This window comes from Bombina bombina, chromosome 4, assembly GCF_027579735.1.
Source record: "Bombina bombina isolate aBomBom1 chromosome 4, aBomBom1.pri, whole genome shotgun sequence".
NCBI classification, from domain to species: domain Eukaryota; kingdom Metazoa; phylum Chordata; class Amphibia; order Anura; family Bombinatoridae; genus Bombina; species Bombina bombina.
Genome location: NC_069502.1, coordinates 496,580,113 through 496,724,291, shown reverse-complemented (window position 1 = coordinate 496,724,291; position 144,179 = coordinate 496,580,113). Strand labels below are relative to the sequence as shown.

Below are 144,179 nucleotides of genomic sequence, written 5' to 3'. Positions count from 1 at the left end.
ACTCCACCCCCCAGTCATTCTCTTTGCCTATACTAGTAATAGGAAGGGTAAAGTGAAGAGGTTGAAAAATGATAGTTTTTATTTCTTCAAGCAAGACTTTTTTTATTTTAAATGGTACCGGTGAGTGCTATTTTTTCCCCAGGCAGCAGATGGATGAGATTTCTGCCTGGAGACTGATGAATCTTAGCAGTTGTTACTAAGATTCCAGAGTAGTTCCCACAGAATGGCTGAGGAGTACTTAAGAAACTTTAGTGTGAGGAAACATTTTTCATGCTACAAGCATCTGAGGTATGTTCAGTCATTTTTTTCTGGAAGTACTGTGTATATTTCGAATTGGTGACAGTATTCCCATAAGGGAAGGGGTAAGTAGTAATCCTAATGTGAAAGAGAAGAATATTACTGGGACCTGTATGTTGGGCTGAGAAATTGGTTGACACTGATGACATAATGTTTGTGGGCAAACGATTTTATGTTTGGAGGGCAATTAACGTTTTTTGTGTGACAAACGTTTTTATTTACTAATGGCAATGGAGGGTGAACATGGCTTCTGTTAGACCTGGGTATATGAACCCACATGGCTAGGTTTTTAGACCGCTTTGTAGTGTTTTTTTTATTTTTGCAAGGCTGTGAGACATCGATGTAGATGGTCGGGGCCTATTTTCGCGCCTCAGTTGCGCAGTTGAATTCCCCATACAAGCAGCAAGCTCCAGCTCCAGTGGGCCTCAAAGGAAAGATTGGGAATAATCAAAGTGTTAAACTGATTTTGCAGACCCCTGAGGGCAGGTAGGCGCCGCAGCAGGGCTGTGGCGAGGTGTAGGTTTTTTTTTTTGGTTAATACATCTTTTTTCTGTATAACGTTTTTGTCCCATAAGGGTTAAGTATTCCTTTTCTTGTGGTGCAATCTTAGCTGGCAAGATAGGATACATATATACTAAAATTGGGATAATTTTATCTTTTTAAAGCAGTTGTGGAAAAAATGGTATGCTTTTTTTCTCTTAAAGGCGCAGTACGTTTTTCAGATTGTTACTTTTTTTCACTTAATAAAGTGTTTTTCAAGCCCCTGTTTTGTGGTCATTACTAGCCTGTTATAACATGGTCTGACATTGAGGAAAGCAATGTTCCATGTGTTTAGAAGCCATTGTGGAAACCCCCACTTAAAAATGTGTCCCTCATGTACTGAAAAGGGCCTTACATTGCAAAGAACATATTTTAGCTGATAAAAGTATGTCTCAGGATGATTCTCAGTCAGAGGAGAATCAGGTTATGCCATGTGCTTCTTCCCAAGTGTCACAACTTTAACGCACCCGCCCAGCGACGCCAAGTACTTCTAGTGCGTATAATTCTTTCACCCTGCAAGATATGGCTTTGCAGTTATGTCTACTACCCTTACAGAGGTATTATCTAAACTGCCAGGTTTAACAGGGTAAGCGCAGCGATGGTCAGGTATTAGAGAAAATGCAGAGCCCTCTGATGCTTTATTGGCCATCTCCGATGTACCCTCACAGTGTTCTGATTTGGGGGTAGGGAATTGCTGTCTGAGGGAGAGCTTTCTGATTCAGGAAAGATGTTCCCTCAAACAGACTCAAATGTGACGGCCTTTAAGTTTAGCTTGAAACACCTCCGTTGTTACTCAGGGAGGTTTTAGCGACCTCTGGATGATTGTGACCCTATTGTCATCCCACCAGAGAAAACTGTGTAAAATGGATAAATATCTAGAGGTCCTTCCCTTATCACTAATGCTTTTCCAGTCCCTAGAAAAATATTGGACATAGTTACTAAGGAATGGGATAGACCAGGCATTCCGTTCTCTCCCCGTTACAAACTATACCTATGAGGACAGTTGTGCTTTCAAAGATCTATGGATAAAAAATTGGAGGGGGCTTCTAAAGAAGTTGTTTATCATCAGGGTTTTCTTCCTACAACCTATAGCGTGCATTGTGCAGTAACTACTGCAGCAGCTCTTTTGGCTTGAGGCTCTAGAGGAGTCTACTTAAGGTTGAGACCCCATTAGATTATATTGATAGAATTAAGGCTCTCAAGCTAGCTAAATCTTTTATTACTGATGCCGCTTTCCCAAATGGCTAAATAGCGGCAAAGAATGCAGGCTTTGCCATTTTAGCGGCGTTAGAGCGTTATGGCTTAAGTCTTGGTCTGCTGATGTGTCATCTAAATCCAAGCTTTTAGCTATTCCCTTTAAGGGTAAGAGCCTATTCGGGCTGAACTAAAGAAGATCATTTCTGACATTACTGGAGGTAAAGGTCATGCCCTGCCTCAGGGACCAAGACGGTTAAAATGAGACCAAACAGGACTAATTTTCGTTCCTTTCGAAACTTTAAAGGCGGTCCCTCTACTTCCCTCATCCGCCTCCAAGCAGGAGGGGATTTCTGCACAATCCAAGTCAGTCTGGAGACCTAACCAGACCTGGAATAAGGTAAACAGGCCAAGAAGCCCGCTGCTGCCTACCAAGACAGCATGATGGAGGCAGCCCCCGATCCGGGACCCGGGTCGAAGTAGGGGACAGACTTTCTTCTCTTCGCTCAGGCTTGGCAATAGATGTTAAGGATTCCTGTGCATTGGAAATTGTGACCCAGGGGTATCGTTTAGAATTCAAGGATTCTCTCCCAAGAGGGAGATTTCATCTTTCACGTTTGTCTGTAAACCAGACAAAAAGAGAGGCGTTCTTAAGCTGTGTAGAAGAACAAGGGCAGGGGTTTTACTCCAATCTGTTCGTGGTTCCCAAAAAAGAGGGAACCTTCAGACCGATTTTAGATCTCAAAAGTCTAAACAAATTTCTCAGAGTCCCATCGTTCAAGATGGAGACCATACGAACAATTTTACCAATGATCCAGGAGGGTCAATATATGACCACCGTGGATTTGAAGGATGCGTATCTTCACATTCCTATCCACAAAGATCATCACCAGTTCCTTAGGTTTGCCTTCCTGGACAAACATTACCAGTTTGTGGCCCTTACTTTCGGGTTGGCCACAGCTCCCAGAATCTTCACAAAGGTGCTAGGGTCCCTTCTGGCGGTTCTAAGGCCGCGGGGCATAGCAGTGACGACTATCTGGGACAATATTTTGATTCAGGCTTTAAATTTTACCATCTAGCCAAATCTCACACGGACAATCATGTTGGCTTTTATAAGATCTCCAACGGTGGGTGGAAGGTGAAACATAAAAAAGAGTTCACTAGTTCCTCTGACAGAGTTCATTCCTCACGGCCATCAGTGGCGCAGTGTATGGAGGTCTTTGGGTTAATGGTATGCCAGCAATGGGATATAGTTCCGTCTTGCTCGCTTACATCTCTGACCACTGCAGCTGCTCATGCTCAAACAGTGGAATGGGGATTATGCGGATTTATCTCCGCAGATAAATTCTGGACCTAGAGACCAGAGACTCCCTCTCATTGGTGGTTGTCACAGGATAATCTGTCCAGGGAATGTGTTTCCGCAGGCCAGCATGGGTCATAGTGACGACGGACGCCGCCTCTTGGGCTGGGGTTGCAGTCTGGAATTCCCTGAAGGCTCAGGGTGTGTGGACTCAGGAGGAGTCCCTACTACCAATGATATATTCTGGAACTGAGAGCGATATTCAACGCGCTTCAAGCGTGGCCTCAGGCTGGCTTCGGCCAAATTCAGAAGATTCCAGTTGGACAATATCACGACCCGTATGTTATATCAATCATCAAGGGGGAACAAAGAGTTCTCTAGCGATGATAGAGGTTTCCAAAATAATTCGATGGGCAGAGACTCACTCTTGCCATCTGATCAGCAATATATATACCAGGAGTGGAGAACTGGGAAGCAGATTTTCTAAGTTGTCAGACTATCTCTCCGGGTGGAGTGGGAGCTCCATCCGGAAGTGTTTGCGACATTGATCGTCAATGGGGCACACGGGAATTGGATCTGATGTCAATCTGGGTCAGAATGCCAAAACTTCATTGTTACGGGTCCAGATCCAGGGACCCTCAAGCAGATACTGATAGATGCTCTAGCAGTACCTTGGTCGTTCAACCTGGCATATGGTTTCCTCCTTTTCCTCTCCTACCTCGTCTGATTGCAAGAATCAAACAGGAAGAGGGCTTCGGTAATCTGATAGCGCCTGCGTGGCCACGCAGGACTTGGTATGCTGAATCTGGTGGAAATGTCATCTCTGCCACCGTGGAAACTGCTACTGAGACAGGACCTTCTCATTCAAGGTCCGTTCCAACATCCAAATCTAATTTCTCTGCAACTGACTGCTTGGAGATAAAATATCTTTATTGGTGCAAATCCAAAGGCTACTCGTAGAGTAAGATCAGGATTCCTAGGTATTTTAGTCCTTTCTCCAATAAGGATTGGAGAAGGGGTTAATCAACTAGTTCCTTAAAGGGACGGATTTCTGCTTTGTCAATCTTACTACACAAGCGTCTGGCAGATGTCCCAGACGTTAGTTGTTTTGTCAGGCTTTGGTTAGAATCAAGCCCTGTGTTTAAACCTGTTGCTCCGCCATGGAGTTCTGAATTTAGTTCTTAATGTTCTTCAAGGGTTTCCGTTTGAACCCCATGCATTCCATAGATATTTAAACTTCTATCTTGGAAAGTTCTGTTTTAGTTGCTATCTCTCTTGCTCCGAAGAGTTTCTGAGCTATCTGCGTTACAATGCGACTCGCCTTATCTTATATTCCATGTCTGATAAGGTGGTTTTGCGCACTAAACCTGGATTCCCTTCCTAAGGTTGTTTCAAATAAAAATATTAATCAGGAAATTGTTGTTCCTTCTCTATGTCCTAGCCTTCTTCTAAGAAGGAGCGTCTGTTACATAACTTGGACGTGGTTCGTTTGCCTTGAAGTTTTACTTGCAAGCGACCAAGGATTTCAGTCAAACATCTTCCCTATTTGTTGTCTATTCTGGAAAGCGTAGGGGTCAAAAAGCTACGCTACCTCTCTTTCTTTTTGGTTGAAAAAGCATCATCCGTTAGGCATACGAGACTGCTGGACAGCAGCCTCCTGAAAAATTACAGCTCATTCTACTAGAGCGGTGGCTTCCACATGGGCTTTTATAAACGATGCTTCTGTTGAAACAGATTTGTAAGGCTGCAACTTGGTCTTCCCTTACATACCTTTTCCAATTTTTACAAATTTGATACCTTTGCTTCTTCTAAAGCTATTTTTGGCAGAGGAAAAGTTCTTCAAGCAGTGGTGCCTTTAAATTTTTTGTTTAAAACTTCACTCACCTCTGCACCTTTTAGTTTCTCTTTTTCTTCCTATACCTTCAGTCGAATGACTGGGGGGGGGAGTCAAGGGAAGGAGCTATATAGACAGCTCTGCTGGGGTGCTCTTTGCCACTTCCTGTTAGCAGGAGGATAATATCCCACAAGGTAAAGGTATGAATACGTGACTCGTTGTACTTTGAAGTAATCAATTTATCAGGTAAGCATAAATTTCTTTTTCCTCAGGGGGATATGGAAGAAGATTTCTGCCCTGAGGTTGATGATCTTAGCAGCTGTAACTAAGATCCATGTTAGTTCCACAAGACTTCTGAAAGTAACTTTAGAGACCTCTTCAGTGTGGAGAACGGTTTTCATGCTACAAGCAGCATTGAGGTATGTGCAGCCCTTTATTTCTGAGGAGACTTGATATATCAGAACTGGCTGGCATTTATTTCCCTGTAAGGGAATGGGGTAAGCAGTAGACCTGTTAAACAGAGGGGTGTTACTGGAGACCTATTTTTTATTTTTTGCTGTTGACATATTTACAATCATTATAATGGGCATTATATGAGACACTTGGAGAGGCAGAAACTGTTGATAGTTTTTTTTGTTGCATTAAATAACTGGTATGGCTATGCTGGTATGTGTTTGGGGTTTTATATGCTCCACTTAGTTTTTTGCAAAACGCTTCACCATGCGGTTATTTTAGGCCTACTCTGGCATCGGCCATGAGGGGCGGGGCTTGTTTTTGTGCGCTCAGATGCGCACTTCCTTCTGGTGAGAAGCAGCAAGCATTAACTCCAGTTGATCCTAGACAGTGATTCTCTTATGCGGATCGTTGGCGAATGATTTTAAAGCACCCTGGGGGCAGGTAGGTGCCCACGCAGAGCTGTGGCGAGGTGCAGGGGGTATTTTGTAAAAATTGTCATTTTTGTGATTTGTTACTTTTAGAGGTTAATTCTCCCCTTACTCTTGGGGTGCAATAATTTTTGGAGCCATTAATGAGCTACAGTTAATTTTCAGAGCAAATTAACATTTTTGAAGCAGTTTTGGAAAAATTGTGCGCTTTTTTTTTCTTAAGGCGCAGTACGTTTCTCAAAATTTGTTTAAACAATAAATAAAGTGTTTTAACGACCTTCTGTGGTTATTACTAGTCTGTTCAACATGTCTGACATTGATAAGTCTGTTAAGATGAGGGGTAAACAAAATAATTTTCGTTCTTTTTGGAATTTTAAAAGGAGGACCCTCTGCTTCCTCTTCTCCACAAAGGCAGGAAGGGAATTTTGCCCAATCTAAGTCAGTCTGGAGACCCAACCAGACTTGGAATAAAGGTAAACAATCCAAGAAGCCAGCTGCTGCTACAAAGACAGCATGAAGGGGCGGCCCCCCGATCTGGGACCGGATCTAGTAGGGGGCAGACTTTCTTTCTTTGCTCAGGCTGTGGGCAAGAGATGTTCAGGACCCCTGGGCGCTGGAAATCGTGACCCACGGGTATCAACTGGAATTCAAGGATTTTCTCCCCAAGAGGGAGACTTCATCTTTCACGATTATCTGTAGACCAGATAAAAAGAGAGGCATTCTTACGCTGTGTAAAAGACTCTATACCATGGGAGTAATTTGTCCCGTTCCTAAACCAGAACAGGGACAGGGGTTTTACTCAAATCTTTTCGTGGTTCCCAAAAAGAGGGAACTTTCAGACCCATTTTAGATCTCAAGTCTCTAAACAAGTTTCTCAGAGTCCCGTCATTCAAGATGGAGACTATACGAACAATCTTACCAATGATCCAGGAGGGTCAATATATGACTACCGTAGACTTGAAGGATGCGTACCTTCATATTCCTATTCACAAGGATCATCATCAGTACCTAAGGTTTGCCTTCCTTGGACAAACATTTTCAATTTGTGGCTCTGCCCCCTTCGGGTTGGCTGACGCACCCAAAATCTTCATAAAGGTTTATAGGGTCTCTTCTGGCGGTTCTCGGACCACGAGGCATATGCCAGTGCGCGCCTTATCTGGATGACATTTTGATCAGGCGTCAAATTATCATCTGACAAAATCTCACACGGACACAGTCTGTCTTTCCTGAGAACTCACGGTTGGAAGGTGAACATAGAGAAGAGTTCACGTAGTTCCAACAGACAAGGGTCCCCTTTTTGGGAACTCTGATAGACTCGGTAGACATGAAAATATTTCTGATGGAGGTCAGAAAATCAAAGATTCTAAATACTTGCCACAGCCTTCAGTCCATTCTTCGGCCATCAGTGGCTCAGTGTATGGAGGTAATTGGATTAATGGTAGCGGCAATGGACATCATTCCGTTTGCTCGATTTCATCTCAGACCACTGCAGCTGTGCATGCTCGGACAGTTGAATGGGGATTATGCGGATTTATCTCCTCAGATAAATCTGGATCAAGAGACCAGAGACTCTCTTCTTTGGTGGTTGTCGCCAGATCATCTATCCCAGGGGACTCGTTTCCGCAGACCCTCGTGGGTGATAGTGACAACGGACGCCAGCCTTCTGGGCTGGGGTGCAGTCTGGAATTCCCTGAAGGCTCAGGGTGTTTGGACTCAGGTGGAGTCTCTACTTCCAATCAATATTCTGGAACTGAGAGCAATATTCAATGCGCTTCAGGCGTGGCCTCAGTTGGCTTCAACCAAATTCATCAGATTCCAGTCGGACAACATCACGACTGTGGCATATATCAATCATCAGGGGGGAACAAGGAGTTCTTTAGCGATGATAGAATTATCCAAGATAATCCGATGGGCGGAGACCCACTCTTGTTATCTTTCGGCAATCTACATCCCAGGAGTAGAAAATTGGGAAGCGGATTTTCATCCGGGGAAGTGGGAACTCCATCCGGAGGTGCGGACGTGTTGCTTCATTGATTCACAAATGGGGCAGACCGGAACTGGATCTGATGGCATCTCGTCAGAATGCCAAGATTCCACGTTATGGATCCAGGTCAAGGGATCCCCAGGCCGAACTGATAGATGCCTTGGCAGTGCCTTGGTTGTTCAGCCTAGCTTATGTGTTTCCACCATTTCCTCTCCTTCCACGCGTGATTGCTCGAATCAAACAGGAGAGAGCTTCCGTAATCCTGATAGCGCCTGCGTGGCCGCACAGGACTTGGTATGCGGATCTAGTGGACATGTCCTCTCTGCCACCGGGGAAACTTCCTTTGAGACAGGACCTTCTCATTCAAGGTCCTTTCCAACATCCAAATCTAATTTCTCTGCAGCTGACTGCGTGGAGATTGAACGCTTGATTTTATCGAAGCGAGGATTCTCTGATTCAGTCATCAATACTTTGATACAGGCTAGAAAGACTGTCACTAGAAAAATCTATCAAAAGATATGACGTAAATAAATTTATTGGTGTGAATCCAAGGGTTACTCATGGAGTAAAGTTAGGATTCCCTGGATTCTGTCTTTTCTCCAAGAAGGATTGGAGAAAGGGTTATCAGCAAGTTCCTTAAAGGGACAAATTTCTGCTTTGTTAATTTTGTTTCACAAATGTTTGGCAGATGTGCTAGATGTTCAGTTTTTTTTGTCAGGCTCTAACTAGAATTAAGCCTGTATTTAGACCAATTACTCCTCCCTGGAGTTTGAATTTAGTTCTTCAAGTTCTTCAAGGGGTTCCGTTTGAACCTATGCATTACATAGATATTAAATTGTTATCTTGGAAAGTTCTGTTTTTGGTTGCTATTTCTTCTGCTCGAAGAGTTTCTGAGCTTTCAGCGTTAGTGTGATTCACCTTATCTCATATTTCATTCTGATAAGGTGGTTTTACGTACCAAACCTGGTTTTCTTCCTAAGGTTGTTTCGAATAAGAATATTAATCAGGAAATTGTTGTTCCTTCCTTGTGTCCTAATCCTTCTAAGAAGGAGTGTCTGTTACATAACCTGGACGTGGTTGTGCCTTAAAGTTTTACTTACAGGCAACTAAGGATTTCCATCAATCATTATTCATTGTTTATTCTGGAAAGCGTAGGGGTCAGTAAGCTACGTCTACCTCTCTTTCTTTTTGGCTGAGGAGTATCATCCGCCTGGCATATGAGACTGCTGGACAGCAGCCTCCTGAAAGAATTACGGCTCATTTTACTAGGGCTGTGGCTTCCACATGGGCCTTTAAAATCGATGCATCTGTTGAACAGATCTGTAAGGCTGCGACTTTGTCGTCCTTTCATACTTTTTCCAAATTTGATACTTTTGCTTCTTCTGAGGCTGTTTTTATGAGGAAAGTTGTTCAAGCAGTGGTGCCTTCCGTTTAGATCTCTGTCTTGTCCCTCCCTTTCATCCGTGTCCTGTAGCTTTGGTATTGTATCCCACAAGTAAGGATTAAATCCGTGGACTCGTTGTATCTTGTAGAAGAAAAGGAAATGTATGCTTACCTGATAAATTGACTTCTTCTACGATCTGACGCGTCCACGGCCCTCCCTGTCAATTTAAGACAGATTATATTTTTTTTATTATTTACAACTTCAGTCACCTCTGCACCTTTTAGCTTTTACTTTCTCTTCCTAAAACCTTTGGTCAAATGACTGGGGGTGGAGGGGAAGGGAGGAGCTATATATACAGCTCTGCTGTGGTGCTCTTTGCCACTTCCTGTTAGCAGGAGGATAATATCCCACAAGTAAGGATGTAATCCGTGGACTCGTCGTATCATAGAAGAAATCAATTGATCAGGTAAGCATAAATTTCCTTTTTCTTGATGGTTGAACATAAGCATAAACACACCATGGAGCTCCACAGTCCCATGCCAGCTGCTACAATTTTCTCCAGGGGTCTGTTTTTAATGCCCAGTCAAGTGTTTGGATACATTGCATGACGTCAGTGGTTTGGAGCTCTCACTGGGATTCGCAAATTTAGCCAAGTCTCTTTCTCTTGCTTATTTCCAAAGGGGTGTTTTTATTGAGGTTATATACATCGTACAGCTTATGCGGTGCAAGATAGATACATAATATTAGAACATAGAGTTGCATTCAAAAATACAGAAACTTTGTGGGAGAGCCCTAGGGGCATCTCCTCTCTTAAAACCTTGTTTTTTACAGAGGTCATCCTTTGTTAACATATTTTCTTTCTATATGTCTTCTGACTAGTCTATAATAAACAATAAAGGCATGGTATTATGGACTCTTGTGAGGGGGGACATTTGTCAAGTCTCCCTCTGCTTAAATATGTCAATATCATAGAGTAGTCCATTTCCTCCGCACCTGGCTTATGTAGGGGGGGAGGGGGGTTTAAGGGTCACATATATGGAGTGATTTAAAGTCTGGTGTAGCAGGAGGGTTAGAGAACTCGGGGGGTCTCAGCTCTTGGCTACTATTCTGAGCAGACTAATCAATTTGTCTAAGTAATTTTACTGGTCCATAGTGATTCCCATGGTTCCCATATAAGGCAGTAGTCATTTAATTGTCTGCGTTCTCTTAAGACATAGTTTTCCATATTTTTAATATGGTTTACTCAGTCTCCTACTCCTTGCCATCTGGGGGGGTTGGCTCTTTTTCCAATTTCTAGTGATAAGTAATTTAGTGGAGATGAGGATACATAAGAGTAGGCTTTGTTTGATTTTAGGGAGTCTATCTATTCCTAAATGTAAAATTGCAAGGGCGGGAGTTAGGGCTTCTAATAGGTCTAGGTCGTTACAGGTCTTTTCTACTTTGCGCCAATAGCTTTCTAGTTTTGGGCACGCCCACCAGACATATAGGCGGGTTCCCAGTTCCCCGTACTCTCTCCAGCACAATGGTGAGTGGTTAGGGAAGATTTTCTGCAATTTTGTTGGCACCAAGTGCCACCTTGTGATTATTTTGAAGTACAATTCATAGAGAGTAACGCAATGGGTAACCTTTTCATTAGGCCCTGTTCCATGTTTCAGGTGTGTATGTCAGTTGTAAGTCCCTCTCCCAAGCCTCCATGTGTATCGTTTTGGGGGGTCAATTCCTCAATTAAGCATTTATAGTGTGTAGAAAAGGGTTTGTATAGTTGAAGGTTCATCTCCCATTGTGTTTCCCATGGGGTAGGGTCTTGTAGTGCGTCTTCTAATAAGCCCCAGGACTTCCTCAAGGTCCGTAGTCTCAGTAAATAAAATTGGAACTTGGGGGTCAGCATGGGCAGCGTCAGCATATTTGCGTGAGGCCGTAACTGCTTGTTACAGTAAAAGTCTTTCAGGGAAGTTAAGTCTGTACTGGTCCATGTATTGAGATGTGTGTCAGGAAGGCCTAGTAGTAGTCCCTGTATGAGTGTAAAGGATAGGGGTGTGGGGCAATAAGCTTGTTGTGTCGCAATTTAACCCACGTCTCTTGACATCCCTTGATTATACTATTCCCAATGTAAATTTTGGATTGCCAATGCGGGGGGGGAGCCAGATCAGATCTTCTAGTGTGACATATGCTGGTAGCGAGGCCTGTTCCATGTCTCTCCATCTAGTTGGGGGGAGATCACCTCCCCATGCAGTAACATGGGTTATCATCGCTGCCTCATGGTAAATCTTTATATTGGAGGCCTATACCTCCTCTCTCAGTTGGGGCTTGGCGTATGTGAGCTGCCAACAGGGGCCTTTTGTTGTGCCAGGTATAGGAGTTAAAGAAGGCTTGGAATTTCTGAATTAAAGTTGCTGAATTGGGATAGGGATACAACGGAACAAATAAGTGAGCTTAGGAAGGACTATCATTTTGAGGGCTACTACTCTGCCCATCCAAGATATCTCTCCATATCTCCTGGAATTAAGTTCAGAGGTAATTTGCGCCAATAGGGTCTCATAATTTTCTTTGATAGTTATAGATTTTAAGTGAGAGACGAAGACACCCAAATGGCGGATCCCCCTAGTAGACCACTTAAAGGAATAGAGGAGTTGAATGGCCTCTCGTTCCCTCGACGTGATATTGATGGAGTATGCCTCTGTTTTGTCCACATTAACTTTATAGTAAGAAACTTCCCCGAATTGCTTCAGCAGGAGCATCAATGAGGGGAGGGAGTCCAGGGGCTCTGTAAGAAAGACTGTGAGGTCATCAGCAAACAGTGACAATTTCTGTATAGTGTCGTCTATCTGAAGTCCCTATATATTTGTGCATTTTCTGATGGCTGTCTAGGACAAACAGTAGTGGGGAGAGGGGGCAGCCCTGTCTAGTTCCATTTTTAATCTCTATTTTAGGTGAACAGAACCCCAGCCCTCTCACAACTGCTGTGGGAGTTGAATAAAGTGCTCTCACCGCCGTACCAAAGGAGTTTGGTATACCAAAAGCTGTGAGGGTCCGAAACAGGTATTCCCATCTCACCCTTTCGAATGCCTTCTTGGCGTCAAGTGACAGGGTGAGTATGGGGAGCCCCATGTCAGCAGCCTCGGTAAATATGTAGAGTAGGCGTCGAGTGTTATCCGAGCCCTGCCTGTCAAGGATAAATCTTACCTGGTCCAGATGTATAAGTGTCTGTAGGTGTCTGCCTAATCTATTCGCCTGAACTTTGGCATATATTTTGCCCTCTACATTGTTGAGTGAGATGGGCATATAGCTGGAGCAGAGTGCTGGGTCTTTGCCTTCCTTGTGTATTGTGGTGATGCTTGCTTCCAGAAATTCTGGAATAAAGCTACCCCTAACAGCCACTCTCGTAAAGAGTTGAAGCAGAATCGGTGATAAAACGGAACTAAGAGTTTGATAGAAAGTTACTGTGAACCCATCTGGGCCTGGGGCTTTGTGAGGCATGAGACTGGCTATAGCTACTTTTACTTCTGTCAAAGTAAATTGTCCCTCTAACTCTCTCCTAGCTTCGTCAGATAGGGTGGGCAGGGCTAGTTTCTCTAGGAAGTTGTCTATGTCTTCAGGACTGGCTCTATCTATTTTCTCTGAGGCTTCAAATTTATATAGAGAGGAGTAGTAATTGGCGAATGCCAATTTTCTATATCCTGTGGCAGGACCGACTCTGGGATCCCTTTGATGCGGATATTATTGTGGCGTGATCGATCCTCTAGATCCGCTAGTTTCAGTTCCATGTCTGAAATTTGGTAAGCTAGATTCTGTGAGTAGCTGAGGAGGTTAGAGTGGTCTATTGTCAGATATTCTTGTTTGCGCTCTAACGCTTCAGTCCATTCTCCAATTATACCAATGTCTCTTTTCAGGTCAGCGTTGGATCTATCAAACTTTTTTGATAAGGAGTCATGATGGGAGGCCAACAGTGATTTAATAGAGTCCATTAAATTGTTGGAAAGATTATCAGCTGCTGGTAGACGAGATATCTGTTGTGATATAGTTGTACCTGCATGGCTGTCTGGTAGGCTTACCGTGTCTGAGCATTCATCTTCTGATCCCATGTGGGCCATTCTAGTAGGGCGCTGAAAGTGGCCAGCAATAGTCCTTTTGGGTGTGGTATGGGGTTTCTGCTTTCGCTTATGTGCCTGTGACGTATTATAGGTAAAGTCAGTATGTCTTGTAATGGATCTGCTTATTACCAGAGAGAACCTGTTTGCTTCAAATATGCTGCTGATAGTACATGGACTGGCGGGGATACAGACTTTTAGGTATTATTTAAATGCTGTGGTGGTCTGGCCTCTCTGGGAAGAAAAAGGCGACTTAGGTTTTGTTAGACCCCGATTCTCTAAGCCAGGATGCGTCTTCTCTGGGCTCTATAGGGGTAGCTTAATGATGTTTTTTTCCTGAGCTTCCCGGGTAGCCAACACACACCCCACAGTATGGATGTATCCTTTATATGAAGATCTAGGCCTGATCTGAAGTGTGGATCATAAGCTAAGTGGGGTGCTCACTGTGTGAGAGGGATCTCCTATATTTTTATTTATTCAGGACTCAGAATATAGAGGATAGGGTGATCTTGTTTGAAGACAAGAGCTTGACTATAGATCACACAGGGGATGTAGCAGTTGTCTCTCTTCTAGGGGAGTGCTCCTTCTGAGCAATGTAAGGGAAAAGGAATGGGGGTATGACCTGTGGGCAAAGTGGGCCAAAAGGAAAGGGAGAAGAGAGACTATGAATCACCACCTCATGAGACAGTAAATGAGGGAGTATGGGTTGAGTGCAGGGGGGCAGTTGTTCAAAGTTTCAGAACCCTTTTGTTTCCCCTGCTATCTTCGTATCTTTGCCACGTGGCTGTTCCCTGTGGTCTGGTATCACCACTTGTTTAGCTGCAACTATATTATATGTCTATGTGGTGCTCAGGTTGACCCTGTGTAAGATTTTCTGTATTGTGCCTTTGCACTATAGGGTTAACTCTGGTACGGCACAGTAGGGGCCCCAGAAAGTCTGCCAGGGGAAAGATCCTTACAGCGGGTTGAGAAGGCAGCAGGAGGAAAAATGTGATGGAGGTTGTACAGGCCGCACTGGCCACGTGGGTCACGTGTAGCTTCACCTAGAGAATAACAGTGTCGTAGGCCAGACCTGAGCGGTATATAAGGGGTAGGTAAAAGTCTCTTACCAGTTGCCAGCAGGATTCCTGTGTAAGTTAGCTCTGGGGTCTGATGAGCTTGGGTCAATTACAGTGCCGGGAGGTCTGATTTCAAGATGGCGTGTCTTCGCGCCAGGATTGGGATGGCGCCTTCCGTCCCCGAAGACTTTTCTGCTGCTCGCAGAGGCCTCCAGGCCACTATAGAACAAAAGTCAGGACTGGTTGTTACCAGCTAGTCTCCAGGTCAGCTGTGTGCTTGTGTTGGAAGGTCAGCTCCGTATATATGCTCAGAGTTTCCCCAGTCCGGAGCACCTCCGATATCTTCTGGTGACTACTGTCTATAACACTGATGCTCCGGAGCCCCGACCCTCCGGAGCGCAGCGATGGAGCAGTCACCAGTTTTATGGCCCGAGTGTAGGAGGAGAAGACCGTTGATTAATGGATCAGCCAGCAGCGGTCCCTCTGTAGAGAAAGTCAGTCTGTGAAGTGCGCTTTTCGTTTTTTAGCTTTAAAAACCTTTCTATCGGGAACAGACCTATGCTACTAGTAAAGTGCTGCAGATTTGAAGCCTATCCGACTCCAAATATAAGTCAATTTAGGGTTTTTTAAGGAGTTAGAGAGCTCCCTCAGCACACGTCTTCCCTGCTTGGCGGTTAGCTCCACCCCCTATGTAGGGCTTTTTTAAGATGAGTGATAGCAGTTAGGAATCCTCCTTATAAAACTTTTATCTTCCTATTGGTCAAAGTATTCCTTGCCAATTGTGATAATTATCAGCTGTATCAGGTGTCATGTTGGATATATAAGGTGGTACTCCTCTATTCCATAAATGTTATCATACTTTTATGATAATATAATGAGCAAAAGCAAATATGAAATTACATATAAAAATCCATATAAAAACATAAATTATGCTTACCTGATACCACAATTTCCTGATTAATGTTGCGATCAGACATAACCTTAGGAAGAAAACCCAATTCAGTGCAAAGAAAGCCTTATCTGCATGGAAAACCAGATAAGGAGGCTCACATTGCAAGGCCGCTAATTCAGAGACACTGCATGCCGATGCAATGGCCAGAAGAAAAAAAACCTTGATGTCAATGAGTGCATTGGTTCGAACAGTGGCCCCTGCAAAACCTTCAGAACCAGATTCAAACTCCGAGGAGCAGAATGTCTGAAAACAGGCCTGATCCTGAACAAAAGACTGAATAACAGGGAGCTCAGCGAGCTTCTTGTGTAACAGCACAGAGAGAGACGAAATCTGTCCCATTAAGGAACTGGTGGCAAGTCCCTTCTCCAGACCGTCCTGGAGGAAGGAAAGAATTCTGGATACCCTGACCTTATGCCAGGAATATCCACGAGATTCACACCAGAGTAAGTAGGTCCTCCACACCTTAGGATAAATGCAATGGGTAGCCGGCTTTCTGGCTTGAATGAGAGTATCAATCACCATCTCAGAAAAACCTCTTCTGGCTAAGACTAAGCATTCAATCGCCACGCAGTAAGCCTCAGAGAATCTAGATTCTGATGCACAAAGGGGCCTTGTACCAGCAGATCTCTGCGACAGGGCAACCTCCATGGAGGGGAGGATGACATCCCCACTAGGTCTGCAAACCACGTCCTCAGTGGCCACGATGGAGCAATCAGAATAGTGGAAGCTTGCCCCTGTTTGATGCGTGCCACAACATGAGGTAGAAGTAGTAACTGTGGAAAAATGTACACTATGTTGAATCCCCAAGGCACTGCTAAGGCATCTATCAGTTCCGCCTGGGGATCCCTGGACCGCAACCTGTATCTAGGTAGCTTGTAGTTGAGTCTAGACGCCATGAGAACTATCTCCGGATCCCCTGTTGCAAATCTCTGCAAACACTTCAGGGTGAAGAGACCATTCCCCCGGATGAGACCATTCCCCCAGATGAAACAACTGTCTGCTGAGAAAATCCCATTTGTCCACACCCAGGATGTGGATTGCTGATAGCAAGCAGTCGTGGGTCTCCGCCCACTCCAGAATTTGAGATACTTCCCGCATGGCTAGGGAGCTTCTCGCACCCCCCTGATGGTTGATGTAAGCCACAGAGGTAATATTGTCCGTCTGGAATCTGATGAACTTGCACGAACTCAGGAGGGGCCAAGCCCCCAACGCGTTGAAGATCCAGGATGTTGATCGGGAGTAGAGACTCCTTCCGATTCCACCTGCCCTGTGCCTTCCTGGCACCCCAAACCGCTCCCCAACCTTCGAGACTCGCGTCCCCTGGGACAGCTGATCTGGACGGAGCCACCAAGAGAGAGATCCCCTCGACCCATAGTCCAGAGAGATCAGTTGGGATAGGTCCGTATGATCACCGTTCCACTGCCTCAGCATGCATAGCTGAAGAGGCCGGAGATGGAACCTTGTGAATGGAATGACATCTTTAGCGGATACCATGAGCCCAATCACCTCCATGCACCGGGCCACTGATGGTCTTGAGGAGGATTGAAGGGCAAGACAGCTGGAGACAATCTTGCAAAGTCTCTTATCTGTTAAGAATATCTTCATGGCAACAGAATCTATTATCGTGCCCAGGAATTCCACTCTGATATTGGGAACCAGAGAACTCTTCCCTGAGTTCACCTGAACCAGAATGTCGTCCAGATAAGGAGCCACTGCAATCCCCCTGGATCTCGCTACCGCGAGCAGAGCTCCCAGAACCTTCCCGAAGGGAAGAGCTACAAAGTGCTGATCCAGAAAGGCAAACCTTAATAACCTGAAGTGATCCTTGTGGATTAGAACAGGAAGGTAAGCGTCCTTCAAGTCTATCGTGGTCATAAACTGGCCCTCTTAAACTAGGGACCATATTGACCTTATAGTTTCCATTTTGAACGATGGAATCGATAGAAACTTGTTCAAGCACTTTAACTCTAGAATTGTGCGAAACGTGCTTTCTTTCTTTGGTACCATGAAAAAGTTTGAATAGTATCCTAGACCCCTTTCTGCTAAAGGTACCAGTACAATTACTCCTAGAGAGGAGAGATCCCTCACGCACTCTAGAAAATCCTTCCTTTTCTCTGGATTTGATGATAGATTTGACAAGAGGAATCTGCCCCTGGGAGGATGGGTCTTGAAACCTATCCTGTAACCCTGGGCAACAACCTCCAGAACCCAAGGATCCTGAACATCTCTCAACCAAGCCTGCGTGAAAAGAGAGAGTCTGCCCCCTACTAGATACAGAGACGGATCGGGGGCCGCCCCTTCATGCCGATTTTGTCTCTGTGGGCTTCTTGCTCTGTTTGTATTTATTTCAAGACTGAGATGGTTTCCAAGATCCCTTGGCTCTGGCTTTGCGGCAGGTTGCTGTCGTTGGGACTTTTCCGAATGAAAGGGATGAAAATTAGGACCCTTAGGTTTATTCTTTTTATCCTGCGGAAGAAAGGCACCCTGGCCCCCTGTGACCGTGGATATGATTGAGTCCAGGCCTGGAACGAAAAGAATCTTTCTCTTAAATGGAAGGGATAGCAATCTAGATTTGGACATCATGTCAGCCAACCACAACTTCAACCACAGGGCCCTCCGGGCCAGAACAGAAATGCCTGATGTCTTAGAATTCAAGCGGATAATCTGCATATTAGCATCACAAATAAATGTATTAGCAACCCTCAGGGCCTTAATTCTTTCATTAATTTCATCGAGAGGAGTCTCCACCTCGATCATCTCTGACAGAGACGACACCAATAGGTAGCGGCTTTCACCACCACAGCAACCGCGGCTGCAGGTTGAAAAACGAACCCCGTGTGCTGAAACATTTTTCTTAACTAATTTCTTATCCATCGGTTCCTTAAACAATGAACTATCCTTGAGCAGGATAGTGGTCCTTTTAGCGAGCGTTTAGATAGCTCCATCCACCTTAGGGACAGATCCCCATAATTCTAGCTGAGCATCTGGAACCCGGGAACAATTTTTTAAAAGAAGAAGGGGAGAAAGATGATCCCAATCTCTCCCATTGATTCTTGATAATATTCGTCATCTTTACGGGAACCGGGAAAGTCTGGGGCACTACCCTGTCCTCATAAACCTTATCCATCTTTCCTTATCCTTCGGAAGTTTCGGTTTCCGGAACCTCTAGAGTCGCTAACACCTCTTTTAACAAAAAGTGTAAGTTCTCTATCCTAAACCTAAAGTCCGGTTCGTCCGCAACCGGAGGCCTAGAAGCCTCAGATTCCGACCCAGAGAAAGAGGCTTCCGAAGTATCGGAATCCTCAGCATCAACGGATAATCTAGTTTCAGATACATCCAACGGAGTAGATGACCCCTGGGAAGGATAGCAATGTTTAACCTTTCGTTTGCGCTTGGCCGGTGAGGTAAGGCACTAATGACCGCAGATACTGCTGTTTGCTATTGCTCAGCAAAATTGGGCGGCAACGTGGCCCCTCCCGCAGGAGGATTAGAAGTGCACTTGGGAGCTGCATGTGTAATCAGAGATGAATGTATGGAATGCACCTCACGGGACGGAGACCCCTCAGAGGTGGACGGCTCAGTGGTACTAAACATTTAAATATTTCATTTAGATATCACTATTTTGTTGAGGCATGTGGAACATAGTTAAGCATGCTGAGATACCGAAACCTCCTCACAATAAACACAGACATTAGATTTAGTTAGAGGGAGTACCCTCTAACATATCAGAGTCCTCCATAGCTTGCGCTTTATAAAGACTACAGAAAAGGCTTAACTGGCACCTTTTATACTTCCAATGGCCGGGGCACTCACCACCTCCTATAACCCAGGCCCACAGAGAAAATTTGTAAACATCTCTTGCAACCGACGGTCAGGAAAGGAAGAGAAAGAGGCCACACCCAGTCACATGGTACCGTGCAGAACCTCCCCCGCAGCCAGGAAAAAAGTGCGCCAACTAAACGGGCTGCGCAGTAATCAAGGAAAGAAAACCTGACTTGCACATTGCCAGAGCCACATCTCACACATGTCGCAGCAAAACACAATAAAAACACATTATGTATACATCCCTCCATGTTCAATAACCACCTTCCGGAGATATTAACCCTTGATTCTATACAGATGAAGGAGCTACAATGTGACCCTGTCTTCTTGCGTTATTATTATAGAAATAAAAATTAAACGATCTTACCAGAATCAATGCCGTGGAACAGGAACACGGCCTCTCAAGTTTGACAGTGTATATCAGCGCTCCTGACATGGATTTGAGTGAAGAAAGCAGGCAGTGAAACTTGTCAACACTGATTGCTTAAGGAGCTGTTAATATGAGTCAGGATGGTTTTGCAGAAAGACTCTCCCTGCCTCTCCGGACTCTAACTTTCATCCATGCTCTCACTGGGAGGCTGACAGGACTACTTAAAACTCCAGTCCCATACCGAAGAGTACTACCCTCTATAAGAGACTACTCCAAAATCTTCCGACACTTCTCTGCCATCCTCCTGTGACGAAAGGCAAAGAATGACTGGGGGATGCCTTTGGCTGGGGTGTCTTTGTATCCTCCTGGTGGCCAGGTTCTGCATTTCCCACGTATGTATTTTCCAAGTAATGAATAAATACATATGCAAAGTTAGAGGGTTTTAGTCTGAGAATATTATATGATAGGATTTAGGTGGAAACTCGAAAAATTAGAATATTGTGCAAAAGTTAATTTATTTCACTAATGCAACTTAAAAGGTGAAACTAATATATGAGATAGACTCATTAAATGCAAAGCAAGATAGTTCGAGCCGTGATATGTCATAATTGTGATGATTATGCCTTACAGCTCATGAAAACTCCAAATCCACAATCTCAGAAAATTAGAATATATTTTTAGGGCTAGAACTTCAATCGTTTTTTTTTTTTTTTTAATTTGTAATTTTATTTGCATTTGCCTGGCTGTCAGCCTGTGTGTGAGGCTCACAGCATATACTGTGATTAGTGCCACCACCGATATCTGCTTAACATTAGTGTAAATTTAAAAAAAAAAAAAAAACTTTTAAATCATTTTGCTAGTGTAATCTAATTTCATTTTCTATCAGGCCTGTGTGTCAGGCTCACACAGCATATACTGTGGTTAATTGCTCTGTGCCACCACTGATATCTGCTTAACAAGTGTAAATTTTTTTTAAAAAAAACTTTAACATCATTTTGCTAGTGTAATCTAATTTCATTTTCTATCAGGCCTGTGTGTCAGGCCCACATCATATACTGTGGTTAATTGCTCTGTGCCACCAGTACCACTGATATCTTGTGTAACATTAGTGTAAAATTAAAAAAAAAAAAACATCATTTTGCTAGTGTAATCTAATGTGATTTTCTGTCAGGCACACATCATATACTGTGATTAATTCTTCTGTGCCACCACTGATATCTGTTAACATTATTTTAAAATAAAAAAAAAACAAAAAACTTTTACATCATTTTGCTAGCGTAATCTAATTTCATTTTCCATCAGGCCTGTGTGTCAGGCCCACATCATATACTGTGATTAATAGCTCTGTTTTCCACCGCTTATATCTGGTGTAACATTAGTGTACATTTTTTAAAAAAAATATTTTTACATCAGTCCTCTTCTAGTGTTATTTAATTTTAGTTGCCAGGCCATGCTGTTTTTTACAGCGCGTTCCCATATCCCCTTGTTCTTTGTCTATTTTGGTTTGATGTTAGGAGGTGCACTTACCTTTTGGGAATAGCATTTGAGATTTAAGCATTGTATCTTATACCTACCCTGTTGTTTTGCCACTAGTGCCAGCCTGTGTGTCAGGCTGCCAGCATATACTGTGCCTACTTCCATCCTCAGTGCCACCACTCCTATCTGGTGTAATATTAGTTTAAAGTTTGTAAAAAAAAAACTTTTACATCAGTCTTCTAGTGTTATTTAATTTTAGTTGCCAGGCCAGCCTGCCACTAGTGCCAGCCTGTGTGTCAGGCTGCCAGCACATACTGTGCCTACTTCTATCCTCAGTGCCACCACTCCTATCTGTTGTAACATTAGTGTAACTTTTTAAAAAAAAACTTTTACATCAGTCTGCTAGTGCAATTGAATTGCAGTTGCCTGCCTGCCAGCGTGTGTGCCAGGCCCACTTGCAACTAGTGCCACCAATCATTTTTGTTATAACAGTATTGTAAATATTTAAAATAAAAACTTTTTTGACTGTGAAACATCAGTCAGCTATTGTAATCTAATTGCAGTTGCCTTAGTCCCAGCGTGTGTCCCAGGCCCACTTGCCAACTGTCAGAAAGGACCTTCAGTGCAGCAGGAGGTTTTGTCACTGAGAAGTCGCCTAAGTCAAAAAAGTCTTGATTATCTCACCTTTATTAAAATGAATGAGGGATGGATCCCGAAGGGACTGACATTGGGCGATACATTTGAGTAAAAAAGGCCTGATGATGAGATGAGCTGCCTTGGGCTACAAATGGTACAAACGCTGACATATTTTTTCTTCGAATGCCGGATGACTTGCGTGACTTATCCGCCAATAACTAGTGTTCAAGCCGCAAGGTTTTAGGGCACTTTCTAACTGTTTTACAAACATTAATTTTTCTGGCCGCTGCTACAGCAGCGGCTGCAACAATACCTAATTTTTCAGGTATTTAGACATGCCTAATTTTTCTGGCCTCTGGTGCTGCACTGTGGCTACAAAACCCAAACCAAAAAAAGGCACATAACAGTGATGAAACTGTTAAGAATAGTACGCATTAACACACCACTCATGTCTGGTGGCACAGTAGATTGCACGCGCAGTGCCCCAAATTTGAAGTAGGAGGACCGACCAAGCATCTTTTTCCATCTCACGGTTCCGAAAAATTATCTCCGGGTTCCTAAAATCGATGCCATACCTGTACTCTATTGTGCAAAAGGATGGCATATGTGGTGTTTCATGCTGTAGTGCCTGTTGAGGGTCGTGGACCATCGTATAAAAAGGCTGAAGGAGAACGACCTGTACTGGGTGTCCAAGCACGTTTTTTGTTCAATTTCCCGGTTCCTAAAAATTATCTCCGGGTTCCTAAAATCGATGCAATACCTGTACTCTATTGTGCAAAAGGATGGCATATGTGGTGTTTCATGCTGTTGTGCCTGTTGAGGGTCGTGGACCATCGTATAAAAAGGCTGAAGGAGAAGGACCTGTACTGGGTGTCCAAGCATTTTTTCCCATCTCCCGGTTCCTAAAAATTATCTCCGGGTTCCTAAAATCGATGCCATACCTGTACTGGATTATTCAAAAGGATGGCATATGTGGTGTTTCATGCTGTTGTTTCTGTTGAGGGTCCGGGACCCTCGTATAAAAAGGCTGAAGGAGAACGACCTGTACTGGGTGTCCAAGCATCTTTTTCCATCTCCCGGTTCCTAAAAATTATCTCCGGGTTCCTAAAATTGATGCCATACCTGTACTGGATTGTTAAAAAGTATGGCATATGTGGTGTTTCATGCTGTTGTTTCTGTTGAGGGTCCGGGACCCTCGTATAAAAAGGCTGAAGGAGAACGAAGTGTACTTGTTGTCCAAGCATCTTTTTCCATCTCCCGGTTCCTAAAAATTATCTCTGGGTTCCTAAAATCGATGCCATACCTGTACTGGATTGTTCAAAAGGCTGGCATATGTGGTGTTTCATGCTGTTGTGCCTGTTGAGGGTCCTGGACCCTCGTATAAAAAGGCTCAAGGAGAACAAGCTGTACTGGGTGTCCAAGCATCTTTTTCCATCTCCGGGTTCCTAAAATCGATGCCATACCTGTACTGGATTGTTCAAAAGGATGGCATATGTGGTGTTTCATGCTGTTGTTTCTGTTGAGGGTCCTGGACCCTCGTATAAAAAGGCTGAAGGAGAACGAAGTGTACTGTTTGTCCAAGCATCTTTTTCCATCTCCCGGTTCCTAAAAATTATCTCCGGGTTTCTAAAATCGATGCCATACCTGTACTCTATTGTGCAAAAGGATGGCATATGTGGTGTTTCATGCTGTTGTTTCTGTTGAGGGTCCTGGACCCTCGTATAAAAAGGCTGAAGGAGAACGACCTGTACTGGGTGTCCAAGCATTTTTTTCCATCTCCCGGTTCCTAAAAATTATCTCCGGGTTCCTAAAATCGATGCCATACCTGTACTCTATTGTGCAAAAGGAAGTAACCTTACCATAGGTCACAGACCGCATGTCTTGTTATATTTTGTCAGGGTTATCAGGCAGGCCATATAGACCTCACCCGATAGGGGGAGTAACACGTATTAAAGTGCTAAGAATAGTACTACTTAACACAACCTAGTTTCCATGGGTCCCAGACCGCATGTCTTGTTGTTATATTTTGTCAGGGTAATCAGGCAGGCCGTATAGACCTCCCCCGATAGGGGGAGTAAAAGGGATTAAAGTGCTAAGAATAGTACTACTTAACACAACCTAGTTACCATGGGTCCCAGACCGCATGTCTTGTTGTTATATTTTGTCAGGGTAATGAGGCAGGCCATATAGACCTCCCCCGATAGGGGGAGTTACAGGGATTAAAGTGCTAAGAATAGTACTACTTAACACAACCTAGTTACCATGGCTCCCAGACCGCATGTCTTATTGTTATATTTTGTCAGGGTAATCAGGCAGGCCATATAGACCTCCCCCGAAAGGGGGAGTAAAATGGATTAAACTGCTAAGAATAGTACTACTTAACACAACCTTACCATGGGTCACAGACCGCATGTCTTATTGTTATATTTTGTCAGGGTAATCAGGCAGGCCATATAGACCTCCCCCGATAGGGGGAGTTACAGGGATTAAAGTGCTAAGAATAGTACTACTTAACACAACCTTACCATGGGTCTCAGACCGCATTTCTTTTTGTTATATTTTGTCAGGGTAATCAGGCAGGCCATATAGACCTCCCCCGATAGGGGGAGTAAAAGGGAAGTGCTAAGAATAGTATTGAATAGTATTACTTAACACAACCTAGTTACCATGGGTCCCTGACCGCATGTCTTGTTTTTATATTTTGTCAGGGTAATCGGGCAGGCCATATAGACCTCCCCAGATAGGTGGAGTAACACGTATTAAAGTGCTAAGAATAGTACTACTTAACACAACCTAGTTACCATGGGTACCAGACCGCATGTCTTGTTGTTATATTTTGTCAGGGTAATCATGCAGGCCATATAGACCACCCCCGATAGGGGGAGTAAAAGGGATTAAAGTGCTAAGAATAGTACTACTAAACACAACCTAATTATGATGTCCCAGACCGCATGTTTTATTATTATACTTTGTCAGGATAATCATGCAGGCCATATAGACCTCCCCAGATTGGGGGAGTAACAGGTATTAAACTGCTAAGAACAGTACTACTTAACACAACCTAGTTACCATGGGTCCCAGACCGCATGTCTTGTTGTGATACTTTGTCAGGGTAATCAGGCAGGCCATATAGACCTCACCCGATAGGGGGAGTAAAAGGGATTAAAGTGCTAAGAATACTACTACTTAACACAACCTAGTTACCATGGCTCCCAGACCGCATGTCTTATTGTTATATTTTGTCAGGGTAATCAGGAAGGCCATATAGACCTTACCCGATAGGGGGAGTTACAGGGATTAAAGTGCTAAGAATAGTACTACTTAACACAGCCTAGTTACCATGGCTCCCAGACCGTATGTTTTATTATTATACTTTGTCAGGGTAATCATGCAGGCCATGTAGACCTCCCCCGATAGGGGGAGTAACAGGTATTAAAGTGCTAAGAATAGTACTACTTAACACAACCTAGTTAACATGGGTCCCAGACCGCATGTCTTGTTGTTATACTTTCTCAGGGTAATCATGCAGGCCATATAGACCTACACAGATAGGGGGAGTAATGTGGATTAAAGTGCTAAGAATAGTACTAATATAAACACAACCTAGTTACCATGGGTCCCAGACCGCATGTCTTGTTGTTATAATTTGTCAGGGTAATCATATATCTATCAAATCGATCTATTTATCTTCTATCGATTCTAACTATCAATCTATGTATATCTATATCAAATCTATCTATCTCGTGGCCGGACTGATTTGAGACAGCCACTTGTGTTTCGGACAAATTTGAAGTAGGAGGACAGACCAATCATCTTCTTCCATCTCCCTGTTCCAAAAATGCAGGCCATATAGACCTCCCCCGATAGGGGGAGTAACAGGTAGTAAACTGCTAAGAATAATACTACTTAACACACCACGGGTCCCAGACCGCATGTCTTATTGTTATACTCTGTCAGGGAAATCATATATCTATCAAATCTATCTATTAATCTATAAAATCTATCTAACTATCAATCAATCAATCAATCGTATCTATCAAATATAAATTGCATCTATTGATCTATGTAATTCGTATCTATCAAATGTATATTGCATCTTTTGATCTATGTAATTCGTATCTATCAAATGTATATTGCATCTATTGATCTATGTAATTTGTATCTATCATATGTATATTGCATCTATTGATCTATGTAATGTATGTATCTAACTATCAAATCTAACTCGTGGTTGTGCAAATGGACTGTTTGCAGTTGTTTGCGGTGCGTTACACGGGGAGTTTGGTCTGTCACTGTGAAGTGGGCGTAACCCTTACACTACCTGATCGATACAACATCATACCTGATGTTTTAAAAAACGTTATTCAAAAAAAAATTAGGAATGTTAGGTGATTAAGGCCCTTTATGGCTTAAAACCAGACTCTGCATCAACAATGTCATTTTCCTTGGGAGTTTTGCCATGGATCCCCCTCCGGCATGCCACAGTCCAGGTGATAGTCCCCTTGAAACAACTTTTCCATCACTATTGTGGCCAGAAAGAGTCCTTGTGGGTTTTAAAGTTCGCCTGCCTATTGAAGTCAATGGCGGTTCGCGAACAATCGCGGAAGTTCGAGTCCGCCGTTCGCGAACCGAAATTTTAAGGTTCGCAACATCACTACTCATAAGGTAATTGCAAAAGAAGTTGGATGTTCCCAAAGTGCTGTATCAAAGCACATTAATAGAAAGTTATGTGGAAGAAAAAGGTGCACAAGCAGCAGGGATGACCGCAGCCTGGAGGGGATTGTCAGGAAAAGGCCATTCAAAAGTGTTGGGGACTTTCACGAGAGCCACCACACAGACGGATCCTGGACATGGGCTTCAAATGTCGTATTCCTCTTGTCAAGCCACTCCTGAACAGCAAACAACGTCAGAAGCGTCTTACCTGGGCTAAAGAAAAACAAACCTGGTCTGTTGCTCAGTGGTCCAAAGTCCTCTTTTCTGATGAGAGCAAATTTTGCATCTCATTTGGAAACCAAGGACCCAGAGTATGGAGGAAGAATGGAGAGGCACACACTGCAAGATGCTTAAAGTCCAGTGTGAAGTTTCCACAGTCTGTGTTGATTTGGGGAGCCATGTCATCTGCTGGTGTTGGTCCACTGTGTTTTATTAAGTCCAGGGTCAAAGCAGCCGTCTACCAGGAGATTTTGGAGCACTTCATGCTTCCTTCCGCAGACGAGCCCTATGGGGATGCTATCTTCATTTTCCAGCAGGACTTGGCACCTGCTCACACTGCCAAAAGCAGCAAAACCTGGTTCAATGACCGTGGGATTACTGTGCTTGATTGGCCAGCAAACTCGCCTGACCTGAACCCCATAGAGAATCTATGGGGCATTGCCAAGAGAAAGATGAGAGACATGAGACCGAACAATGCAGAAGAGCTGAAGGCCGCTATTGAAGCATTCCATAACACCTCAGCAGTGCCACAGGCTGATAGCTTCCATGCCACTTTGAGGCAGTAATTGCTGCAAAACATAATTTATGCTTACCTGATAAATGTATTTCTCTTGTAGTGTATCCAGTCCACGGATCATCCATTACTTGTGGGATATTCTCCTTCCCAACAGGAAGTTGCAAGAGGATCACCCACAGCAGAGCTGCTATATAGCTCCTCCCCTCACTTCCATATCCAGTCGTTCGACCGAAACAAGCCGAGAAAGGAGAAACCATAGGGTGCAGTGGTGACTGTAGTTTAATTAAAATTTAGACCTGCCTTAAAAAGACAGGGCGGGCCGTGGACTGGATACACTACAACAGAAATAAATTTATCAGGTAAGCATAAATTGTTTTCTCTTGTTAAGTGTATCCAGTCCACGGATCATCCATTACTTGTGGGATACCAATACCAAAGCTTAAGTACACGGATGATGGGAGGGACAAGGCAGGAACTTAAACGGAAGGAACCACTGCCTGTAGAACCTTTCTCCCAAAAACAGCCTCCGAAGAAGCAAAAGTATCAAATTTGTAAAATTTTCAAAAGGTATGAAGCGAAGACCAAGTCGCAGCCTTGCAAATCTGTTCAACAGAAGCCTCATTTTTAAAGGCCCAGGTGGAAGCCACAGCTCTAGTAGAATGAGCTGTAATCCTTTCAGGGGGCTGCTGTCCAGCAGTCTCATAGGCTAAACGGATTATACTCCGAAGCCAAAAAGAAAGAGAGGTTGCCGAGGCCTTTTGACCTCTCCTCTGTCCAGAGTAAACAACAAACAGGTTAGATGTTTGCCGAAAATCTATAGTAGCTTGTAAGTAAAACTTCAAGGCACGGACTACGTCTAGATTATGCAAAAGACGTTCCTTCTTTGAAGGATTAGGACACAATGATGGAACAACAATCTCTTGATTGATATTCTTGTTAGAAACCACCTTAGGTAAAAACCCAGGTTTTGTACGCAGAACTACTTTATCTGAATGAAAGATCAGATAAGGAGAATCGCAATGTAAGGCAGGTAACTCAGAGACTCTTCTAGCCGAGGAAATAGCCATCAGAAACAGAACTTTCCATGATTGAAGTTTGATATCAATAGAATGAAGGGGTTCAAACGGAACCCCTTGAAGAACTTTAAGAACCAAGTTTAAGCTCCATGGAGGAGCAACAGGTTTAAACACAGGCTTAATTCTAACTAGAGCCTGACAAAATGCCTGAACGTCTGGAACTTCTGCCAGACGCTTGTGTAAAAGAATAGACACAGCAGAAATCTGTCCCTTTAAAGAACTAGCTGATAATCCTTTGTCCAAACCCTCTTGGAGGAAGGACAATATCCTAGGAATCCTAACCCTACTCCATGAGTAATTCTTGGATTCACACCAATGAAGATATTTACGCCATATCTTGTGGTAGATTTTCCTGGTGACAGGCTTTCGTGCCTGTATTAAGGTATCAATGACTGACTCGGAGAAGCCATGCTTTGATAGGATCAAGCGTTCAGTCTCCATGCAGTCAGTCTCAGAGAAATTAGATTCGGATGATTGAAAGGACCTTGTATTAGAAGGTCTTGTCTCAGAGGCAGAGTCCATGGTGGAAAGGATGACATGTCAACCAGATCTGCATACCAGGTCCTGCGTGGCCACGCAGGCGCTATCAGAATCACTGATGCTCTCTCCTGTCTGATTTTGGCAATCAGTCGAGGGAGCAGAGGAAACGGTGGAAACACATAAGCCAGGTTGAAGAACCAAGGAGCTGCTAGAGCATCTATCAGCGTCGCTTCTGGGTCCCTGGACCTGGATCCATAACAAGGAAGCTTGGCGTTCTGGCGAGACGCCATGAGATCCAGTTCTGGTTTGCCCCAACGATGGACCAATTGAGCAAACACCTCCGGATGGAGCTCCCACTCCCTCGGATGAAAAGTCTGACGACTTAGAAAATCCGCCTCCCAGTTCTCTACGCCCGGGATATGGATCGCTGATAGGTGGCAAGAGTGAGTCTCTGCCCAGCGAATTATCTTGGAGACTTCCAACATCGCTAGGGAACTCCTGGTTCCCCCTTGATGGTTGATGTAAGCCACAGTCGTGATGTTGTCCGACTGAAATCTGATGAACCTCAGTGTTTCTAACTGAGGCCAAGCTAGAAGAGCATTGAATATTGCTCTTAACTCCAGAATATTTATTGGGAGGAGTTTCTCCTCATGAGTCCATGAACCCTGAGCCTTCAGGGAGTTCCAGACTGCACCCCAACCTAGAAGGCTGGCATCTGTTGTTACAATCGTCCAATCTGGCCTGCGAAAGGTCATACCCTTGGACAGGTGAACCCGAGATAACTACCAGAGAAGAGAATCTCTGGTTTCCTGATCCAGATTTAGTAGAGGGGACAAATCTGTGTAATCCCCATTCCACTGACTGAGCATGCATAATTGCAGCAGTCTGAGATGCAGGCACGCAAATGGCTCTATGTCCATTGCCGCTACCATTAAGCCGATTACTTCCATGCACTGAGCCACTGCAGGGCGCGGAATAGAGTGAAGAACACGGAAAGCATTTAGAAGTTTTGATAACCTGGACTCCGTCAGGTAAATTTTCATTTCTACAGAATCTATAAGAGTCCCTAGAAAGGAAACCCTTCTGAGAGGAGATAGAGAACTCTTTACTTCGTTCACTTTCCACCCATGTGACCTCAGAAATGCCAGAACTATCTCTGTATGAGACTTGGCAATTTGAAAGCTTGACGCCTGTATCAGGATGTCGTCTAGATAAGAAGCCACCGCTATGCCTCGCGGTCTTAGAACCGCCAGAAGTGAGCCCAGAACCTTTGTAAAAATTCTTGGGGCTGTAGCCAACCCGAAGGGAAGAGCTACAAATTGGTAATGCCTGTCTAGAAAGGCAAACCTCAGGAACCGATGATGATTCTTGTGAATCGGAATGTGAAGGTAGGCATCCTTTAAGTCCACTGTGGTCATGTACTGACCCTCTTGGATCATGGGTAAGATGGTTCGAATAGTTTCCATCTTGAATGATGGAACTCTGAGGAATTTGTTTAAGATCTTTAGATCCAAAATTGGTCTGAAGGTTCCCTCTTTTTTGGGAACCACAAACAGATTTGAATAAAAACCCTGTCCTTGTTCCGTCCGCGGAACTGGATGGATCACTCCCATTACTAGAAGGTCTTGCACGCAGCGTAGGAATGCCTCTTTATTTATCTGATTTGCAGATAATCTTGAAAGGTGAAATCTTCCTTGTGGAGGAGAAGCTTTGAAGTCCAGAAGATATCCCTGAGATATGATCTCCAATGCCCAGGAATCCTGAACATCTCTTGCCCACGCCTGGGCGAAGAGAGAAAGTCTGCCCCCTACTATATCCGTTGCCTGATAGGGGGCCGTTCCTTCATGCTGTCTTGGAGGCAGCAGCAGGCTTTCTGGCCTGCTTGCCCTTGTTCCAGGACTGGTTAGATTTCCAGGCCTGCTTGGATTGAGCAAAAGTTCCCTCTTGTTTTGAAGCAGAGGAAGTTGATGCTGCACCTGCCTTGAAATTTTGAAAGGCACGAAAATTAGACTGTTTGGCCCTTGATTTGGCCCTGTCCTGAGGAAGGGTATGACCCTTACCTCCAGTAATGTCAGCAATAATTTCTTTCAAACCAGGCCCGAATAAGGTCTGCCCCTTGAAAGGAATGTTGAGTAATTTAGACTTTGAAGTCACGTCAGCTGACCAGGATTTAAGCCATAGCGCCCTACACGCCTGGATGGCGAAACCGGAATTCTTAGCCGTTAGTTTAGTCAAATGAACAATGGCATCAGAAACAAATGAGTTAGCTAGCTTAAGTGTTCTAAGCTTGTCAATAATTTCAGTCAATGGAGCTGTATGGATGGCCTCTTCCAGGGCCTCAAACCAGAACGCCGCTGCAGCAGTGACAGGCGCAATGCATGCAAGGGGCTGTAAAATAAAACCTTGTTGAATAAACATTTTCTTAAGGTAACCCTCTAATTTTTTATCCATTGGATCTGAAAAAGCACAACTGTCCTCAACCGGGATAGTGGTACGCTTTGCTAAAATAGAAACTGCTCCCTCCACCTTAGGGACCGTCTGCCATAAGTCCCGTGTAGTGGCGTCTATTGGAAACATTTTTCTAAATATAGGAGGGGGGGGAAAACGGCACACCGGGTCTATCCCACTCCTTACTAATAATTTCTGTAAACCTGTTAGGTATTGGAAAAACATCAGTACACACCGGGACTGCATAGTATTTATCCAGTCTACACAATTTCTCTGGCACTGCAATTGTGTCACAGTCATTCAGAGCAGCTAACACCTACCCAAGCAATACACGGAGGTTCTCAAGCTTAAATTTAAAATTAGAAATATCTGAATCAGGTTTCCCCGAGTCAGAGATGTCACCCACAGACTGAAGCTCTCCGTCCTCAGGTTCTGCATATTGTGACGCAGTATCAGACATGGCTCTTACAGCATCTACACGCTCTGTATCTCTTCTAACCCCAGAGCTATTGCGCTTCCCTCTTAATTCAGGCAATCTGGCTAATACCGCTGACAGGGTATTATCCATGATCGCAGCCATGTCCTGCAAAGTAATCGCTATGGGCATCCCTGATGTACTTGGCGCCATATTAGCGTGAGTCCCTTGAGCGGGAGGCAAAGGGTCTGACACGTGGGGAGAGTTAGTCGGCATAACTTCCCCCTCGACAGAACCCTCTGGTATCAATTCTTTTATAGATAAAGACTGATCTTTACTTTTTAAGGTGAAATCAATACATTTAGTACACCTTCTCCTATGGGGCTCCACCATGGCTTTTAAACATAATGAACAAGTAGTTTCCTCTGTGTCAGACATGTTTGTTCAGACTAGCAATGAGACTAGCAGGCTTGGAAAACACTTTAAACCAAGTTAACATTATTGAAGAAAAAAACTAACTATAATACACCACTCTCCTCTTACTACCTCCATCTTTGTTGAGAGTTGCAAGAGAATGACTGGATATGGCAGTGAGGGGAGGAGCTATATAGCAGCTCTGCTGTGGGTGATCCCCTTGCAACTTCCTGTTGGGAAGGAGAATATCCCACAAGTAATGGATGATCCGTGGACTGGATACACTTAACAAGAGAAAAGGGGCCCAAACCAAGTACTGAGTACATACAGTATGCATGCTTATACTTTTCAGAGGTCCGATATTGTTCTACAGGAATGTACAATCCTTGTTTTATTGATTGCATGTAATATTTTAATTTTCTGAGATTGTGGATTTGGGGTTTTCATGAGCTGTAAGCCATAATCATCACAATTATGACAAATCATGGCTTGAACTATCTTGCTTTGCATGTAATGAGTCTATTGCATATATTAGTTTCACCTTTTAAGTTGCATTAGTGAAATAAATAAAATAAACTTTTGCACAATATTCTAATTTTTTTGAGTTTCACCTGTATATGTCTATATATTACTCAGAGAGGAAGGGTGACAGATCTAATTTAGAGTTTAGACTTTTAAGATATAAGGTATCAAATTTATAAATAAGTTCAGCCGCTTTGATCAATAGTTTGTTATTTAAGTTCCCCCCCTCTTCAACTACCCACTACTTTACAGATCCCCCAATATTGGAGTTAATGTGTTCTACCTTTACGTACTTCTTTAAAATGTCTTTATAAATGTGTGTTATAACTATTGATCAAAGGCTGAACTTATTTATAAATTTGATACCTATTCCTAAGGATCTAAACTCTGAATTAGATATGTTACCCTTCCTCTCTGAGTAATATATATAGACATATATGACTACCCACTTAAATCCTATGATATAATGTTATTCTCTGACTAAAACCCTCTAACTTTGCATATGGATTTTAGATGGATTTTTATATGTAATTTCATAGGTGTTTTTGCTCATAATATTATCATAAAAGTATGAGGACATTTATGGAATAGAGGGGTACCACCTTAAATATCCATCATGAAACCTAATACAGCTGATAATTATCACAATTGGCAAAAAATACTTTGACCAATAGGAAGAAGATAAAATGTTTTATAAGGAGGATTCCTAACTGCTATCACTAATCTTGAAAAAGCCCTACATAAGGGTGAAATTCGTTGAAAGGAGAGGATAGCATTTTACAGAATCACATACACGTCAATCCGTATGTGTGTGACCCGGGTACACACACTTCTTCAATACAAGCACTGCCATATCCATCTCTGAGCAGAGGCATTGACTGTCGTATAACTCATAGATTTGAGTATTACCTTTGAGAAATCACCTTTTGGCAGGATCGGCCAATATCTGAGCTAAACAAAGTGCAAATACCCCATTGGAAATAAGCAAGAGAAAGAGGCTTGGCTTAATTGGCGAATCCCAGCGAGAGCTCCAAACCAGTGACGTCATGCAACGTATCCAAACACGTGACCAGGCGTTAAACACAGACGCCGGGAGAAAGCTGTAGCAGCTGGCATGGGACAGTAGAGCTCCGTGGTGTTTTTATGCTTATGTTCGACCATCAAGAAAAAGCCAGCACTGGGGAAGTCTGCTGAAAACATGTAAGTCCTTTAAGATATTTGGAGCATACGCTCTTGATCACCAATCATACAAGATTTGTGGTACTCTTCAGAAGTTTTAAAATTCTCATTCATAATCCTATGAACTAAGTTTAACTCATCTTATTCGGACACTGTTCTACTAATATCGGATATCATTTTTATATCATTGGGAGACGTCCCATCTATTATATTGTGTAATTATCATATATTGATTATCCTTTTTATGCCACATTAAATACATCTTATCTTGTAGCGCACTCATTTCCATTATTGATTATATCGGTTTTACCTAATAGAGAAGGAGTTAGGGTATTTTGAGTTGTTTGGTACTGTTAGCTAAGCGCATTTTCTTAACTATAACTTAACTTGATAGACCAGGGGGCATAGTGTGGGAAGGTAAGTGCCTATGTAGTAAAAGCTGCAAGTATATGCATATTATGGTTAGTTTTTAAACATTGCAATATGTTTGCTTAGGACTTTTTCACTCGACCATTATGTGGAGTATATTTGTATTCAGGAGATAGCTGTTGGGGCATGGATAAAATAAAAGGTATGGCCAAGGGGTAGGTACGGTATGTGAAATGTCCAAAGTTTGTAGGAATACCATCTTCATGTTTTTGAAAAACAACTCTGTGATAGACATGTATACACATTATTTAATTTATTAAACAGATGATTTTACTGTTTCCTATAAACATGTTATTAAGTGATATCGCTATAAGATGATAAATACAAATCTCTCAGTGTATTTCTTTTAAAGCATTATCAATCAACCATATTTGATTAAAGAAAATGTAAGCAATATTTTGTTGTTGAAGTTGATGATATACATTTTTATCAATGTTATTACTTTTAATGTTCAATTAAAATACATTATTAAAGTCATCAACCTGTTCACAGAACACATGTATCTTCTTATCCAACATATTATGCATTAGTGCACAAAAAGATGTTCAGCCTGTGATGAAAATACCATATTTACATTTTATCACAAAGCTGATTGGCTGAGGATTTATGGCTCTGATGATCTAGCAGTTTGATTGACTTCTCAGAACTATCTACGTTTCTGATGAGAGTCTCCAGCCTCCTTTTTATTTTCTTTTGATCCTCTATAGCACATCCAATAATGATGGACTGAAACTTCTGGTCTATTGGTCCAGGTGGAACATCCGACGTGCATGCACCGTACAGTGATATCAGCTGTGTCTTGCCATCTTCCAGGTTGTCTGTGACTTTCTTCACAATCTCATTAATGATCATGTTCGCTTTCTGTAGGGAAGCCTCTTGTTGGGGATTTCTAATGGTATCTACACTGACCTCTACAGTAAGAGTGCGACCCATCAAGCGCTCTGCTGTAAGACTCAATTCTTCTCTCTCCCCTATAAAGAAAATAAAAACAGTAACTTACAAAATGAATGAAATGCTCAATAAATGTAGGACAATGAGGTGTAAGCACAAATTCAATAACATATGAAAGACTCAATTGAAATATAATTTATACTTGCCTGATAAATTATTTTCTTTCTTGGCAGTGAGAGTCCACACATTACATTAATAATCTATGGGAAATACTTCACCTGGCCGTAATCTGGGATGGAGGCTGCTGACCCACCTCTATATAAGCCATGCAAATCAAACTTCTGAGCCAGAAGGATAGAGTAACATCTGTGGCCTTCTGACCATTGTGCTTACCAGAAAACAGAATAAACAAGGAAGATGGTTGACAAAATTCCTTAGTAGCATGAAGATAAAACTTTAAAGCTCTAACAACATCCAGATTATGCAATAACCTCTCCTTAGAGGAAGAAGAATTGGGCCAAAGAGACGGAACAACAATTTCCTGTTTGAGACAAACTTAGGTAAAAACCCCGTCTTTGAACAAAGTACAGCATTATCCGAATGGAACACCAGATTAGGCGAGTCACACTGAAGGGCAGAAAATTCTGAAACTTTACTAGCAGAGGAAATAGCTAGCAGATACAACACTTTCCAAGTTAGTAACTTAATATTAATAGAATGCATAGCCAACCTCTTATGCAACAATACAGAAAGAGCAGAAATCTGACTTTTGAGAGAACTAGCTGACAGCCCCTTCTCCAAGCCATCCAGTATAAACTGTAGGATATGGAAAGTCTTCACCATGTGCCAAGGAAACCCTGGTCCGCACACTAAGACTGATAAACCCTCCACATTTTATGGTAAATACGTCTGGTAACAGACTTTCGCGCCTGAACCAGAGTATCAATCACTGCCTCAGGGAATAATCTCTGGGGGAAAAATTAGTCGTTAAATCTCCATGCAGTCAGCCTCAGAGAATCTAGATTTTGATTAAAAAAAACTGACTGCGCCAGAAAGTTACACTAGATTGAAATGCCAAGAAACTGCTAAGGGGTCCACCAACTCTGCCTGAGGATCTCTCGATCTCGACCCGTATCTCCGTAGTTTGGCATTCAGATGGGAAGCCATCAGATCTATCTCCGGACACCCCCACCTGCAGGTGATCTGGCATAAAACCTCCTGGTTTAGGGACCATTCCCCAGAGTGCCTACTCACAAAATCTGTTTCCCAGTTCTCCACACCTGGAATGTGGATATCTGATATCTGACATTGGTATGTCTGCCCATTGAAGAATACAAGAAACTTCCAACATCACCAGAGAAGTGCGAGTTCCGCCCTGGTGGTTAACATAAGCCACAGTAGTGCTGTTGTCTGACTGAAATCGAATATAACAGACGGAACATAACTGGGGCCATGACAGAAGAACATTGAAGATAGCCTTAAATTCCAGAAATTTGATTGGGAGAACCACTTTCTCTGGTCGACAGGTTCCCTGAGTTCTCAGAGAACACCACATAGCACCCCAGCCTGTAAAACTCACATCTTTTGTTAGGATGGACACAGGAAACACATGACCTGGAGAATAGGTTCCTGAGACAGCCACCACGAGAGAGATTCTCCCATCTCTTGATCCAGACATATAACCTAAGACAGGTCTAAATGATTTCGATTCCATTGCCTAAGCGTACATAACTGTAAAGGTCTCACATGAAAGCGAGCAAAAGGAATAGCATCCAAAGCCGCAACCATAAGACCTACCACCTCTATGCACTGAAAGCCGAGGAGTGGATTGAAATAGACTGCAGGCAGCCTAAAGCTTCTCCCTGCATTGATCTGTGAGATAAATATGCATAATGATAGAATCTATGATGATCTCCAGGAAGTTCACTCCCATGTTTGGAATGAGAGAGCTTTCAGCCATGCATCTGAAGATACCAGAGTAACTTCTCTGTGTGATATATTGCTAAATGTAAAGATGGCACCTGAACCAAGATATTGTCCAAGTATGGTGCTACCGCAATGCCCTGTAGTCTAAATACAGCAGGGAGAGCCCCCAAGACTTTTGAAAAGATCCTGGCAGCTGTAGCTAGGCTGAATGTGAGAGCTATGAATTGGTAATGCTTGTCAAAAAAGCAAATGATCTTGGTGAATAGGAATATTAAAGTATGCTTCCTTCAGATCTATGATAGCCATGAATTGACCTTCCTGCACAAGAGGAAGGATGGTGCTATCTTCCAGTGGAATAGTAGTGCATTTAACCAGGGTGGAAATGGCGCCATCTAAGTTAGGGACATTATTCCACACCTCTAATCACTATTTGGAACAGGAAACATTCTTTTAAAAGTTGGAAGAGAAAATGGAACACCAGGTTTTTCCCACATCTTGGTTATAATGTCCGCCACCAAGGAAGGTGCAGGGAACTCTTCAGGGGTTTTCAACTTAGGTTTAAAGACAATTTCCAATTTATGAACCTGATTTTCCTCTGTGGGTTTAGACTCAGGTACGCCTAATATACTTAAAACCTCTTTAAGTAAATATCTTAGGTGTTCAATTTTAAATCTAAAAGTAATATCTTCAGAATCCCTTTCAGATTCTCCAGGGGAGTCAGAGGATGAAAGTTCTTCTTCAGAGCTAGCCGAGGAATCGTCAACATCAGCAGGTTGCATTTGGCCTGCTGCAGCTCTAACGGAGGAACCGTGGTTAACCTTCCTTTTTCCTGCAAATGGCATATCACTCATGGCAGCAGAAACCGCAGATTGCAATTGGGCTGCAAAATCACAGGGAAAGGATCCAGCCCCAAGTTGTGTGTTGAGACACAGGGTTGCAGAGAACAGCATGTGCAGGAATAGGGGCCGCCATTTGCGACTGTAGTACTAGCATATCTGGGCATACTGACGTCTGGAAGTCCGCAGAAAATCAAGGGGTGGAATGAGATTGTGGAGACACCGCGGATCTCTGAATACCAGGGCCCCCTGAATGAGACTGCAGAACAGATGTAAGGCATGAGCTGCATAATTGAGCCGGAGGACACACAGTATGTCATAGCATGCATTTTTTAGCTTCAAATACGGGAAAAGGGCAATTATCCTCATGACTAGGTTCTATCATAGAGTCATCCATAATGTAATGCTAATGGTGCACCAAAAATAAATTGAGCAAAATACTGTGAAACCCCACAGCTATTTCTCAAGTTTCTGCCCCAAGCCTACTTAATAATGTTATGTCTGAGGTGTCTTACTACCTCTGTATCAGTGCTGGATCTCCCACGCTGACGTTCTGGCTGCAAGGAGCTACAAAACCTGAGGATTTGGCAGGAATGGTGCAAAAACAGTCTGCAGCGAGACCCAGCACTGCCTCTGTAGTGTCATGCCCCTTCACAAAGTGTAATTTTATGAATAAAGTGACCTCAACCTAAGGTTCCATATAGCTAGCAGAATTGAGCCCTTATTAAATCATATAGGGTACGTGTGTAATCCCCTTTTATATGTATAGGGTCTCAATTCTGTCCACTGTCCCAAACTCGTTAGGCAACAAGCCATTAGCGGGAAAGAGAATATAGTCAGGACTTACCCAGTTTCCTTCTCAGATAGTCTGTCATCATGTAGGAGTCCTGTGACACAAAGGGAAATCAGTGTAACTAACACTCGGCTAGATTACGAGTTGTGCGTTAGGGTTAAAAATGCTGCTTTTTAACGCCCGCTGGTATTACGAGTCTTGCAGGTACAGGCTCACCGCTCACTTTTTTGGCCAGACTCGGAAATACCGCAAATCCACTTAGGTCAATTGCATATCCTATATTTTCAATGGGACTTGCATAACGTTGGTATTACGAGTCTAACCAAAAGTGAGGGGCACAGCCTCTCCTGTCAAGCCTGGTACCGCATTTTAAAGTCCGTAGTTAAGAGTTTTACACTACAACGCCGTAGCATAAAACTCTTAACTAAAGTGCTAAAAAGTACACCAACACCCATAAACTACCTATTAACCCCTAAACCGAGGCCCCCCCCCACATCGCAAACACTAAAATAAAAATTTTAACCCCTAATCTGCCGAACCAGACATCTCCGCCACTATAATAAATATATTAACCCCTAAACGGCCACACTCCCCCATCGCAAACACTATTTAAATATTATTAACCCCTAATCGGCTGGCGATGTTAGAACATCGCCGGCACCTACCTACATTTATTAACCCCTAATCTGCCGACCCCAACATCACCGCCACTATATTAAATGTATTAACCCCTAAATCTAAGTCTGACCCTAACCCCCCCTAACTTAAATATAATTAAAATAAATCTAAATAAAATTACTATAATTTAGCTAAATTATTCTTATTTAAAACTAAATACTTACCAATTAAATGAACCCTAAGCTAGCTACAATATAACTAATAGTTACATTGTAGCTAGCTTAGGGTTTATTTTTATTTTACAGGTTTGTATTTATTTTAACTAGGCAGAATAGTTATTAAATAGTTATTAACTATTTAATAACGACCTAGTTAAAATAAAGACAAATTTACCTGTAAAATAAAACCTAACCTAAGTTACAATTACACCTAACACTACACTATAATTAAATACAATTAATTACAATTTTAAAAAAATATCTAAAGTACGAAAAAAAAACTAAATTACAGAAAATAATAAAATAATTACAAGATTTTTAAACTAATTACACCTACTCTAATCCCCCTAACAAAATAAAAAAGCCCCCCAAAATAAAAAAAGCCCTACCCTAAACTAAATTACAAATTGCCCTTAAAAGGGCCTTTTGCGGGGCATTGCCCCAAAGTAATCAGCTCTTTTACCTGTAAAACACAACCAACCCTACTCTAAAACCCACCCAATCCCCCTTTAAAAAAAAACTAACACTAACCCCTTGAAGATCACCCTACCGTGAGACGTCTTCACCCAACCGGGCAGAAGTTGTCCTCCAGACGGGCAGAAGTCTTCATCCAAGCTGGGCAGAAGAGGTTCTCCAGACGGGCAGAAGTCTTCATCCAGACGGCATCTTCTATCTTCATCCATCCGGCGCAGAGTGGGTCCATCTTCAAGACATCCGACGCGGAGCATCCTCTTCTTTCTTCGTCCGACGACTGAATGAAGGTTCCTTTAAATGATGTCATCCAAGAATGCGTCTCTTCAATTCCGATTGGCTGATAGAATTCTATCAGCCAATCGGAATTAAGGTAGAAAAAATCCTGTTCCAATCAGCCAATAGAATGCAAGCTCAATCCTATTGGCTGATTGCATCAGCCAATAGGATTTTTTCTACCTTTTTCTACCTTAAAAGGATTTTTTCTACCTTAATAGAATCAGCCAATCAGAATTGAAGGGACGCCATCTTGGATGACGTCATTTAAAGGAACCTTCATTCAGTTGTCGGACGAAGAATGTCGGATGTCTTGAAGATGGACCCGCTCCGCGCCGGATGGATAAAGATAGAAGATGCTGTCTGGATGAAGATTTCTGCCCGTCTGGAGAACCTCTTCTGCCCAGCTTGGATGAAGACTTCTGCCCGTCTGGAGGACCACTTCTGCCCAGTTGGGTGAAGACATCTCACGGTAGGGTGATCTTCAAGGGGTTAGTGTTAGGTTGTTTTAAGGGGGGATTGAGTGGGTTTTAGAGTAGGGTTGGTTGTGTGGGTGGTGGGTTTTAAAGTTGGGGGGTATTTGTAATTTTTTTTCAGGTAAAAGAGCTGATTACTTTGGGACAATGCCCCGCAAAAGGCCCTTTTAAGGGCTATTTGTAATTTAGTGTAGGGTAGGACTTTTTTTATTTTGGGGGGCTTTTTTATTTTGTTAGGGGGATTAGAGTAGGTGTAATTAGTTTAAAAATCGTAATTATTTTATTATTTTCTGTAATTTAGTGGGTGGGGTTTCGTACTTTAGATAATTTTTTAAATTGTAATTAATTGTATTTAGTTTAGGTAATTAATTTAATTGTAGTGTAGTGTTAGGTGTAATTGTAACTTAGTTTAGGTTTTTTTTTACAGGTGAATTTGTCTTTATTTTAACTAGGAAGTTATTAAATAGTTAATAACTATTTAATAACTATTGTACGGAGTTAAAATAAATACAAAGTTGCCTGTAAAATAAAAATAAACCCTAAGCTAGCTACAATGTAACTATTAGTTATATTGTAGCTATCTTAGGGTTTATTTTATAGGTAAGTATTTAGTTTTAAATAGGAATAATTTAGTGAATTGTATTAATTTTATTTAGATTCATTTAAATTAAATTTGAGTTAGGGGGGTTAGGGTTAGACTTAGATTTAGGGGTTAATAAATTTATTATAGTGGTGGTGACGTTGGGGGCGGCAGATTAGGGGTTAATAAATGTAGTTAGGTTGCGGCAACATTGGGGCGGCAACATTGGGGCGGCAGATTAGGGGTTAATAAATATAATGTAGGGTTCGGCGATGTTGGGGGCAGCAGATAAGGGGTTCATAAGTATAATGTAGGTGGCGGCAGTTTACGGAGCGGCAGATTAGGGGTTAATAATATAATGTAGGTGGTGGCGAAGTCGGGGGCGGCAGATTAGGGGTTAATAAGTGTAATATTAGGGGTGTTTAGACTCGGAGTTCATGTTAGGGTGTTAGGTGTAGACATAATTATTTCCCCATAGGAATCGATGGGGCTGCGTTAGGAGCTTTACGCTGCTTTTTTACAGATGTTAGGTTTTTTTTCAGCCAGCTCTCCCCCATTGATTCCTATGGGGAAATCGTGCACGAGCACGTTTTACCTGCACACCGCTACCGTAAGCAGCGCTGGTATTGAGGTGAGATGTGGAGCTCAATTTTTCTCTTCGCTCACTTATTTGCTGTTAATGCCGGGTTTGTAAAAACCCGTAATACCAGCGTTGTCTGCAAGTGAGCGGTGAGCATAAACTGTTTGTTAGCACCGCACCCCTGTTAACGCAAACTCGTAATCTAGGTGACTGTTTGCTTAAAAGGGTGGAAAGCAGAAAACACTGGAAGAGGCATAGGAACTTCCCTGCGACCACCAGTAGCTACACCAAAACTCTACTAAGAGCATTGCATGGCTTTGAACAACTCCCCTATCCTATCTTGCAAGAAACAATCCATTGAGGACAATAAAATCTGAATATTCAGCAGAGCACCTCTTTCTGCCTACCTATATGAATGAGGCAAAGAACTACTGGGAGGGTAGTGGAAGTGGGAGAGATATTCCAATGCTCTGTTTGGGGTGTCTTTGCCTCCTTTTGGTGGCCAGGTGAAGTATTTCCCATAGGTTATGAATGGAATGTGTGGACTTTCACTGCCATTAGAAAGAAAGCTAATAAAAAAACCTCAAAGAACTCTGTCAAAACTTATAAAAATGTTATGCACTTTCAATCTCATTGCTTACACAGTAGATATCAACGGCCCAAAAATGTAACACAATATAACATAGTGTAAGATATAAATAATTGTACTTAACCTGTTCACTTTATATAAAATTAATTTTACTGTTAGAAGACAGCACCACACAAATTAGTCCAGTTAATTGGTTTAAAGGGACATTGTACACTAGCTCTTTCTTTGCATAAATGTTTTGTAGATGATCCATTTATATAGCCCATACAGGTTTTTGTTCTTTTAAATGTGTAGTTTTGCTTATGTTTAAAAAACATTGTGCTGATTTTCAGACTCCTAATCAAGCTCCAAAGTTTTAGAAGTAGACTATTGTCTACCTATTCCATCTGACTACTGTTTGTATAAAGGGTCTTTTCATATGCAGGGGAGGGGGGGGTCTGCTTTTTTTGCTTACCAGCCCATTTCAGTGGGTGTCACAGCTGAACCTTTTCAACAGTTCTGGGAGCTTCTAAGAAAGTTTTTAAAAGGTTTTATACTGGATTTTTATATCAGTATCTGTGCATATTATTCTTTATAGTAGTGTCTATTACATGCAGTTATATGAAAATTGTTGTACACTGTCCCTTTAATTAAAACCAACATTAAAATGCAAGGTATTTTGATCTCACAAAGGGAAATAAGTCATTGTCATTGATTGTCATTTATTGGATGGTGAGTTCGAAACATTGCACATTTTAATGTTGGACCCTGTATCAGAATAAAGGTCAATTTAAATTAAAAAGTTTGGCTGATCTAACTATAGACTAGATTACGAGTTGTGCGTTATGAGGGGTGCGGTGCTAACTTGCAGTTTATTCTCACCGCTCCCTTACCTGCAGCGCTGGTATTACGGGTTTTTATCAACCCAGCGTTAACAGGCAAGAAGTGAGCGTAGAGCAAAATTGCGCTCCACACTGCACTCCAATACCAGCGCTGCTTAAGTGAGAGGTGAACTGGTTATACGTGCTCGTGCACGATTTCCCCATAGACATCAATGGGGAGAGCCGGCTTAGAAAAAGTCTAACACCTGCCAAAAAGCAGCGTAAAACTCAGTAACGCAGCAACATTGATTCCTATGGGGAAACACATTTTATGTTTACACCTAACACCCTAACATGAACCCCGAGTCTAAACACCCCTAATCTTACACTTATTAACCCCTAATCTGTCGCCCCCGACATCGCCGACACCTGCAATATATTTATTAACCCTTAATCTGCCACTCCGGACATCGCCGCCACCTACATTATACTTATTAACCCCTAATCTGCTGCCCCCAACATCGCAGACACCTACATTATATTTATTTATTAACCCCTAATCTCCCTCCCCAATGTCGCAGCAACCTACCTACACTTATTAACCCCTAATCTGCCGCCCCAACATCGCCACCACTATATTAAATGTATTAACCCCTAAATCTAAGTCTAACCCTAACACCCCATAACTTAAATATAATTTAAATAAATCTAAATAAAATTCCTATTATTACCTAAATTATTCCTATTTAAAACTAAATACTTACCCATAAAATAAACCCTAAGCTAGCTACAATATAACTAATAGTTACATTGTAGCTATCTTAGGGTTTATTTTTATTTTAAAGACAAGTTTGTATTTATTTGAACTAGGTAGAATAGTTACTAACCGCACACTTTTTATTTTACAGGCAAGTTTGTATTTATTTTAACTAGGTAGAATAGTTACTAAATAGTTATTAACTATTTAATAACTACCTAGCTAAAATAAATACAAATTGACCTGTAAAATAACACCTAACCTATGTTACAATAACACCTAACACTACACTACAATTAAATAAATTCCCTACATTAAAAACAATTAAATTACAAAAAAACCCACTAAATTACAGAAAATAAAAATGCCCCGCAAAAGGCCCTTTTAAGGGCTATTGATAGTTTAGTTTAGGCTAGGGTTTTTTTTTATTTTAGGGGGGCTTTTTTATTTTGATAGGGCTATTAGATTAGGTGTAATTAGTTTAAAGATCTTGTAATTTGTTTTTTATTTTCTGTAATTTAGTGTTTGTTTCTTTTTGTAATTTAGCTAATTTTATTTAATTTATTTAATTGTATTTAATGTAGGGAATTTATTTAATTGTAGTGTAGTGTTAGGTGTTATTGTAACATAGGTTAGGTTTTATTTTACAGGTCAATTTGTAGTTATTTTAGCTAGGTAGTTATTAAATAGTTAATAACTATTTAGTAACTATTCTACCTAGTTAAAATAAATACAAACTTGCCTGTAAAATAAAAATAAACCCTAAGCTAGCTACAATGTAACTATTAGTTATATTGTAGCTAGCTTAGGGTTTATTTTACAGGTAAGTATTTAGTTTTAAATAGGAATAATTTAGGTAATGATAGGAATTTTATTTAGATATATTTAAATTATATTTAAGTTAGGGTGTGTTAGGGTTAGACTTAGATTTAGGGGTTAATACATTTAATATAGTGGCGGCGACGTTGAGGGCTGCAGATTAGAGGTTAATAAATGTAGGTAGGTGGCAGCGATGTTAGGGATGGCAGATTAGGGGTTAATAATATTTAACTAGTGTTTGCGAGGCGGGAGTGCGGCCGTTTAGGGGTTAATATGTTTATTCTAGTGGCGGCGATGTCCGGAGCGGCAGATTAGGGGTTAATAATTTTATTTTAGTGTTTGTGATGCGGGAGGGCCTCAGTTTAGGGGTTAATAGGTAGTTTATGGGTGTTAGTGTATTTTTAGCACTTTAGTTATGAGTTTTATGCTACAGCTTTGTAGCGTAAAACTCATAACTACTAACTTTAGACTGCGTTAGGAATCTTGGCGGGAGAGGGTGTACCGCTCACTTTTTGGCCTCCCAGGCAGACTCGTAATATCGGCGCTATGGAAGTCCCATAGAAAAAAGCCTTTACGAAATTTACGTAAGTTGCTTTGCGTTAAGGTCAAAAAAGTGTGCGGTGGGGGGGAACTTCCGGGTGGCGGCCATGATAGGCTGCTTTTTTACACACTGCTCCTGCATCCTACCTGTCTTTAACTGCAATGACCCTCTAAACAGCTCGAATAATGGCCAACTATGCATACCTACAATCAGATTGAGAATCTGCATCTAACGAGCCTATTATCGACTAAACAACTGCAGTCCTGAGCACTCGGATCAGCTTGGAAGGTTAAGGCCTTTTTTTTATATACCCCCCGGCGAGGCACTCCCGTGCCTTGTCGTTAAGTGACACAGACTGTCAAACACTAAGATCATCTAAGATTGCCCAACTTTACATCTCTCACGCCGCCCTCCAAAACCCACTATGGAGGCCGCTGAAGTAAAAGCCGTTCTGGAAGGTCTTGGCTGCCTACTTAAATCATATCTAACAGCCTTTGATGCATCTAATGGCTGCCGCGACGGTATGGATCAGTTTACCACTACAAGCCCATCATCTTTGTGCGGAGGGAGTGGGGGCGCTTCAGGGCCCGAGTGCCCCTCACTTGTTTGCATGAAATTACCGATAGCTGCGGAGGCTGGATTTGAGTCGGGGGCGAGGGGTGGCGGGGCAGCCTCTGAACATGTGGACATCCTAACGGGTCTCTCTGTACCGGTAGCAAGAGTGATACAAACTACACCTGCGGGCTGCTCCCCCCCCCTCGTGCTTCCAAAGGAAACCATTACGCCTATCCCTACAAGCATCTTCAACGGAGCCTATCTTAGCGGCATTCAGCTTAAACTGGTACCGTCATTACCCTCTTCAGAATTAGACTCCCCACAGCTGGACTGCCACTTTCTGGGACCTTCTATTTTAGCACCAGCGCAAAGGTCTGTAGCTACAGAGCAGGGGCGACCAGCTAGCCCACACTGTGAGACCCTGACCGACTGCATTTCCCTTAAATATCGCCTCTTTTTAGAGAAAGTCGGAGTGGGGTAAATGCTGTCCCAATCCTGAACGGACATCATGTATATAGATTGCTGTACTGTTAAGGACAGAGTGACTTAGCAACTCTAACAAGAAGTTTGATTTATTTCTGTTTTTTCTTTGCATTTATAGTCAAGATGTATTGATGCATGGGTTAACTGTCCTGTTTGAGGGGGTCACCTTGGTATATTTGCTCAACAAAGTTAATACACCCTTATAACCTGGGTTAAGTTTTCCTAATTTTGCTTAGCTATTTAGTTAATATATTGAACAGTTTATATGTTATTAGCAGTTTGCATACCTATAGTTGATATATCCACCATGGCTACCTAAGACTAGTTAAATTTATGACTCCCTCATAAAGCTGCTACTAGGGTAGTACACCATGACAACTAGCGGCTGTGTTTTTGCCAGCGGCCGAGGCAGAAACTACAAGTCACGCTTTAACAGTCAACCCTTTGACCCTAGTCTCCTGCATTACTATAGGCTATCTCTGCCTATAGGGCTATTACATCCCAAATATAATTCTAAAGAGCTCATGTCTGTCTAAGCCTAGCCTATGCACTAATATGATTTTTCTCATGCACTGTTGCCGTTGAATTCCTATTATTTGCTGCTTATACTCAGAGCGCACCTATTACTATGATTTTGTACTATCTAATATGTGCTGTAGTCACTCAACTTGCAAAATGACTCCTGTCATAACTATGCCTATTCTCCCAGCTACGAGGCCAAAACTTAGTCTCACTATGGCCTGGCCTGTGTCAGGAACTCATTAGCTTAGTTTTTTTTTTTGTGTCTCCTAAACTTTTAGTTCTTTGCAGTTTGCAGCTTAGACATGTATCAGCAAATATGTCCACCTCCTTCTAATTATATATTTTAATATTTATCCCTTAGTGTCTATCATATTGTACTATATATTTGTGAAGCCAAGATCTACTTGTACTGTGATTTAGTACATTTAAAGAGCTTCCTAGGGTACCTCTTTAAGCTCTTTCAGCTTATATATCTGTTTTTTTCAGGCTGTGCAGGGAGTACAGAGCAAAATACATATGAGGTCCTAATTGCATAATTACTTGCGGCTTTGGTTATTATAAGTGAGGGCGTTCATACCACCCTATATCATTGTTGGATAATCCTATCACACCTGCATATTAGCTATCTTACTATATTGCTATACCCAAGCATGTTTCTAGTGTTACAGATAATACAGACCCTTTATTTACTCAAGCATGTTTTACTATTTATCTCTCCCATGTTATTCATGTATCCAAGTATGTTCTATAGATATGAAAATATTGCATTTCCTCAAACATGTTTTATAGCTTTAAAAATATTATAAAATCTGAGGTTCATTTGAGACCCATGAGTGGTCTCATTAGTTTCATTGTACCTTCCACTGTTTTATTTTGCTTGCTGTGGGGTCCAAAAGTGGCCCCTGGAGTAGAGGAGAAGGTCCATAACTTTGCTGGCAATTCTTTATGTATTATGATTTTGAATTTATTTCTGTATACCCTGCCTGTATGTTATTTCATAAAACCTCAATAAAAATATAAAAAAAAAAAAAAAAAAAAAAAAAAAGTGTGCGGTACACATATACCTGCAAGACCCGTAATAGCAGCGGGTGTAAAAAAGCAGCATTAGGACCTGTTAACACTGCTTTTTTACCTTACCGCAAAACTCGTAATCTAGCCGTATATTACTACTTTTGCTGTACAGACTAATTACAAGTTACCCTCAGTCTATATCCATTATTGTTAAATTGTACTATGGCCACTAGATGGCCTTAAAAATATTGTAGACACCATAATAATAATAATGCGTTATCTATCCATCTATCTATCTATCTAGATTTAAGACATAAAGACATAGGGTACATGAGATTTTAAATACCATTGTCATTAAACACCCCACTATTTTCTTTCACATATCCAAGGTGCTTTGCTCACTTTTGGTAAATTCAGTTACTATGGTGTTGCTTTATAACAGTTAACTAGTAGAAAGTCCGGTCCTGGCCTTTATTTTTTTTGTTCTATTTTTTTATGTTTTACTTTTTTTTAATATGAGATATAAATAAATATATATATATATATATATATATATATATATATATATAGTGAAAAGGGCACTCAAAGGACTTCTTAATAAAGTACAAAATGTATTAACCCAATATAAAAATACAGGTCAACGTTTCAATAGAATGCTCCTGTGCACCATTATTCTGTATAATCCCTTTGTTTACTAACATAATAACAAAGGTCCATGAGTGACCTTACACAGCGACTATAGGGATAAAAAAAATGAGGATAACTATATTGAAAGTTTTATTTATGTTTCTCAGGTATATTTTTAAACTTCGTCATATGCATGTAATATACTATTAAACATGCTGCTATGTTTTACTTTTGACAAAATCCTCAAAGAAAAAAAAAAAAGTTTGGCTAAACTGATATTCTTGTTTGCACTTTTTGAAGGAACATGGTTTATCCGTGTCAGTACGAGTTAAAGGAACATTATACCGTTTCCTTTTTTATTTCACTAATGCACCTCAATGCAGAACATACTGTAATCCGAGATGTCATCGCAGAAAATGCAGAATGTCTGCAGAAAGAATGGAACACATGTAGAAACTGTTAGTGCTTTTGCTTTTGCAGTACTGCTCCACATTAGACTGTTCTCTTCAAACAGCGCTGTTCTCTGTCTGCACTGTGTAAATTTTCCTAAACACAGTGCATCCAGAGTACAGTGCTGTTTGAAGAGAACAATCAAATATGGAGCAGTGCATTTATTGTTGACTGTCTCATAGGGATTTTTTCAATCCCACCCTCTAGCCTTTCCCGGTTTGCATAACTGTGACTTCTGAATATAAGACTTTGTGTGAGTAATGCACTTTTTTTAGTACTACATTTCTACCTTGTGATGTTAGACCAAGAGTTAAGGAAACAAATTTATTCAAGAGACATTTTAAAAACTTAACAAAAGGCCAGACCCGGGACACGATGGAAAGTAGGGTGAAGAAGCCTTTGACCCCTGGGAGGAGTTAGGCCCATATTAAATGTAGTGGGTGGGTCTTAGGAGATGGGGCGGGCAGCCATTTTAGAAAACAACATTTATTAGAGTAGGCAGAAAGTTGGAGAAAGTTGCGGTCTAAAGTACCAACATGGATGTAAAGGAGATCATGCAAAAGCTGAGGGCATTGGCAGAAGAAAAGGGGGTCTACCTGGATACAGGACCAGCTATCTGGAGTCCTGTCAGCACCGGTGCTGTCCTGGCAGCCAGAGGAGCAGGCAGCGGCCCATGCGGCAGACGCACCCCCCAGAAAGGCTAAGTCCAGAGCTTAGTCAGGGGGCCATTAGGAGAAGAAGGAGCCGAAGCAGTGAGGTGGTGAGAGGGTTTTGGCACGGTCTGGGAGTGCAGCCGATCATGGAGGAGGAGCAAGGAGTGGAGCATGTTACAGTGGAAGCAGAGATTCATGACATCCACGTGGGGCCCATAACTGTTGAGACTGGGGAGCTGGAGTTGTGTCACGGTCCTGTGGGGCCTGAGGTTGGTCTTGGGATCTCTGTTAGTCCGGACTGGTCATAGGGCTCTAGGGAGCCTGAGGGGGGCACTGAGCATCTGGGGCATTATGTTTTTGCTGTCTCTGAGGGCAGGGTCCAGGCTCCTGATCATTCCAGGCCCCTTGAGGGTATTATAGTCTTAGAGGCATTTACTGCTATCCAAGTTGATATAGTTTTCCATGAATCCTTGCCTGGAAGTGCAAGCCCCCCTGTCAGGCCTTCCCATCCTAGGCAGCAGGAGCCCCATAAGAATCAGGTGGGTAGGTTTAGTTCAGGTTCTGAATTTTCCAGGGTTGGTAAGCCTAGGGGCCATTCCTCTTTTATTGCTTCAGGCTCCTCCAAGGTTAGAGGTCAGGCCAGGAGGGGCATCAGAGGGCGAAACCTTATAAAATCCAGGTTAGAGGAGGGGGTAATTGAGTCCTTCTCCAGCCCACATCAGATGGGGACAAAGTTGTGGGGTAGGGGGTCTGGCTTCGGGGGAATTGGGGAACATGCCTGTACTCAGGTGAGGCATAGGGAACATTTGGTATGGTTTCTAACCCCAGTGGGTTGTTAACCTAGTGAGAGGGGGGGGGGGGGTGTTGTTGTTGCAAATAATCAACTATCTTCATACGCAGATCAGTCAGGAGCCCCTCAGGTGAATTAAGGGTCTGCAAGAGGATTAGACGGCGAGGAGGCTGAAGCCTTTCATCTGGCGGAATCTTAGACTGAGTCGATTCACTTGGACCCTGATGAAAGAGCTGACTTTGAGGAGGCCTGGAAAACGGCTGGTGCAGTAGGTGCAGGTGTCCAGCGGGACTAGGAGAAGTGATCTTGGAGGAGGACAGGGAGTCAGCTGGATGGGTAAGACAGGCTAGCCTTTTGGTACCTGAATTTGTAAGGGGGAGGACAGTGTTTCGGGGGCGTGGAGGTGCTAAAAGGAGAGGAGGGGGAGATGATTTATCCGCTGCTGCGGGGCCTTCTGGCCAAAAGAAAGCAAAAAGGTGTACAATGGGTTTGACGGCCCATCTCACGGTGTGGGGGGGGGGGGTCCTGGGAAGAATATTAATTCCAAGTAGGGATAAGTCACACAATTTTATTTTGCAGATGTCAAAGGATTAGGCACGGTCTTTGGGGTCAGACCTAAGCACCGGTGGGACAGTTCTGGAGCAGTCGGCTTTGGAGAGAGCAGGATGTTGCAGTGACTGCAGGTAAGCAGAACCCAGTTTGGGGACATGGGAGGGGGTGTACGTAGTAAGTGGTTGGCTAATGACTTTGCTTTGGTACAGATATTGGAGGGTATTAAGGAATTGCTTACGAGGGTTCAGTCTTCTGTAGTAGCTGCACCCCCTCCTCCTCCTGCTGCTAGAGCATGGGTGCCTGCCGCTGGGGTGGGACAGACTCCTCTTACAGCATCGGGTGTTGCAGCACTGCAAGTAGACAGGTTAGTGGTCGATTGGACCCCTGGGGTTGCATTTGTCGAAAGACATAAAGGAAAAAATATGGAAGAGGGAGTACATTGAATTGTTTTCTTTCTTGCCCCTGGATCAGTCTTTTGAGTTGCCCAAGGACTCCAAAAAGGAGGCCTCCAAGAAAGAGGAGGAGGAACGCAAAAAAATACACTGACACTTGTTGTTTGGTACTGGTCACAGCCTGTTTATTAAAAAACAATTTTAAAACACATAAATAAATGACTCTTAGAATCATATAAACTTTATTAACCAAGAAGATGCTTGCCCCAAATGTAATTTTCTGCTCTACCTTTTCTTGTTGACCAGGCTATATTTTAATTCACCTGTACTTAAATAAGTCTGTTACTTTTTAAACCCCAAGCTTCAAGGAACCCCGTGCCCAAAAGGCTACTTAACCTGCTCTTCCACCCCGTGGGGAGGTTAACCCATTCACTTATGGCAGTAGTCCAATTGCTGACGTGAGGGAACTAACAACCACCAAAGACTGGACTGACTGACAGGCAGCCCAGACCGCCACCCCTCACACCAAAGATTCTAATGCCTCTTGGAGCCCCAAGATAAATAGCCTTAAACCAAAAACATTAAGGTGAACTCCATCCTTCAAATAAAACTCTCCATTGCCGACATCCTCCAAATCCTTGTGATGAACCACCACCTCTTTAACTTTATGCATAAAGGCTTCAACCAGTTTGTTAACCTTTTTCATACTGTTGTTAAGTCTATTGTGGTTCCATGCCGCCCTCCAACCCAATCTTAAAACCATGGCTGACCACACAATAGTTAAGCGTCGAAACAGCTCAAGTTACCTCGCCAAATCCCTCTTAATCCTGTGCACCAATTCCCTATGAGGCAAGAAACCTAAATCATTTCCCCCGGCATGGACCACTAGAATCTCAGGAGGTAAAAATTGCTTAGTGTAATCCACCATCAATGGCAACACTCGATCCCATCTGAGACCCCTGACTCCAAACCATTTCAAGAGTAGCTTTTTTTCTATCAAACCCCAGTTGGAGGCCATCTGTCTTGACCCCTGCAGTACGCCTGGCCCAATAAATAAATGAGTGGCCTATCACCCACACGTGAATCGGAAGTTCAAATGAGATAAACAAAACTATAAAAAACTTAAACACTCAAATGGGGACGCACATATGAACAAGAATTGGAAGAACTCCACCTACCCACACCCTTGATAACCTCCTTACCCAAACCTAACACAGCAGCTTCGGTGGCTGTCCCAATCCTGAAAGAGTGCGAACCAAAGTCTCCAGGGGTTAAACCCAACTCCCCCAGGGCCTTCCCCAAAACTGCCCTAAATTGAAAATGTGACAACGCCCCACCATCTTCGTGTATCAATAGTGACCCCCCTATATTGGGCCTAAACTGGAAAACACTACGTAGGGAACAATATCACAGACCTCCCTTTTCCCAATTGGTCAGTTTCAGATATCCTGAGGTGAATGTATCTTGCGAGTCCGTAGCCACAATGTCCCCTACACTCAGCCCCCCATGAGACCATTTGTTACGGCTCAAAAAAGGGCCAAAGCATGTGGTGGGAAGTGTCGGGTAATCTCCACACTAAAACTAAAATTAACCTTACAAGTTACCTGATTAACACCTTTACTTCCGGCAGTGGGGTCACTAGGGGGGTGCGGGGCGCACCCGGGTGACACCCTCCAGGGGGTGACACCACAAAAAAAAAAATATATATATATTTATTTATTTACAATGTAGAGATGCATATATTTTTTATTAGAGGGACCAGCATTTGTGAACATTAGTGGGACTGGGGAAGTTGTAGACACTTCATTTTTTTGCCCCTTGAGACAGCGCTGCAATTTCCACAAATAGTTTTTCCGGCTGCTTTTGCTTGTTTGTACTTTGCTCCTCCCCTGCCCAATTTCACTATAAATGTTGTGGGCGTGTGAAGTTGCGCTGCTAGCCTAAACTTGCCTGCCTATCTGTGCTCACTGCTCAGTGACGTGTGGAGCAGTGGAGTCACTCACTTCTGTGCTGTCTCTCTAAACGGGAACTGGGAAATCATGAGGGGGATGCCTGGCACCTGACCGCATGACTGTCTGACACTGTCTCTAAAGTGAAGAAGCCACGTATGATGCCCACCAGACCGGTACGGTTACTGTACACTAAGTGCAGACTGAAGAGGTAGGAGGGGAGGGCGGGCGGGGTGGGCAGAGTGCAGAGGTGATTGGCCATAAGAAGCGGTAGGCACGCGGCCCAGGGTTGTGCACTGACAGACTTGGAACAGAGTCAGAGAGCAGAATTTTCATAGTTTGCTCGCCTAAACCTTTTCTTTAGTGATTTATTTTTAGAGTGCTCTGTTTATCTTTCATTTGATGCTCTGCTGAGCCAGGGAGCAGCTCTAGGCATGAGCTTTATAATTAATGGAGTGCAGTTTACATGTTTTGTGTGTGTGTCTGAGTGTTTTTGTGTGTGTGTCTGAGTGTTTTTGTGTGAGTGTTTTTGTGTGTGTGTGTCTGAGTGTTTTTGTGTGTGTGTGTGTTTGTGTGTGCATCTGAGTGTGTTTTTAAGTGTGTCTGAGTGTTTGTATGTGTGTGTGCCTGTATTTTTGTGTTTGTGTGTGTCTGCTTTCTGGGGGGAGGGGGGGGCAACACCATAACTTACCGCACTGGGTGACACCAACCCTAGTAACGCCACTGACTTCCGGGGATAATAGAAGTGTGGTGCGTAGCTGCAATTAGTGGCCTTCCAAGTGCCAAAAATCTAAGACAAAGCCATATATGTCTGCTATTTCTGAACAAAGGGGATCCCAGAAAAGCTTTTACAATCATTTGTGCCATGATTGCACAAGCGGTATGTAAATAACTTCAGTGAGAAATCCAAAGTTTGTGAAAAAGTTAACAATTTTTTTTATATGATCGCATTTGCCGGGGAATTGATGGCATGAAATATACCAAAACTGGCCTAGATCAATACCTTGGGTTGTCTACTTTAAAAAAAAAAAAAAAAAATTGTTTTGACAGGTAAATAATAAAAAAACAAAAAAAAACAAGGCTCAATTTATATTTCTGTTTAAATGGAATGACAGAAAAAATGCTAAACATTCTCTGAAATTTTGGGCAAATTCTTCTCTGAAAGTCCTGGTAGTGAAGGGGTTAATGCATATTTAAAGGGACAGTAAAGTCAAAATGAAACTTTCATGATTTAGAGTGTGTAATTTAAAATAAAAAAAATAAAAACTTTCCAGTTTTCTTCTGTTATTTAATTTGCTTTGTTATTTTGATATCCTTTGTTAGGGAGAAAACGTAGGTAGGTTCACAGAAGCTCAGAGGCGTCCATTTAAAATATCTTCCTTTTTTACATAGAGATGCCCAGGTAATATTTTCTAGTCAGCTTTTACAGGTATGCTGCATCACTTTAAAATAATTCAACATTTGGGTATTCTCTGCCTTCAACCCCTTAATGACCGAGGACGTGCAGGGTACGTCCTCAAAAAAAAGGCAGTTAACGCCTGAGGACGTACCCTGCACGTCCTCGGTGTGGAAAGCAGCTGGAAGCGATCCTGCTCGCTTCCAGCTGCTTTCCGGTTATTGCAGTGATGCCTCAATATGGAGGCATCCTGCAATAACCATGTATGGCCATCCGATGCAGAGAGAGCCACTCTGTGGCCCTCTCTGCACCGGAGATCGGTGGCTTCCTTCGTTGGTGGGTGGGAGCAGGACCGGGAGGCGGGTGGCGGCCATCGATGGCCCTGGAGATGTGCAGGGGGGGGGCGGGATCGTGGGCGGAGATGACCGGGGGTGCGCATGGGCGCGCGCGCGTGCACGATAGGGAGGGGGCGGGCGCGTGCACGGGGAGGGAGCGGGTGGGAACGCTGCACTACAGAAAATATGCACTATAGGATTTGGTAATCAGGTTTATAAAATGTAATAAAAATAAAAATAAAAAAGCTAAATCAGGGGGTGTTGGGTTGGTATGTGGGAGGGAAGCTACACTACAGAAAAAAAAACTGCAAAAAAACCCCAAAAAACATTTTTTTCTGCAAACTGGGTACTGGCAGATAGCTGCCAGTACCCAAGATGGCCCCCAAAAAGTCAGAGGGGGACGGTTAGAGAGGTGTTTGGGGGGGGGGATCAGGGAGGTTGGGGGCTAAGGGAGATCCTACACAGCAGCATATGTAAATATGCTATAATATATATATTTTTTTTAAAAAAACAAAGATTCCCTTTATTTTTGTACTGGCAGACTTTCTGCCAGTACTTAAGATGGCGGGGACAATTGTGGGGTGGGGGAGGGAAGGGAGCTGTTTGGGAGGGATCAGGGGGTGTGATGTGTCAGATGGGAGGCTGATCTCTACACTAAAGCTAAAATTAACCCTGCAAGCTCCCTACAAGCTACCTAATTAACCCCTTCACTGCTAGACATAATACACGTGTGATGCGCAGCGGCATTTAGCGACCTTCTAATTACCAAAAAGCAATGCCAAAGACATATATGTCTGCTATTTCTGAACAAAGGGGATCCCAGAGAAGCATTTACAACCATTTGTGACATAATTGCACAAGCTGTTTGTAAATAATTTCAGTGAGAAACCTAAAGTTTGTGAAAAAAATTGTGAAAAAGTGAACGATTTTTTTTATTTGATTGCATTTGGCGGTGAACTGGTGGCATGAAATATACCAAAATGGGCCTAGATCAATACTTTGGGTTGTCTACTACACTACACTAAAGCTAAAATTAACCCTACAAACTCCCTACAAGCTCCCTAATTAACCCCTTCACTGCTGAGCATAATACACGTGTGTTGCACAGCGGCATTTAGCGACCTTCTAATTACCAAACAGCAACGCCAAAGCCATATATATATGCTATTTCTGAACAAAGGGGATCCCAGAGAAGCATTTACAGCCATTTGTGCCATAATTGCACAAGCTGCTTGTAAATGATTTCAGTGAGAAACCTAAAATTGGGAAAAATTTAACGTTTTTTTTAATTTGATCGCATCTGGCGGTGAAATGGTGGCATGAAATATACCAAAATGGGCCTAGATCAATACTTTGGGTTGTCTACTAAACTACACTAAAGCTAAAATTAACCCTAGAAGCTCCCTACATGCTCCCTAATTAACCCCTTCACTGCTGGGCATAATACACGTGTGGTGCGCAGTGGCATTTAGCGCCCTTCTAATTACCAAAAAGCAACAACAAAAGCCATACATGTCTGCTATTTCTGAACAAAGGGGATCCCAGAGAAGAATTTACAACCATTTATGCCATAATTGCACAAGTTGTTTGTAAATAATTTCAGTGAGAAACCTAAAGTTTGTGAACAAAATTGGGAAAAAGTGAACGATTTTTTTTATTTGATTGCATTTGGCGGTGAAATGGTGGCATGAAATATACCAAAATGAACCTAGATCAATACTTTGGGGTGTCTTCTAAAAAAAATATATACATGTCCTGAGAGATATCAGTGTTCCAATGTAACTAGCGCTAATTTTGAAAAAAAGGGGTTTGGAAATAGCAAAGTGCTACTTGTATTTATGGTCATATAACTTGCAAAAAAAGCAAAGAACATGTAAACATTGGGTATTTCTTAACTCAGGACAAAATTTAGAAACTATTTAGCATGGGTGTTTTTTGGTGGTTGTAGATGTGTAACAGATTTTGGGGGTCAAAGTTAGAAAAAGTGTGTTTTTTTTCCATTTTTTCCTCATATTTTATAATTTTTTTATAGTTAATTATAAGATATGATGAAAATAATGGTATCTTTAGAAAGTCCACTTAATGGCGAGAAAAACGGTATATAATATGTGTGGGTACAGTAAATGAGTAAGAGGAGAATTACAGCTAAACACAAACACCGCAGAAATGTAAAAATAGCCTTGGTCCCAAACGGACAGAAAATGGAAAAGTGCTGCGGTCATTAAGGGGTTAAATCAAAATTTATTGTCAGATTTTTTCACATCTGTTTACATTCAGTTCCTAAGAACAACTTTTGATTAAACTTTATTTTTTACATAGTTTTCAAGATCAAAAGCCCCATAAAATGTGAAACCTGTATTGTGCAGGGACTTTTTTTATGAATCAGAGCATATAATTTTTAAAGAGATCTAATTTACTTGTGTCATCAAATTAGTTTTGTTCTAATGGTAATTTTTGTGGAAGAGCATATTTAGACATGTGTTGTGCACTTGCATAGAGCACTATATGGCAGCAACTTATGCAGTCACCAGTGCCATCTAAAGCGCTTGCAAGTGTATAACACTGTTAATACGTTTCTTGTTAAACTGCTGCAATACAGTGCTCCAGACACATGCAGGTTTCTACCTATCTGCTTTTCAACAAAGGATACAGAAAGAACAAAGTAATTTGCTAATAGAAATAAAATGGAAGGTGTTTTTAAAAATGTACACTCTGTCTGAATCATGAAAGAAATTTTTTGGGTTTCACATCCCTTTAAATGCAAAGCAGTGGAAGCAGTTAGTCAGCTTTTGGGAGGGGCTATTGTGTAACCTCATATACCACTTGTGGCTGGTCACCTTCAGGTCATGCAGATGGCAACCCTAGAAATAAATGGAGATATTAATAGCATGCAGCCAGGAAGCTACTACTGATCATTTAGTGCAGCGTTAGTCGCAAAGGATGACAGCTGAACGGATGTTTGTTTTGACAGCTGATGTGGTATTAACGTTATTGTCATGTTCAATTAAATATATAACAGCACAGGCCAATATTACTAAATAGTTTAGAAATATAGCTATTATAGGTGACATTTAGGACAGTCTTTCAAGAGAAAAAAAACTTAATTAAGACACTTTTCATGTTCATGAAGAGACAGAGATGACTAATACTGAATGTACCAGCAGCTTTCCTTAAACCTTTTTCCCTCTGGGTATGTGGAAACTAAGAAACACGTTGTAGCTAAGATAATTCTGAATGCATATGATATTTCTAGGTTAATTTGATTATTTCTTTCATGTAATTGGCAAGAGTCCATGAGCTAGTGACGTATGGGATATACAATCCTACCAGAAGGGGCAAAGTTTCCCAAAGCTCAAAATGCCTATAAATACACCCCTCACCACACCCACAAATCAGTTTTACAAACTTTGCCTCCTATGGAGGTGGTGAAGTAAGTTTGTGCTTGATTTTTATGATTCCTTCTGTGCTAAGCGCTTCTAAGCATTCTAAAGCCCAATTCCTCTCAGAGTACAGTGTTTGTCAGAGGGATGTGAAGAGAGTATCGCCTATCTGATTTTACGGTTTCCCTCGCGGGAAATCTTTTCAAGGGTTCTCTGTTATCGGTCGTAGGGATTCCTCTCCTACCTCCCTTTTCAGATTGACAATATACTTTTATATACCATTACCTCTGCTGATAGCTTTCAGTACTGGTTTGGCTATCTGCTATATGTGCATGGGAGTCTTTTGGTAAGTATGTATCATTATTTAAGACACTCTCAGCTATGGTTTGGCATATTATGTATAAAGTTTTAAATATATGTATTTTACTTATATTTGCCATGAGTCAGGTCTATGTGTATTTCCCTTTGCAGTCTGGCAGTTTTGTTATGGGAATCATGTTTTAGGATGTTTTTCTTACCTGGGGTAAAGTTTTTTTCAATTTGACTTGTTTTTTCTTTGAATAACTTGCGGGCAAATTAGGCTTGTGAGGATGCAAAATGCTGTTATTTATCGCGTCATTATTGGCGCGAGGATTTTTTTTGTCGCAAAAGTGCGTCTCTAATGACGCGAGCTCGTCATTTTCTGCGTCTTAGTTGACGCTAGGTTGTTTGGCGCGAAATTGTGTTGCATGAACACAGTTCTACCAAAGCTAAGTGTATCTGTTGTAAGCTAGTGGAGATTATATCTCCAGCTGTAGTGTGTAAGTTTTCATGATAAGCTTTTGCATGCAGACAAGGTTTCTATTAGTGCTAGTACAGTGTCTGTTATTCCTTCAACATCTAAAGTACATAATATCCCTGTTGATATGAAAAATTATATTGCTGATGTGATACAGAAGGCTATGGCTGCTATACCGCCTTCAAATAAACGTAAAAGGTCTTTTTAAAACTTCTCATAATACTGATGAAATTTGTAATGACCGGCAACATACTGATATATCCTCCTTTGATGAGGATCTCTCTGACTCAGAAGATCCTACTTCAGACATTGACACTGATAAATCATCTTATCTTTTTAAGATTGAGTATATTCGTTCTTTGATAAAAGAAGTGTTGAAAACTTTGGATATTGAGGAGTATGGTCCTTTTAATTATAAATCCAGTAAACGTTTAAATTATGTCTATAAACCTCCTGTGACTATTCCTGAAGTTTTTCCTGTTCCTGGTGCTATATCTGATGTGATTGCTAAGGAATGGTCTAAGCCTGGTACTTCTTTTGTTTCTTCTTCAAGGTTTAAAAAGTTGTATTCTTTGCCAGTGGCTAAATTAGAGTTTTGGACTATTTCTACTCTTGCTAAACGTACTACTATTCCTATGGAAGATAATACTTATTTTAAGGATCCTTTAGATAGGAAAATTGAATCTTATCTAAGGAAAGTTTATTTGCATTCTGGCTATATTCTCAGATCTGCCATTTCTATGGCTGATGTTGCGGCTGCATCAACTTTTTGGTTGGATAACTTAGCACAACAGGAAAAAGACTCTGATTTGCATAGCATTGTTCGTTTGCTTCAACATGCTAATCATTTTTATCTGTGATGCTAGTTTTTGATATCGTCAAGATTAATGTTAAATCTATGTCTTTGGCTATTTTAGTTAGAAGAGCTTTATGGCTCAAATCATGGAATGCTGACATGGTATCTAAATCTAGGTTACTATCTCTATCATTCCAGGGTAATAATTTGTTTGGTTCCCAGTTGGATTCTATTATTTCCACTATTACTGGGGGGGAAGGGAGTTTTTCTGCCTCAAGATAAAAAGTCTAAGGGCAAGTCTAAAGCTTCTAATTGGTTTTGTTCCTTTCGTCAGAATAGAGAACAGAAAACCACTTCTTCCCCTAAGGACTCTGGCTCCAATTGGAAGCCATCCTCAAGTTGGAATAAATCCAAAACTTATAAGAAACCAAAGCCAGCCCCCAAGACTGCATGAAGGTGCAGCCCTCAATCCAGTTCTGCTGGTGGGGGCAGATTTAAATAATTTCAAGACGTTTGTGCAGGTTCCGTTTAGAATTATTACATTCAGAATATTGTCTCTCAGGGGTATCGAATAGGTTTCAGAATAAGACCTCCTGTGAGAAGATTTTTTCTCTCTCACGTTCCAACAAATCCTGTGAAAGCTCAGGCCTTTCTGAAGTGTGTTTCAGATTTAGAGCTTTCAGGAGTAATTGTACCAGTTCCAATTCTGGAACAGGGTCTGAGTTTTTATTCAAATCTATTCATTGTCATGAAGAAGAAAAATTCTTTCAGACCAGTTCTGGACCGTTCACATATTAGGATTGGACACTTATTTTTTACATCACAGCATTTTTTGGGACATTGATAAGTACTTTTTATATATTTTACTCATCGCCACAAATATCATTGTTTATCTGTGATATCTGATTATTTCAATGTATCACTAATATTATACACAAATTGTCCTGAGCACTTGTTTTCACTCACAATTTATTTTCGTCATTATTATTAATTTTTCACACATACCAAACACTGTGCTGTTTATATTTTTTTTTTTTATGCATACGGGTACAAACCCAATCATAAAGTGTTAGGTCCTACTTTGATAACCTGTGTTCCAAACGCATCCTCTTAGGTTTTTCCTCCTCAGGAATTTCTTTTTACAGTTCTGGATCTGAAGTTTTTGAATCAATTTGTAAGGGTCCCAACTTTCAAGATGGTGACTATAAGGACTATTCTGCCTTTTGTTCAGCAAGGTCATTACATGTCCTCAATAGACTTACAGGATGCGTATTGCCAAGCATTACCAATTTGTTGCTCTTCCATTTGGCCTAGCAACAGCTCCAAGAATATTTTCGAAGGTTCTCTGTGCCCTTCTATCTGTAATCAGAGAGCAGGGCATTGCTGTGTTTCCTTATTTGGACGATATCTTGGTACTGGCTCAATCTTTTAATTTAGCAGTATCTCACACAAATCAACTTGTGTTGTTTTTTCAAAGACATGGTTGGAGGATCAATTTTCCAAAGAGTTCCTTGATTCCTCAGACAAGGGTCACCTTTTTAGGTTTCCAGATAAATTCAGTGTCCATGACTCTGTCTTTAAAGGGACACTGAACCCATTTTTTTTTTCTTTCATGATTCAGATAGAGCATGACATTTTAGGCAACTTTCTAATTTACTCCTATTATCAATTTTTTTTCGTTCTCTTGCTATGTTTATTTTAAAAGCAGGAATGTAAATCTTAGCAGCCAGCCCATTTTAGGTTCAGCACCATGGATAGTGCTTTCTTATTAGAGGCTTACATTTACCCACCAATAAGCAAGCATAACCCAGGTTCTCAACCAAAAATGGGCCGGCTCCTATGCATCACATTCCTGCTTTTTAAATAAAGATAGCAAGAGAACAAAGAAAAATTGATAATAGGAGTAAATTAGAAAGTTTCTTAAAATTACATGCTCTATCTGAATCGTGAAAGAAAAAAATTGGGTTTAGTGTCCCTTTAACAGACAAGAGATGAATGAAATTGGTTTCTGCCTGTTGAAAACTTCAGTCTCGATCATTCCCTTCAGTGGCTATGTGCATGGAAGTTTTAGGTCTCATGACTACGGCATTGGACGCGATCCCCTTTGCTCGTTTTCATATGAGACCTCTGCAGCTTTGCATGCTGAATCAATGGTGTAGGGATTATACTCAGATATCACAGTTGATATACTTAAATCTCAACATTCAGCTCTCTCTGTCCTGGTGCTTGGTCCATCATCAGATTTTTCAAGGGGCCTCTTTTGTTCGTTCTTCCTGGACTGTGATTTCAACAGATGCAAGTCTCACAGGTTGGGGAGCTGTCTGGGGGTCTCTGACAGCACAAGGAGTTTGAAATCCTCAAGAGGCTAGGTTACCAATCACTATTTTAGAACTAATATTTGTAGTGCTATTTTCAGGGCTCTTCAGGCTTGGCCTCTATTAAAGAGAGAATCATAAATTTGTTTTCAGACAGACAATGTCACAACTGTGGCATATGTCAATCATCAAGGGGGGACCCGCAGTCCTTTAGCGATGAAAGAAGTATCTTGAATACTTTCTTGGGTAGAATCCAACTCCTGTCTAATTTCTGTGATACATATTCCAAGTGTAGACAATTGGGAAGCAAATGATCTCAGTCATCAGTCTTTACATCCAGGGGAGTGGTCTCTCCATCCAGATGTATTTTGTCAGATTGTACAGATGTGGGGTCTTCCCGAAATAGATCTGATGGCTTCCCATCTAAACAAAAAGCTTCCCAGGTACCTTTCCAGGTCCAGGGATCCTCAGACGGAGATGGTGGATGCCTTAGCAGTTCCTTGGTTTTGTCAACCTGCTTACAATTTTCCGCCTCTAGTTCTTCTTCCAAGGGTGATCTCCAAGAACATATTGGAACAATCGCATGTGTTTTTGATTGCACCAGCATGGCCTCACAGGTTTTGGTATGCGGATCTTGTCCGGGTGTCCAGTTTCCAACCTTGGCCACTTCCTTTAAGGCCAGACCTTCTGTCTCAAGGGCCGTTTTTCCATCAGGATCTCAAATCACTAAATTTGAAGATATGGAAATTGAACGCTTAGTACTTATTCATAGAGGTTTCTCTGACTCAGTGATTAATACTATGCTACAGGCTCGTAAGTCTGTTTCAAGGAAGATTTATTATCGGGTTTGGAAAACCTATATTTCATGGTGTTTTTCTCATAAATTCTCTTGGCATTCTTTTAGGATTCCTAGAATTTTACAGTTTCTTCAGGATGGTTTGGATAGAGGTTTGTCTGCAAGTACCTTGAAGGGACAAATCTCTGCTTGAAGGGACAAATCTCTGCTCTGTTTTATTTAATAGAAAGATTGCTAAACTTCCTGATATTCACTGTTTTGTTCAGACTTTGGTTCGTATCAAGCCTGTTGTTAAATCAATCTCTCCTCCTTGTAGTCTTAATTTGGATTTGAAGGCTTTGCATGCTCCTCCTTTTGAGCCTATGTATTCTTTGGATATTAAACTACTTTCTTGGAAAGTGTTGTTTCTTTTGGCTACCTCTTCAGCTAGAAGAGTTTCCGAATTATCTGCTCTCTCTTGTAAGTCCTTGCGGACTTCGTTTAAATTTCTTCCTAAGTTTGTGAATTCTAACAACATTAGTAGGGAAATTGTTGTTCCTTCCTTGTGTCCTAATCCTAAGAATACTCTTGAAAGATCTTTACATCCTTTGCATGTTGTAAGAGCTTTCAAATATTATGTCGAAGCTACTAAAGATTTCAGGAAGACTTCTAGTCTACTTGTTGTTTTTTCTGGTCCTAGGAAAGGTCAGAAAGCCTTTGCCGTTTCTTTGGCATCTTGGTTAAAGCTTTTGATTGACAAGGCTTATTTGGAGACGGGACCGTCTCCGCCTCAGAGAATTACAGCTCATTCAGTCGCTACTTCTTGGGCTTTTAAGAATGAAGCTTCGGTTGATCAGATTTGCAAAGCAGCAACTTGATCTTCTTTGCATACATTTACTAAATTTTACCATTTTGATGTGTTTGCTTCTCCTGAAGCAGTCTTTGGTAAAAAAAAAAAGTTCTTCAGGCAGCTGTTTCAGTTTGATTCTTCTGCTTATGATTTAATTTTTTTTCTTGAAATTTAGGTGAAATTTATGAGAGACTTATTTTTTGTGGATTTAATTTTTTCAGCGGAAATAGCTATTTTTATTTTATCCCTCCCTTTCTACTGACTCTTCTGTGGTCTCCCACATATTTGGTATTTCTATCCCATACGTCATTAGCTCATGGACTCTTGCCAATTACATAAAGGAAAACATAATTTATTTAAGAACATACCTGATAAATGCATTTCTTTTATATTGGTAAGAGTCCATGAGGCCCACCCTTTTTATGGTGGTTATGATTTTTGTATAAAAAGCACAAATTTATTTCCAGTTCCTTTTGTTGTATGCTTTTTTACTCCTTATTTTTTCACCCCACTACTTGGCTATTCATTAAACTGAATTGTGAGTGTGGTGAGGGGTTTATTTATAGGCATTTTGAGGTTTGGGAAACTTTGCCCCTCCTGGTAGGACTGTATATCCCATATGTCACTAGCTCATGGACTCTTGCCAATATGAAAGAAATTAATTTATCAGGTAAGTTCTTACATAAATTATGTTGGGTTTTCCCCCTATTTATTCTTAAAAAAACTAGAATATTGGGTTGCAAAGCAAAAGTTTTATACAAATCCCTGTAATATTCCAATATTTTATTGTGTGAACAGATGTATATTCAATTAAAATGCACTAAAAAGCTCTATAGCTGATCCAATTTTAATTAATTTAAATCCATTTGATAGAGTTTCAATCAAACCCCATTTCTCCCAAAAATATTTAGCTCCTTACCTACCAGAGAGCTGTAACAGATACATGTTTCACATAATGCTAATAAAAAGCCAGGGGCCCCATCCGATATGCAGCATCGCCCGCAGAAGCCGGCGACGCCAAATTTTGCACGGGTTTGGTATCACATATATGGCGTAAAATAGAAGTTACGCTCGTATATTTCTGCCTTCGCCCGTAGTTTTTCTACCCATAGGCTAACATACAAAACCCGCACAGTTTGGTATCCAATATACAGCGTAAGGACTTACGTGTCGAAAATGGAGAAATCTTACTCCATTTTCACCTCGCCACAAAATGCAGGCGTAGCAAGCCTTACGCTGAGTATTGGAGCCCCGTAGCTCCCTAAAATGCCGGTAAAATAAAACCTAACGCATGCGCAATGTCTATCTACCTGTCAACCGCAATCCCCCACCGCAATCCCTAATAAAGTGTTTAACCCCTAAACCGCCGCTCCCGGACCCCGCCACCACCTACATTAAATGTATTACCCCCTAATCTGAGCCCCCTACACTGCCGCCACCTATATTAACTATATTAACCCCTAATCTGAGCCCCCTACACTGCCGCCACCTATATTAACTATATTAACCCCTAATCTGAGCCCCCTACACCAGGTAAGGAGCACTTGGGTATTAAACTTAGGTTTTTTTTAGGGGGGATCGGGTGGGTTTTAGAGTAGGGGTGTGTGGGTGGTGGGTTGTAATGGGGGGGTTGTTGTTTTTTTTACAGGTAAAAGAGCGGATTACTTTGGGGCAATGCCCTGCAAAAGGCCCTTTTAAGGGCTGGTAATAGAGCTGATTACCTTGAGGCAATGCCCCGCAAAAGGCCCTTTTAAGGGCTATTTGTAATTTAGTTTAGGGAAATTTTATTATTTTGGGGGGCTTTTTTATTTTATTAGGGCTTAGATTAGGTGTAATTAGATTAAAATTCTTGTAATATTTTTTTATTTTTTGTAATTTAGTGTTTGTTTTTTGTAATATAGTTTAGTTTATTTAATTGTATTTTAGTTTAGATAATTTGTAGTTTATTTAATTAATTTATTGATAGTGTAGTGTTAGGTGTAATGGTAACTTAGTTTAGGATTTATTTTACAGGTAATTTTGTAATTATTTTAACTAGGTAGCTATTAAATAGTTATTAACTATTTAATAGCTATTGTACCTAGTTAAAATAAATACAAAGTTACCTGTAAAATAAATATAAACACTAAAATAGCTACAATGTAATTATTAATTATATTGTAGCTATCTTATATTGTAGCTATTTTAGGGTTTATTTTATAGTATAATAATATTATTTAGATTTATTTAAATAATAATTAAGTTAGGGGGTGTTAGGATTAGATTTAGGTTTAGGGGTTAATAAAGTTAATATAGGTGGCGGCGGTGTAGGGGGCTCAGATTAGGGGTTAATATAGTTAATATAAGTGGCGGCGGTGTAGGGGGCTCAGATTAGGGGTTAATATAGTTAATATAGGTGGCGGCGGTGATGGGGGCTCAGATTAGGGGTTAATATAGGTGGCAGCAGTGTAGGGGGCTCAGATTAGGGGTTAATATAGTTAATATAGGTGGCGGCGGTTTAGGGGGCTCAGATTAGGGGTTAATATAGGTGGCGGGGGTGTAGGGGGGTCAGATTAGGGGGTAATACATTTAATGTAGGTGGCGGTGGGGTCCGGGAGCGGCGGTTTAGGGGTTAATATTAGGATAGGTTTATTGCGGTGTGGGCTATGGCGGTTTAGGGGTTAATAATTAGGCACATTGCGTTGTGGGGGGTTGTCGATCTAGGGGTTAATACATTTATTGTTAGGAGTGAGAGGGGGGATTGCGGATAGAGGGATATACGTGTCAGGCTATTTTTGGGAGGCGTGTTAGACAGTTACGGGAGATTTAAGACTTAAGTTAGTTTTTTTTAGGTGGCGGCAGTTTCTAAAGTGCCGTAAGTCACTGGCGACTTCAGAAATTTGTACTTACGCTTATTTCTGGACATCGCTAGTTTGTCCGACTTACGGCACTTTAGCAACTGCCGGCGCCATTTATGTGATAGCCCGATGTGCGAGGTGAAACTACAGGCGGCGCAGGTTTCCACGCTTGCGCCGAAACCTGCGCCGTATATCGGATCACGCCCCAGATGTGGTTATTGCTAACATTAGCTGACAAATTTAATACCCACAGTTCTAATCTAACAATTCATTATCCATGTTTTTTTGACCATTGGATATTAAAGGGACAAAATACTCATATGCAACATATGTTATCACTTAAAAGTGATGCAGCATAACTGCAAAAAGCTGCCAAGAAAATATCACATGAACATCTCTATGTAAAAACAAGATATTTTTACCTCAAAATTTCTTCAGCTCACATAATAAGTGCTCTGTGAACAGTTATCCTCCAGCTATTGTTGTCTGCATGGAAAATGAAACAGCCAATCAGCATCATCAGTGCTGATGTTACACTTTTCTTTACTGAGAATTCACTGAAATCTTGTCAGATTTATTAGTAAACTTCCTTAAACTGTGGAGGTAAATATCTTAGGAGCCGGCCCAATTTTTGTTCAGTACCCTTGGTAGCGCGTGCTGATTGGTGACTACATTTATCCACCAACCAGCAAGCTCTACCCAGGGTGCTTAACCAAAAATGGGCCGGCTCCTAAGCTTACATTAAAGCTTTTTTAATTAAAGATACCAAGAGAACAAAGAAAAATTGATAATAGGAGTAAATTAGAAAGTCGCTTAAAATTGCATGTTCTGTCTGAATCAAGAAAGAAAAAATTTGGGTTTCATATTCCTTTAAACTCTTGATTAATAATTAAATAGAAATGTCACCCAGACACTGAATCAATTGAAAGTGATGCAGCATATCTGTTAAAAGCCAACTAGAAAAACACATGAACATCTCTGTGTAAAAAAGCAAGATATTTTACATTATAATTTTATTAGCAGCCATATCCCACTGTAGAGGCACTTTAAATATCAAATCAGGATGCTTGCACTAGGACATATAGGGAATCGACTTCTGGAAGGGGGCGGAGCATGTAGGTTGCATACAGCTTTGCGCTCCTTAATGCAAGAGCTCCATTGTATATTGAGCAACGCAGATTTCCTTGACCGCACTTGTTAAGGCATAATTTGGCTTCATAGCTGAAGCACTATTGCTGATACTGGGCAGACCGGCGTTTTCCTCACCACTTGCTGAAGGTCGTCATTAGAACTTACCAACGCACCGGAGGCTACAGCTCCATACGTGGTCCTGAGCACAAAGGTACAACCAGGTGGGGGGCGGGAGGACCCGCTAGCCCTAACGGAGTGCCGATCTGAAAGGAACTACAAGCTGTTAACGTCTGGCAATCGGAGTACATAGGGGGACAGGCAATTCCCACGACTCCCATGGAATAACTGATCTAAGGTGACCTGGTCAAGGTCAGTAAGGTACTATCCTGGGGAAAAGGCCAAGCAGTTTATATGCTATTTGCCCAGGAGTCTCTTTATCTTTGGTGGTGGTGAATGCCGCAATATAAGTACCTCTTAATACTAAGGGAACGATGGTATACCAAGTATTACTATGGCTTACAATTTTCCTTGATTTATCCCTATGCTAAATAGAATGAAGAAGCTTAAAGCTGTGAGAAGGCTTTTTTTTTTTCTTTATAGAATAATACAGAAAGTTCTATCCCGGACATAAAAGGTTACAAAGTTCACATATTTCTGGGACATAACCTAGACTGTTTACAATATCTTTGCAGTTTTTCAAAGTTTTTCCATATATATGTCACAAGAATATCTGGAACTTTTCTTATTTTGCAGAGCATTGATGTTGCCTTGCTCCCAGAACCCAAGTGGATAGGAGTGAAGAATTATCTCAGTGATCCTTAAATGTGCGCAAATACACATTTTAGTTGTCGCAAGTAACTTACGCCAGTATTTTATCCACGGAAAGTGTCAAAAAAGAGTAGATTTATGCAAATTAGGCTAACACTCGTAAAAATGAACCGCGATTTCATATAAAAATGTGACACGTAATTACGCTATTCAAAATTCATATATAAACCCATATATAAAGAGATGAAGGTAATACAATTATGATTTCCCATTGTTATCTCCTCCAAGTATTGTTGATTGTTTTGATAAGAAATTTAAAGTAAATAAGCAAGTATATGTCCACAATGTCTGGCAGAGACCACGTGGCTGACCACTCCAGCCGGGACTCATCTTCTAACTGCAGAGCGGTGGTTCCGCTCACCCTCAGAACATTGGCTCAAACCTACGTGCTGCCAGCAACCATATCTCCCAATCAAGAGAGGCCACACACATACACCTGGAGGGCCGGGGATCCGCTCTGGGTGCTCACTTGAATTACAACTAGACCGTTTGTGCACAGTAGCTTTTCTGGATTCCGTTGGGCCTACCACAATCTCCCAAATTGGACAGTGGGTAAGTTAACTTGAAACACAGTCATGCTATATATTTACCCCTAAGTTCATTACCTGGGTTGCCCACTCATTTTAGGTGCTGGACCTCTGGCCAGTCCCCACGGCTTACATATATAAGACCTTAAGCTCTCACAAAGGAGTTAAAGTTGAGGCCTTCTACCAAGAGTCATTATGGACGTTGTTTTAGGGCCTAGACACGTGGAGTGATCCTCTTCAGGCCCCTACCTTGCTCCTACTGGGGTAATTCCTAGAGCCCACTTTCCCCCATTTCCCACCTGTACACCACAGGTGGGTCATATCCCAAAAACCCTTTCCCCACTTCATCAAGAGGAGACACAATCCCCTGGAGAGTGGGCAGACCTCACTAGATACCTGGAAAACTCACCCACCGCTTAACTTCTCAGCAGCTGACACTTCCCTCTTAAGTATCCAATATATGCCCCACTGACAAAAGACTCTCATGGGGGGGCTACCTACAGCATACAGCACCTCAAGGCCACCTAACTAGGATCAGGATGCAAGCCCAGCTCCATTTAATGCATAACTGACACAACAATTGTGAGTAATAGGCAGTCACACAGATGTCACTACCCACCTATAGTTACCATACTACCACTGGTGGTACCTACCTGTAAGCCAACCTGCACTATGGCTCATAATCAAAGGAGGAAGTCAAAACTGTCCAACACCCAGAAAAAAAACTGTTCTGGATCATTTTCATCTTGCCTCCTCAGTCCAGCAGGAGGCCTCAGATGATGATCTCTCAGGCTCAAATACCCCATACGAGGCCCCCTTGGGATCTGCTCTACTCTCCGCCTGCAACAACAATGGGGCTCTTCTGGAAGAATCCTCACCTCTGATTGACACCATCAAATCCCTCTTAGCAGGACACCATGAATCTCTATCAAAAAAAATTGACAGATCCTGCGCTTACCTCAAAAGAGACATTGCATCAATAGGCGAAAGGACAGACACCCTGGAAAACAAACAGGAGCATCTCATCATAGATCACACAAACCTTTTATCCTACTCGGAGAACCTGGCCTCCCAAATCTTCTCACTAGAGGCCAAACTTGCTGACCTGGAGGATAGGTCAAGGAGGAACAACCTACGGATTAGAGGCGCCCCAAAGTCAGTTTCTCCTCAAGACCTAGAAAACTACCTGAAAGAACTCTTCAAAGTGTTAATACCAGAGGCTGTAGAACCTGATCTAATGATGGAAAGAGCCCACAGGGTAGCAAGACCACGCTCTATCTCTACAGACAAACCTAGAGATGTGGTGACCAGACTCCATGATTTCTCCTTCAAAAACAAGCTTGTCACCGTAGACATGAAAACGAAAACACTCCCTGAGAAATTCAAACGGATCCAGATTTTTCCAGATTTATCAGCACACATATTATTCCTGAGGAGGACCTTTGCTGACTACATCAAAGTTCTCTTACAGGAGACTCACTGGACTGACCCCTCTCCTCATGTTATCAAATCTTCCCTCTATCCGGTCTTTGAAACAGCCTCTTTTACCAAAAAAAAGAGAGGAATAGCTATACTCATATGAAACAATGTCCAATACACCCCATCACTATAGACAGAGACGCAGAAGGCAGATATTTATTTATCGTTTGCTACCTCAATAATAGTATTTATACCCTAGTCAACATTTATGCACCTAATGACCACCAAGACACATTCTTGAGACAACTACTGCTGAGAATAGAACAAGTTAAGAGAGGCTCTCTGCTAATTGGTGGAGACTTCAATTCTATCTGGGACCCCGCACTAGATAAAAGAACATACAAAGATTTAGCCCCTGACCCAAAAGTCTCCCTACTCTCAAAAAGATTCCAAAACATAATGATTAGCTATAACTTATTCGACATATGGAGATGCCTCCATACGACTTAACAAGACTATACATTCAACTCAACTGCCCTCCATTCTTACTCTCAAATAGACACCATATTTAGCGACGACTGGACCCTAGACAAGGCAAAAATTGAGAGGATTGTAGTCTGCCCCTGGTCTGACCATTACATAGTGATTGTCACCTTCAACCCACCCTCCCCAGACGGACCCAAGCATTCGTGGTGACTAGCGGACTACCTAATTAAGAATACATGGACCTTACAGACATCCACTGACATACAGGATTTTTTTCAAATGAACGATAATGGACAGACCACAGACGTCACTCTATGGGCTACTATGAATGCATACATTAGAGGGACTCTCCTCAAAAGGGCAGCGCAAGTGAGGTGTGAAAGTGGAGCCACTCTTGCGCAACTCTTCGGAGAACTTAGAACCCTAGAACAGGAAAATAAATATAAACCTAACCCTACACTAGTATCCCGTATAGGAAAGATCCGGACAGAAATCACTGCTAAAGAGAGTTCAAGACTACATGATTAGACTTAGAGAATTATTCTACTACCAAGGAAATAGAGCGGATAGACTACTGGCCAACAAACTAAGAGCCAAAACTAAATTCTCCAGAATCCAGAAAACAACACGACAATGTAGTACACTCCCCTAAAGATACAGGAAAAGCCTTTAGTAATAGGTCACTATATAACTTGGATACCTGCCCAGACACTATTAAAACAGACAACCACACCATTTCAATTTTTTTTACCTCTCTTAACCTCCCACAACTTAACGAACAGAAAACTGAGCACTTTACTGAACCCATAACCAACTCAGAAATTAGAGGAGCCTTCAAAACACTTAAACTACACAAGGCCCCTGGCCCAGATGGATATACCCCCCTATTCTTTAAAACCTACGCTTCCCTCCTAACCCCATACCTGCAGAGACTATTTGCCAAGACTTTTGAGACGGGTTCCCTGCCACACGAGTTCTTAGAGGCATCAAAACTAACTATACCAAAGGAGGGCAAGGACCCCTCTCTTTGCCAGAGTTATCACTCCATTTTATTGATTAACATTGACATAAAGATCTTTGCTAAGATCCTGGCAACCAGACTCAGTCCTCTCCTTCCTGTAGTAATCCATAAGGACCAAGTAGGTTTTATTGCTGGACGACATGGCACAGCACGCAGCGACTCTTAAATATATTTTCAGAGCCAGAAAGTTCGGAAAGACCCCTCCTCACCCTGTGGTTCGACGCCGAAAAGGTGTTCGACAGGGTGCGCTGGGACTACATGACTGCAGTCTCAGAGGTGGGGGGCCTACCTGAGTCCTTTAGACGAGCAGTGGGAGCTCTCTATTCCAACCCTACAGCTAGAGTTAGAGGCTTGGGAATTTGCTCCCAACCCTTCACCCTTCAGAATGGCACTCGACAAAGATGCCCTATCTCCCCACTCTTCTTTTTAGCAATAGAACCACTAGCAGCGGCAATACGTACACATAAAGATATTAAGGTATATATAAGGTATATATATTCATGGTACCTACCAAAAGCTTAGTCTCTTCGCAGATGACCTAACGGTATTTCTCACGGACCCTGACCTTTCACTCCCACACCTCCTTAGACTCTTCCACCTATTCGGTACACTCTCTTATTGTAAACTGAATGTAGACAAGACTGAAGCATATCCCCTAAGCCTCTCAGAACCTCAGATCCAAGACCTGCAATTGAAACACAAATTCAAATGGAATCGCAATGGGATTAAACACCTCGGTGTCCATCTTTCTTATGACCTCAACAGTGTCATTTCGACCAACCACAACCTCTTCTTACAGACTCTCAAACAGACATTAAAGGCTCCCCAGATACAAGGAGATATCTTGGATAGGCAGGATCTCTGCATTCAAAATGATGCTCCTACCGAAACATATGTTTAGATGCTTACCCCTAAAAGTACCTGCTACATATTAAGACACTTACCAATCTCTTTTAAACGCATATATTTGGGTGGGCTCGAGTCCATGCATCGCAAGCAGGATACTGCAAGCTCCAATTGACAAGGGAGGCCTAGGCCTCCCCAACCTTAAATTATATTATGAGGCAGCCATGCTTACTCACATTTCGGGATGGGGTAATGCTAAAGAACTCCCTAGAAATAGAGTATGAAATAGAGTAGGCATCACTACCTCATACTATCCTCCTCCCTGATCTAATCTGGATCCCATACCACTGTAGCTACCTTATCCCCTCTACAAACATAATTATTAAACATTTCTTATCCCTATGGCATAAACTATGACACACAAACACAATATCTCCCCACCCATCCCCAATACATAGTGCTAGAGGGCTATTAAGGGGCTTGCCAGACTCCAACTCAATTAGCTGGATCCAACTCAATGTCAAAACTATAACCAACTTATATAACGGTCCTCCCGCTCGGAACTGATATTCCAATACGCAATCCCGCGAAAACTTCATTTTGAAGTGATGCGATTTAGATCCCTCCTTGGCGGTTGGGGATTCCTAAATACAGGACCACAAACACCTATGGTCTGGGAGTCCAGATGGACGATGGGAATACAGAGCTATAAATCACCAACAACACACTACCAATGCCTACTGAAGTGCCCCTCCCTTGGGAAAGAGATCTACATAAAGAGGTAGACCCTAAACTTTGGACGAGAGCTATTACAGACACCAGACTGTCAATCAACTGCATAACTCTTTTTGAACTATACTACAAACTACTGACAAGATGGCACTGCATCCCGCACAGGTTGCATAGAATTTTGCCAACTAATTCGGCGATGTGCTGGAGAAATTGTGGGAAAAAGGGACATCCACATCCGGTGGATCTGCCCAGTCATTCGAAAAACATAATTTATGCTTACCTGATAAATTCCTTTCTTCTGTAGTGTGATCAGTCCACGGGTCATCATTACTTCTGGGATATTAACTGCTCCCCTACAGGAAGTGCAAGAGGATTCACCCAGCAGAGCTGCATATAGCTCCTCCCCTCTACGTCACTCCCAGTCATTCGACCAAGGACCAACGAGAAAGGAAAAGCCAAGGGTGAAGTGGTGACTGGAGTATAAATTAAAAAATATTTACCTGCCTTAAAAACAGGGCGGGCCGTGGACTGATCACACTACAGAAGAAAGGAATTTATCAGGTAAGCATAAATTATGTTTTCTTCTGTTAAGTGTGATCAGTCCACGGGTCATCATTACTTCTGGGATACCAATACCAAAGCAAAAGTACACGGATGACGGGAGGGATAGGCAGACTCTTTATACAGAAGGAACCACTGCCTGAAGAACCTTTCTCCCAAAAATAGCCTCCGATGAAGCAAAGGTGTCAAATTTGTAAAATTTGGAAAAAGTATGAAGCGAAGACCAAGTTGCAGCCTTGCAAATCTGTTCAACAGAGGCCTCATTCTTGAAGGCCCAAGTGGAAGCCACAGCTCTAGTAGAATGAGCTGTAATTCTTTCAGGGGGCTGCTGTCCAGCAGTCTCATAAGCTAAACGAATTATGCTACGAAGCCAAAAAGAAAGAGAGGTAGCGGAAGCTTTTTGACCTCTCCTCTGCCCAGAGTAAATGACAAACAGAGAAGACGTTTGTCGGAATTCCTTAGTTGCCTGCAAGTAAAATTTTAGAGCCCGGACTACATCCAGGTTGTGCAGTAGACGTTCCTTCTTTGAAGAAGGATTTGGGCATAAAGAAGGAACAACAATCTCTTGATTGATATTCCTGTTAGTAACTACCTTAGGTAAGAGCCCAGGTTTAGTACGCAGGACTACCTTATCCGAATGAAAAATCAAATAAGGAGAATCACAATGTAAGGCTGATAATTCAGAGACTCTTCGAGCCGAGGAAATAGCCATTAAAAATAGAACTTTCCAAGATAACAACTTTATATCAATGGAATGAAGGGGTTCAAACGGAACGCCCTGTAAAACATTAAGAACAAGGTTTAGACTCCATGGTGGAGCAACAGTTTTAAACACAGGCTTAATCCTGGCCAAAGCCTGACAAAAAGCCTGGACGTCAGGAACTTCTGACAGACGTTTGTGTAACAGAATGGACAGAGCTGAGATCTGTCCCTTTAATGAACTAGCAGATAAACCCTTTTCTAAACCTTCTTGTAGAAAAGACAATATCCTAGGAATCCTAACCTTACTCCAAGAGTAACCTTTGGATTCACACCAATGTAGGTATTTACGCCATATCTTATGGTAAATCTTTCTGGTAACAGGTTTCCTAGTCTGTATTAAGGTACTAATAACTGACTCAGAAAACCCACGTCTTGATAAAATTAAGCGTTCAATTTCCAAGCAGTCAACTTCAGAGAAGTTAGATTTTGATGTTTGAAGGGACCCTGTATCAGAAGGTCCTGTTTCAGAGGTAGAGACCAAGGCGGACAGGATGACATGTCCACCAGGTCTGCATACCAAGTCCTGCGTGGCCACGCAGGTGCTATTAGAATCACTGATGCTCTCTCGTTTGATTCTGGCTATCAATCGAGGAAGCAACGGGAAGGGTGGAAACACGTAAGCCATCCTGAAGTCCCAAGGTGCTGTCAGAGCATCTATCAGGACTGCTCCTGGATCCCTGGATCTGGACCCGTAACGAGGAATCTTGGCGTTCTGTCGAGACGCCATGAGATCTATCTCTGGTTTGCCCCAACGTCGAAGTATTTGGGCAAAGACCTCCGGATGAAGTTCCCACTCCCCCGGATGAAAAGCCTGACGACTTAAGAAATCCGCCTCCCAGTTCTCCACTCCCGGGATGTGGATTGCTGACAGGTGGCAAGAGTGAGACTCTGCCCAGCGAATTATCTTTGATACTTCCATCATAGCTAGGGAGCTTCTTGTCCCTCCCTGATGGTTGATGTAAGCTACAGTCGTGATGTTGTCCGACTGAAACCTGATGAACCCCCGAGTTGTCAACTGGGGCCAAGCCAGGAGGGCATTGAGAACTGCTCTCAATTCCAGAATGTTTATTGGCAGGAGACTCTCCTCCTGACTCCATAGTCCCTGAGCCTTCAGGGAATTCCAGACGGCACCCCAACCTAGAAGGCTGGCGTCTGTTGTTACAATTGTCCAGTCTGGTCTGCTGAATGGCATCCCCCTGGACAGGTGTGGCCGAGAAAGCCACCATAGAAGAGAATTTCTGGTCTCTTGATCCAGATTCAGAGAAGGGGATAAGTCTGAGTAATCCCCATTCCACTGACCTAGCATGCACAGTTGCAGTGGTCTGAGGTGTAAGCGTGCAAAGGGTACCATGTCCATTGCCGCTACCATTAAGCCGATTACCTCCATACATTGAGCCACTGACGGGTGTTGAATGGAATGAAGAGTGCGGCAAGCACTTTGAAGTCTTGATAGCCTGTCCTCTGTCAGGTAAATCTTCATTTCTACAGAATCTATAAGAGTCCCCAGGAAGGGAACTCTTGTGAGTGGAACGAGTGAACTTTTCTTTTCGTTCACCTTCCATCCATGTGACCTTAGAAATGCCAGCACTAACTCTGTATGAGATTTGGCAGTTTGAAAGCTTGAAGCTTGTATCAGAATGTCGTCTAGGTATGGAGCTACCGAGATTCCCCGCGGTCTTAGTACCGCCAGAAGAGCACCCAGAACCTTTGTGAAGATTCTTGGCGCTGTAGCCAATCCGAATGGAAGAGCCACAAACTGGTAATGCCCGTCTAGGAAGGCAAACCTTAGGTACCGGTAATGATCTTTGTGAATCGGTATGTGCAGGTAAGCATCTTTTAAATCTACAGTGGTCATGTACTGACCCTCTTGGATCATAGGTAAAATTGTCCGAATAGTCTCCATCTTGAACGATGGAACTCTTAGGAATTTGTTTAGGATCTTTAAGTCCAGGATTGGTCTGAAAGTTCCCTCTTTTTTGGGAACCACAAACAGATTTGAGTAAAACCCCTGTCCCTGTTCCGATCGTGGAACTGGATGGATTACTCCCATTAACAAGAGCTCTTGTACGCAGCGTAGAAAAGCCTCTTTCTTTGTCTGGATTGTTGACAATCTTGACAGATGAAATCTCTCTCTTGGAGGAGAGTATTTGAAGTCCAGAAGGTATCCCTGAGATATTATCTCTAGCGCCCAGGGATCCTGAACATCTCTTGCCCAAGCCTGGGCGAAGAGAGAAAGTCTGCCCCCCACTAGATCCGATCCCGGATCGGGGGCCCTCAATTCATGCTGTTTTGGGGGCAGCAGCAGGTTTCCTAGTCTGCTTGCCCTTGTTCCAGGACTGGTTAGGTTTCCAGCCTTGTCTGTAGCGAGCAACAGCTCCTTCCTGTTTTGGTGCAGAGGAAGTTGATGCTGCTCCTGCTTTGAAATTACGAAAGGAACGAAAACTAGACTGTCTAGTCTTGGCTTTGGCTTTGTCCTGAGGCAGGGCATGGCCTTTACCTCCTGTAATGTCAGCGATAATCTCTTTCAACCCGGGCCCGAATAAGGTCTGCCCTTTGAAAGGTATATTAAGCAATTTAGACTTAGAAGTAACATCAGCTGACCAGGATTTTAGCCACAGCGCCCTGCGTGCCTGAATGGCGAATCCTGAATTCTTCGCCGTAAGTTTAGTAAGATGTACTACGGCCTCCGAAATGAATGAATTAGCTAGTTTAAGGACTCTAAGCCTGTCCGTAATGTCGTCCAGAGTAGCTGAACCAATGTTCTCTTCCAGAGACTCAATCCAGAATGCCGCTGCAGCCGTGATCGGCGCAATGCATGCAAGGGGTTGCAATATAAAACCTTGTTGAACAAACATTTTCTTAAGGTAACCCTCTAACTTTTTATCCATTGGATCTGAAAAAGCACAGCTATCCTCCACCGGGATAGTGGTACGCTTAGCTAAAGTAGAAACTGCTCCCTCCACCTTAGGGACCGTTTGCCATAAGTCCCTTGTGGTGGCGTCTATTGGAAACATTTTTCTAAATATCGGAGGGGGTGAGAACGGCACACCGGGTCTATCCCACTCCTTAGTAACAATTTCAGTAAGTCTCTTAGGTATAGGAAAAACCTCAGTACTCGTCGGTACCGCAAAATATTTATCCAACCTACACATTTTCTCTGGTATTGCAACTGTGTTACAATCATTCAGAGCCGCTAACACCTCCCCTAGTAATACACGGAGGTTTTCCAGTTTAAATTTAAAATTTGAAATATCTGAATCCAGTCTGTTTGGATCAGAACCGTCACCCACAGAATGAAGTTCTCCGTCCTCATGTTCTGCCACCTGTGACGCAGTGTCTGACATGGCCCTAATATTATCAGCGCACTCTGTTCTCACCCCAGAGTGATCACGCTTACCTTTTAGTTCTGGTAATTTAGCCAAAACTTCAGTCATAACAGTAGCCATATCCTGTAATGTGATTTGTAATGGCCGCCCAGCTGTACTCGGCGCTACAATATCACGCACCTCCCTCTGAGCGGGAGATGTAGGTACTGACACGTGAGGCGAGTTAGTCGGCATAACTCTCCCCTCGTTGTTTGGTGAAATTTGTTCAATTTGTACAGATTGATTTTTATTTAAAGTAGCATCAATACAGTTAGTACATAAATTTCTATTGGGCTCCACTTTGGCATTGCAACAAATGACACAGGTATCATCTTCTGAATCAGACATGTTTAACACACTAGCAAATAAACTTGCAACTTGGAAATACAATTCAAATAGAATAATATTAAAACGTACTGTGCCTTTAAGAAGCACAGAAGATCTATGACAGTTAAAAATTAATAAATTGAAACAGTTATAGCCTCAATCCTTGTAAACAACACAACTTTAGCAAAGGTTTAATCCCATTAGCAAAGATAACAATTTCTGAAAGCAGGAAACAAATTACAGAATAAAAGTTTTTATTTCAGTCAAACTATAATTCTCACAGCTCTGCTGAGAGAAATTACCTCCCTCAAAATAAGTTTTGAAGACCCCTGAGCTCTGTAGAGATGAACCAGATCATGCAGGGAATACAATGAGTTGCTGACTGAAATATTTGATGCATAGTAAAAGCGCCCCTCCCCCACACACACAGCAGTGAGGGAGAACAGAAACTGACAGAAAAAACAGATTTAAGCAACTGCCAAGTGGAAAAATGGTGCCCAAACATTTATTCACTCAGTACCTCAGCAAATGAAAACGATTTTACATTCCAGCAAAAACGTTAAACATAATCTCTAGTTATTAAACAGCTTTATGTCTTTCTTACAGTGTAATTCTAGTGAAGTACCATTCTCCCAGAATACTGAAGTGTAAAGTATACATACATGACATTATATCGGTATGGCAGGATTTTCTCATCAATTCCATTGTCAGAAAATAAAAACTGCTACATACCTCTATGCAGATTCATCTGCCCGCTGTCCCCTGATCTGAAGTTTACCTCACTCCTCAGATGGCCGAGAACAGCAATATGATCTTAACTACTCCGGCTAAAATCATAGCAAAACTCTGGTAGATTCTTCCTCAAACTCTGCCAGAGAGGTAATAACACACTCCGGTGCTATTTTAAAATAACAAACTTTTGATTGAAGATATAAAACTAAGTATAATCACCATAGTCCTCTCACACGACCTATCTAGTTGCTGGGTGCAAGAGAATGACTGGGAGTGACGTAGAGGGGAGGAGCTATATGCAGCTCTGCTGGGTGAATCCTCTTGCACTTCCTGTAGGGGAGCAGTTAATATCCCAGAAGTAATGATGACCCGTGGACTGATCACACTTAACAGAAGAAATTATGGTCAGAGGTCCTCCACATATGTAGACGCCTTTCCCTCCCAACAGATAAAGGTCCAGAGACATACGTACTCCATCTAGAGATCCTTAAAATCCCTAAAACTCAAAAATACATCTTTATATACATTCTAATGGCAACCAAACAAGTTATAGCTAGACACTGGAAACAACAGACCTCCCCTCCAACACAAAGTCATTGAAGTCCTTTCCTACATCAGAACAATGGAAGAAGCAGTGTACCTAAATAGATGAGTACTTGACCTCCATTCAGAAATCTGGTCCCATTGGGATACTCTCCCACAAACCATCATCCGCAAACCATGACATTCCAAATATTTTCCGCTTTCCTCACTGTCACCCTCTCCCCCACTTTTTATTTTTTTCTTCTATTTTATTTTGTGAAGCATTTAAATTTGATTGATACATGGATATTGCCTTTGCACTATGTTACTGTTGTATAATTCAAGGAGACACATTCTTGGAGCTCCTAAGATCTCATAGAGGTCCTAATATTGTTAAATCAACTTGAACACAAGTGAAATGTTTGAACTGTTGACCAACTAGGAAGTTTAATACTTGGAACATTATATTAGACATGGAACACTGTGTCTCCATTTATACCAATGGACCTTACAAGTATCAAAAATCGAGGTTCCATATAACCTCCCGAACCCCCTTGCAGGGGCGGTGAGAGACTCAAGAAAGACATCTTCTTGTCTGGTTGTTTGATACTCTGTAAACTGAATAGAAGCCCCTAAATATGTCTTGCTTCTGTATTATTGTTTGTTTTAAAACCTCAATAAAAATGTATAAATAAAAAAATAATAATAATTTTTGCAAAGATAATGATGTATAATAGATGGTGTTTTATATGGGAATATCTCCCAGAATATAGAAGAATGGAATGTTTAAGTTTTAGAATTACTGTTAATGTACGCAGCACTGGGTTAATACTAGGAAATACAGAGTATGCTTATTTAGCAGAATATATTTTGTTTGTTTTTTTTTTGTTTGGTTTTTTACTTTATATATACCTCTATTTTATTTTCTCCTAACACAGGGGAGGCCACTCTTTGACCTCTAAACATTAACAAACCTACATTGATTAGGAGGATATTATGCTAAATAATATTTAAATTGAAATCCACTCTGATAGACAGTGGCGTCCATGGACCACCTGGAATGAAACTTAAAGGGACATCATATACTCATTTTTTTTCTTTGCATAAATGTTTTGTAGATTATCTATTTATATAGCCCATAAAGTTTTTTTGTTTTTTTTTATGATATAATTTTTATTGAGGTTGATAAAAAAAAATGATACAGGCAAGTAAAAACTCAGTCACTGAAAATAGGAAAACCGCAATACAATATGCTTAGTGAATGTCAAACTGAATATACAGTTAATCACCAAGTTATGCAGATGGAAGTTAACCTCAGTTTTCTGGCTAATATAAAAGCACACTTAATGTAGGTTTGATATACATTGAAAACAGTTAATTAAACACAAAATATCATAACATAAGTAACCTACAATGCTTATAAGTTGTGATGAGCTTTTGGTAATGCTACACATAGGCATCAAACAGAACAACCACATGGAGCTATTGAACTATTAGGCACAAGATTCTAGTGTGTTGGGCTGTGAAACCCTCAAGCATAAAGTTGGTTATGTTTTTATCCTCTAAATGAAAATTAGTGGGCTATGAGTCTAGCGTCTATTGGAGAATAATTAAATGCATTGAAAATATGGGAGCTGACCTGGAGCTCTAGACTAGATAACGTGTAGGGGGTGCACTTGTCAGTAGCAATTAGGGAGAATTAGACACTTGGAAGTTAGCCTGCTCTGGGCATAGTGAAACAACAAAGTTACCCATCTGAGTAAGACACAATGGGGGGATGAGACAAAAGTAGCCAGGCAGCACAGGACATTGGATATGAGTAGTAAGTGAGATTGATGTAAACTTGGAACTAGACGTATGCCCTCATTGAGACAAGATATGCGAACCCAAAAGGCACAATTGTAGTAAAACAATCTGCTATGTACTATATAAAGGCTATTACATATAAACAGCTAAATGGTATGCCCTGAGGAGCAAAGAGCCCTATCTTACTAACTTAGGGTACATCTAGACATAGGTCTCAAAGTTAATACTATCTGGTGTCTCTGGGTGGGTAGTATACTGTCCTTCTGGCATTGCTACATCAGTTTGATCAAACTTATTTGTTTCCCCATTATAAGTGGCATGAACTCAACCTTAATAAAGGTAAACAAGCTAGCAATTGTACACAACTTACACAAAAACATCAGATTCATGCAGAGACAGCCATGTATATAGAGACAACAGAGGGATTCATACACATAATGCTGTAGTCAGTCTTTTACTTAGGCGATGTCTTGATCAAGTCTTTCTCTATAGTCTCACACATAAAAAGCATTTAACCTCCTCATAGCCTATGAAATGCCCCCCTAGGCAAGATAGATCTCACCGGCTCAGCGGTGCTGTAGTGAGCCATCAGAGCCATCAACCGATTCCAGCTAGATCCATAGGTAGCTGATGGTATATGCCTTTCAGTTTGCCCATGGCTGGAGCTCCACCATTAGTCCCAGGCCTAATTAAAGTTGGAACATAATACCGGGATGTTGAGAGGGGCCTCTCAGTAACAATCTGTGGCATATTAACACCCAGCTGTACGGGACAGACTTTCTCACTGCCGCTTGCCGAGTTCACTGTATCACTGCTCAGAAGCCTCTGCTGCGAAGGTCTGTTAGACGGCTTTGTTTGTAGACAGGTGTCTCCCTGGTATGTCGTTACGTTGCTCGCCGCCTCGGGAGCGATCCGATCCCCAATCTGCATGTATCTAATAGCGCGGACAGCCTCCCCGAAATTCAACAACGATAGGGCATCTGTGACATCCTGAAAGACTATAGCCTCCGCTGCTGTATCCCTTGAAGTCCCGGTGCGGCCTCCAGCAAAGTTCTCTTTTTCCAGCTTTGGATCACGGGGGATCTCTATCGCCTTAGTTAGCTGCACCACTCCCCGTGGTAGGCCAGCGTATGGCAACGTTTTCAGGTTAGTGGTGCCACCGAAGCCCCTTTTAAGTAATAGGTGGAGGTTATGAAAATGTTCCTCAAGCATGCATAGCAGGGTTTTTTCAGATATCTGCAACTCTATTGCAGAAGGGGATAACTCAGCTCTTAGTGGTTGTGTGAGTGAGAATAGCTCACTCTGTACCCACGTGAACAGGGTGGGTGTTGAGGTCTTCCCTATTTGGGCCGCCCAAGCCTCAACGGTCTGGACTAGACTGCAGGCAATACAGAAATAGAGGCATCAAACGATGCAGTGATCTTGATCAAATCTAAGCAAAGTGAAATAGGTACAGATTGTCAAATAATCCTCTTACTACATGGCGGATTGTATTATTCCAATGCTCAGCAGCTAGTATTGCGACCGATCATGGCCGCTGCCCGGACACCAATATATTTTGTTTTTAAAGAGGAGGTCAAGATGGGCTTTTGTACCCCCCATTTTATATATATATATATATATATATATATATATATTTTTTTTTTTTTTTTTCTCTTTCTCCCCCCCTCCCTGCTGCTCCTCCCTCCACCTCTGCCCCCCCCCTTCTATATGGAACTGCTGGCTATGGGTACCAGTTTTTATTGTATAAATGGTAAGAGATTCACTTAGATTCCTTTCCTGGAATGTTGGGGGGATAACCTCCCCAATTAAAAGGAAGGCAATTATTAAACAATTGGGTCAATATAGGCCTGATATAATTTTACTACAAGAAACGCACTTGAATGAGCCAGAAACTCTAAAATTAAAGAGCAAATGGGTTAGGGAGGTCATCCCGGCTCTAGGTAATGGTAGAAAGAAGGGTGTAGCTATACTATTAAGTAAATCCTTAACTTACAAAATAGTAGAGAAAATAATAGATACAGAAGGCAGATTTCAGATCTTAACGATAGAAATAGATAAAAACATTTTTATTCTATGTGTACAGTCCAAATTTAGTGGATTTTAATTTTTGGGATACTTTAGCTTTAAAATTAATGGAATTCAGAGGGAAAAATCTGATAATAGGAGGAGACCTTAATTTAACACCAACTCCCTACCTGGACAGGTTGAAGAAGGCTTTTTTTAATGCTAGAGACAGGAAAACACGTATCTTTCAAAGATTTTGTAACAAAGTTGGGGTCCGAGATATCTGACGTTTTAAAACTCTAGACATAAAAGCATTCACATGCATGTCTAAAGGTCATCAATCACTCTCACGAATAGACATGTTGTTGGTGTCGGATTTATTGGGGAGATTGGAGATAGAACCGGATTTTAAAGATATATTATTATGTCCAATCACGCAATAATTTCATTAGAATTCGTAACCAAAAATGCGAGTCCAATAACTTCTATTTTGCCAAATGTTTACTACACAATGTCAAATTTCAGAATTGGCTTAAAGTTAAATGGCAGGAATTTACAGAACTTAATTAAAACTACCGAGATAAGGTAGAAATATTTTGGGAAACTGGGAAAGCGGTCTTACGTGGTAGTATCAAAGCTTACTTATGCAGCCTTAAAAAATATATAAAAAGCGTGAAGTTCAATTATCAATCAGCGTGAAAAATAGCTACAATATCTATCTTGTGAATCAATCTAAAGGTAATTGGGACAGATATGTTCATCTTAAAACACAAAGGGATCTGTTCCTTAAACAGAAAATGACACAAGAAGATATTGAACAAAAAGTGCTATATAGGGGTTTTTAAGGGAGGGCAGCAAAATATCTAGCAAGCATAACAAGACAAAAAACAATCACATTGTAGCAATCAAATCCGGACTAAAGAGATACACTACTAATGGAGAAATTAAGAAGATTTTCTTCAATTTCTTCCAGAAACTATATACAGCTGAGAAATGCAAAGTAGGTATAAAAGAAATGTTCTGGAAGGAGGTGAAGCTTCCCCTAAAAAAAAAAAAGGACATATAGGGAGTGTGAACCAGATCAAGGAGGTTTACTAAAAATCTCACAAGATCATGGTGAAATCTCACAAAAGTATGACAATATCCCATGAGATTACATAAAAGCATGTGAAGTGTGACCTCTACAAAGATGATGCTTATTTGCTGGGGGGTTTGTGTTTGCTTTTTAACCATGCACACTCCCTTGTTAGTCCTGGGACAAGCATCCATATTGGATATGAATTTTGTGTGAGCGTGACCGTTAGTTTAATAGGTTTATATACACCATATATCTATATTATTTCTTTTTTCAGGGGAAGCTAGATCTACTAAAAAATACAGTGTTTCTTGCCTGTGATAAATTATTGTCACACAGAGGCAACATATTTAGCATATTCAGTTTTCTAAACCCCTCAATGACTAAAGAACATATTTGTTGGCTATGGAATGAGTATATCCTGTGAATAGCTTAAAAGGAACGACATTAGTATCGATGCCTAATCCACTCATCTGCTCCCGGGCTGCTGATCCCATTAAACAATTAAACAATAGAGAGTTCCTACATATTATCCTCTGATCTCAGGAAGAACAAGCCAACTACAGAGTGTGCTGCTGGGAGATAAGAAGGACGTGCTGCTAAACAATAAAGATGATTTACTGCAATGGCTAAATATGAACTAAACATCATACAAAAGGCTACTTGTGCTATTCTGTGAAACACATAGAAAGCAGCAGGGGGGGGGGTCACTGTTGTTACAGGATTTAATGTTCTACTGTCTTGCTAAAAAATCATTTTGAGAACATTCTTTCATGATTATATACAGAGCTGAAGAGTTTTATGGAAATGCTTGTAGTCAAAGTAACACAAGGCTATGCTACTTTACCCTATTTAGTTATTTCACTGAACATTATAATTTTATTTAAAAAAAATCAATCAATACATGAATATTTGTTTATTACAGAATAAAGTAAAACACATGTTATTTCCTTTTTCCCTCTTTTTTGATTCCTGTCACTTTCTTCTGCCATCCCCATTAACTATCAGCCTATTCAGTCATCATTCTTGGACTTTAAAGTAATACACTAGGCAAAATGTATCATGATTGCAGGTGGACAGGTAGCCTGCAATTGCCACTTGAGAGGCGAAATTTCACATTGCACAAGAGTTTTCCAATCACGCGAGAGCATGGCATGTCAATCACCCTGAATTAATGAGTGTCAGGTGATTGATCTTGGGGTTCAGGGGTGGTGAAGATGCAAAAACAAAATTTATGCTTACCTGATAAATTTATTTCTCTTGTGGTGTATCCAGTCCACGGGTTCATCCATTACTTTTGGGATATTCTCCTTCCCAACAGGAAGCTGCAAGAGGACACCCACAGCAGAGCTGGCTATATAGCTCTTCCCCTAACTGCCAGCCCCAGTCATCCGAACAAAGACAAGCAAGAAAAACGGAGAAACTATAGGGTGCAGTGGTGACTGTAGTTAAAAATAAAAAACATCTGCCTAAAAAATGACAGGGCAGGCCGTGGACTGGATACACCGCAAGAGAAATAAATTTATCAGGTAAGAATACATTTTGTTTTCTCTTATAAAGGTGTATCCAGTCCACGGGTTCATCCATTACTTGTGGGATACCAATACCAAAGCTTTAGGACACGGATGAAGGGAGGGACAAGGCAGGCCCTTAAACGGAAGGCACCACTGCCTGTAAGACCTTTCTCCCAAAAATAGCCTCCGAAGAACAAAAGTATCGAATTTGTAGAATTTAGAAAAGGTATGAAGCGAAGACCAAGTCGCCGCCTTACAAATCTGTTCAACAGAGGCCTCATTTTTAAAAGCCCACGTGGAAGCTATCAATCTAGTGGAATGAGCTGTAATTCTTTCAGGAGGCTGCTGGCCAGCAGTCTCATAAGCTAAGCGTATTATACTTCTTAGCCAAAAAGATAGAGAAGTTGCCGAAGCCTTTTGGCCTCTCCTCTGTCCAGAGTAGACAATAAACAAAGCAGATGTTTGACGAAAATCCTTCGTAGCTTGTAAATAAAACTTTAAAGCACAAACCACATCAAGATTGTGTAAAAGACGTTCCTTCTTTGAGGAAGGATTAGGACATAATGAAGGAACAACAATCTCCTAATTGATGTTCTTATTAGATACTACCTTAGGAAGAAACCCAGGTTTCGTACGCAAAACTACCTTATCTGCATGGAAATCAGATAAGGGGAATCACACTGTAAAGCAGATAACTCCGAAACTCTTCGAGCCGAGAAGATAGCTACTTGAAACAGAACTTTCCAAGATAAAAGTTTAATATCTATGGAATGCAGAGGTTCAAACGGAACCCCTTGAAGAACCTTACGAACTAAATTTAAACTCCAAGGCGGAGCAACAGGTTTAAACACAGGCTTAATTCTAACTAAAGCCTGACAAAACGCCTGAACGTCTGGAACTTCAGCCAGACGCTTGTGCAAAAGAATAGACAGAGCAGAGATCTGTCCCTTTAAGGAACTAGCAGACAATCCTTTCTCCAATCCCTCCTGGAGAAAAGATAATATTCTAGGAATCCTGACTTTACTCCATGAGTAACCCTTGGATTCACACCAATGAAGATATTTACACCATATCTTATGATAGATTTTCCTGGTGACAGGCTTTCGAGCCTGAATTAAGGTATCAATGACCGACTTGGAAAAACCACGCTTTGATAGAATCAAGCGTTCAATCTCCAAGCAGTCAGACGCAGAGAAATTAGATTTGGATGTTTGAAAGGACCTTGAAGTAGAAGGTCCTGTCTCAGTAGCAGAGTCCATGGTGGAAAAGATGACATGTTCACCAGATCTGCATACCAAGTCCTGCGTGGCCACGCAGGAGCTATCAAAATCACTGAAGCTCTCTCCTGCTTGATCTTGGCAATAAGACGAGGGAGCAGAGGAAACAGTGGAAACACATAAGCCAGACTGAAGGACCAGGGCGCTGCTAGAGCATCTATCAGCGCTGCCTTGGGATCCCTGGACCTGGACCCGTAACAAGGAAGCTTGGCGTTCTGACGAGACGCCATGAGATCCAGTTCTGGTTTGCCCCATAGATGAATCAACTGGTCAAATACCTCCGGATGGAGTTCCCACTCCCCCGGATGAAAAGTCTGTCGACTTAAAAAATCCGCCTCCCAGTTCTCTACTCCTGGGATATGGATAGCTGAGAGATGGCAAGAGTGAACCTCTGCCCATAGAATTATCTTTGAAACCTCCCACATCGCCAGGGAGCTCTTTGTACCCCCCTGATGGTTGATATAGGCTACAGTCGTGATGTTGTCCGACTGAAATCTGATGAACCTGACCGCAGCTAGCTGAGGTCAAGCCTGAAGAGCACTGAATATCGCTCTTAGTTCCAGAATGTTTATCGGAAGGAGGGCTTCCTCCTGAGTCCATGAACCCTGAGCCTTCAGGGAATTCCAGACTGCGCCCCAGCCCAGAAGGCTAGCATCTGTCGTCACTATAGTCCATTCTGGCCTGCGGAAGCTCATTCCCCTGGACAGATGGACCCGAGATAGCCACCAGAGAAGAGAATCTCTGGTCTCTTGATCCAGATTTAGCAGAGGAGACAAATCTGTGTAATCCCCATTCCACTGACTGAGCATGCAAAGTTGCAGTGGTCTGAGATGTAGGCAGGCAAACGGAACTATGTCCATTGCCGCTACCATTAAGCCGATTACTTCCATACACTGAGCCACAGACGGCTAAGAAGTGGAATAAAGAGCCCGGAAGGAAGTTAGAAGCTTTGACAACCTGACCTCTGTCAGAAAAATCTTCGATTCTACTGAATCTATCAGAGTTCCTAGGAAGGAAACTCTTGTGAGAGGGGAGAGAGAACTCTTTTCTTCGTTCACCTTCCACCCGTGAGACCTCAGAAAGGCCAGAACAATGTCCGTATGGGACTTGGCGATTTGAAAAGTCGACGCCTGTATCAGAATGTCGTCTAGGTAAGGGTCCACCGCTATGCCCCGTGGCCTTAGAACCGCCAGTAGGGACCCTAGAACCTTCGTAAAGATTCTTGGTGCCGTGGCTAACCAGAAGGGAAGAGCCACAAACTGGTAATGCCTGTCTAGGAAGGCAAACCTGAGAAACCGATGATGATCTCTGTGTATCGGAATGTGGAGATAAGCATCCTTTAAGTCCACGGTAGTCATATATTGACCCTCCTGGATCAAAGGTAGGATGATTCGAATAGTCTCCATCTTGAAGGATGGGACCCTGAGAAATTTGTTTAGGATCTTGAGATCCAAGATTGGTCTGAAACTTCCCTCTTTTTTGGGAACTATAAACAGATTTGAATAGAATCCTTGCCCCTGTTCCTCCCTTGGAACTGGGTGGATCACTCCCATGACCAGAAGGTCTTGAACACAACGTAAGAATGCCTCTCTCTTTATCTGGTTTGCAGATAATTGTGAGAGATGAAATCTCCCTTTTGGAGATGAGGCTTTGAAATCCAGAAGATATCCCTGGGAAACAATCTCCAGAGCCCAGGGATCCTGGACGTCTCTTGCCCAAGACTGGGCGAAGAGAGAAAGTCTGCCCCCAACTAGATCCGGTCCCGGATCGGGGGCTACTCCTTCATGCTGTCTTAGAGGCAGCAGCAGGTTTTTTTGGCCTGCTTTCCCTTGCTCCAAGCCTGGTTAGGTCTCCAGACTGGATTGGACTGGGCGGAATTTCCTTCTTGTTTTGAAGTAGAGGAAGTTGAAGCTGAACCACTCTTGACGTTCCGAAAGGAACGAAAATTAGTCTGTTTGGTCCTTAATTTGTTTTACCTATCCTGGGGAAGGGCGTGGCCCTTCCCTCCAGTAATATCAGAAATGATCTCCTTCAGTCCTGGCCCGAATAGGGTTTGCCCCCTGAAGGGAATGTTGAGAAGCTTAGACTTTGAAGTAACGTCAGCTGACCAGGATTTAAGCCATAGCGCCCTACGCGTCTGAATGGCAAAACCTGAATTCTTAGCCGTTAGCTTAGTTAAATGAAAAACGGCGTCAGAAATAAATGAATTGACTAACTTGAGAGCTTTAAGCCTGTCTAGGATATCATCCAACAGGGTCTCCACCTGAAGAGCCTCTTCAAGAGACTCGAACCAGAAAGCCGCTGCAGCAGTGACTGGGGCAATGCATGCAAGAGGCTGGAGAATAAAACCTTGTTGTATAAAGATTTTCTTAAGGAAACCCTCTAATTTTTTATCCATTGGATCTAGGAAAGCACAACTGTCCTCGACGGGGATAGTTGTATGCTTAGCTAGGGTAGATACTGCTCCCTCTACCTTAGGGACCGTCTGCCACGAGCCCTGTGTAGCGGCATCTATGGGAAACATCCTTTTAAACGCAGGAGGGGGAGAGAACGGTACACCTGGTCTATCCCATTCCTTCGTAATAATTTCTGAAAACCTCTTAGGGATTGGAAAATCATCAGTGTAAACAGGCACTGCAAAGTATTTGTCCATTTTACACAATTACTCTGGGACTACAATGGTGTCACAGTCGTCCAGAGTTGCTAAAACCTCCTTGATCAACAAGCGGAGGTATTCAAGCTTAAATTTAAATGCTGTCATTTCAGAGTCAGACTGGAGTAACGCCTTCCAAGAATCAGAAATGTCACCCACAGATAGAAGCTCTCCTGCTTCGGCTTCTGTACATTGTGAGGGTATATCATACATAGCTACTAAAGCGTCAGAAAGCTCTGTATTTGTTCTAGCCCCAGAGCTGTCTCGCTTTCCTTGTAACCCTGGCAGTTTGGACAATACCTCTGTGAGGGTATGATTCATAACTGCCGCCATGTCTTGTAAGGTAAACGCATTGGACGCGCCAGATGTACTTGGCGTCACTTGCGCGGGAGATATAGGTTCTGACAAATTGGGAGAGCTAGGTGGTTTAACCTCCCTTTTGTCAGTCTGAGAAACCTCTGGTGATAAATCCTTAAAACCCATAATATGGTCTTTATAACTTATAGAAAGGTCAGTGCATTTGGCACACATTCTAAGAGGGGGTTCGACAATGACTTCTAAACATAATGAACAAGGAGTTTCCTCTATGTCAGACATGTTTAACAGACTAGTAATGAGACCAGCAAGCTTGGAAAACACTTTAATAAATGTGAAAAAGCAATTAAATAAAAACGGTACTGTGCCTTTAAGAGAAAAAAAACTACCTCATAAACTGCAAAACAGTGATAAAAAGTAGTAAACTCTACGAAATTTTTACAGTGTCTATAAGAGACTAAAGCAGCATTGCACCCACTTGCAAATGGATGATTAACCCCTTAGGCCCCAAAACGAATTGGAAAAACGGAAAAAACCGTTAAAAAAACAGTCAAACACACTGCCACAGCTCTGCTGTGGCCCTACCTGCCCTTAAACACGATTTTTTGCAGGAAAAACACCCTCTATAGTGGTCCTAGATGCCAGAGGACTCCTTTAGGGAAGCTGTATGTCTCAGTCTGAAGATTAACTTAAAAGTGCGTGAAAATAGGCCCCTCCCACCATGCACTGAAAGTCAGGGGGCCTTTTTTAGCAGTAATCTAACAAGCCATGTGGAAAACTAGGCCCCAAAATAAAGATTTATCACCCTCAGAGAAAAAACGTTTTTACTCTAAAACATGCAAACGTTTTTACACTAAGTAATATGAGTATTAACATGAATATTACCCTTTTTTGCAAGCATGATCCCAGTTGCTGTTAAATCACTGTATCAGGCTTACCTCAAATATACCAGGCACTGTCAGCATTTTCTAGACCTTATCATCTCTCTAGAAAAAAATATACTGAACATACCTCAAAGCAGGCAATCTGCAGACCGTCCCCCCAACTGAAGTTTTCTTTCCATACTCTTCAGTTATGTGTGAGAACAGCAATGGACCTTAGTTACAAACCGCTAAGATCATAAAACCTCTAGGCAGAATTCTTCTTCGAATTTCTGCCTGAGAGTAAAAACAGTACAACGCCGGTACCGTTTAAAAATAACAAACTTTTGATTGAAGGTAAAAAAACTACACTAATTCACCACATCTCTCTTGATACTTCCTTTCTTGTCGAGAGCTGCAAGAGAATGACTGGGGGTGGCAGTTAGGGGAGGAGCTATATAGACAGCTCTGCTGTGGGTGTCCTCTTGCAGCTTCCTGTTGGGAAGGAGAATATCCCACAAGTAATGGATGAACCCGTGGACTGGATACACCTTTACAAGAGAAAGAAGCAATTTCTACTTTTTAAATTTGTGGCTGCAGCCTCACTCGTGCAAGACTGCTCCACATAGCTCAAAAGCTCACAATGCATATTAATAAATTTACTGTATCCTGCTGTGTTCATTCATGTATATGATTTCTTTTTTTAAATAATCATTAGAAAGAGAAAAGTCAGGAGTGTGTAACTCCTGTGTATATAGGATTTTCATCAGGTAAATTAAACACGTCACAAAAATGCAAAAAGTTTGCAGCAGGTGGCGCCATTTAAGTGTAATTGAGTGCAAATTAATTGTCTCACTTCCAAAGTGTCCCTTTTTGGTCACTTGAAATACTGAGAGGCTTGTGATCACGTGTCCCTGATATCACTAATACACAATCAGCACGTACATCTAAACAGAAGGATGAACTAGTATGTGTCCTGCTGTGCATTTTAGTCCTCTGACTTCACTGTACAGTCAGATACCATTTAACAATACTGCTGTACTTGTTCAGATTACTCTACCTGATAGCTTAGATTCTAAATGAGCTTACCATCGCTGATGCTCCTCATGTCTTGGCTATTCTGAACACTGTGGATAGATTCTATGAGTGTGTCTTTCTCTATTTCCAAAGCAGATGCTGCATCACGCAAGGCTTGAACTCTAGGAGAGAAAGCAGTCATTTTACACCAAATCATTTGCAAACATCAACAGTACAAGCTGCAGGAAAAAAATGAAGGGAGACGGAGGGATAGGGAGCTACACTACAGAAAAAAAAGGTGGAGTGGGGGGGTCCTAGCTAACAATCACCAGACCGGGGAGCCGTAAAGACCACTACACTCCAGAAACAAATAACAGAATTTATGTTTACCTGATAAATTTCTTTCTCCTACAGTGTGTCCGGTCCACGGCTTCATCCTTACTTGTGGGAATATTCTCTTCCCTAACAGGAAATGGCAAAGAGAGCACAGCAAAAGCTGTCCATATAGCTCCCCCTCTGGCTCCGCCCCCCAGTCATTCGACCGACGGTTAGGAGAAAAAGGAGAAACAATAGGGTGCCGTGGTGACTGTAGTGTACAGAAACAAAAAATTTTAAACCTGACTAAAAGCCAGGGCGGACCGTGGACCGGACACACCGTAGGAGAAAGAAATTTATCAAGTAAACATAAATTCTGTTTTCTCCTACATTGGTGTGTCCGGTCCACGGCTTCATCCTTACTTGTGGGAACCAATACCAAAGCTTTAGGACACGGATGAAGGGAGGGAACAAGTCAGGTTACCTAAACGGAAGCACCACGGCTTGCAAAACCCTTTCTCCCAAAAACAGCCTCCGAAGAAAGCATAAGTATCGAATTTGTAAAATTTGGCAAAAGTATGCAGAGAAGACCAAGTCCGCTGCTTACAGATCTGATCAACAGAAGCCTCGTTCTTGAAGTGCCCATGTGGAAGCCACAGCTCTAGTAGAGTGAGCTGTAATTCGTTCAGGAGGCTGCCGTCCGGCAGTCTCATAAGCCAATCGGATGATGCTTTTCAGCCAAAAAGAAAGAGGTAGCAGTGGCTTTCTGCCCTCTCCTCTTACCAGAATGAAACGACAAACAAAGATGATGTTTGTCTGAAATCCTTTGTTGCTTCTAAATAGAATTTAAAGCACGGACCACTTCTAGGTTGTGTGTAACAAACGTTCCTTCTTTGAAACTGGATTCGGACATAGAGAAGGAACAACTATTTCCTGGTTAATATTCCTGTTGGAAACTACTTTTTGGAAGAAGAACACCAGGTTTGGTACGTAAAACTACCTTATCTGCATGAAATACCAGATAGGGAGAGGTACACTTGCAAAGCAGATAATTCAGAAACTCTTCTAGCAGAAGAATGAGCAACTAAAAACAGAACTTTCCAAGATAATAACTTAATATCTATGGAATGCAAAGGTTCAAACGGAACCCCTTGAAGAACTGAAAGAACTAAGTTTAGGCTCCAAGGAGGGAGTCATAGGTCTGTAAACAGGCTTGATTCTGACTAACGCCTGTACAAAACGCTTGTACATCTGGCACAGCTGCCAGACGTTTGTACAACAAGACAGACAGAGCAGATATCTGTCCCTTTAAGAACTAGCTGACAGACCTTTCTCCAAACCCTCTTGGAGAAAGGAAAGAATCCTAGGAAGTTTTATTTTACTCCAAGAAAAACCCTTGGGATTCGCACCAACGGATATATTTGTGCCAATATCCTAGGGTAAATTTTCCTAGTCCACAGGCTTTCTGGCTTGAACCAGAGTATCTATGACTGAATCTGAAAACACCACGCTTAGATAGAATCAAGCGTTCAATTTCCAAGCAGTCAGCTGCAGAGAGACTAGATTTGGATGTTCGAATGGACCTTGTACTAGAAGATCCTGTCTCAAAGGTAGCTTCCATGGTGGAGCCGATGACATATTCCACCAGGTCTGCATACCAAGTCCTGCGTGGGCGCACGCAGGGGCTATTAGGATCACCGAGGGCCCTTCTCCTGTTTGATCATGGCTACCAGCCTGGGAAGGAAGAGGAAACGTGGAAACACATAAGCTAGATTGAACGACCAGCGCGCCACTAATGCATCCACTAGTGTCCGCCCTGGGATCCCTGGATCTGGACCCCGTATCGAGGAACTTGAAGTTCTGACGAGACGCCATCAGATCCATATCCGGATTGCCCCAAAGTTTGAGTTAACTGGGGCAAAGACCTCCGGGTGGAAGTTCCCACTCCCCCCGGGATGGAAAGTCTGACGACTCAAATAATCCGCCTCCAGTGTCTACTCCTGGGATGTTGGATTGCAGATAGGTGGCAGGGAGTGATCCTCCGCCCATTTGATGATCTTGGATACCTCTGTCATCGCCAAAGGAACTCGTTTGTTCCCCCCTGATGATTGATGTACGCTACAGTCGTCATGTTGTCCAACTGAAATCTTATGAATCTGGCCTTCGCTAGGTGAGGCCAGGCCAGGAGCGCATTGAATATCGCTCTCAGTTCCAAAATTTTATCGGGAGAAGGGACTCTTCCGAGGACCATAGACCCTGAGCTTTCAGGGAGTCCCAAGACCGCGGCCCCAGCCTAAGAGACTGGCGTCGGTCGGGACGATGACCCACTCTGGTCGGCGGAAACTCATTCCCTGAGACAGGTGATCCCTGAGTCAACCACCAGCGGAGTGAGTCTCTGGTTACCTGGTCTACTTGAATTCTGGGGAGATAAGTCTGCATAATCCCCCATTCCACTGTTGAGCATGCACAGTTGCAATGGTCTTAGATGAATTTTGAGCAAAAGGGAACCACGTCCATTGCTGCAAACCATTAGTCCTAATTACCTCCATGCACTGAGCTATGGAAGGCTGAGGAATAGATTGAAGAACTTGACAAGCGTTTAGAAGTTTTAATTTTCTGACCTCTGTCAGAAAAATCTTCATTTCTACAGAATCTATTATTGTTCCCAGAAAGGGAACCCTTGAGGACGGGGACAGGGAACTCTTTTTCTACGTTCACCTTCCACCCCGTGAGACTGATAAAGGCTAATAACGTCTGTATGAGCCCTTGATCTGGAAAGGGGACGATGCTTGGAATAGTATGTCGTCTAAGTAGGTGCCACCGCAATGCCCTTCGGTCTTAGAACCGCTAGTAGGGACCCTAGCACCTTTGTGAAAATTCAGGGAGCAGTGGCTAAAGCCGAACGGAAGAGCCACGAACTGGTAATGTTTGTCCAGAAAGGCGAACCTTAGGAACTGATGATGACTTTGTGGATAGGAATATGTAGGTACGCATCCTTTAAGTCCACGGTAGTCATGTATTGACCCCTCCTGGATTGTTGGTAAAATCGTTCGAATGGTTTTCCATTTTGAAAGATGGAACTCTGAGGAATTTGTTTAGAATTTTTAAATCCAGAATTGGCCTGAAAGTTCCCTCTTTTTTGGAACTACAAACAGGTTTGAGTAAAACCCCAGACCTTGTTCCTCTATTGGAACTGGGTGTATCACTCCCATCTTAATAGGTCTCCTACGCAATGTAAGAATGTCTGTCTCTTTATCTGGTCTGAAGATAAGCGAGACATGTGGAACCTTCCCCTTGGAGGAAGTTCCTTGACTCTAGAAGATACCCCTGAGAGGACTATTTCTAAGCGCCCGGAGGATCCGGAACATCTCTTGCCCAAGCCTGAGCAAAGAGAGGAAAGTCTGCCCCCTACTAGATCCGGTCCCGGATCGGGGGCTAACCCCTTCATAGCTGTCTTGGTAGCAGCAGCAGGCTTCTTGGCCTGTTTACCCTTGTTCCAGCCTTGCAATTGGTTTCCATGCTGGTTTGGGCTGGGAAGGGTTACCCTCTTGTCTAGAGGCTGCAGAGTTAAGAGACGGTCCGTTCCTGAAATTGCGAAAGGAACAAAAATTAGATTTGTTCTTAGCCTTGAAAGGCCTATCCTGTGGAGGGCATGCCCTTTCCCCCAGTGATGTCTGAAATAATCTCCTTCAATTCTGGCCCAAAAAGGGGTCTTTCCTTTGAAAGGAATATTAAGCAGTTTTGTCTTGGACGACACATCCGCCGACCAAGATTTTAGCCAAAGCGCTCTGCGCGCCACTATTGCAAAACCTGAATTTTTTCGCCGCTAATTTAGGCCAATTGAAAAGCGGCATCTAAAATAAATGAATTAGCCAACTTTAGTGCGGTGAATTCTGTCCATGACTTCGCTCATATGGAGTCTCCTTATGGAGCGAATTTTCTAGTTCCTCGAACCAAAAAGACGCCGCCGTGGTGACAGGAATAATACACGAAATTGGTTGGAGAAGGAAACCTTGCTGAACAAATATCTTTTTAAGCAATCCTTCCAATTTTTTATCCATAGGATCTTTGAAAGCACAAGCTGTCCCTCAATGGGAATAGTTGTGCGCTTGGCCAACATAGAAACTGCCCCCTCAACCTTAGGGACTGTTTGCCATGCGTCCCTTCTGGGTCGACAATGGGGAACATTTTCTTAAATATAGGAGGTGGGACAAAAGGGTATACCTGGCTTCTCCCACTCCTTAGTCACTATGTCCGCCACCCTCTTGGGTATTGGAAAGGCATCAGCGTGCACAGGGACCTCAAGGAATTTGTCCATTTTGCACAATTTCTCTGGAATCACCAAAGAGTCACAATCATCAAGAGTAGTTAGCACCTCCTTAAGCAGGGCGCGGAGATGTTCTAACTTAAATTTAAATGCCACAATATCAGGTTTCTGCCTGCTGAGAAACTTTTCCCTGAATCAGAAATTTCTCCCTCAGACAGACCCTCCCTCACTGCCAAGTCAGACTGGTGTGAGGGGTATAACAGATAAATTATCGTTCAGCGCCCACTTGCTCATCCTCTGTATTTAAAACTGAGCAATCACGCTTACTGGGAAATGCTGGCAGTTTTGATAAAAGATTTGCTATAGATTTATCCATTAACTGCAGTTATTGCTGCATAGTAACAAGCATTGGCGCGCTAGATGTACTAGGTGTCGCCTGCGCGGGCCAAAAACTGGTGTTGACACAGAAGGAGAGGATGATGAACTATCCCCACTACCTTCATTTGAAGAATCATCTTGGGCAACCTTATTAAATGTGACAGTACTGTCCTTACTTTGTTTGGACGCCATGGCACAATTGAACATACATTTAAAGGGGGAACCACCTTGGCCTCCATAACACACAGAACATATGCTATCTGAAGGGTATAGACATGTTAGACAGACTTTGGCAGGGCTATTAATGCAATAAAACCGTTTTTAAAACAAAACCGTTACTGTCTCTTTAAATAATAAACAGAGCACACTTTATTTCTGAATGCTTGAAAAACTATGAAGGAAATATCCGATCTCTACAAAATTTGCACCCTAGTGTCTTAATGCTTTGAAAGTAAAAAGCATTACTTAATGCTTTCAAGTCTCTAACCCCTTAAATGAGGCAAATTGTTCAATTTACCAGTTTAAACCCACTACAGTCCCTGCCACAGCCTATTGCTGCGGCTTTTACCTTCCTTGGGGGTTATTCACCACAGAAATAAGCCTTCTTGAAATGCGTTTTTATGGTCACAGGAACCTCTCGCGATGAATCTGCATGCACTGCTTCCAAAAGTAACTGCACAACTGAGGGCGCGAAAATGAGGCCTCCTCCCTCTGCATACCAGAGTGAAGGGGCCTTGCTGACTAGATTAGGTGTCTAAACAAATGCCAGGCGTAATAAAAACGTTCCCAAAAGTGTTTTCAAAGTCACAAAACACTCCAAGTCATATTAATTATTAGATAAATCAATCGATTTAGCCCACAATAGTGTCAACCAGTATAGAGCCCATTTATAAGCTTCATTCTATTATGAGTCTAAGAAAATGGCTTACCGATCCCATAAGGGAAAATGACAGTCTTCTAGCATTACTATGTCTTGTTAGAAAAGAGACTAGTCATACCTGGAGCAGAAAAGTCTGCAAACTGTTCCCCCCAACTGAAGTTCTCTGGTTTCAACAGTCCTGCGTGGGAACAGCAATGGATTTTAGTTACTGTTGCTAAAATCATACTCCTCTTTTTAACAGAACTCTTCATCACTTTCTGTTGTAGAGTAAATAGTACAAACCGGCACTATTTTTAAAATAACAAACTCTTGATAGAAGAAATAAAACTACAACTAACACCACATACTCTTTACCATCCCCGTGGTGATGCTACTTGGTTCAGAGCAGGCAAAGAGAATGACTGGGGGGCGGAGCCAGAGGGGGAGCTATATGGACAGCTTTTGCTGTGCTCTCTTTGCCAATTCCTGTTAGGGAGAGAATATTCCCACAAGTAAGGATTGAAGCCGTGGACCGGACACCACCAATGTAGGAGAAATATATATTTATAGATACTAGCAGACTGCTAAAACTAGTGACGCAATTAGTGGGAGGGGCTAGAAAGCTAATTTTAGGTAAGTATTTTACTTACTGTTTTGTAGTCAAATAACATACTAGATGAATGTGAAACTTTTTAATGCATTAAACCTTCTTTGCATCAATTATTAATCAACTCCAACCACCATTTGCTTTATTTGGACATTAGCTGTGGTTATTTGTTAGCAAAACTATCATTGTTTTGTAGTTTCTAATCTGATTTCCATAAGGACAGATATGTGTGCAGCATTAGGCTTGTCTAACATTGTGCACTTCCAATTGTAAGAATTGGAAAACCTGCAATTTAGACTTAAATTACAGTGAATAGAGGTAATATATTTTCAAAATGTAAGGGCCATTATATTAAAAGATTACGCAGCCTGCTATATCAATTGCGCTCCTCTTGTAATCTAGCCTGTGATTTGCAAGGGACATCAGAGTTAAAATAAAATGTTCTAACACCAGTTTATTTTTTCATTAGTGTCCCTTTAAATTAGCATACTCTTTACACAATAATATAACGCGTCATTTTTGCTTTTTGTACCGTTAAACATGTTACACAATCTTATCAGCCATGTTAATACACAAAACACATAGAGAGAACCTGTAGCCTCTGTGTGAAATTCCATTCAGATCTGTGAGGAAGTGTTTTGCTAATTAGCAGTGTTGTAGACATTTAATTGTTGTTACTATGGGCCAAGACCCAAATGGCCTTTTATTGCTTTTTCACTCAGGACCTGTATGATCATTAACTGGCAATTCTTATAATTCGATGACTAAATGACAACATTACCCAGGATGATTCAAGCTTGTTTAGATAGTTTAACCTTTTCATTGCCTAAGGCAAAGTAAATAGGACATCTGGAATCAAGAGAAACTTACACACACAGGCGAGTGCTTTTAGGGACTGGTCTGGTAGGAGGGCCAAAAAATGTGGTAAAAATAGCCCTCTAGAAAAAACGGCAGACATAAGGTACCCTGCAGCCTTGCCTATATCTGTCCCTGTGTATTATGATTGTGTTTAATAGCCAGAAATGTATGTGGCCCATAAGGCTTCAACAATATTGACCTGGGCCCCCATGTGTTAGGAAGTCGGCCATTACTGACTTATTGGGTGGGGTCACAGTACTATAGAATAGTGCAGAATAGTATAATAGAATACAGTTGTTAAAAGGGACACTGAACCCAAAAAATGTATTTCGTGATTCAGATAGAGCATGTAATTTTAAGCAACTTTCTAATTTACTCCTATTATCAATGTTTCTTTGTTCTCTTTGCTATCTTTATATAAAAAAGAAGGCATCTAAGCTTTTTTTCTTGGTTCAGAACTCTGGGACAGCAGTTTTTGATTTTGTAGAAGGAATTTATCCACCAATCAGCAAGGACAAACCTAGGTTGTTCACCCAAAAATGGCCCGGTATCTAAACTTACATTCTTGCATTTCAAATAAGATTCCAAGAGAATGAAGAAAATGTGATAATAGGAGTAAATAAGGAAAGTTGCTTAAAATTTCATGCTCTGAATCACAAAAAGAAAAAATTTGGTTCAGTGTCCCTTTAAGGGACCTTGCAGCCAGTAAAAACACAGCATTTTCTTTCATGATTCAGACAGCGCATACAATTTTTTAATAACTTTCTAATTAACTTATTATCAATTTGATTCATTCTCTGGTTTTCTTTGTTGAAAGAGCAACAATGTACTCCTGAGAGCTAGCTGAACACATTGGTAAACCAATGATGAGACATATATGTGCAGCCACCAATCAGCAGCTATCCCCCAGCCCCTGTGCCTACCTAGGTATATTTTCCAATAAAAGATACCAAGAGAATAAGGCAAATTAGATAATAGAAAGTAAATTGGAAATCTGTTAAAACTGTGTGCTCTATCTGAATCATGAAAGAAAAAAAATTGAGTTCCATGTCCCTTTAAGGAGTCAATTATTTTGACCATATGATAGTACATTTTTATATATCATATTTTCACACCCCTTAAAGGGACAGTAAACACGTAATTACAAGGAAATGTCTGTTGTGTTGCTATAGGAATAATATAGTGCTCTTAGACATGTGCATACCTCAACATGTCCTCGTGCACAGGAACTCTTTCCAACACAGGGTACCACTAGAAAGAGGTAAACTCTGACAATTTGTACACATGACAGTTTAGTTTTGATTTATATGTCCCTTTAACATTCCACTTAAAAGGACAGCGCACTGTAAAATTGTGTTGTCCTTAATGTGTTTACAATAACTTTTTATGCAAAGCTGCAGAGTTTAAAATGTATCGGGGAATTGCTCCTTTGGGTACATGTTTGTATATGAAATAAGTGTCTGCTAAGTGAAACCACACTACCTAATCAAAAGGGCTGAGCTTACATGGAGAACAAGCGTATTATCTTATCTATCTATACACAATTAGACCAATAATTAGGACCTGATGATCTTAAGCTTGCTTAACATTATCTAACAAGTCTCCGAGTCCTCAGAACTGTGAGGTCCCTCAAATAGTTTTTTGAAAAGCAAAAATTTAGCTTGAGAGCTGCTTATCCCACTATGCAGGGTTCTTGGTATGAAGGAGAGACACATACATTGCAATATAATGCTCAAAAAAGCAAGATTCCAATCCATGCTGTCAAGTTTTTGATCACAGAGAACAATGGAAAATAAAAAACAGAATTTATGCTTACCTGATAAATTACTTTCTCTTACGGTGTATCCAGTACACGATTCATCCTTACTTGTGGGATATTCTCATTCCCTACAGGAAGTGGCAAAGAGAGCACACAGCAGAGCTGTCCATATAGCTCCCCCTCAGGCTCCGCCCCCCCAGTCATTCGACCAGACGGTTAGGAGAAAAAGGAGAACCATAGGGTGCAGTGGTGACTGTAGTTTTAAACGAAAAAATGTTTTATCCTGACTTAAATGCCAGGGCGGGGCCGTGGACTGGATACACCGTAAGAGAAAGTAATTTATCAGGTAAGCATAAATTCTGTTTTCTCTTACAAGGTGTATCCAGTCCACGGATTCATCCTTACTTGTGGGATACCAATACCAAAGCTTTAGGACACGGGATGAAGGGAGGGAACAAGTCAGGTAACCTAAACGGAAGCACCACTGCTTGCAAAACCTTTCTCCCAAAAATAGCCTCAGAAGGAGCAAAAGTATCGAATTTGTAAAATTTGGCAAAAGTATGCAGTGAAGACCAAGTTGCTGCCTTACAAATCTGTTCAACAGAAGCCTCATTCTGAAAGCCCATGTGGAAGCCACAGCTCTAGTGCAATGAGCTGTAATTCGTTCAGGAGGCTGCTGTCCAGCAGTCTCATAAGCCAATCGGATGATGCTTTTTCAGCCAGAAGGAAAGAGAGGTAGCAGTCGCTTTCTGACCTCTCCTCTTACCAGAATAGACAACAAACAAGGATGATGTTTGTCTGAAATCTTTAGTTGCATTTAAATAGAATTTTAAAGCACGAACCACATCAAGATTGTGTAATAGTCGTTCCTTCTTAGAAACTGGATTAGGACACAGAGAAGGAACAATGATTTCCTGGTTAATATTCTTATTAGAAACAACTTTCGGAAAGAAAACCAGGTTTGGTACGCAAAACAACCTTATCTGCATGGAACACCAGATAGGGTGAATTACACTGCAAAGCAGACAATTCTGAAACTCTTCGAGCAGAAGAAATAGCTACCAAAAACAAAACCTTCCAAGATAATAACTTAATTATCTATGGAATGTAAAGGTTCAAAACGGAACCCCTTGAAGAACTGAAAGAACTAAATTAAGACTCCATGGAGGAGCCACAGGTTTATAGACAGGCCTTAATTCTGACTAAAGCCTGTGCAAACGCTTGAACGTCAGGTACTTCTGCCAGACGCTGGTGTGTAACATGATAGACAGAGCAGATATCTGTCCCTTTAAGGAACTAGCTGACAAAACCTTTTCTCCAATCCTTCTTGAGAAAAGACAATATCCTGGGAATCCTAATCTTACTCCACGAGTAACCCTTGGATTCACACCAACAAAGATATTTCCGCCATATCTTATGGTAAATCTTCCTGGTGACAGCTTTCTAGCCTGGATCAGAGTATCTATAACCGATTCAGAGAACCCACGCTTAGATAGAATTAAGCGTTCAATTCTCCAAGCAGTCAGTTGCAGAGAAACTAGATTTGGATGATTGAATGGACCCTGAAATAGAAGATCCTGCCTCGATGGCAGTGTCCAAGGTGGAACAGATGACGTGTCCACTAGGTCTGCATACCAAGTCCTGCGTGGCCACGCAGGCTCTATCAGAATACTGAAGCCTTCTCCTGTTTGATTCTGGCTACCAGCCGAGGGAGAAGGGGAAACGGTGGAAAGACATAAGCCAGATTGAAGGACCAAGGCGCTACTAGAGCATCTATCAGTGCCGCCTTGGGGTACCTGGACCTGGATCCGTAAAGAGGAAGTTTGGTGTTCTGACGGGATGCCATCAGATCCAATTCTGGAATGCCCCATAGCTGGGTCAGCTGAGCAAAAACCTCCGGGTGGAGTTCCCACTCCCCCGGGTGAAAAGTCTGACGACTTAGAAAATCCGCTTCCCAGTTGTCTACTCCTGGATGTGAATTGCAGATAGGTGGCAGGAGTGATCTTCCGCCCATTTGATGATCTTGGTTACTTCCTTCATCGCTAGGGAGCTCTTTGTTCCTCCCTGATGATTGATGTACGCTAGTCGTGTTGTCCGACTGAAATCTGATGAATTTGGCCGCCGCTAGTTGAGGCCATGCCTGGAGCGTGTTGAATATCGCTCTCAGTTCCAAAATGTTTATCGAGAGAAGAGACTCTTCCCAAGACCATAGGCCCTGAGCTTTCAGGGAGCCCCAGACCGCGCCCCAGCCTAACAGACTTGCGTCGGTCGTTACAATGATCCACTCCGGTCTGCGGAAGCACATTCCCTGAGACAGGTGATCCTGAGACAACCACCAGAGAAGAGAATCTCTGGTTCTCTGGTCCAGTTGGATTTGAGGAGACAAATCTGCATAATCCCCATTCCACTGGAGCATGCACAGTTGCAGTGGTCTGAGATGAATTCGGGCAAAAGGGACCACGTCCATTGCCGCAACCATTAATCCGATTACCTCCATGCACTGAGCTACAGAAGGCCGAGGAATGGAATGAAGAACTCGGCAAGTAGTTAAAAGCTTTAACTTCCTGACCTCCGTCAGAAATATTTTCATTTCTACCGAGTCTATTAGTGTTCCCAGGAAGGGAACCCTTGTGAGCGGGGACAGAGAACTTTTTTTCGACGTTCACCTTCCACCCGTGAGACCTTAGAAAGGCCAGAACAATGTCCGTATGAGCCTTGGCTCTGTGAAAAGACGACGCCTGTATTAAGATGTCGTCTAGGTAAGGTGCTACTGCAATGCCCCGCGGTCTTAGTACCGCTAGGAGGGACCCTAGCACCTTTGTAAAAATTCTGGGAGCAGTGGCCAACCCGAAGGAAGGAAGGACCACGAACTGGTAATGCTGTCCAGAAAGGCGAACCTTAGGAACTGATGATGATCTTTGTGGATAGGAATATGGTAGGTACGCAACCTTTAGATCCACGGTAGTCATATATTGACCTTCCTGGATCATCGGCAAAATTGTCCGAATGGGTTTCCATTTTGAATGATGGACTCTGAGGAATTTGTTTTAGAATTTTTAGATCCAGGATTGGCCTGAAAGTTCCTTCCTTTTGGGAACTACAAACAGGTTTGAGTAAAAACCCAGTCCTTGTTCTGCAATTGGAACTGGATATATCACTCCCATCTTTAGTAGATCTTCTACACAGCGTAAGAGCGCCTGCTTCTTTGTCTGGTCTGAAGACAAACGAAAAATGTGGAACCTTCCCCTTGGAGGAGAGTCTTGAATTCTAGAAGATAATCCCTGAGCAACGATTTCTAATGCCCAGGGATCTGGGACATCTCTTGCTCAAGCCTGAGCAAAGAGAGAGAGTCTGCCCCCTACCAGATCCGGTCCCGGATCGAGGGCCACCCCTTCATGCTGTCTTAGTAGCAGCCGCAGGCTTCTTGGCCTGTTTACCTTTGTTTCCAGCCCTGCAAGGGTTTCCAGGTTGCTTTGGGCTGTGAAGCGTTACCCTCTTGCTTTGCGTTTGCAGAGGTTGAAGCAGGGCCGCTCCTGAAGTAGCGAAAATTAGCCTTGTTTTTGGCCTTTAACGGTCCTTTCCCCCCAGTGATATCCGAAATAATTTCTTTCAACTCGGGGCCAAAAAGGGTCTTCCCCTTGAAAGGAATATTTAGTAATTTTGTTTTGGACGACACGTCAGCCGACCATGATTTGTAGCCAAAGCGCTCTCCGCGCCATAATGGGCAAAACCAGAAATTTTTCGCCGCTAACTTAGCTAATTGTAAAGCGGCATCTGTGATAAAAGAATTAGCCAGCTTTAGGGCATGAATTCTATCCATGACTTCGTCATATGAAGTCTCCCTCTGGAGCGACTCCTCCAGCGCCTCAAACCAAAAAGCCGCTGCAGTAGTTACAGGATTAATGCAGGCAATCGGTTGAAGAAGGGAAACCTTGTTGAACAAATATTTTCTTTATGTAAACCTTCTAATTTTTTATCCATAGGATCTTTGACAGCACAACTTGTCTTCTATTGGTATGGGTTGTGCGCTTGGCTAGTGTTGAAACTTCTCCCTCTACCTTAGGGACCGTCTGCCACGCGTCCCGCCTGGGGTCAGTTATGGGGAACATTTTCTTAAAGATAGGGGGGGGGACAAAAGGTACACCTGGTCTCTCCCACTCCCTAGTTACAATATACGCCACCCTCTTCGGGATCGGAAACGCATCAGTGTATACAGGGACTTCTAGAAAACTTGTCCATTTTACACAATTTTCTGGGACCACCATGGGGGTCGCAATCATCCAGCGTAGCTAAAACCTCCTTAAGCAGTACGCAGAGGTGTTCCAGCTTAAATTTAAAACGCTAAGGAATCTGATTCTGCCCTGCTGAGAAACCTTTCCTGTGTCAGAAATTTCTCCCTCGGACAGCACATCCCTCACTGCCACATCAGAGTGTTGTGAGGGTACAACGGATAAATCATCCAAAGCTTCTGATTGCTCATCCTCTGTTCTTATAACTGAGCTATCACGCTTTTTAGGAAAAAACTGGCAGTTTGGATAGAAAAGCCGCAAGGGAATTATCCATGACTGCTGCTAATTGTTGTAATGTAATAGGGGCCAATGCGCTAGAGGTACTAGGCATCGCTTGCGCTGGCGTAACTGGTGTCGACACATGGGGAGAGGAAGATGGACTATCCTCATTACCTTCCGTTAAAGAATCATCTTGTGCAACATTTTTAAGTGTCACTGCATGGTCTTTAAAATGCTTAGATACCTTAGCACACTTTAAACACAAATGTAAAGGGTGGTTCCGCCATGGCTATTAAACACATAGGAACAACGGTCTATCTGAAGGCTCTGACATGTTAAACAGACTTAGACAGCACTCAAATACAGAAAAATACAATTTTAGAAAAAAACAGTACTGTGCCTTTAAATAATAAAAAGCGCACACTTTTTTACTAAATCTCAAAAATAACCCAATCTTTATGAAATTTTCACCATATGATCCTAATGCTTTGAAATGATTGCAAAGTGAATTTCAAGTCAATTAACCCCTTAATGGTCAAAACCGAGCAAAGTAAAGCTGGCAAGCCGGTTAGACAAACTAGAGCACCATGCCACAGCAATCTGCTGTGGCCCTACCTGCATTGGGATTAGTTTTTGATTGAAAATAAGGCCTCTATGAAGTCCTCAAGTAATCTTTGGACCCTCCACGTGAAGCTGCATGAAGCTGTCTGCAATAACAACTGCGCAATTGAGGCGGCAAAATTTAGGCCCCCTCCCTCTCCACTCTGGAGAGTTGTGGGGCCTTCATAAGCCTAAATAGGTGTCTAAATATATGCCATGTGAATAAACCCCATAAAACGTTCCAAATGTAATAAAAACTTGTAAAAAGATCAGATTTTTTGTTATAAAATAATTGATTGCCCCTTAAACAGTGTCCCACCAGTGTTTGAGCCCTTTTAAATAACCTTCCTTCTATACTAAGTCTCAGGATATGGCTTACCTCTTCCCACATGGGGATTCTTGTCAGTCTTCTAGCTTACTAAGTCTTGACTAGAAAAAAATGACTGAACATACCTTATAGCAGTTAAGCCTGCAAACTGTTCCCCCCAACTGAAGTTTTCTGGTACTCCCCAGTCCTGTGTGGGAACAGCAATGGATTTTAGTTACAACATGCTAAAATCGTTTTCCTCTCAGCAGAAATCTTCATCACTTTCTGCCACAGAGTAAATAGTACAAACCGGCACTATTTTAAAAATAACAAACTCTTGATTGAAGAAATAAAAACTACAAATCTAACACCACATTCACTTTACCCTCCCGTGAGATGCTACTTGTTAGAGCGGCAAAGAGAATGACTAAGGGGGGGCGGAGCCTGAGGGGGAGCTATATGGACAGCTCTGCTGTGTGCTCTCTTTGCCACTTCCTGTAGGGGAATGAGAATATCCCACAAGTAAGGATGAATCCGTGGACTGGATACACCTTGTAAAGAGAAAATATTATCTTTCTGTTCCACCGGCACCTTCTTATTTACATAGCTTTTCTTAACCAGTAGTGTACATTGTTGAAATGTTCAGTATAGATGGGGATACAACAGACAAAATCTGATATTTTAAATGATGACATAAAGGTAAATTAGCTATTTTTAAACAATTTAATATACTCCAGTGGGTAAAATGTATAATTGGGGAACACATTCAAAGAGGGGGAAATCACAGTAAACTGTCCCTTTAACTAAGTTACTGACGAACCTTCGCTATAAAAAGGAGAGGATTATGACAAATGCAGGACTGCTGAGTCACATTGCATACAAAGCCTTGCAAGTATGTGCTTGCCAAGAAAATGCACAAGAACAAAAAAAACTAAACATAAAACTTAACGGTTTCACACTTCAGACTGGATAAATTGTCATGCACAAAAACATTCATATTTCAAACTGGCCAAGAGGTTGACGTTTCCACCTCTTAGCAAATAGCGTGCGGTAAATCGGGCTCCCAAGGGCGCCAAGCCGGATTTCCTGTATGGCTATTGGCTAAGAGTTGAAAAACGTCACCTCTTAGCAAAACAGCAATCTGCATGAGCTGCCTTAGCAGCTCAGTGCGTGCAATCACTTGAAACACTCAGGTTAAATTAAAAATTAGGGACACTCAGGTTTAAATTAAATTTTCATGATTCAGATACAGCATGTAATTTTAAACAACTTTCCAGTTTACTTCCATTAAAAAAAAATGTGCACAGTCTTTATATTTACAATTTTTGAGTCACCAGATCCTACTGAGCATGTGCAAGAATTCACAGACTATACGTATATGCCATTTGTGATTGGTTGATTGCTATCACATGGTACAAGGGGGAGTGGAAATATACATAACTTTGAAATTTGTTATAAAAAAATCTACTACTCATTTAAAGTTCAGACTAAGTGCTATTGCATTGTCTTGTTATCTTGCATTTGTTGATTATGCAAATATAATGTGTTGACTGGTCCTTTCTACATGAGGTATCTTATACTTCATGAATGAAAGTCCCCTTTATTGTTTTTAATAGTCCATCCTATCGTTTCACAACGCTAGGATTGACTTTCACTTTAAACACTAAACTACTGCTAGATATAGTATTGTATTCAAATCAAAGATGAGCCCGAGAATAATATGCATTATTATTTGCTGTTTTTAAGTATAAAGAGTGTAATAGGTTTCTGTGGTTTATAAAGCCTGTTCTCCTTATCTAACCTCTTTTGTTGGGGACATATTGTTAATAAAGCAACAATGTCACTAGGTTTAGATACATTTTTATTCCTAAAGAGCATAACAAGTTCTGCATCTCTTCTAGAAAATGCTGAATCTGCAATTGCCTCCAGAACGCATCGGGTTGTGCTCTTATTACAAGTTGAAAGTAAAAAGTTAGTGCAAGATTGCTAACACAATACACACAAAACGCCAAACATAGAATATCGCAACCACGTTAACTTATTCCCCCATAGACTTAAAAAAAATCTAACACCCTAATCGCATGGAAACCCGATTGCACATAGTAGAATAAATTCTATTTATTCTTAAATAAAAATGTATGTATGTATATATATAATTATATAATTATATAAAGGTCTACATATATCGAAATATATAGTAGGATTATCTATTTAAAAAACACTTAGAACATACCTTATGTGAAGAACATTGCAATGTGAAATATTTTACAGTAAATACATACTTAAACACTTGTACACTAGATTTTTCTTTGCATAAATGTTTTGTAGACGATCCATTTATATAGTCCATCCGGGAGTGTTTTGTAACAATGTATAGTTTTGCTTATTTTTTAATGACATTGTGCTGATTTTCTGACTCTTAAAGGGACAGTCTAGTCCAAAATAAACTTTCATGATTCAGATAGAGAATGTAATTTTAAACAATTTTCCAATTTACTTTTATAACCAATTTTTCTTCGTTCTCTTGGTATTCTTTGTTGAAAGCTAAACCTAGGAGGTTCATATGCAAATTTCTAAGCCCTTGAAGGCCGCCTCTTCTCTCAGGGCATTTTAACAGTTTTTCAGAGGTTGTTAGTTCATGTGTGATATATATATAACACTGTGCTCACACATGTGGAGATCCAGTGAGCCAGCTCTGATTGGCTAAAATGTGATGTCTGTCAAAAAGAACTGAAATAAGGGGGCAGTTTGCAGAGGCCTTAGATACAAAGTAATCACAGAGGTAAAATGTGTATTAATATAACTGTGTTGGTTTATGCAAAACTAGGGAATGGGTAATAAAGGGATTATCTAGCTTTTTAAACAATAACAATTCTGGTGTAGACTGTCCCTTTAACTAAGCCCCAAATTATCAGATGTAGACTGAAGTCTACAGGACTCCTGCTTGCTCATGTTTGTGTAATGGGTCGTCTCACAAGAAGGGGAGAAGGGGAAGAGCGTCTGCTCTTCCTGCTTTCTCAGCCCCTTCCAGTGGGGTGCCCCAGCCTAACCTCATCAACAGTGCCAAACTGGGAGCTTCTAAAAAAGGTTTTATTTATATTGGATTTTTTCATCAGTATATGGTGCATATTCTTTTTTTCAGTAGTGTCTATTACATCCGGTTACATAAAAATAGGTGTATATTGTTTCCTTTAAAGAACCAAGTAAATACAGATTTGCTTAAAGGATTACTTTCTGTTATAATTTTTAAGCTAAACAACTAACATATTAAAGTTAATAAACATTAATTAAAACCTACTGACCTATATTTTCTCCAAAAGGAAGTTTCATAACGTTCTAAAAGTTATATCTTTTATTCGCCGATGATGTCACGTTATCCTGCCCACTATTTTCAGCACTGCATGATCAAAATACTTAAACCAATAACTTTGTGTTTAAAGCGCCATTTTGAAACCTAGGTATTGTAAAACGGATTGGTACAGAGCAAAGGATACCCACGGAGTGGGTTTGGAAAACAATTAAATTTGCAGACAAGATTTCTGATATACGGTAGAGAATATGTTAATGAAATGCTATTGATAAAAAGCGTATTTGGGGTAGTTAGTAACAGGCATAGAAAATATTTTACTTACAGTGGCCCTTTAATCAACAAATGCATGATAACAAGACAATACAACAGAACTTACTCTGAACTTCAAATGAGTAGATATTTCCACTCCCCCTGTACCATGTGAGAGCCATCAGCCAATCACAAATGCATATACGTATATTCTGTGAATTCTTGCACATGCTCTGTAGGAACTGGTGACTCAAAAAGTGTAAAATATAAAAAAAGACTGTGCACATTTTTTTGAATAAAAGTAAATTGGAAAGTTGTTTAAAAATTGCATGCTGTATCTGAATCATTTAAGTTTAATTTGACCTGAGTGTCCCTTAAATATGAGTAGTGCATAAATATGATTTTACAAGTTTTCAGCTACTTGACTGCAAAGGGCTCCAATGTACTTATATATGTCTATAGTATACATGTATGCATATGTATTTATATGTGTATCTATGTCTGTAAATACACATATAAATAAATACGTATGTACACGCATATATACATACATATATATATATATTTACACACACACATATATATATATATAGGCAAAAAGAGTCAGTTGCACTCTCACAAACAGTTTCTCCAAGGGCCAGGGTGCTAGGAGTAGTATGAAATGTAGCAAAATAGGAAACAGCACTCTCTGGACTTAAGTTTTAAACAGATAGTTTAATGAAGGGGAGCATTCCCCGAAACGTTACCCGATTAAACTATCTGTTTAAAACTTAAGTCCAGAGAGCGCTGTTTCCTATTTTGCTATATTATATATATATATATATTATAATAGTATATATATATATATATACACACACTCACCGGCCACTTTATTAGGTACACCTGTTCAATTGCTTGGTAACACAATTTGCTAATCAACCAATCACATGGCAGCAATTCAATGCATTTAGGCATCTAGACGTAGTGAAGACGACTTGCTGAATTTCAAACTCAGCATCAGAATGGGTAAGAAAGGGAATTTAAGTGACTTTGAACACGGCATGGTTGTTGGTGCCAGACGGGCTTGTCTGAGTATTTAAAAAACTGGTGATCTACTGGGATTTTAACGCACAACCATCTCTAGGGTTTGCAGAGAATGGTCCGAAAAAGAGAAAATATCCAGTGAGCGGCAGTTGTGTGGACAAAAATGCCTTGTTGAGGTCAGAGGTCAGAGGAGAATGGGCAGAGTGGTTTGAGATGATAGAAAGGGAAGAGTAACTCAAATAACCACTTCGTTTCAACCAAGGTATGCAGAATACCATCTCTGAAAACACAACACGTCGAACCTTGAAGCAGATGGGGCTACAGCAGAAGATGACCACACCTCGGGTGCGGTGCCACTCCTGTCAGCTAAGAACAGGAAACTGAGGCTACAATTCGCACAGGCTCAGCAAAATTGGACAAAAGAAGATTGGAAAAACATTGCCTGGTTTGATGAGTCTCGATTTCAGGGCCGTCTTTAACACCGGGCAAAAGGGGCAGCTGCCCAGGGCCCAGTCTCTGTTGAGGGGCCCAAGAGTCCTAAAAAAAAATGGTTCATACCAGGACTGCTGATGTGACATGGGGAACACACACATTCAGTCCTAATACCTGTCACAGTCAAAAGTACTCTGCTTATATATTATTATTTTTTTTAAAACTGTGCCAGACCGTGCCGGTGTCATGTGACATGCCAAGCTATTGCCATGTGCTGTTTTAGACTGTGCAGCACTGAATGCAAAGCCCTAACTCGGCATCCAGCCATTCCCACTGCATCAGAAAGGTCCTACTGGGGTTACCACTGTTACCAGGTAACTGCTCTGGTGGTGGGATTGTTTCTGGGTAGGGCTGACTGTAGCGCATGCAGCAGAAAGCTGCAGCGGCAGGCACATGAGGATTTGAGCATCTGTGCAGCTGCATACACTGCTCTCTTCAGTCTTGAGGCTGTATGACACATCTCACACTGTATCCATGCAGCCTTGGGCAGACAGCATCCAGTCTGCTGTTCCCCTTAGCCCTGCTCTTTCTGGCTGTGCCCTAAGATAAACTAACTGGAGTTTGTTAGGGGAACAGTGCTTTGTAGAAAGGTGTCAGTGGGAAGAATAAGTGAGTGCACACACGCCCCTCCCCATGCAGCATTGTCTAGTGCAGGGGTGAGAGGGAACTTGTTTCTAGCAAAGAAGTGACCATGTGCTGCTGTCGCTGATGTATAGTGTCATGCTGATACTTCACACATTAATGTAAGGTTTATTTTTATAGTTTTTGTTTTCTCTCTGTCTCAGATTTTACAGCTTCCCATAGCAGTTCTGCTGTTTCAGTCAGTAAACTTTTATTTGTCTGCACCTCCATGCTTCCTCCTCAAGTCTTTAACTTGCTTTGCTCCTGTTGGCTGCCCTAAATCTCTTTAACCAGCTAACCTCACACCAGAAATCACATTCAAAAGAACATTAAATGAATCCACAGTGGAGGAATTTATATATTTATTTACTTATTAATACTGCTTAGGTCCAGTTTCACATATTGCATCTTTTTTTTTTTTTTTTTTTTAAATGATTAGCCCAGCAGTGGATAATCCACTGCTGGGCTAATTTTTTTTTAAAACAATTATAAAATAAATTGATTTAGTTGTTTTTTGGGATGTTGGGGGTGGAGAGTGAAATTGCATGGGGGGGGGGGGGGCAAGAAAATTTTTGCCCAGGATCCAGTCAATATTAAAGACAGCCCTGGCCACATTCAGATGGTAGGGTCAGAATTTGGCGTAAACAACATGAAAGCATGGATCCATCCTGCCTTGTATCAACGGTTCAGGCAGGATAATGCACCATGTCACAAATCTCAAATCATCTCAAACTGGTTTCTTGAACATGACAATGAGTTTACTGTACTCCAATGGCCTCCGCAGTCACCAGATCTCAATCCAATAGACCACCTTTGGGATGTGGTGGAACAGGAGATTCACATCATGGATGTACAGCCGACAAATCTGCAGCAACTGCGTGATGCTATCATGTCAATATGGACCAAAATGTCTGAGGAATGTTTCCAACACCTTGTTGAATCTATTCCACAAAGAATTATTAAGGCAGTTCTGAAGGCAAAAGGGGGTCCTACCCTCTACTAGCAAGGGTGTACCTATTAAAGTAGCTGGTGAGTGTGTATATGTATATATATATATATATATATATATATATATATATATATATATATATATATATATTATATACACACACACACACACACACATACAGTCGTATGCAAAAATTTAGGCACCCCTGACAATTTCCATGATTTCATTTATAAATAATTGGGTGCTTGGATCAGCAATTTCATTTTGATCTATCAAATAACTGAAGGACACAGTAATATTTCAGTAGTGAAATGAGGTTTATTGGATTCACAGAAAATATGCAATATGCAATATGCATCAAAACGAAATTAGACAGGTGCATAAATTTGGGCACCCCAACAGAAATATTGCATAAATATTTAGTAGAGCCTCCTTTAGCAGAAACAATAGCCTCTAGACACTTCCTATAGCCTGTAATGATTGTCTGGATTCTGGATTAAGGTATTTTGGACCTTTTGGTTTGATCGTTGCTGAGCATGGACAGCCCGCTTCAAATCACCCCACAGATTTTCAATGATATTAAGGTCTGGGGACTGGGATGGCCATTCCAGAACTTTGTACTTGTTCCTCTGCATAAATGCCAGAGTAGATTTTGAGCTGGTTTTGGGTCGTTGTCTTGTGGAAATATCCAGCCCCGGCGTAACTTCAACTTTGTGACTGATTCCTCAACATTATTCTCAAGTATCTGCTGATATTGAGTGGAATCCATGCGACCCTTAATTTTAACAAGATTCCCAGTACCGGCACTGACCAAATAACTCAATCTTTGTTTCATCAGTCCACAGTACCTTCTTCCAAAATGAAGCTGGCTTGTCCAAATGTGAGTTTGCATACCTCAAGCGACTCTGTTTGTGGTGTGTTTGCAGAAAAGGCTTCTTCCGCATCACTCTCCCATACAGCTTCTCCTTGTGCAAAGTGCACTGAATTGTTGAACGATGCATAGTGACACCATCTGCAGCAACATGATGTTGTAGGTCTTTGGAGGTGGTCTGTGGGCTATTTTTGACCAGTCTCACCATCCTTTGCCTCTCCGATATTTTACTTGGCCTGCCACTTCTGGCCTTAACAAGAACTGTGCGTGTGGTCTTCCATCTCCTCACTATGTTCCTCACAGTGGATACTTACAGCTTAAATCTCTGCAATAACTTTTTGTAGCCTTCCCCTAAACCATAAGGTTGAACAATTTTTGTTTTCAGGTCATTTGAGAGTTGTTTTGAGGCCCCCGTGTTGCCACTCTTCAGAGGACAGTCAAAGAGAAAAACAACTTGCAATTGGCCACCATAAATACCTTTTTCATGATTGGATGCACCAGTCTATGAAGTTCAATGCTTAATGGGCTCACCAAACCAATTGTGTGTTCCAATTAATCAGTGCTTGGTAGTTACAGGTATTCAAATCAACAAAATGACAAGGGTGCCCACATTTATGCACCTGTCTAATATCGTTTGGATGCATATTGCACATTTTCTGTTAATCCAATAAACCTCATTTCACTACTGAAATATTACTGTGTCCTTCAGTTATTTGATAGATCAAAATGAAATTGCTGATCCAAACACCCAATTATTTATAAATGAAAATCATGGAAATTATCAGGGATGCCTAAACTTTTGCATACGACTGTATATATACACATACATACATGTACATAGTTAGACCTGTGTATGTATGTATCTCTATGTTAAAGCCCTTTGCATGCCTTTTTTTTTCTAACACCTGAGACCTCATTTCTTTCAGACCTTATAACTTTTTTATGCAATATTTTTTTCTAATACATTTTATTAGACAGTGTTATTATGAGTGTAACTGTACTGTGCAATGAAGTTGCTCTAACCCGACGAGCATTAAATTAAATCATGCTCAAGCGAACACGTTTACTTTCGACTTGTAATATGCACACTACTTCCGACGCACACAAAAAGACCCCATATACACCTTATCGCTTGTGCGCAACAGTTAACGCGCCACTCATAATCAACATTTTTGTCTTTAATGATTCAAATAGAGCACACATTATTAAACAACTTTCCAGTTTACTTCTATTATCAAATTATCTTCTTTTTCTTGTTATCCATTGTTGAAACACAGGAATGTAAACTCAGGAGTGTGCACGTGTCTGCAGCACTAAATGGCAGCAGTTTTGCAACAATGTTTTACATTAGCAAGAGAAGTAGATGGCAGCACTATTTCCTGTCATGCAGTGCTTCAGCTATGTGCACGATACCTATCTAAGTATCTCTTCAACGAAGAACAATATGAGACAAGCAAATTGGATAATAGAAGTAGGTTGGATATTTTTTTAAATTGTATTCTCTATCTGAATAATGAAAGGAAAATGTTCGGGTTTGTGTGCCTTTAACCCCTTAATGACTGTGACGTACCCTGTATGTCGCTGGTCGTAAAGGGATTGTCTGGGTGTAATAGACCCTCCCTTCCTCCTGCAGGCTTGCTAAAATAGCGCAGTCTTGCTGTTGAAAAACACACCCAATAGAAACACCAACGACATACAGGGTACGTTGCTGGTCATTAAGGGATTAAAGCTAAATTAATTTCATACACAGTTGTCTCATTTCTCTGTAGAGTGCACCCTTAAAGGGACATGGAACTCAATATGAAATATCATAATTCAAGAACAAACAACTTTCCAATGTACTTGTAACATTTGTTGAAATTAGTTCCTTTCCATTAAGCATACCTAGATGGGCTTAAGAGCATTTACATCAGGGGTGCTCAATAGGTAGATCCCAAAGGCCCTGCTGGTAGATTACGGCCGATGTGATCAAAATTATGTGGTCAAGTTACACAACCTCAACACTGGGGCGTGAGTAGAGTATGGTTGCTAGGGACACGAAAAGTGCTACAGGATTGGATCTTGAGGGACATCGATTTCAACCAATCAATGCTGATGATTTTTGAATGACAACACAATTGGCCTATCAAAAGCATGGTTGAGTGAGTACTCTCCCAATGTATATGGCAGTATAGTATAGTTAGGAGGGTAAGCGTCAATAGATAGAAAAAGTAAAGGCGGAGGCTGCTGTGCTATGCTAAAAAAAACGAGTCTGATTGACGTCTGGCAAATAAACGTGTTGACCCGGTAAGAAATGGTCTGCATGGCGTGCTATTGAAATTTATTTGTGTAAGCCTTACTGGGTCATATCAGACCAAGTCCGTGGCACAAAGTAAAGGGGGACAGTGGCAGTAATTTGAATGCAGTGTTTTGTAACATGGCACAAGAGGTTGCTCCTGTTAACCTGAATTAAAGTTAGTGCAATTTATGTTGTCAGGATTAATCTGCTGTATCTTTTTGCTTTTGCACATTCATGTGTTGCTAAATCATACAACCTTAAAGGGATATGAAACACACATTTTATTTTCATGATTCAGATATAGAGCATGCAATTTTAAACAACTTTCTAATTTACTCCTATTGTCCATTTTTCTTCATTCTCTTGGTATCTTTATTTGAAAAAGCAGGAATGTAAGTTTAGGAGCCGGCCCATTTTAGTGGGTAGATCTCGCTGAGCTGGTCATTTGAAAAGTAGATCCCAACACAAAAAAGTGTGAGCGCCCCTGATTTACATGTTATCAGCACTATTTGGCAGCATTTTATGCAACATATAACAACATTGGGGTTTTGGGTTATTGTTTAATACTGCACCATTTTTATCATTTCAGTTTTATTTTGTGAAAATAGGTATTAATTAAACTGAATAATAATTACTACACAGCTGAAGTATATCATTTGGAGCATATACATTGTGATTTTATTGGTCATAGTGTTATTATGTTCCTGCAAGGGTACTGCAGTAATCACATTTGTATTTTATATATATATACTAGTCGATAAGCCTGCCCAGAGGGCTGTCTAATTATTTTTTAAACTACAGATGTAAAACAACGTATTTTGTAACTCTTCTTTTATATAAATATTTAAGCTACAGGTGTAGTAATACTATAATTTTAATGGACTACTGTCTTAAATATATCAAAAATATTTTCTATATAATAAACTACAGATATAGCCACACTCTAATTAGACAAACTACTGTCCTAAATAAATACAAAATGTCTTCTCTTAGAATTATGTCTACTTTAAGTACATTTCTTTATATACAACATTTTTAGTAAAACAGGCATCACTTCCAGTTATTCATTTTCCGTGTTCTTGTCCGTCAATGACTTTAACTTTTACATCTGCAGAGCTTTTTACCCTTGAAAAAGCTACATATAACTGTCCATGTCTAAAAACTAGCTCTGGCAAACAGATGCCAACTCTTTCTAAAGTTTGTCCCTGAGCTTTGTTAATGGTCATAGCGAATGCTAATTTAACTGGGAATTGTCTTCTTCTTAACACAAAAGGAAGTTCAGTATTGCTTTTTACATAACTTGCACTGTTTCCTTTTATGTTCCCTTTCTGTATTGCTTATGCTAAGCTGTTTTTGTTTTTCTGATTGTTCATTTTCTAAACGTGCTTTTCTATGAGCATAAGCTTTTTTTGTTGTTCTTTATGTCTCTGATTTTCTGTCATATTTGCTCTCTCTTTTCTTTTCTGATCTGTTTTTGCTTCCCTTAAATAGGCCCTTTCTTCATCATTTTTTTTACTTTTATTTATTTATTCTATCTCTCTCATTTTGTCTCTTTTTTGCATCAGATTGTTCTTCTAAAGATAACTTTTTTTTTAAATTATTTTTACTTATTTTATATATATATATATATATATATATATATATATATATATAATATATATATATATATATATATTGAAGCTACAGCAGTAGCAAAACACAGACTTATTTTATATATATATATATATATATATATATATATATATATATATATATATATATATATATATATATATATATATATATATATATATATACCAGTTTAGCCAAACCCTATTTGGCAAACTTAATAAAAATGTATATTTATATAACCAAAAGATATAGTGACAACCTTATCTGGATGGTCTGTTGTCCTAAATATATTCAAAATATAGTATTTATTTTTGTTATAATGATATTGTTATAGCAACACTTTTATTAGCTATGCTGCTTTTATATATAACCTACAGGTGTAACCACACCATTATTTGAATGGACTACTGTCTTAATTAGACTAAAAATATGTAATTTCTAATAAAACAACAGAATATATGATAAAGCTACAAAAGTAGCAAAAATGTATTGTGAAAATTGCTTTAATCTATATATAAATATACATATTCTACAGGTGTAGTGACAGCCTTTTTTATGTTTAACTGTCCTATATATATATACTGTAATACATTTATTGTCACTTTTACTGGTGCTATGATTGTCAACTACACATCTATCTCTAATGTATAACTGTTGCAACCATTGTTGCAAACACTTTTGCTGTATATCGCCAAGACTCATGAGCCTACCCTTGAATCTCTCATGGAGAAAACACATTTTTAACAAATGATACCAAAAGAAAGAAATTTACTTGAAACTAAAAGTAAATTGAAAAGTTTTCTTTATTTTTTTATATTGCAAAAGTTGAATTCTAACCTCCATGTTCCTTTAACAATTTAGAATCGGTCACATTACATCATCAAGTAAATATTTCACAATGACATTTTGTCTGTCTCATTTCACATTGGCACACTTCACTGTGGCCACTATCCAGCATATTGCATGGGTCACACTTTGATTTGACACATTTCACTGTGTAAAGAATATGTAGCGTAACTGAATCTGCAACTTCCAGATGGTAAGTCCTGAAGTACCCATTAATTTAGCTCTTGTACCAAGCACTTTAAGGAATATTAAACAGTATGAGATTTTAATATAACGTCTAAGAAGTAGTTAAAAGGATACTAAATCCAATTTTTTTCTTTCTTTCATGATTCAGATAGAGCATGCAATTTTAAGCAACTTTCTAATTTACTACTACTATCAATTTTTCTTTGTTCTCTTGCTATTTTTATTTAAAAAGCAGGAATTTAAAGCTTAGGATCCAGCTCATTTTAGGTTCAGCACCTTGGATAGCTCTTCCTTATTGTTGGCTAAATTTAGCAAACCAATAAGCAAGCAGAACCCAGGTTCTGAACCTAAAATGGGCCAGCTCCTAAGGTTTACATCCCTGTTTTTTTAAATAAAGATACGAAGAGAATGAAGAAAATGTATAATAGGAGTAAAGTAGAAAATTGCTTAAAATTGCACCCTCTATCTGAATCATGAAAGAATAAATGTGGGTTTAGTGTCCCTTTAAAAAAACAACAACTTTGCAATATACTTTCATTATCTATTTTGTCCTATTGTCCTGTTATTTTAACTCTGAAAATAGTAGGTTTTCTAAATTCCACTAAATTCCTGTCGAGGACAATTAGGGACAAACATAAATCTGGAAATAAAAAGATTGTGCAAACAAGGCTGTGTTGACCATAGGATTGTTAAAGTAAATGTGAAGTTGAGCAACTGTCAATCCACTGTTTGCTTTTGTAAAATAAATATTACTTTCATTCATGACTTTGAAAATGTTTTCTTCAGATCAAAGTTATAACCTTTTTAGCGTTGGATTACTTTCGTCCCGTATTCCACCCAGCTCTGTGTATTTTTTCCCCCCTTATTATGTTTTTGTTCGTATCCAGTTGAAATCCAGGTCGTTAGGTGACTAGGACTTTATCTAATCCGCCCCCTTGCATGCGCAAGTGATTTATCTGTCTTAAAAAGTAAGTGCGCGCTCCTTATTATGTGAAGAACATCTTGTAATTGATTGGGACAAGAGCATCCTTATTTTGATTTATTTTCAGACTTGCACATGCGCAGAGCTTATGTCCCGGGAGCGAGCCAAAATGCTGACGTAGGGAGCAGGTGGGACCGCTCTCTACTATAATGATATCTTAGAGCAGGATGTCCAACATGGGAGGAGCGGGTCATGGTAAAAACACATTTTAATTTCATTCATATATCATATTTGGATAATAAAATAACATTAAAAATCTTAGCGACTATGCTCATAGACGGATGGGATACATATATAATCAAACAAAAGGTTACAACTATACATTCACGTTAAAGTAATTATCCAACAGAGATTCCAGACCACCTTGTTTGCACAGTCTTTTTTTTGCCTGTTTATATGTGTTACTAATTATCCTCAGAAGGAAAGATAGTTAAGGGAAAACACATTTAAACATGGCGGTGCCCATTGCTTTATAGAAACTAAAGTACTTCATAGAAGCTAAACCTTTACAATTTTATCTTCGATATTTAACCCTTCAACAACAGATTATTTTGGTTAGATTTTCCTAGCAGTACTATTCATATTTGCAATTTAACAACAGAATATAGTTGATTATTCATGTTTTTTTTTTTTTTTTAAAGGGACATGAAACCCATTTTTTTTTACAATTCATTAAGAGCATACAATTAATGTTATTTAATTTACTTTTTTCTCCTGGTACCCTTTGTTGAAAAGCATACCTAGGTAGGCTCAGGAGCAGCAATGTACTACTGGGAATTAGCTTCTGATTGGTGGCTGCACACATATACTTTTTGTAATTGGCTCAACTGATGGTTGCTCCCAGTAGTGCATTGCTGCTCCTTCTTTAAAGGATACAAATGAAATGAAGCAATTTTTATAATATAAGTAAATGGGAAAGTTGTTTATAATTAAATGCTCTATATGAATCACAAAAACGATCTGAAAACATTTGTGTTTTATGTCCCTTTAATGTCACTTATTGGAAAAACAGATTTATTTCTTTTTTGGTGTTGCACACACTGCCTTTTAGCAAGGAATGTGCTAACTGCTTAAAACGGCTTGGTGTATTTTGTGAATTGATAAATCTTGTGGCTTTGAAAGCAGTTTACCTCATGCTTTAAGAATGTTTTTGAGTCTATTAAAGGGACAGTCTACTTTTTTATTATTGTTTAAAGAGATAGATAACATGTTTACTACCCATTCCCCACCTTTGCATAAACAACATTGGTATGTTAATATACTTTATGGGGTCCGTACGGAGCTTGATGCCACCGTGTTTCCGGCGAGCCTTTAGGCACTCCGGAAACAGAAGTTATGAAGCAGCGGTCTAAAGACCGCTGCTCCATAACCTGTCCGCCTGCTCTGAGGCGGCGGACAGAAATCAACCCGATCAAATATGATCGGGTTGATTGACACCCCCTGCTAGCGGCCGATTGGCCATAAATCTGCAGGGGGCGGCATTGCACCAGCAGCTCACAAGAACTTCTGCTGCAATGATAAATGCTGACAGCGTGTGCTGTCGGCATTTATCGATGTGCAGCGGACATGATGCGCTACATTGTATCATGTCCGCTCACACATTAATAAATTGACCCCTATAACTTCTAAGTTTGCCTGTTTCTAAGCCCCTGCAGCCTGCCCTTATCTCAGTGCTTTTTATTAGCTTTTTAAATCTTGCACAACAGCCAGCCATTGCTAGTTCATGTGTGCCATATAGATAAAATTGTGCTCACTCCCGTAGAGAATGATTATACAAGAACGAGCACTGATTGGCTAACATGCAAGAATATAAAAAGCGTAGAGATAAGGAGCAGTCTGCAGGGGCTTAGATACAAGGTAATCATAGAGGTAAAGAGTATATTAATATAGCAATGTTGGTTATGCAAAACTGGAGAATGGGTAGTAAAGGTAGTATCTATCTTTTTAAACAATAACAAATTCCAAGCAGACTGTCCTTTTAAGTGTGCATTTATTTTAATTCTGGATCCTGTCTAAATTAAATAATTGGTTACCCTGCCTTTTATAAACACTTTGATAGCTGTTATATAATGTGTCATGTTATGCTCCCACATATTATTCATCCCTACTCCAATATGAAGAGTAAAGAAACAATGAAGAACATAGAGGAGTTTAAATGGTCAGTAAACACATTCAATTTGTTATATAAAATGTTTAGTTATTGATAAAGACACAATGTTGCAATATATTTTCATTATTTATTTTGTCCCCTTTTCATGTAATTTAGCTCTGAAAATTGATCAATTTCTTATTCTGAGAACATGAAATGCACCTTGCTGACGTCTCAAGGCTTACCCTGCTACATATCTGTTCCAAATTGGCTTTAACTGATAATAAATGAAATCACAGTACTTTATACTAACTTTATAACAGTGGCTTGTCTTGTTGTCTATGCGCTAAAGCCCAGACTGGCTCCTTCATATAAGGCAAATGGTGGGTTGAGTTTGGCTATATGCAGTAAAAAGGATAGTAAACTTCCTCTTTTTTAAAATCAGTTCTGAAAAGTTAGTGATATTTTAGATGGAGTTTAATTAATCAGATGTAATGAAGATGTGCTATAACTTACTTTTTAATATAGATATGCAATTTGAATACCCCGCGCTCCATCACCCACTTCAAAAGTCAATTTTCCTGTGAGCTAACGGTTTGAATTGTTGTCCAATCAGTGCTCTCCCCATATATAGCACCTTTTTTTGTAGCTAGAGTGCGGATTGGAGAACAATTCAAACCTATTGTTCACAGAAAATCTACTTTTGAAGTGAGCAGCAGAGCGTGGGGAATTTGAATATCAGATCTATTTGAGAAAGTAAGTTATAGCTTGCACTTCATCTAAAATATCCCTATCATTCCAGGTCTGATTTTAAAATGGGGAGGGTTTACCATCAATTTAATTTGCTTTAAAAATGTTAAGAGTTGGCTGATATGTTATTATATAGCAACACAACAAAATGTCTGTTTGATGTCCCTTAATTGTGACAAAATAAATGCAGAAACAGGGTTCCTTAATCTTTCCTTTACAATCTGTTTTCCCTGTCTTGTTATTTGTATCGGCTTGCATGGTTCTTCTGAATCTGTTTTCTCATTACGAGTAAAGATAATGCAGATAATTGTGCCCTTGCTTTGAATAATATACACATCCTATTTTTATTAATAAGTAAAAGTAAAATCTCAGTTTGCACAAAATGCAAGGTTTTTTTTGTTTGTTTGTTTTTAGAAATACATTCGTAGTATATTGTTTTACAATGCATTTTTTTAATTTATTGATTTTTTTGGTGTAATGATGAGACTACCATTTTTAGGAAATTAAGGAGGATTAGCAGCACATACTTGAACCTCAAAGTAATTAACATATCATTCTACAATAACTGCTTTTTAAACATGGATTCCATTAGGTGCCTATAAATAACGGGCTAGGATATTACTAACTAGATAGGTAGCAAGGCATTTAGCCTCAACTGTGCTTATTCAAACTATTTAGAACTCTCAGAAACCATGCACATAGTGTCCTGTGGGTGCCATTTTCATCATGCAGGGGATCACCAATTAAATGCTGTTTTTGGTGATCCCTGCTCTACAGACCGGGAATCGTTGGCGGCTAATGGGCGGCACTTCCAGGTTCCATGGGAGTGCCAGTGATGTCACCATGTACGCAGAACCAGGAAGCTTAGTGTTGCTGCAAGGGACCTAGATGGGGGTTGGTTCTTTAAATCCTTCAATCTCAGCTCCCTTAGCAGCTACAAACCTCCAAGACCTTTCATTTGAAAGAGAATAACAACAAAAGATTGATTCAAAATTAAGTAAAAAAATACATGGGAATTTGCTTGGGAATAGTATGAAGTTTATTTTCTAGAACAGTTGTTACTGGGTACAACACCATTTTTACTGGGTCGCGCGTGTGTGTGTTGAAGGAGAGTGTGTGTGGTTTGTATTAGGAGAGTGTGTTATATGAGAGGGTGTGTGTGTTATATAAGAGTGTGTTGTAGGAGAGTGTGTGTGTTATATGAGAGGGTGTGTGTGTTGTATAAGAGTGTGTTGTAGGAGAGTGTGTGTGTTATAGAGAGAGCGTGTGTGTGTTATATGAGAGGGCGTGTGTGTTGTATAAGAGTGTGTTGTAGGAGAGTGTGTGTTATATGAGATGGCGTGTGTGTTGTATAAGAGTGTGTTGTAGGAGAGTGTGTGTTATATGAGAGGGCGTGTGTGTTGTATAAGAGTGTGTTGTAGGAGAGTGTGTGTTATATGAGAGGGCGTGTGTGTTGTATAAGAGTGTGTTGTAGGAGAGTGTGTGTTATATGAGAGGGCGTGTGTGTTGTATAAGAGTGTGTTGTAGGAGAGTGTGTGTTATATGAGAGGGCGTGTGTGTTGTATAAGAGTGTGTTGTAGGAGAGTGTGTGTGTTATATGAGAGGGCGTGTGTGTTGTATAAGAGTGTGTTGTAGGAGAGTGTGTGTGTTATATGAGAGGGCGTGTGTGTTGTATAAGAGTGTGTTGTAGGAGAGTGTGTGTGTTATATGAGAGGGCGTGTGTGTTGTATAAGAGTGTGTTGTAGGAGAGTGTGTGTGTTATATGAGAGGGCGTGTGTGTTGTATAAGAATGTGTTGTAGGAGAGTGTGTGTGTTATATGAGAGGGCGTGTGTGTTGTATAAGAGTGTGTTGTAGGAGAGTGTGTGTGTTATATGAGAGGGCGTGTGTGTTGTATAAGAGTGTGTTGTAGGAGAGTGTGTGTGTTATTACCTTTTACAACATTTTCAAGTTTGACTATAATCACATATTTTAGTCACTTTGCCAAACATTGCAGCTATCTAATTTTTATTATTATTATCTTATTATTACTTTAAAAAATGTCAGACCAAGTATAAACATAGGGTTGCGAAGGTATGTGGTCTAGAACCTTGTTCTAGTAGACAAGTCCCTGTCTCAAACAAAATATATATATTTTGTCTGTATAGGCAGATGATCACTGTGGTAACAGTAAACACCTTGCAAGAACAAAAGGTGCTTTTATTTCTGTACTGTACAATGGGGCCTGTCTATTTTATAATCCCCAAAAGCACATGTGGCTACACTTTATGACACTTTAGTAAGGTGATCAGAGTAACAGCAGTGGTCACTTGGCAATTATCAATATTATTTACTAAAATCTAAGCAAAAATTATACTTTTTTTTTTTTTACAATTTTTGCTGCAGCTATCTCACATGCCATGAATTATAAATATAATAATGGTATATTGAGAATCTGCTGGGCCTGCTGAAAAAAATATATAATTTGTGAGGGTTTAAATCTAGGCAGCAAAAAAACCAAAATTGGCTCAGCATTAGGGTAAAAAAGAGGCTTAGCAGCAAAAGGGTTAAACATAATATTACTTGGGTATTCAAATCGTTCAGATATTTTTTATTCTCATGATTTATTTTAATCTGAGTAATCTCAGTATTACATTTTTTTATTATTTTATTTTTTGTTAATATTATTTTTTATGATTTAAAAGATTTTGCAGCTTCCAGTACCAGCTGTAAAGTATTTCATTTGCTGTGCTATGTGGAGCCAAGTGAGGAGCAAAACCAAATAAGAACCTAACATGCCTGCAAGGGAACGAACAGACAAACCAATGCTACGTTTATATGAATGGCAATTACAAATGGAGACTTCTGTTTGAAGCAACGTGGTGTTTATGCTGCACTAAGCAGTGTCAGAATAGAGGTCAGAACTAGATTCACTAACATATTCAAATATCTCTCCAGTGAGAAAAAAAAATCTTAAATTTATAAAGATTTGTAAAATTATTGATAGCCACCTCACAGAGAAACAGCTTCAATGGGGGGACAGAAACTGCAGAGGGTTCCATCTGGTCTAGGAGACGATTTTCTAGTGTCACTATTTAAAGTGGGTTTAACACACACACTGATTCTAACAGTCAGTGCACTATACAAGTGCAGGTTTTTTTTTGTTTTTACTAAACGTTTATATCTATAGAAAGTTTTATTAATTTGCAGTCATTTTAAAAGATTAACCCTCACTTACCTGATTTCTAGCTCATCCATAATCTCCAGCAGGTGACTGGACCTAACAGCCATAGACATAGATCTGCAAAACTTGCCCCCATTCTGTGCCTCTGTGGATTTAGCTTGTATTTTTGCTTGAGCCATAGTTGCCTCTATCTCTCCTTAGCAGATGGCCAGGACTGACCGTGACCAGAGAAACAATCCCACTCCAGATCTTTCTGGGCACGTCCTCCTCCACTTCAGAGCAGAGTAATGAAACATTTCCTAACAAGGGCTTGGGCGGATCCGTAATGTCAGCTGCCTCAGCCTCTGTATCCCCAGCCTACCCCCGCCTGCTGGGCTGCTGTGTGTGTGTCTATGGCTATGTATCACTAAGCTGCTGTAGCCCGGACACTGCCTACATCTTCCACTGTACACTGATCCTTATGTCACTAAATTGCAATGTCACCTTCTGGTTCTTTGTGCATAGCATCTGGATTTCATTAATCAAACGAGAGCATCATCATTCTGAAGATAAATGCCTACAATTAGAGCCATTTGCATTATTCTCTCTGAAGACAAAGAGACATTGCAAAACCCCTTAAAATGTTTTAAAAGTATTTATAGCTGTCACTTTATTAATGCTATGCAAAACTCTGCACTTTCTGCTAATAAACCTCTTAAAAACCTTAGTATGTTTATAATTTCTTCTCCATGAAATAAGGCTGGCTGTAAGTCTGTCCACTGCCCTAAACAATTGAATAGTTACTGTAGCTAGTTCATGCAATCTTCAATAGTTACAATATTCATTGGTATCATTTGTTGAAAATTTTATATGAAAATATCCTACACTATAGGCTCCCCAATTTTTTTAGCTAGCTCCCAGTAGTGCATTAATTGCTGCTCTGAAGCAAACCTTAACAATGTGTTTTATCCAATTTGCAGGAGTTAAACACACAGTTATATATACAAGCAATAGTGCAATACTAAAATGCTCTTAGATATTAGAGCATTTTCCTTTTTGCACCTTTATATCCTTTTAAGTTGCAGAATTTGACTTTTGGTCTATCTAAGAAGCCTGACACAAATGCAAGGTATTTTACAACAAAATCAAGCAGAATAAATAATGAATGTTTATTGCAATTTTGTTTCATTTTCATTAAAGTGAAGGTAAAGTTAACTATATCTCACAATATACTAAAACTTATCACCCAAATTGAATAGGAGTTTCATTCATCACTTTTTCAAATTTTAATTATAAAGGAAGTTATTGGCGTTTTTACTCACAAGTTTTAGCTAGTGAAATTCAACCCGTAATATATATTTTTTTCCCCTATGGTCACGTTTTATTTTAAGTCTATTGAAATGCTGGCCGTTAGGCTGCTGTCAAATAACGTCATCCGCCTCTCATATCATATGCGCATGCGTTAGTCATCTGTTGGGCTTCATGCCCCAGAAGTCTGTGCGGTTGCCGAGCCTTAGAGCTGAGCTCAGAGATACACGCTGACAGCTGCTCAGCACCATGCCGAGGGCACGGAGAGGCAACAAGTGATTTAAAAAGAAAAGTGGGAGCCGCGGTGAGCTAAGGGGAAAGTGGCTAACAATTAAAAGCCCTGGGAATTTAGAGCCAAGTGGCTGGGGATTTGTGAATGTGTTACACATTACACATATGCGCATGCGCAGTGCATTGGATCCTCGTGAACACGCATTGTTGGCACGTATAGAGCGGGTGGGACCGCTCTATATGTCATTGACACAGTAAAACAAGGAAATGGCTGTTGGGAGGAGTCAGGGACCAAACGGTAGGGAAAAATAAAAGTTATTTATTATATATTTATATAATCCTTTGGGGAAAATAGTTAGCGACTGAGTTATTTAGAATATGAGTAACTCATTAGCGTATACATATTTGTAAAACTTTACCTTCACTTTAATTCATTTATGGTGAATTATGTCTTTTGTTTAATGCTCATTAAAGTGAATGTTAATCTTGATGCTAAAGTGCCCGTTTTTTAAAAAATCGATTAAAAACAGGGGCACTTTAATTCATCAAAATTTACATTTCACTCCTGTTGTGAAAAAAAATTAAATTTTAATCTTCACAGCAGTTTCAGCTTCCTCCGCCCGTCGCAAAGCCTCTTCCTGTGTCTAAAATTAGCAATTCGGCTTCCTCCAATAACGACGTTGAATCAGACACTGATTCCCCCGGGGGGAAGCCGTGATTGGAGGATGATCCATCCATAATTTCTGACGTCAGAATGGCTTGCGACGACCTGGGGAATCTGGAGTGGCTGTCAAGTTTAAAAGGTAAGTATTTTTTCACAATGAGTGAAATGTCAATTTTGATGAATTAAAGTGCCCCTGTTTTTAATCGAATTTTTAAAAACCGGGCACTTTTGCATCAAAACTTACATTCACTTTAAGCACAGCCAATAGATTGCATATAATAAATGCGTAAAACGGTGACCCATTTTTTTAATTGCTGAATATATGAGCAAAATATTTTGTCATCTGTAAATTGACATTCAAATGTATAATCAATACAGATACTCGCTTATAGCTTGTGTTTCTAATTCATTTGAGGGAAAAATTTAGAATAATATAGTATTTTGTTTATGAATAGTAACACCATATCTACATCCCTGGAATTTAGTCAGAGGCAGAAGTAGCTTGATAGAAATTCCTTCGGGATCTCTTATTCAATTCCTAGACAACCCTACTTATATGTGTTACATCTTTGGAAAAGCTGAGGTGAAAGATATTAGATGAGGGGTCAGTGGGAGAGCTAATTGTAAGTCAATATGTTTTTTTACTATCTTTGACTATACTGGACAATTTAAAGGGACAGTAAACATAAAATAAGTGTTACATAATTCTGCACTATGTGCAGAATAAATTATGTAACATTAACTTAGCAATACCTGCAAAATATAAATCATTTTGTGAGATTTAAGCCTGCAAAGTTTTACTTACCTTCCATTCTTTGCCAGCCTTTTCTGTTACCCTGTCATTTTTGAAACGCGTGTCACAGGCGCACTGTCCTATAGCAGTGAACTTGATAGCGCCATTGAACTAAATGCACCACGCTCCCGTGCTGGCTAAAGCAGCAGACAGCTTTAGCCAGCACGGGAGCGTGGTACATTTAGTTCAGAAGTGTACAAGTGCAGCTCCTTCAATTTCTACCTACATATGCCTGTAAGTGCTTTTATTATTTTTATTTTTATTTTTTTTGTGAGATTAGATATAAGCTCCCTGTGTTAGAAATGCTAATTATTGTATGTATTTACAAAGTGACAAATGTGCACATTGTAATTCCAATCTTATTTGATTGTATTGCAGTTTTACAAGCTGTCTAGCTAGTGGTAGTGAGGACAGCACTAGTATTTACTAAAAGTTTTTATGTAATCATTGCTGCCTGAGGGTCAGATTATAAGTGGTGTGCTAATTTTATTTCGCTTGCGTGCAAACATCCCTCAAAGTAAACTTTTAAAGCAGACAAGTTAACTTGCATATTACAAGTTAAAAGTAAATTGATTGGGGGGCATGTCCAAGAAGTGATCCAGAGTGGTCGTACACCGCTAGAGCTCCGGCTGAAGATCCCAATTCCGCAGATAAAGGATAACTTTTACAGTGAATATATCAACCCAACAGCTAGTACCATTGAGGTACTTGACACAGTAAAACAATATCTAAGCCATTCGCTGTATTCCTGATGCCGGATCATAAGATTGGACAAATAAGGCCTGGAGTGGCGGCTCAATACAGGCAGCGCAACCCCCCTCAGAAAGCCAAGGTATTCTACCGAGATTGGTGCACGAGCAATACAAAATCAACCCTCTGTACTCCCATAGAGCCTCTGGAAAGAGAACATCAAATTACATCACATAAGAGCTAAGGCTAATAAATAACTTATTTCAAAAACAAATATGGCGGCTGAGGGAGAAAACGGCCAAACAACTCGCATAGATAGCTTCTTGGTAAAGCTGGAAACCCGCCTGATGGACTTACTTCAGAGAGCTCCCTAGGACTATCTAATGGATAAACAGCAAAAACATTGCAATATGATGAACACAGAAGGAGCCCTGGATACAGCATCTCTGGAGATGGCGCCGTGGCAATGAGTGCTCCCATGGCACCTCCCCAGCAGCAGAGATCTTTTTACAAAAATTCAACATCAGTCCCTACACTATTGCTGCTCCACAGGGCGCCACTACAACAATTTGCCGACTCATCTCCGACTAAATCAAAGCTAAAGATCACAAATACTACTCCAACTCTCAAAGTCTATCTTACACCTAAACATCTGCTTCCTGGTATAGTACATCAATCCGCAACTACTTATCCACCCGTAAAACCTGCGAACCTACCCCATGGGATTAAGCCCACAGGTAAGACCACACTGAATATAGAGCCGCTCTGGGAGCTTGGGGGGGACTCCCGCACAGCCACAAATATCCTCTGGAATCAAATCCTGACGGAAAACAACCCATCATATGTATAAAGAAGCAGAGAAGGCGCCACATAGCATAATTCCGTATGGTATACCAAATATTATATTGCAGCTCAATTGCACTCACGTGTAGAAAAGCACCAAGATGTGGTGCTGGCTAGGCAGACCGGAACCTCAGAGTTGCCCGGTAAACTCTCCTCTCAGGCTAAAGCTTCCAGCAGCCAAGTTAGTAGTCACCCACAAGGTAAGATGTGTGGGTGTCAGGAAGGCCCTTTAATTTCTCAGGGAATTGGAGGCTTACTCCAAGCAGGGATATCCAAATAAAAAGCGAAGTAGCAAGTATGTATCAATAAAAGTGTTTATTTTAACACATTAAAAACACAGCTACGCGTTTCTCAGTATCATGTACTGTTTCCTCAGGCTGAATAAAACTATACAAATCTTGCTACCTAATATACCCTATACTAACCAATAAAAATGGCTGTTTAACAAACACACCCTGGTTTCTCTTAATTGGTCACATGATTGCCAGGTGTTTGTAAATAACATTCATGTCACATTTAAATTAATACAATATTGTTTCCTGCATACATCTAAACATCATATACAGCAAAATCCGTTGTACATTTGTTTATAAACAATTTCTAGCGCATTTAAAAGTGTATGTAGAAATATTCAGGCAATTTAATATACATTTAGTAACCAATGAAAAACAGAATCATTATTAATATTCAGATCCGATCCCCATTATTAGGTCAATCCTCATATACATTTAATAACCAGTAAAGAACAAAATCATTATTTATATTCAAATCCGATCCCTATTATTGGATCAATCCTTATCCTACCTTTTGTATCTAAACTCACTTATCCTCTGTGATCGCGCTCTCATGCGTCTTTACATAGTTATAAGTGCTGCGCGTCTCAAATCTAAATTTAGCTTCCATCTCCCAATGTTGCTGAAGGCTTGCATCTATTATTTCGTGAATTTGTTTCTACATAGTTTCATCGTACAAAGTATAAGTATACGGTGACTATGTTATTGTACGTCAGGTAATCAAACCTTTTCCTGCACACTGACGTGTCTGTTTTTCATTGGTATTACCAAGGACAACGTCTCCGGTGGGTGTGTGCTGTTAACTACTTCTTATTGGTGTTACAATGATATGTCGTGTCAAATGGTCATAGGAGGATTAGCCTATGTTATAATATCACACCTCCTTTGTGTTTATGTTTGGTTGAAGCTACGGCAGCATCATAAGATTGTTTTGATAGGTGTGATAGCAGATGTATAAACAAAGTAGACGCTGGCTATCAGAACCGATGTACTAGACACATATCTATTGCTATCATTGTTATTTTATTCTATATCGAGTGTGCATTTAAATACCACACTATAGATCGTTGGATGGCCTCTATCTTCACTTATGAATTCTACTACCCTAGTGACGTGTACATATGGGTTTCCTAAGTGTGAGCTAATTTTTTCACATCTCAGACAAAATAAAATAAAATAAAAATACAAATATAGATACATCATAAGATGTGGCAATGTGAAATTCAGTGGTATGATATATTATAATACTTGGTGTGAATTGTGCAACGTGATTAGTTGTTTGGTTTCGTACCCTTAAGTTTAATCTATTTATGTGTATTTGTTAATTATACATAAGTGTTTTATGTGTATGTTTAATATATTATATAAATGAATTTTAATGTGATTAATATGTATACTAATATATCTGTTCTCAAAGGTTTTTTCAAATAACTTTAAGTGCTTAGTGTCAGTGATTTATTATGTGTTTAATTTTGTGAAAATTAATTTAAAGTGTTTGTGAACATCTATTAAATATTCCTGCACATTTAGATATAATATAATCCATTTATGTGTATTATATTAAAAAGGAATAGTATTCTTATACAGTGTTTTATTATGTGCTTGATTAAGTGCAGAAAGCTACTAGATCCATGTTCATATTTAGACCATTGGGATGTAATGTTCCCAATTGGTAAATCCAAAAGGTCTCACGTTGACGTAATCTATTGAACCTATTATATAAATTTGAGGGGGGGATATATTCTATTGGTACAATAGAGAATATATTAAGGTTCCCCTGATGTACTGAATGGCAATGTTTTGGAACACTATGATTTTTCAGTTTGTTTTTCATATTTCTATAGTGTTCATTCCATCTTGTTCTAACTATTCTACAGGTACGCCCTACGTACTGAATTTTACATAGTTGGCATGATAGAAGGTAAATTAGATGTCAACAACATTCTTTGATTATGTCTCTCATTATTAGACAACATTTTGATTGCAGCTCCCTATAAGCTAGGCCTATCAAGCTTGGATAACAATGAATTATATATATATATATATATACACACCCCCGATTTATAGGGTATATATAATACAATAATATATAAAATAGGGGCGCTATCTATATATGCCAAATATCTACATATACCAAGATAGTGATATCACAGTTCACAGTATATTACATTTGCATAGGCATACAAACATATATGTAGATGGTTACAGAATAAAAAAAGAAAAAAGGAACCTGTATAGTTGATAATATCAAAATAGACAGATCAGAGTCCAAATAAACTCTAACAAAATCCCCAATGGCTATAGGGGTGTGCAAGGCAGCTCTCCTTGATGTACAAGGCCGTCCACAACGAATCAATCTATAAAGAAGCAGAGAAGGCGCCACATAGCATAATTCCGTATGGTATACCAAATATTATATTGCAGCTCAATTGCACTCACGTGTAGAAAAGCACCAAGATGTGGTGCTGGCTAGGCAGACCGGAACCTCAGAGTTGCCCGGTAAACTCTCCTCTCAGGCTAAAGCTTCCAGCAGCCAAGTTAGTAGTCACCCACAAGGTAAGATGTGTGGGTGTCAGGAAGGCCCTTTAATTTCTCAGGGAATTGGAGGCTTACTCCAAGCAGGGATACACACAATTTGTTTAATTTATTCGTAGATTTGAATAATTTTACACGAAAATTATCCCTACAGAAATATTTTGCTAGCAAAAAACTCAAAGAAACAAATGCAATGCCTATCCTTACGGACCAAATGGAGAGTAGAATAACAACTAATATTATATACAGTGAACCAGATTCATTAGCTGAACATCTATTGGATGATTATGTACACACCTCTTTTAAAAAGAAATCCAATTTTACACCAATATTGACAGAAAATGCACACATTGAACTGTATAAAGAACTAGTCCTGGAAGACTTCTCTAAACTTCCTAAAAAAATCTATGGGAGACATAATTTAAATGTAGGTGAGAAAATTGCTTTACAGAATTTGAAGAAAAACCAAGAACTAGTCATCCGCCAGGCGGACAAGGGGGGGGGGCATAGTATTGCAAAATATTTCAGACTATCTGTTGGAAGCTAGACGTATTCTAGATGACAAAGACTATTATAAAAAACTTAAAATAGATCCCACTGATGATTATACAAAAATTTTAAAGGGTATTGTAGAGTTTGGATTTAAAGAGGGAATCATTAATAAAAATGAAAAAGATTATCTGATTCCAATAAAACCAAATAAAGCTTTTTACTATCACCTCCCAAAAATTCATAAAAACCAACAAAATCCACCTGGTCGCCCCATTATTGCGGGTATTGGGAGTCTAACGGACAACGTATCAGCATACGTTGACTCCTTTTTACAGAAATATGTGATTTCCCTAGAGTCATATATTCGTGACTCTTCAGATCTTTTGTCAAAACTCAATAATTTACCCTTAAACAATAAAAATTGGCTATGGATAACAAGTGATGTCAATTCACTGTATTCCAACATCCCGCACAATATGGGTTTGAAAGCCATTCAAGACGTACTAGAAAATGATATATATATGCCATATTTGCAGAAACAGTTTATTTTGCAATTAATATCATTTATTTTAGAACATAATTATTTTCTTTTTCAAGATGAACACTACTTGCAGATACGAGGTACCGCCATGGGCACCAGGTTTGCCCCTAGTTTTGCAAATTTATACATGAGTAAATTCGAAAACGAATATATATACAACTCAGACTATGGGGCAAACCTGGTGTTCTATGGGCGGTACATTGATGACCTCATCATCCTTTGGAATGGTGAGGTCTCTTTAGCAGAATCCTTCATATATCCAAGAGAGCTAATAGAGAGAGGATATACAAGAGCTAAAACAGATAATAGGGAACACTATTTTCAAAAGAAAACTTCTGATGATAAAAATAAGGAAAATGAAAATAAAAATAAAAATAACACCAGTATGTTCATAACACAATATAATACTAGTCATAAATTAATTAATACTATAATTAAAAAACATTGGAGCATACTGATGAGAGACCCAATACTGAGTAGAAACTTAGAAGAGCAACCAAAATGTATATTTAGACGGGCACCTACATTAAAGAATTTACTGGCCCCTAGTAAGGTGGTAATAAATGCTAAAAACAATAAAAAAGACCAAGCACCTAGGAGAGTCCAAGGATCTCTTACAAACATTAGAAAGAAAGTGAACATTAATAAAAAGAATGGAGTCTTTAAATGTCAATATAAGAGATGCAGAATGTGTAAATTTATTGAAATAGGAACCAGTAATTTTACATCATATACTACGGGGATTAGTTTCTCTATAAAGGATCATTTGACATGCGCATCCTCTTATGTCATATATCTTCTATCATGCCAACTATGTAAAATTCAGTACGTAGGGCGTACCTGTAGAATAGTTAGAACAAGATGGAATGAACACTATAGAAATATGAAAAACAAACTGAAAAATCATAGTGTTCCAAAACATTGCCATTCAGTACATCAGGGGAACCTTAATATATTCTCTATTGTACCAATAGAATATATCCCCCCCTCAAATTTATATAATAGGTTCAATAGATTACGTCAACGTGAGACCTTTTGGATTTACCAATTGGGAACATTACATCCCAATGGTCTAAATATGAACATGGATCTAGTAGCTTTCTGCACTTAATCAAGCACATAATAAAACACTGTATAAGAATACTATTCCTTTTTAATATAATACACATAAATGGATTATATTATATCTAAATGTGCAGGAATATTTAATAGATGTTCACAAACACTTTAAATTAATTTTCACAAAATTAAACACATAATAAATCACTGACACTAAGCACTTAAAGTTATTTGAAAAAACCTTTGAGAACAGATATATTAGTATACATATTAATCACATTAAAATTCATTTATATAATATATTAAACATACACATAAAACACTTATGTATAATTAACAAATACACATAAATAGATTAAACTTAAGGGTACGAAACCAAACAACTAATCACGTTGCACAATTCACACCAAGTATTATAATATATCATACCACTGAATTTCACATTGCCACATCTTATGATGTATCTATATTTGTATTTTTATTTTATTTTATTTTGTCTGAGATGTGAAAAAATTAGCTCACACTTAGGAAACCCATATGTACACGTCACTAGGGTAGTAGAATTCATAAGTGAAGATAGAGGCCATCCAACGATCTATAGTGTGGTATTTAAATGCACACTCGATATAGAATAAAATAACAATGATAGCAATAGATATGTGTCTAGTACATCGGTTCTGATAGCCAGCGTCTACTTTGTTTATACATCTGCTATCACACCTATCAAAACAATCTTATGATGCTGCCGTAGCTTCAACCAAACATAAACACAAAGGAGGTGTGATATTATAACATAGGCTAATCCTCCTATGACCATTTGACACGACATATCATTGTAACACCAATAAGAAGTAGTTAACAGCACACACCCACCGGAGACGTTGTCCTTGGTAATACCAATGAAAAACAGACACGTCAGTGTGCAGGAAAAGGTTTGATTACCTGACGTACAATAACATAGTCACCGTATACTTATACTTTGTACGATGAAACTATGTAGAAACAAATTCACGAAATAATAGATGCAAGCCTTCAGCAACATTGGGAGATGGAAGCTAAATTTAGATTTGAGACGCGCAGCACTTATAACTATGTAAAGACGCATGAGAGCGCGATCACAGAGGATAAGTGAGTTTAGATACAAAAGGTAGGATAAGGATTGATCCAATAATAGGGATCGGATTTGAATATAAATAATGATTTTGTTCTTTACTGGTTATTAAATGTATATGAGGATTGACCTAATAATGGGGATCGGATCTGAATATTAATAATGATTCTGTTTTTCATTGGTTACTAAATGTATATTAAATTGCCTGAATATTTCTACATACACTTTTAAATGCGCTAGAAATTGTTTATAAACAAATGTACAACGGATTTTGCTGTATATGATGTTTAGATGTATGCAGGAAACAATATTGTATTAATTTAAATGTGACATGAATGTTATTTACAAACACCTGGCAATCATGTGACCAATTAAGAGAAACCAGGGTGTGTTTGTTAAACAGCCATTTTTATTGGTTAGTATAGGGTATATTAGGTAGCAAGATTTGTATAGTTTTATTCAGCCTGAGGAAACAGTACATGATACTGAGAAACGCGTAGCTGTGTTTTTAATGTGTTAAAATAAACACTTTTATTGATACATACTTGCTACTTCGCTTTTTATTTGGATATCCCTGCTTGGAGTAAGCCTCCAATTCCCTGAGAAATTAAAGGGCCTTCCTGACACCCACACATCTTACCTTGTGGGTGACTACTAACTTGGCTGCTGGAAGCTTTAGCCTGAGAGGAGAGTTTACCGGGCAACTCTGAGGTTCCGGTCTGCCTAGCCAGCACCACATCTTGGTGCTTTTCTACACGTGAGTGCAATTGAGCTGCAATATAATATTTGGTATACCATACGGAATTATGCTATGTGGCGCCTTCTCTGCTTCTTTATAGATTGATTCGTTGTGGACGGCCTTGTACATCAAGGAGAGCTGCCTTGCACACCCCTATAGCCATTGGGGATTTTGTTAGAGTTTATTTGGACTCTGATCTGTCTATTTTGATATTATCAACTATACAGGTTCCTTTTTTCTTTTTTTATTCTGTAACCATCTACATATATGTTTGTATGCCTATGCAAATGTAATATACTGTGAACTGTGATATCACTATCTTGGTATATGTAGATATTTGGCATATATAGATAGCGCCCCTATTTTATATATTATTGTATTATATATACCCTATAAATCGGGGGGGTGTATATATATATATATATATAATTCATTGTAACCCATCATATGGAATGAGTATGCCTACCACCCTGAGGATGAATATTTCTCTCCATTTCACTAAGAAAGATCCTAAAAGAAGGGCGGCAATAGGAGAACTGCCTGGAACCCTGGAAGTGGGCCTAGAAATAATTTAGAAAAGTCGGACATTGTCCTGCTCTGTTCCGCAAATTCATTATGATATAAACTGTTTCTCCTTACACGTTTTTACACTAAGACTTTGCATGATTAATATGACGTTATTATTTATGTTTGCACACTGTGATGTTGGGTTATGTATTTATTTCCAATGTCTCCTTGAAAAGAAAATGTGAATGCCAATGCCACATCTCTATTAGCAGCAAATAACAGCCTCCCTTAGTTTTTTTTAGTTTTTTCCCCTCTTACAATTGCCCTTATATTGTTTAGAGTGTTTTCTGTTGAAGTTAGTGGGGGACCTCTGGGGAAACATCCTATACCTTGAGCAAATAATAAGGGGTTTTAAATTTACAAAGCTACGGCTCCTACATGAGGGGAGGAAATAACACGTGGGTTCTTTCCGCTGCCAACAGCCAGGGTCACGGGTAGGATTCTAACTAAAATATTATTTCAAAAATAGTGGTAAGGGCTGCATCCTAACAAGTCAAATGCAGTGTTTGTAGGCATACACCTTGTATCATAGGAAATCACCCATATACTTATAACCATAGTATAGCAATCAAGTGTTTTATTTGGAACAATCATATGGCTCTTTAACACAATAACAATTTTCAGAGGCTCATTTTTGTGAATTACAAGTTGTACGTGTACCCGATTTAGCTTTATGCATCTATAATGTAACTCACTTTGTTTTAATGTGATATTCTATTTTAGATGCAACTTTTTGTTTTCCTTTATCTTTTGCTCTAAATTAATCCCCGGACTAAAAACATAACATAAATGGTCCAAGAGAGACCTATTACACTGAACTTTGGGGACTAAAAAATGAGGATTATAAACGTTACTGTACCAGCTATGAATATTTGATGTGATGTTCTCACCATTATTAGTGTATGTACTTATTGTTTCCTCAATAAAAAAAAAAAAGTAAATTGATTGCACAGAAATTAAACCCGATGCTCACTTACTTCTTATATTGTTCATTTCTTCTCCCGATAGACTTCAATGGAGCACACTTAAAAAAAACAAAAAACACTTACAGCTTGCGCTCTAACCAAACACCACAATAGACCTACAGCGCTAAACCCGAAGGTAGTTATGAATATTTTACATTCCAATGTTCTTCACATAGAAGAATGTTCTTTTTATTTTTAAATATATATTTCTATTTATGTACAATTATTTTTTGAAAAATATATATATCTATACCTATATATCTAAATTAATATATAGGTGTATATATAAATAAATAAATATATATATATATATTTATATATATATTTATATATATTTGAATAATACTAAGAACATTTTCTTCTAAGTGAAGAACATTGGAATCTTAAATATTTAAAGTAAAAACACATTATTAAATATTAAATTTATTAAAAAGTAGTCTCTTCCTTGAGAATAATTATATAATTTTATCATCAAATCTGCTTTTTCTCTTGCTATTCTTTGTTGAAAGCTAAACCTAGATAGGTTGATATGTGATATGCTAATTTCTAAGCCCTTGAAGGCCGCCTCTTATTTCAGTACACATTGACTGTTTTTGACTGTTTTTCACAGCTAGACAGCGCTAGTTAATGTGTGCCATATAGATAACATTTTTATTTTTATTATTGAGGTATAGTTTTGGCATACAAACAAAGTATTAAAGCATTAAATTGTTACACTCAAATGTTGTTTTTTACATATCACGTCATATATTATACATGCTATCTGTATAACATAGAGCTAGTAATGCAAGTATTGGCGTACAAAAACATAATATAGACATGCCAATGAAGATCTAAGCCTTCTCAATCTAATAGGAGGCCACTCTTGGACCTCGAAACGTACGGGCAATTGACCTCAACAGATGGCTACCTTAAGTGTAGGAGACCACTTGTGGATCTCAGTATAATTACCTCAGGTTTTGATTTTTAATAGTGCTATAACTGGAAAAAACATTTTAATTTTCAAAAGACACAGGTGGATATGGCACAAACCCCTGCCTAACCTTTAAAAGACAATAGTAATAGTAACATGGATCTTACTACAAGAAAACATAGCTCCAAGTTTAAGGGTCCCTCAAATAATGAGTATTAAGGAGAGCCAAGCTATTAGCCAAAGAGAATAGGCTGCATGGTATAATTTCTCTAGAGATATATTTAGTTCATTTCATATTTACAGCACGTGAGAGAAGGCATTCACTTTGCTTCTGGGATTATATGACTCAGGGCTTGGATATTAGTGCACTGTCCTCAAAGGAAGTTGCAGGTAAAACTTGATATAATGGATCAGATATTTAAATGGAATGATAAAATTAGTGCAGGACCAGCCTGCGCTAGAAGCATGGCCTATACATGAAGGAGGGAGAGTTAACCGTCTCAATACAATGGAAGCCACACCATCAAAATGTAAAGTTAACAAGATATATTATGAATTGAAATGGAAAGTAACAATAAAATTTAAACTTGAAAGCAAGCACTTTGGTTAGTGCACAACTGTAGTGTTAATGGAAGCAAATCGAATTATATGTGTTATAGATCTACAGGTTGCAAGTACACTCCATAGTTTAGCTGCTAGCTTAGGTACCTTATATTGGTATATCTGTGCAGTACATTACTTATGTTAAATATCTATGCTTAATTATACCACAATCTCACAAATATGTCTCCTTAGCTATAATATCATTTTAGCCCTAATTTAATTTCTTACTAATTATTCAGTATGTAATAGAGGCCTCTTTGGGTATTTGTACCTCTAACTAGTTAGGTTTAGTTCCATAGATTATCACGAGGCTTGTATTTTACTGCATTAAACTCACCACAAGATCTAATTAACTAATTTTGCGGGGTCTCTTTCCCTCATACGATTTTTCCAGTCTTACAGTAGCTTTAATGTATTGTCTGCGGCCGAGACGAATAGCACATAAATCTCCCTGAATCCTTCTGTAGTATATAGAGATCCCATGTAAAGTGTTACTATTGCTTGCAGTTTTATTGTACCTTAAGCACATCAACTTAATCAGGAGCATACGGAACTCACATAGTATAGTAAGACTCATTCCTCTTGACCCCCTGGCTTCAGCTTTTACCCTGGAACTTCTGTTATGCATTGTAGGCACATATACAAGTTCAAAAGTAGTCCATTTTATTCCGCTCTAGCATATATTTGAGTATTAGCTTTGGGGACGAGCTCTGAATAGTATTTTCCCTTACCTAATAGTACCTCCTAAACTAGTGTTGAGCCCTAGGTAGAGCTATCTGACTCTGCTAATCTTCAAGTGCCAAGGCATTATATTTATTCAATGGCGGTCATTTGGAGGCCTTCACTGTTTGCTAGCTATAAATTGATACCCTAGAGCCTAAAAGATTACTGATGACCGTGTCATTTATTGCGACAATATTTACTAGAGCAATATTATTATATTATAATCCTCATAATTCTAGCGTACATTGGTGCTCTGTGTAATTTAGCTGACCCAGACCCTAAGGATCCTCAGTCTGAATTAGGGTCGCCATTCTGGTAATATGCCACAGATTTACTCCTTGCACCTAGAAGTGTAGTACTACTATTAATGTAGAGTCACTTAGCACACTCTTGAATAGCTCCATATCACTCATACATATACATATGTGAGAAATGTTAGTTTAATCCCCTAGCCCTTTTTTAAGAGGGCCCTTAAATAAGCGCTGTTGTTTGTGCAGATCTGTACTGATTTTACTAGCATTTAATCTTACTCTTAGCACTAGAACAATAAGCCATAATATCTGTGTACTACGTTCTCTAATTTGACATGGTAATTATTACACAGTGTTATTATGTATGTGGGATAGTATACCGGTGACTGCGAGTTGTTTAGGGAATATAACTCGTATTTATGAAGTCTTATTATGCTGTAATCCATTGCTTAAGAGCCCTTCTTAAGAGGCATATCATTCTACCTTTGGATTGAGAATATAGTGCAAGGGCTCACGATTGGCTTCAATATGTAACCCCATATTACAGTAATGTCATTATTTTATGTGTTATCTCACATCACATGATGCCATATCTTCATAACCAAAAGAGTGGTTTTTTAACGGTGTTAACCCCCACCATACTTTAATTTTTTAAGGTTAGGGGTGACTACAACCCTCCGTAATTTAGGCAGAGTTAGGCAGTCTCTTCCCAACCCTAGGCGCATGCCCTGGGTATGAGATAACACTATATAATTTCTTGAAAAAACACGAATATCTGAATTATTAGAGAGATATATTACATATAACAGTTTTTCTGTTACATTAAATTATACCTTCTTAGAGGGTATAAAACTGGCTGAATATTAATAGAACAATTTGGGGTTTTATGTCCTTTTAAGGGTGAACTTTATATATCTTCCTTGTAACAGACCAGGAAAGACCCTAAATGCTTTATAAGCGTATTCCTTATTCTGCTGTTAATTACCCTCCTATAGTTTTTTGTGAAAATTTTTAAGGTCCAAGAGCGGCCTTAGTTGTCCACAGAGGTGAATGTTTCAGTGAAGGTTATTTTACAATTATTATATTCCTAGAAGCGAGTTATGAGCAGAAAGTATATAGCTTAATAGATTTTTCCTAATATGCTATCTACTATAAAAGTGTTTTCAGAGTTTCTAGAGGTCCAAAAGGGACCTATATAATCTAAAAGTGTTATCTACTGTGATGACATTCGCAGTGACCTTTACATATGAAGACATTTTCTAAGCTTCCCAACACTCAGAGGGGAGTTTAAGAACCAGGTGGCTTATAGTATTTCTTCTGTGTTGGGAACCACTGACTTATGCTATGATGTCTATGTTGTGGACACACAAAGACCTACTTTTTTCCTTTCAGAGTCCTTATACTAAAACTAGGTCTTATGATTACCGCTTGTTAAGTTTTTTTTTATTTTTTATTTAAATTTTTATTGAGGTTCAGTTGATGGCACAATAACAGCAATACATTTTAGTACAATTTACATAGAAGAAAACAAACCAAGATGATTTTCCAATGTGCAACAGATAATAATTGAACAAGTTTTGTACTCCACAGATATGTAACATAAGTTAAAGTTAAATGGTAATCATCTTATTTGCCAAACGGACTGTATGTCTTCTAACTAAAATATGAGGCCACTTTTGGACCTCCTAATGTGGCTAGAGGCACAAAGCTATAGAAGACAACTAGAAACAATAAGGGACCACTCATGGATCCCAGTAGTGAACCTCAGATTTTTAGTTATTTTTTTATCAAGACATGGAAGCCTCCTATAAATTGTTAAGCCACTATTGGGCTTCAGAACTATTGACCTATTATATGGAGGGCTACAACAAAGGGCTTAAAGTGGACTCTTAGCCAATTGTTAAATGACTGTGCTACAGTTAGGTAATTAAACTGACATATCATTATCAGCCGTGTCAGTAACTTTGAATGCTAACAACCAGAAAGTAATCCGGTTACCATCAAGTGTCAAAGTCAACACATAATCAATGAAGCAGACCATTAATTATAGGGGTTACTCAGGGGCTCGACTAGTAAGGGGGTTGCTATTCCTACAATGTACCAAATTAGCTTAGTGTACCGATATAAAACTAAAAGGCATTAGACATAGTGGGCTTGGGTTTGAGTAGTTATTAACTAGGGGCTATCATGTCTGCTGTAATACTTACTCCTCAACATAGCATTAAACTGATTACAGTCAGCAGACATATATCTACTGCTATCCCTACTCTCATCTTTTAACTAGTTGGTAGTTAGGGTATTCTCAAACTAGGATAAATCCCCCAGCCTATATTAAGCCAAAAGTTCCCTAGGTCCCACTACTCCGGCCGCAA

General features: G+C 40.5%; 1 protein-coding gene across 1 annotated transcript; it reads right to left on the bottom strand.

Moving 5' to 3' along the window:
* Nucleotides 1-34,469: 34,469 nt before the first annotated feature.
* BAG2 (BAG cochaperone 2) lies at nucleotides 34,470-126,810 on the bottom strand. Its single transcript, XM_053710404.1, has 3 exons — nucleotides 126,562-126,810; nucleotides 92,704-92,813; nucleotides 34,470-35,202 (listed from the first exon to the last, which is right to left on the bottom strand). The coding sequence occupies exons 1-3, from the start codon at nucleotides 126,684-126,686 to the stop codon at nucleotides 34,802-34,804; spliced, it is 636 nt and encodes a 211-aa protein (XP_053566379.1). The 5' UTR covers nucleotides 126,687-126,810; the 3' UTR covers nucleotides 34,470-34,801.
* Between the last annotated feature and the right edge of the window lie 17,369 nt (nucleotides 126,811-144,179).

Coding starts and splice junctions, on each gene's coding strand:
- BAG2 (XM_053710404.1), bottom strand. CDS start 126,686: ATGGCTCAAGCAAAAATACAAGCTAAATCCACAGAGGCACAGAATGGG. Junction 92,814..126,561: donor ATGGATGAGCTAGAAATCAG/GTAAGTGAGGGT, acceptor TTTCTCTCCTAG/AGTTCAAGCCTTGCGTGATG. Junction 35,203..92,703: donor CATGAGGAGCATCAGCGATG/GTAAGCTCATTT, acceptor TTTTCTTTATAG/GGGAGAGAGAAGAATTGAGT.